Source organism: Erinaceus europaeus, chromosome 5 (assembly GCF_950295315.1).
Source record: "Erinaceus europaeus chromosome 5, mEriEur2.1, whole genome shotgun sequence".
NCBI classification, from domain to species: domain Eukaryota; kingdom Metazoa; phylum Chordata; class Mammalia; order Eulipotyphla; family Erinaceidae; genus Erinaceus; species Erinaceus europaeus.
The window spans coordinates 40,699,549-40,843,727 of record NC_080166.1 but is presented as its reverse complement, the minus strand read 5'-3'; the positions used below and the strand labels follow the sequence as shown (position 1 = coordinate 40,843,727).

At 39.6% G+C, this 144,179-nt stretch overlaps 1 pseudogene; it reads left to right on the top strand.

The window, feature by feature from the left end:
• Positions 1–72,401: 72,401 nt before the first annotated feature.
• Positions 72,402–133,985, top strand: LOC103120785 (large ribosomal subunit protein uL10-like; annotated as a pseudogene).
• The last annotated feature ends 10,194 nt before the right edge of the window (positions 133,986–144,179 follow it).

Here is a 144,179-nt window from a genome sequence, read left to right as displayed (position 1 = left end):
TATATTTTGCCGTAATTTATGGATACATGTGAACATGTGCACTATCAGTGACCTGGAGCAATTTTTCATGTGTTTGTTAGCCTTTTGGATCTCTTCCGTAGTGAATATTCTGTTCATATCCTCTGCCCATTTTTGGATGGGGTTATTTGCTTTTTTGGTGGTAAGTTTGCTGAGATCTTCGTATATTTTGGTTATTAGTTTCTTGTCTATGGCATGTGAAGATCTTCTCCCATTCTGTGAGGGGTCTGTTTATTTGTATGATGGTTTCTTTTGCTGTGCAGAAGCTTTTCAATTTTCAATTTGTTACATGTCCTAAGATACATACTGTAAGGAAATAGAAGCACAAACATTATATTGTCATAAGCAGTGGCGAGATAGCCAGTGGTTGGCCCACCTGGGGGGGCTGGTGGTGTGGATAGGTCTGTGGGTGTCTGTGTTCTCAGCACAGCCTGCATGAGCCACTGCTACCAGGGAAGGGAGGTGGCAGATGTGGCTAATGAGGAAATGCTGTTCCACACAGGGCAGCTATCAGCTGCTGCCAATCCCTAGTTAGGGGCTCCTCAACCTGGCCTTTCAGGGAGGGAAGCTGCCAGTGTTCTCAGCCCACCCAGGAGGAAGTCCTGAGGCAGTGAGAGCACAAATTCCAGAGTGACACAGGGGTAGAAGTTAGGGTAGAGACTTTGTGTTTCTGTCACTTGCTTCTAGCCTGTTCTGATAATTGGCAGCTGTTACATGTGGATAGTGGGTGGTGTACTCTCCATCATTAGAATCACTTTCCTCACTAATGAACTTCCGGGCTAGGCAGTGCAGAAAGTAGTTTGCATAACTTTGCTCCTAATACTGGCTGCTGAGATAGGAAGAGTAATGATTTAACTCAGTGAGACAAGCTACCTGGCCCATGGTATCTACATATCTGTATAACATTGTATTTCTTTCTTTCTTTTTCTTTTTTTTGTTTTGTTATTTTCACCATTTTCTCTGGGCAACTTTTGCATATATAAAGAAGGAGACAGTTGGAGGAAAGGAGAGACATCATGGCACTGAAGCTTCCAGCAGTGCAGTGGAGACCAGGCTAAAACCTGGGTTGTGTGCATGGCAAAACAGGTACACTATCCAGGGGAGCCATCTTGTTGGCCCATAACATTGTATCTTTTTTACAACTAAAGGGTTATGGGATAGTTGAGGGAAAATAGACAAAACAAGGCAATAAAAGATCAACTCTACAGACCTGAAGAACCAGATGGAGTCAGAGCATTGTGGGAACATAGCACATCCACTTTTTGAAGAAGGTGGCCCAACAGCATTTCTTCAAGGTGATGGTGTTTGGTCCTTAGGCAGACAGTTTCAGGCTAATGTCCTGGAAGTGGTTAAGGGTGGAGGGCAGAGTCCATGGTAGGAGAAAAGTGCACATCTGCGTAGAATAAGGAGAAAAGCACCACCTCTGCTGCAAGCTGAACCCTAGTGGAGAAACTGAAGCAGTCTAATCCTTCTGCCAGGGTCAAAGATGGTCACACATCTCTTTATTCAAATTATTAGCAAAAGCCCAGGTCTGAAATTCACTTCTGCCCTATTATGTAGGGGAAATTGAGTAAATTGAGCATTGCTTAGCTGATATTGGTGCAGTGGGCTGAATTTACGATCTTGGAGCCTCAGGCACAAAAGTCTTTCTTTGCATAACCGTTCTGCTATCTCTCCTTCCCTGTGTAACTGTTCTTGAGGCTGACTGCAAACAGGGCTGCCTCCCTACCAGATTTGGTCAGATATCTGTCAGCCCTTTGGGGGTTGTCTCTGGGCTAGAATTAGTTAGAAAGAAAGGCTCTTTCTTTCATCTGAGTGTATCAAAAGATTTACACAAAATTGCATGAGTGTGTGCTCTTATTTTTCTAAATTCCTCTTGGAAATTACTTTTTAAAAATTGACACCAAGAAATTGTTCCCTGGGAGAATAGATGACTCAGGATGCTTGCCAAGATCCCTGATCATTCATCACAGATCAGGCCGCGTGGGCTCAGCTCAGTCCGGAAACCTGTTTTAAATCTAATTGTTTATTCATTGGTGGAATCATCAGGGTCCTGGAATGACAGATGATGGGCTTTCTGGGGAGGATGTGGTGGGAGGGAGGGAAAGAGGTTTGTTATATGTCTACCTTCTAGCCAGATTATTGCAGTTTGGAGATAGTTCTCATATTTATTCTGTTAACAGTTTGCTTTTTTCTGTTGACTTATGATGGAGACAAGTGGAGTATATATTTGTTCACATTATTAAAAAATAAAAGGGTGGGCTGGATGGTGGCAAGTGCAGTTGAGCTCACATCTTACAATGTCCAAGGACCCAGGTTCCAGTCCCTGGCCCCCAGCTTTAGGGGGAAGCTTCATGAGTGGTGAAGCAGTGTCTCTTTCTCTTCCTCTTTATCTCCTCTTCCCTTTTAATATCTCTATTCAATAAATAATAAACAAATTAGAGAAATCAGAGCAGCACTCTGATTAAAATGAAAAAAAAGTGGGGAAAGGGTTCACAAATTGGCAGGGTTATGGCAGCTCTCAGAAAGGCTAGTTAGGACAGCACCTGGGAGCAAGTATAAATGCATTTGCTGTTAGTTCTGAAACTCACACCCCTACACAGGGTGGAGGCTCCCAAGGCAAAGGAAAAAGGGGATATGAACAGACTAGACTTGCATGGGGTGGTGAGGAGGTAAGGAATCTTACCAATCTGGCCAGTGAGGCCCAGTAGGGTGGCAGCACCAAATACCCAACTCAAGGGAGACATTTACACGTCTGAATTTGTCATTAGGCATTTTGTAGGTAATCAGAGTTTCCAGGAGATGGTTTTTGGTTGCATTTATATTTCCAAGGGACATCAGAGTCAGATCAGAGCTGTCTCTACGCTACCACAGGGAAGCAAGAACTAGATCCAAGGAAGGTTGCTGACAGGAACTAGCTGAGGGAACACAGACTATGGCCACTATCTCTTCCTTTAACTCAAGCTGATTGATTTGAGGCTCTCAAACTTAGCTTAAGGTTAACCTAAGAGGTCTTTTATTTTAAAAACTAAGCAATTAGTTTATTGAAAAGTACAGAGAGAGACAGGTAAATAGAGAGATGAGAGAGAGAGAGAGAGAGAGCACTGATCAGCTCTGACTTGTGATGGTGCTGGGGATTGAAAATGGGATCTCAGAAACTTAGGCATAAAATTCTCCCCATCCCCTGAAACGATGATTTTTAAATTTATTTAATAATGATTTAGGGTGGAGCTACGAGCAGCAGATCACTTTCTTTCCTCTCCTCTCCTCTCCCGGATCAACTAGGAATACCAAAGGAGACCACCTGGGACCGAAACAAGACAGGACTAGAATGACCACAGGAACCCAGTAAATCACCGGTGAGTACAAATATGTGTGGTTGGTGACAGAGAGGAGGAGCCTAAGTGAATACTAACAGTTCAGCAGTTTATCAGTTGAGACACCACCTCCAGTCAGCTCCACCAACAAGGGGACAGCTGAAGGGAGGATAGGACTACCCTCAGAATTTGGAGCAGTGACAGGGAGCAGCGACCAGGGGACAGAGATCTAACCAGGAAACTCAGGAGAAGACCTATACCTCGGTGGCATAGCTGAGGGGCTGTGAAAGTCTCTTTGCATAACCATTGGATTATCTCTGCCACACCCTGCTTTATCTCTTGGTCAGGAGTCAATGATCAAGCTAGGAAGCCTATTGATAGACCTCAGGCTCCCATAGCCTACAGGGAAGAAAAAAAAAAGAGGTTTTTAAACCACTGAGCTCCAACTCAGGGATTGAATCAACTGTTAACTTCCACCACTGTGAACCCTTTAATTAACTTACTTAGACACAAGTCAATCCAGGCAATAGTGATCAATAATTTGAAAAGTACTGATAAAGGGAACTCATAATATATAAAATGGTTAAAACTTCAAGAAAAAATATTGTAGAATCAAACCAGGACAAAAGTCCAGCTAAAAGTCCTCCAGAGGGTGGACAAAATAATGAGTTCAACAACAAACATTAGCTAAGGAAACAATAAAAGGAATGAGTAAAGAATTTGAAAAAATTGTAATCAGAAATGCAGGAACAACAAATGAGAATATGGAAGAAAATACTAATTATCTCATGGTTATTAGAGAGCTGAAAGCTGAAATCACTGAGCTAAGAATGCAACTAGTTGAACAAGCTAAAACAGTATCAGAGCAGGGCAACAAAATAGATGATCTCCAGAAAACAGTAGAGGGCAGAGAGAATAGAATCTATGAGGCTGAAGACAGAATTAGCAAGATTGAGGATGAATTAGAGACAACTAAAAAAGAAGTAAGAGATCTCAAAAAGAGATTAAGAGATGCTGAAAACAACAACAGAGTCCTATGGGATGACTTCAAAAGAAACAATATACGCATTATTGGCATACCAGAGGAAGAAAGAGAAGGAGAGGAAGAAAACATTTTCCAGGCCATAATAGCTGAAAACTTCTCTAGTCTAGACAACATCAAAGACATAAAAATTCAAGAAGCCCAGAGGGTCCCAAACAGAATTAACCCAGACATAAAGACACCAAGACATATCATACTTAGAATGGAAAGCAATAAGGATAAAGAAAGGATCCTGAAGGCTGCAAGAGAAAAACAGTCACCTACAAAGGAAAACCCATAAGATTAGCAGCAGACTTCTCCATACAAACACTACAGGCCAGAAGAGAATGGCAAGATATCTATCGAGTGCTCAATGAGAAAGGCTTTCAGCCAAGAATACTATATCCTGCTAGACTGTCATTCAGACTAGATGGAGGCATCAAAACCTTCTCAGACAAGCAACAGTTGAAGGAATCAACCATCATCAAGCCTGCCCTGAAAGTTCTGAAAGGTCTTCTATAAACAACCAAACCTCCACAAACAGGACATATATCAAAACACTCTAAAACTCTACAAGAATGGCATTAAAATATCTTCAATCTTTGATATCAATAAATGTCAATGGCCTGAATTCACCTATTAAAAGACACAGAGTAGGAAGATGGATCAGAAAATGCAACCCAACAATATGCTGTCTACAGGAAACCCACCTAACTCAACAAGACAAACACAGACTTAAAGTGAAAGGATGGAAAACTATCATACAAGCCAATGGCCCACAAAAAAGGGCAGGAACAACTAGTCTCATATCTGACATGATAGACTTTAAAATAGATAAGATTAAAAAAGATAGGAATGGACACTACTTAATGCTCGGAGGATCAGTCAATCAAGAGGACTTAACAATTATTAACATCTATGCATCCAATGAGAAGCCATCTAAATACATCAAACTTCTACTGAAAGAGCTACAGCAATATATATATTAACAGTAACACAATCATAGTAGGGGACTCTCTCAACTTGACAGATCATCCAGGCAGAAAATCAATAAGGGAGCTAAATGAAGAGATAGATAAACTGGAACTATTGGACATTTTCAGAGTGATTTATCCCAAGAAACTGGAATACACATTTTACTCAAATCCACATGGATCATTCTCAAGGATAGACCATATGTTAGGCCACAAAGACAGCATCAGCCAATTCAAGAGCATTGAAATCATCTTCTCAGACCACAGTGGAATTAAACTAACACTTAACAATCAACAAAAGATTAGTAACAGTCCCAAAGCTATCAAAATATTTGTGACACAGCTAAAGCAGTCCTAAGAGGGAAGTTCATAGCTATACAAGACACTGGAATACTCCCTGCCAGCTTCTATGAAGCCAACATCACCCTGATACCAAAAGCAGACAGGGACACAACCAAAAAAGAAAACTACAGACCAATATCTCTGATGAACATAGATGCGAAAATATTGAACAAAATTCTAGCCAACCAGATACAGCAGTATATCAAAAAGATTGTTCATCATGACCAAGTGGGGTTTATCCCGGGCATGCAAGGTTGGTTTAATATACGTAAATCAATCAATGTGATCCACCACATCAACAAAAGCAAGACCAAAAACCACATGGTCATATCAATAGATGCAGAGAAAGCCTTTGACAAAATACAACATATGTTAATTTTTAAAACATTTCTTTATTGGGGGATTAATGTTTTACATTCGACAGTAAATACAATAGTTTGTACATGCATAACATTTAGCAGTTTTCCACATAAAAATACAGCCCCTACTAGGTCCTCTGTCATCCTTTTTGGACCAGTACTCACCCCAAAACCCACCCCAAATGGACTGAAAACAGTGAAGTCACCATTTTTATTTTATTTTATTCTATTATTTTTTCTGGGGGGGGAAGCTGGACAGGTAGGAGGAGAGGGAAAGAGCCAGACATCACTCTGGTAAATGTGCTGCCAGGAGTTGAACTCAGGACATCATTTTTTAAAGACTATTTTATTTCTTTTTTTGCCGTTACTTATTTTTTTTATTATTTATTTACAAAAAGGAAACACTGACAAAACCATAGGATAAGAGGGATACAACTCCACAGAATTCCCACCACCAGAACCAGGGATACGTCCCATCCCTTCCCTTGATAGCTTTCCAATTCTTTAACCTTCTGGGAGTATGGACCCAAGGTTATTGTGGGATGTAGAAGTCTGGCTTCTGTAATTGCTTCCCTGCTGAACGTGGGCATTGACAGGTCGATCCATACTCCCAGCCTGTCTCTTTCTTTCCTAGTTGGGGGGCTGGGTTCTAGGGAATCGGAGCTCCAGGACACATTGGTGGAGTTGTTTGTCCAGGGATGTCTTGTTGGCATCATGCAGGCATCTGGAACCTGGTGGCTAAAAAGAGAGTTAACATATAAAGCCAAACAAGTTGTTGACTAATCATGAACCTAAAGGCTGGAGTAGTGCAGATGAAGAGTTGGGGGAGTCCTCCATTTTGTATATAGCTAGTAGGCATATTTTAGTTATATTCCAAAGCAACTATGCCTGCCTATACTAGTTTATTTTTTTTCCCTCCTGAGCCAACATCTGATATGCAGGTGTATACTATTTATTGTCTGGGTAGGTGATGTCATGGCTGGAAAAAGGACCAGAAAGCTGGATCAGGGAAGAGAGTAGCTCCCCAATACGGGGAAGGTATAATAAATATTGTTGACTGTAAATCCCATCTATTCGATGTAATCCAGGGCCCATATTCAGTTTAGGAGCCTAGGTGACCTCTGCATCTCTGTAGATCTGAGTTCACATTCTGTGGTCATGAGTAGGAACATTCTTAGCTGCCCCAATATAAGGACCCATCTTCCTCAGGTGTAGCATAGAGTATGTTGTCCATCCTCCAAACATTCTCTACCATTGTTGATCCAAGTTGAGGGCAAGGTCCTATGGGGGCCCACAAAAGGGTCTGTTTTGCTGTTCCTGATAGAGATGAATGGTAACAATGGAGAGAGGGATTTATTTGATGTCTAGACTCATCATGTCTGTTTGGGAATCTCAGGACTTCCTGACTAGGGCCCCAGCTGATGGGGTGGCCTGATAGTGACTAAAGAGTCATCGTTAAAGTATGACAGTCTCTTGCTCTTATTCAGCTTTTGCAGACTTTTCTTTGATAAGGATAGCCTGAGAGTGAGTTTGGGAAGTATAACAGGAAATAGGTGAGGAGAGTATCTAAGTCTAATTAAACACTGTTTCATTATGAACTTCATACTGACTCACTGTAGACTATTGTGTACTTTTGCTTTCAGGTATATATTTTGCCCTAATTTATGGATGCATGTGAACATGTGCACTATCTCATGGGACCTGGTCTATATCTAGGATTTGGGACTTTGTTAGGAAGTGAATCACCAGAAATGGAATTAGAGAATCCTATGAAAGGAAAGGTCTCACCTGAATAATGAGGCTGAGGGGTTGACATTCCATGCCTGACGTCTCTGGACACAGTCTGAAGTGCAGCATGCTGAGGTGGTAGTCGTTGTGCTGATTAGGTTGGGATAAGCAGATGCAATGTCATTTGGTATGAACTGAGAGAAGCATGCAGGAAAAGTGAGCCCCACTCTAGAGGTGCCAGGACTGGGGAAATATAGGCTCTATAGAGGAAGTCCCTGCTGTCTTAAGGTTTAAGAAGGCAACACATAGGTATTGCTGTAATAAAATTATTTGGCAATTGTGTTAACTTTGAAAAATCCCTTTGTTAGGATTTGCTGTATCATACACAACATGACCATAGTTTATGTCCTTTGATATCATTTATATATAGCTGTGCCACTGGTTGCTTCAGTTCTCCCTGGTCTTAGCTTTTAAGAGAGTCAACATATCAGAGACACAGCCTATGGTCTGTGCATTAAAAAGTTTAAGACATTCAATCAATTTTTCCCTTTTAATATTAATTAAATAGTGATTTATATGTCTGTGAATTAATAGGAGTGTACATAAACACCATTTCCACATGCAAAAAGACTGTGTCTGGTGCCCTCCTGCCGCTGTCTCCCCCCACCCCCACCCCATGAAGCTGAACATCGACCCTCATCATCAATGCAGTGTTTTTACTTTTGTTCCCTACTCCATACTCAGTCAAATCCTGCTTTGAGTTTCCCTCTCTGTTCTTCTTTCTCAACTTCTGTTTATGAGTGGGATCATCCCAGAAAGTCTATCTTTCTGACTTAGCTCACTTAACATAATTCCTCTTAGCTCCATCCAAGATGGGTCAGAGAAGGTGGGTTCATTGTTCTTCATAGCTGCATAGTATTCTATTGTGTATATATATCACAGATTTCCTAGCAACTCATCTTTTTTTGGGCACCTGGATTGCTTCCAGGTTTTAGCTATTATGAATTGTGCTGCTGTGAACATAGGTGTACACATTCCTTTTTGGTTGGGTGTTATAGAGTCCTTGGGGTATATCCTTAGTAGAGGAATGACTGGGTCATATGGTAGGTCCATGTCTATCCTACTGACGATTCTCCAGACTGCTCTCCAGAGAGGCTGGACCAATTTATATTCCCACCAGCAGTGCAGAAGGGTTGCTCTGTCCCCACAGCATCTCCAGCATTTGTTGCTGTTGTCCTTTCTAATGCGTGCCATTCTCACAGAGGTGAGTTGTTATCTCACTGTTGTCTTTATTTGCATTTCTCTGACAATCAGTGACCTGGAGCAATTTTTCATGTGTTTATTAGCGTTTTGGATCTCTTCTGTTGTGAATATTCTGTTCATAACCTCTGCCCATTTATGGATGGGGTTATTTGCTTTTTGGTGGTAAGTTTGCTGAGATCTTTGTATATTTTGTTTCTTGTCTGATGTATGGCATGTGAAGATCTTCTCCCATTATGTGAGGGGTCTGTTTGTTTGTGTGATAGTTTCTTTTTATTTATTTATTTATTCCCTTTTTTTTGCCCTTGTTGTTTTACTGTTGTAGTTATTATTGTTGTTATTCATGTCGGTGTTGCTGGATAGGATAGAGAGAAATGGAGAGAGGAGGGGAAGACAGAGAGGAGGAGAAGAGGAAGATAGACACTGGCAAACCTGCTTCATGGCCTGTGAAGTGACCACCCTGCAGGTGGGGAGCTGGGGGCTTGAACTGGGATCCTTAAGCTGGTCCTTGTGCTTTGCGCTACCTGTGCTTAACTTGCTGCGCTACTGCTGGATTCTCAGATAGTTTCTTTGGCTGTGCAGAAGCTTTTCAAATTGATGTAGTCCCACTGATTTGTTTCTGATTTAGTCTTTCTTGCAATTGGGTTTGTATCATCAAAGATGTCCTTGAGGTTTAGGTGGGAAAGTGTTCCAGCAATGTTTTCCTCTAAGTGTTTGATAGTTCTGGCCTAACATCCAGGTCCTTGGTCCATTTGGAGTTGACTTTTGTTTCTAGTGAGACAAAATGGTTCAGTATCATTCTTCTGCATGTTTCAACCCAGTTTTCCTAGCGCCATTTATTGAAGAAAGCCTCCTTCTTCCATTTAATACTTTGGTCCCCCTTATCAAAGATTAGATGTCCATAGGTGTGTGGGTTTAGATTTGGGCTTTCAATTCTGTTCCACTGGTCTGTGTGCCTATTTTTGTTCCAGTACCAGGCTGTTTTGATGATGATGGCTTTATAATAAAGTTTGAGGTCTGGGAGTGTGATGCCTCCATTTCTGTTTCTTTCCCTCAACATGGTTTTGGCAATTCTAGGTAGGTGTTTTCTGGTTCCAGATAAATGACTGTAGTTTTTGTTCTATTCTCTTAAAGAAGTTTGGTGGAACTTTGATGGGTATCGCATTAAATTTGTATATTGCTCTGGGGAGAATATTCATTTTATGATATTTATTCTTCCAATACAATTCATGAGCATGGGATGTCTTTCCATTTCTTGGTATCAGTTTCTATTTCCTTGAATAGTGACTCATAGTTTTCAGTATACAAATCTTTCACTTCTTTGGTCAGCTTTACTCCTAGGTATTTTATTGATTTTGCTGCAACAGTGAATGGGAGTGATTTCTGGATATCCTCTTTCTCAGATTTAATTCATCTATTGTTAGACACCTGGGTTGCTTCCAGGTTTTGGCTATTACAAATTGTGCTGCTAAGAACATATTTGTACACAGATCTTTTTGTATGTGTGTGTTGAGTTCCTTAGGATATATCCCCAGGAGAGAAATTGCAGGGTCATAGGGTAAGTCCATTTCTAACCTTCTGAGAGTTCTCCAGACTGTTCTCACAGAGTTTGGACAAATTTACATTCCCTCCAGCAGGGCAGGAGGGTTCCTTTGACACCACAACCTTTCCAGCATTTGCTGTTACCTTTTCTGATGTATGACATTCTCACAGGAGTGAAGTGGTATCTCGTTGTCTTTATTTGCATTTCTCTGACAAAGATTTGGAGTATTTTTTCATGTGTTTCTTGGCATTTTGCATCTCTTCTGTGGTGAATGTTCTGTCTGTGTCCTCCCCCTATTTTATGATGGGGTTATTTGTTTTCTTGTTGTTGAGATTGGCAAGCTCTTTATTTATTCTGGTTATTAGCCTCTTGTCTGCTGTATGGCATGTAACGATCTTCTCCCATTCTGTCTGGGGTCTCTTGGTTTGGGTAGTGGTTTCGTTTGCTATGCAGAAGCTTTTTAATTTGATGTAGTCCCATAGGTTTATGCTTGCCTTAGTCTTCTTTGTAATTGTATTCGTTTCATTGAAGATGTCTTTAAAATTTATGTGGAAAAGAGTTCTGCCAATATTTATGTCTAAGTATCTGATAGTTTGTGGTCTAACATCCAAGTCCTTGATCCACTTGGAATTTACTTTTTTATTTGGTGAAATATAGTGGTTCAGTTTCATTCTTCTGCATGTTTCAACCCATTTTTTTCCAACACCATTTGTTGAAGAGACTATGCTTTCCCCATGTAATAGTCTGGGCACCTTTGTCAAAGAGTAGATGTCCATAGCTGTGGGGGCTTACTTCTAGGCTCTCAATTCTATTCTTCTCTTCAGTGTAGAGTCTGTTCATGTTCCAGTACCAAGCAGTTTTGATGACAATAGGCCTATAAAACAATTTGTGATCTGGGTGTGTGATGCCTCCAGTTCTGTTCTTTCTTCTCAGGATTGTTTTGGCAACTCTAGTTTTTTTCTGGTTCCAGATAAACATTTGTAGCATTTGTTCTATTCCCCTAAAAAATGTGCTTGGGATCTTGATGGGGATAGCATTAAATTTGTATATAGCTCTGGGTTAATTCTTCCAAACCAAAAACATGGAATATCTTTCCACTTCTTTGTGTCCTTTTCACTTTCCTTGAGTAATGTCTCATAATTTTCAGTATATAAGTCTTTCACTTCTTTGGTTAGGTTTATTCCTAGATATTTTATTGTTTTTGTTGCTACAGGAAAGGAACTGATTTCTGTATTTCAGCTTCTTCTAACAGTGTTTGCATAGAGGAATGCCACTGACTTTTAAATGTTAATTTTGTAGCCTGACACCTTACTGTATTACCTGATAATTTCCAAAAGCTTCTTGCTGGATTCCTTAGGCTTTTCTATGTGTACTATCATGTCATGTGCAAATAGGGAGAGTTTGACTTCTCTTCCAATATGTATGCCTTTAATTCCTTGCTCCTGCCTAATTGCTATTGCAAGAACTTATATATTTTTTCAAAGAATGAACATTTGGCTTCATTGATCCTTTGTATGGTTCTCTTATTTTTGATGTTGTTTATTTCTGCTCTAATTTTAGTGATTTATGTCCTTCTGGTTGCTTTAAGGTCCCTTTGTTCCTCTTCCTCTAAGTCTTTAAGGCATGCAGTAAGGTCGTTTATTTGAGCTTTTCTTGTTCTTTAATTGTGGTTGTATGGCTTTGAGTTTCCCTCTCAATACTGCTTTTGCTGTGTCCCAAATATTTTGATATCTTGTGTCTTCATTTTCATTTGTTTCCAGGAATATTTGAATTTCCTGCTGAATTTCCTCTCTGACCCAGCAGTTCTTAAGCAGCATGTTGTTGAGTTTCCAAATTCTGTGACTTTTAGTGATTTACTATTTGTTGTTGAATGTTAGCTTTACTCCACTGTGGTCTGAGAAGATTCTTGGGATGATTTCAATGCTCTTGAATTTGTTGATACTGTCTTTGTGGCCTAACATGTGGTCTATCTTTGAGGATGTGTTGTGTGGATTTGAAAGAATGTGTGTTCCAGTTTTTTGGGGTGAAGAACTGAAAATGTCCAGAAGGTCTAGTGTGCCCATTTTTTCATTTAATTCTCTTGTTTCTTCATTGATTAAGTGTGAGAGTGGCGTGTTGAAGTCTCCCAATATTATTTTATTACTATTGGTATATTTTTGTCTTTCTTTCAATATGTGTTTGATGTATTTAGATGGTCCCTCATTGGGTGCATAGATATTAACAATTGTTAAATCTTCTTGGTTGATTGATCCTCTTATCATTATGTAATGTCCTTGCCTATCTTTTATTACTTTATTTAATTTAAAGTCTATGGTGTCAGAGATGAGAATGGGTGTTCCTGACTTTTTTCTGTGGTTCGTTAGTCTGTATGACAGTTTTCCATTTTTCACTTTAAGTCTGTGTTTTTCTTGTTGGGTCAGATGGGATTCTAGCAAGCAGCATATGGTTGGATGTTTTTTGTTCCATTCTCCCACTCTGTGCCTTTTGATGGGTGAATTTAAGCCATTGACATTTATTGGTATTAGGGATTTAATGTATTGTAGTGCTATTATTCTATAATTTTTATTTTCTCTGATATATGGCAAGTATTATGGTGATGTTCTTGTTTTTAAGAGATCTTTTAGAACCTCTTTCAGAGCAGGTTAAGTGATGGTTGCCTCCTTTAACTGATATCTGCCTGAGAAGGTCTTGATCTCTCCATCTAATCTGAATGAAAACCTAGTAGGATATATTATCCTTGGTTGAAACCCTTTTGCAAGATATCTTGCCATTCTCTTCTGGCTTTTAGAGTCTGAGTGGAGAAGTCTGCTGATAATCTTACGGGTTTTCCCTTGTATGTGACTTTCTGTTTTTCTCTTGCCGCCTTTAGGATCCTTTCTTTATCCTTATTCTCATTGTAACTATGATGTGTCTTGTTGTCTTCAAGTCTGGGTTGATTCTGTTTGGGACTCTGTGGGCCTCTTGGATGTTAATGTCCTTTCTCTTGTTTAGGTCTGGGAAGTTTTCTTCTTTTATTTCCTGTAGAATGTTTCCTTCCCCTTCCTCTCTTTCTCCCTCTGGCAGGTCAATTATATGAATGTTACTTCTCTTGAGAGCATCCTATATGTCTTTGTTAATTTTTTCAGTGTCTCTCAACTCTTTTTGAGATTTTTTTTTCTTACCTCTTCCTTAGTTTTCTCTAGCTTATCCACTGTCTGGCTAATACTGTTTTCTGCTTCTGTTAATCTGCTTTCCCTTCTCTCAGCTTCTTTTTTTCAGTTCAGTTATAGTTGTAGTTTGTTCTGCTAATTGACCTTTTAGCTCAGTTATTTCAGCTCAGTTCTCTAATTACCTCAAGGTAGCTTGTATTTTCCTTGAGGGTCTCATCTGTTGTTTCCCTAATTCTGATAGCCCTTTCCTCCATAGTTATATTTCTACCTGTGATTATTGCTTGCATACTTTTTTTTTATCTATGATTACTTCTGACAGATTTGGAGTTTCTTCTGGGCTCCTGTCCTGATTCATTGTGGTAGCAGTTTTATTTCCTCTTGATTTAACCATTTATTTTATTGATGTGGTTTTTATTTTTCTGTTCTGTCATTCTTCAGTTGTTGTGTTTTGAGTACAAGCCATGATATACTAAGGCCCTTTCACAAATGCAGTCAGAAACCTCAGAAATTACAACAATAGTAAAACAGAACCACCAGTCCAAGAAATAATAGTGACCAAAACCAAAAGTAAAAGAGAGAGGAAAAAAGGGAGAGCAAAAATAGACAATTATGAAAATCTAGTGTCCACTGTAAATTCAATGGATAGTAAGCAGAGAAAGGGAAGTAGGAAAGACACACACACACACACACACACACACACACGCACACGCACACACACACACACACACACACAGAGTTCACTCCAAGTCAGATTTCTTCCACAGAATAATTCCCAAATGAGCATACATAAATTCAGAAAACAAAAGAAGGAAGAAAAGAAAAATCAAAAAAAGGAGCAATGAAAGGAAAGTTATTTATTTGTTTATTTTGAATTAGCTAGGAGGATAGAAAAAGGAAAATGGAGGTAAGAGGGAGAGAAATAAGTACCTCTCAAAATGGATAAGACACCCAGTAACGTATCAATTGAAAAAAAACAACTGTTAATTTTGGTCAACTTGAAGAAGGAGGAGGGAAAAGGGACACATGTATATAGTAATAGAAATAATAATAAAATAAAATAGAATGAAAAACCTTAACAGTCAGTCTGCTGCTTAGACTGCTCTGGATTGAGCACAGGTAGCCTGACCAAAGAAAGCCAACTATAAAAACAACAACAACAACAAAAAAAAACAACTTCCAGGTAGACTTTCCCAGACAGGTCTGAGGCTGTAACTTCAGGTATTTTATCATTCCAATATTGCTCCAGCCACCTAAAAAAAAATGAGGAAAAGAAAAAGAAAAAGGTTTGGAATGACACCCCTGTTCAGCCAGGAATAAAAAAAAAAAAATAGCTCAGCAGGAAGCCCTCTGTGAGAGGCTGCCCAGCCCCTGGGAGCTACTTCTGGGTGGGGTGGAGGGGTGAGTTCAGAAAAAAATCAAGCCAAAAATATTTTCCTTTGTCCTTTTAGACTATGTTTGCCAGCCCAAGAGTGAGTTATAGGACTCTATTTTGGTGTCACCCTGACCACCCCTTGTACACTCTCTTACAGACAGCCCAATATCCTACCCTATCCAGAGAATCCCAGGTTGTAAGCTGCTTCTGTTTGGAGCTCATAGCAGCTGTTGTTTCCAAGTCACAATCTTGGCCCTGACCTTGGCACTGACTTTTGTATGTTAATTTTGTAGCCTGACACCTTACTGTATTGCCTGATGACTTCCAAAAGCTTCTTCCTGAATTCTTAAGGGTTTTCTATGAATACTATCATGCCATGTGCAAATAGGGAGAGTTTGACTTCTTATCTTCCAATCTGTATCCCTTTAATTCCTTGCTCCTGCCTGATTGCTATGACAAGAACTTCCAACACTATGTTGAATAGTAATGGTGATAGTGGGCAGCCCTGTCTAGTACCTGATCTAAGGGGAAATGCTTCCAGTTTTTCACCATTGAGTATGATGTTGGCTGTAGGTTTGTTATATAGACTCTATTATCTTCGGAATTTTCCATCTATTCCGAGTTTTTGTAGTGTTTTGATAATAAAGGGATGTTGTAGTTTTTCAAAGACTTTCTGTGCATCTATTATTATGATCATGTGGTTTTTGATCTTGCTTGTATTGATGTGGTAGATCACGTTGATTGATTTATGTATATCAATTCAACCTTGCCTCCCTCAGATAAACCCCACTTAGTTATGATGAACAATTTTTTGATATACTGCTGTATCTGGTTGGCTAGAATTCTGTTCAATATTTTAGCATCTATGTTCATTGGGCTGTAGTTTTCTTTTTTGGTTGTATCCTTGTCTGCTTTTGATATCAGAGTGATGTTGGCTTCATAGAACCTGGAAGGGAGTATTACAGTGTCTTCAATCTTCTGGAAGACTTTTGAAAGAAGAGGTATTAGTTCTTTGAAGGTTTGGTAGAATTTATTTGTAAAACCATTTGGTGCAGGACTTTCATTCTTCAGAAGGTTTTAGATAACTGTTTCAATTTCTTTGGCTGTGATGGGCCTATTCATATTATCTAGTTGCTCTTTATTTAATTTTGGAAGTTCATAGGCATCTAGGAAATAGTCCATTTATATCAGTTTCTCTAGTTGGTGGCATATAGTTGTTCATAGAAGCCTCACATGATATGTTAAATCTGCCGTGTCGGTTGTGATATTTCCTCTTTAATTTTGATCTGTTTTATTTGGATATTCTCCCTTGTTTGTTTTCTGAGTCTGGCTAAAGGGTTGTCAATTTTGTTCACTCTTTCGAAGAACCAACATTTACATTTGTTGATCCTTTGTATGGTTTTCTTATTTTATTTTTTAAAAAATATTTATTTAGTTAGTTTCTCTTTTGTTGCCCTTTTTATTGCTGTTGTTATTATTATTATTTATGTCATCATTGTTAGGACAGAGAGAAATGGAGAGAGGAGGGGAAGACAGAGAGGGGGAACGAAAGACAGACACCTATAGACCTGCTTGTGAAGGGACTCCCCTGCAGGTGGGGACTCAGGGGATTGAACTCAGATCTTTCAGCCAGTCCTTGAACTTCATGCCATGTGCACTTAACCCACTGCATCTCCCAACTCCCGGTTTTTTTATTTTCAGTGTTATTTATTTCTGACCTAACAGTAGTTATTTCTGTCCTTCTGGTTGCTTTAGGGTTCCTTTGTTCTTCTTTTTTCTAGGTCTTTAAGATGTGCAATCAGGTTGTTTATTTGTGCTTTTTCTTATTTCCTAATGTGTGCTTGTATGGCTATGTATTTCCCTCTCAGTACTGCCTTAGCTGTATCCCACATATTTTGATAGCTTGTGTTTTCATTTTCATTCTACTCTCAAACATTTTGATTTCTTCCTTGATTTCCTCTTTGACCCAGTAGTTGTTAAGTAGTGTACTGTTGAGCTTCCACATTTTGGGCCTACTACTAATCTTTTGTTGATTGTTAAGTGTTAGTTTAATTCCACTGTGGTGTGAGAAGATGCTTGGGATGATTTCAATGCTCTTGAATTTGATGATGTTGTCTTTGTGGTCTAACATATGGTCTGTCCTTGAGAATGACCCTTGTGGACTTGAGTAAAATGTGTATTGCAGTTTCTTGGGGTGAATGACTCTGAAAATGTCCAAGAGTTTATCTATATCCTTATTTAGCTCCCTCATTTCTTTTTTGATTTTATACCTGGATTATTTATCAAGTTGAGAGAGTGGGGTGTTGAAGTCCCCTACTATTACTGTGTTGCTGTAGCTCTTTCAGTAGATGTTTGATGTATTTAGATGGCTTCTCATTGGGAGCATGGATGTTAATAATTGTTACGTCCTCTTGATTGACTGATCCACTGAGCATTAAGTAATGTCCATCCCTGGGGCCGGGTGGTGGTGCACCTGGTTGAGCAACATGTTACAGTGTGAAAGGACCCGGGTTCGAGTCCCTGGCCCCCACCTGCAGGGGGAAAGCTTTGCAAGTGGTGAAGCAGGGCTGCAGGTGTCTTTCTATCTATCTCCTCCTTCCCTCTCGATTTCTGGCTGTTTCTATCCAATAAATAAAGATAATTGAAAAAAAACGCTTAAAAAAAAAAAGTAATGTCCATCCCTATCATTTAAAATTTTATTTGTTTTAAAGTTTATCATGTCAGATATGAGAAGAGCTGTTCCTGCCCTTTTTTTTGTGGGCCATTGGCTTTTATGAGAGTTTTCACTTTGAGTCTGTTTGTCTTGTTGAGTTAGGTGGGTTTTTTTTATATTCAGTATATTGGTGGGTTGTGTTTTCTGATGTATCTTCCCACTCTGTGCCTTTTAATAGGTGAATTCAGACCATTGACATTTATTGATATCAAAGATTGAAGATATTTTAATGTCATTCTTGTAGAGTTTTAGGGTGTTCTGATATATGTCATATTTATGATGGTCTGACTGTTTATAGGAGACCTTATAGAACTTGTTTCAGGGCAGGCTTGGCGATAGTTGATTCATTCAACTATTGCTTGTCTGAGAAGGTTTTAATGCCTTCATCTAGTGAATGACAGTCTAGGAGGCTACAGTAGTCTTGGTTGAAAGCCTCTCTCATTTATCACTTGATAGATATCTTGCCATTCTCTTCTGGCCTGTAGTGTTTGTGTGGAGAAGTCTGTTGCTAATCTTATGGGCTTTCCTCTGCAGGTGACTCTGTTTTTCTCTTGTAGCCTTCAGGATGTTTTCTTTATCCTTATTCCTTTCCATTCTAAATATGATGTGTCTTGGTGTCTTTAAGTCTGGATTAATTCTGTTTGGGACCCTCTGGGCTTCTTGAACCTTTATGTCTTTTACATAGTGTAGACTAGAGAAGTTCTCAGCTATTATGTCCTGAAGAATGCTTTCTTCTCGTTCCTCTCTTTCTTCTTCTGGTAAGCCAGTAATGCATATATTATTTCTTTTGACATCATCCCATAGGTCTCTGTTGTTGTTTTCAGTATCTCTTAATCTCTTCTTGAGATCTCTTACTTTTAAAAAATTGTTTCTAGTTCATCCTACATCTTGCTCATTCTGTCTCCAGTCTCATTTATTCTATTCTCTCTCCTCTCTACTGTTTTCTGGAGTTCATCTATTTTGTTACCCTGTTCTGATACTGTTTTAGCTTGTTCAGCTAGTTGTATTCTTAGTTCAGCTATTTCAGCTTTCAGCTCTCTAATGACCTTGAGATAATTAGTGTTTTCTTCCAGAATCTCATCTGTTCTTTCTATATTTCTGATGAATATTCTTTCAAACTCTTGACTCACTCCTGTGACTACTTCCTTAACAAGCATTTGGATGTTGACCTCACTATTTTGTACCTTTGGGGGGCTTTTATCTGACTCTTGTTCTAGTTCATTTCTCCAATATTTCTTCTTGTTGATTTGACCGTTCTATATATAGTATGTAATGAGGTTCCTCTCTCAGTACTTTTCAAATTACTGATCACTCTTGCCTGGATTGACTTGTGTCTTAGTAAGGTACATAAGGAGTTCACAGTTATGGAAATTAACAGTTGTTTCAAAATTATTTTAATCCCTGAGTTGGAGCACAGTGACTGTTAAAGCCTCTTTTGTTCTTTTTGTTCCCTGTAGGCTATGGGAGCCTGAGGGCTTTTAAACTATAAGTAGGCTTCTTAGCTTAATACCTCACTACTGAGAGATAATACAGTGGTTATGCAAAGAAACTCCCACACCCCAAGGATCCACAGCTCCATGCTCAATTCAGCTTTTCTGCCAAGTGAAGCAGCACTGCTGGGCCCTGTTAGTTTCTAAACAAGTCCTGTTTATAGTCTGTAGGTTCTGAGGCAATTATTCACCATGTTCTCATTAGGAGAACCATGTGGAAAGTCTCCCATTTTATGCCCCACTGGTAGGACACAGAGGTGTAGCTCTTTTCCTGAGTTTCCTGGTCAGTTCTCTATTCCCAGTTGTCCACACAGCGCCTCCCCCTTGCTGCTCCAGCCTTTGAGGGCAATAGCTAATGGAGACTCACATTTGCATTTGGTGAGTCTTAGAGGAGTCCTCTCCTCCCTTCAGCAGTCATTTTGTTGGTAAAACAGACTGGAGGTGGTGCCTCAACTGGTATACTGCTGGAATGTTACCAGTTGCTCAATCTCTCCTCAGGCTACCTCTGTCCATGAGCCACACATGTTTGCACTTACCAGTGATTTGGTGAGTTTCTAAAGTCATTCTAGTCCTGCCTTGTTGCGGTTCAGTTGGTCTCCTTTGGTATTCCTAGTTGACCTGGGAGAGGAGAAGATAGAAACACAGCTGGTGCTGCTCTGTAATGCCCTGTTAATTTTTTTTGATAGTCTATGTCAAAAAATTTTTAGGTTAACATTTTATTTTAATCCAGAACTATTTTTTTTTACTTCATTTTGCCTTGATGCATCTTACCAGAACTGTTTAAATAACTTTGGATGGTTATATGGGAACTGATAAGTTGTTTAGTACAAGATCCTAAATAACATTTCTTATTAATTCTTACTTAGACATACTGTAGACAAATTTTACGAACCCCCCAAAGTAGACCCACTTGTGTATTTTAAGCATATTCAAAAAGGAAAATGATTGTGACATTTTGGTTGTCTTCTTAATGAGCCCACAAAAATTAGAATAATTATGTATCAGTGTTCTTAATAGGGATCAGCAAATGCTCCTATAAAATGCCAAATAGTTAATATTTTAAGTTTTGTGAGGCATGCAGTTTCTGTTACCACTGCACAATGTGGTTTTAGCATGAAAGTAGTGGCAGATAATGTACTGGATAATATTGTAACTGAGCAGGAGAGATTCCATGTTAATTTTTAGCTTAGTAACTATGCACTAAGTATAGTTTTTATTTGAGGGCTTTCCTAGCTATCTCTACTTTTCTTTTTTCTAATTTTTTATATTTAATTTATTTTCCCTTTTGTTGCCCTTGTTGTTTTTTATTGTTGTTGTAGTTGTTATTGTTGTTGTTACTGATGTCATTGTTAGGTAGGACAGAGAAATGGAAAGAGGAGGGGAAGACAGAGAGGGGAATAGAAAGAGTCGGGAGGATTAAACCAGGATCCTTATGCAGGTCTTTGAGCTTGCTATCTCTATTTTTTCATAACAACCCTCTCCATATGCTTCACTTGAGTCTTTCCCATATTCTTTTTTTGTGTGTGTAAATATAAGAAATCATATACACACATATATATATTTTACTAGTGATTTAATAGTGGTTTATAAGATTATAAAATTGCAGGGGTAAACTCCACACAGTATCTACCACCAAAGTATTTTGCTCCACCTCAATTATAATGATCACAGTTCTCACAAATTCTTAGTTTGATCTATATATATATGTTCATGTGTTTCAATATCTTATATTCCAGTTATGAGCAAAGTCATTTCGTAGTTGTCTTGTACTTCCTTAGTAACTTCACTAAGCGCAATCACCTCTAGTTCTATCCAGACATAAAAACACAATATCATCTTTTTCAAATTGCAGAGCAGTAGTTCACTAAATAAATGTCTTATAACTACAACTACTATTACTACTACTAATTCATCTTCTCTTTCTTCCTTTGCTCCTCCTCTTCTTCCTCATTCTAACAGAGTTCAGTTCTGGCTTATGGTGGCACTAGGGATAGGATCTTGGACCTCAAAGATATAGGCATAAAACTGTTTTGCATAACCATTATGCCATTCCCCCACCCCATAACTTCTTTAGACAGTCATCTAACCCCATAACTTCTTTAGACAGTCGTGTTGATGGGCATTTAGGTTGCTTCCATTCTTTGGCTATTGTGAATAAAGTAGCTATGAACATAAGGGTACATATGCCCCTTTGAGCTAGTGTTTTCATGTCCTTTGCATATATTCCTAGGAGTAGTATTGTAGGATCATAAGTTATCTGCATTTTTATTTGTTTAAGGACTCTCTACCCAATTTTCCAAAGGGCTGCACCAGTTTGCATTCCCACCAATAGTATAACAGAATTCCTTTTTCACCATATCTTTGCCAACACTCACCTTTCTTGTTTTGTTGATGTAGGCCTTTCTCACAGGTGTAAGGTGGTATTGCATTGTGGCTTTAATTTGCATTTATCTAATAGTAAATGTTTGTTCTGCATTATTGCTCATTTCTTAAAAAATTAGAAATAGCTGCAATGCTATTTACTATACATTAAAATACTGTTACTGTAATAAAAAATCAAAGTGACACTAAGTTTTTAAGGAGCCAGCATGCAACATGAAATAGGCTTCTCTATGGAGCAGGCTCTACCTTGAATGGCAGCCTGGGCTACTTTAGACTTATTGAACTGGGGCCCTTGGATCTTTCTCCACTTCCATTCTTCTTTACTCATCATCCTCAAGGTCAAAGAAAAAGAAATTTAAGGTCATATTAAACTTTTAAGTGCATGTATATTTTGTTCAGCAATTTTACTGCATAGAATTTATTGTAGCTAAATATTTACAGACACATAAATATTTATCATAACATTCATATTAGTAAAAAGTAGATATGATCTAAGTATTCATGCCTATAGGGAAGTGCTTAAGTAAACAACTTGAGGGTGGTACACTTGGGCAAGCCCATACATCATCTTGCACAAGAACCAGCGTTCCAGCCCCTGCTAACCACCTGCAGGAGGGAAATTTCACAAAATGTGAGGTAGGTCTGTAGGTGTCATTTTCTCTCTCTCCCTCTCTATTTCTCTCTCCTAGAAGAAATTAAAGTGGTAATGATGCTTCCCTCTGTGGAGGGGCTGGGACTGAGGGTATCAAGAAACCATGGAATATATCTGTGCTCACTTGCATAATTAAGAATAAAGTAAAGACAATTTTAAAAAGGAAGATAACTAAAATGTAGGAGATTAATTTAAAAAAAATTCAACGTTGAGAAATTGTCAATTCCACAGACTCTGCTATGGAGCACATAGGAGCAGACAGCCCTTTTCAGACCAACTGCCCCAGTACCCTTCCACTCACAGCATCCAGCTGCCTTTACCAAGAAGCAAAATGGCTGAGCAGGTCAAAAGACTGGAGTTTTATGGACCTTGGCCAATCTCTCCCCCTCATCAGTTGTAATTAGTCAGGTTAGTGGGCTCTCAAGCATGAGCTCTCTTAAGATTCTAGTGGGCAATGGCTTTCAGGAGGCTGCTGATCTGTATCAGTTTGTTTGTCTCTTCTTACGCAAATACAAACACCGAGGGTACAAGTCTGTCTATTACTCTGTGTCTCTGCCTTTTCTCTCTGTCTCTGTCTATCTCAAAAAGTTGCTCTGGAGCAGTGAAGCCCTGGTGGTGACCTAAACAAACACATATAATATTATGTGAGCAGAAAGGAATAAAGACATTGCTCTTAGTGTAAAGAAGGTTGCCCCACAGACAGGAAGCAGGAACACTTCCTGTCAGATTTACCCAGGAAGCCCTCACCCCAGGTGCTTTTATAGTTACCACTTCCAGAATTACAATTTGGCAGGGCTCAATTATCTTCATTTCACCAGCTCTTGCTGTTTAAAGTCTGGCTCACAATAGGAAGAGCCGGGACCCAGCCCTGTCTTTGGAGTCATGAGTCTTTAACCTTACTGTGAACTGCTGTGGAAGAGTGGTCACTTTAAACAGGGGCCTTGAATCGCTAGCATGGTCTGACTGAGTAGTTCTGGTCTCTTAAAAGCCTGTTGCTAGAACTCAAGGCACTGGTCCTCTACTGCCCTCTACCGCAGAAAGAGGACACTGCATGTGGTCGGGCTTCTCTTTTTCCTTTTTTTTTTTTAATCTTTATTAGCATTTTTTATTTTTATTTTTTATATTAGTAATTTAATAATGAATGATAAGATTGTGGGGTAGGTGGGGTACAATTCCATACAATTCCCACTACCAGAGTTCTGTATCCCATCCTCTCCACTGGAAGCTTCTCTGTTCTTTATCCCTCAGGGAGTATGGACGAAAGATATTTATGGGGTGCAGAAGGTGGGAGATCTAACTGCTTCTCTGCTGGACATGGACATTGACAGGTCAATTCATACCCCCAGCCTGTCTCTATGTTTCCCCAGTGGGCTAGGGCTCTGGAGAGGCGGGGTTCCAGGACACGTTGGTGAGGTTATCTGCCCAGGGATCTGAGATTGGTGTTATGGTAGCATCTGAAACTTGGTGGCTGAAGAGCATTAAGATATAAAGCAGAAAAAATAGTTCAGTAATCAGGAAACTAAAGGTAGGAGTATAACAGGTGAGATTTGGGGTCTTTACATTATAAGAAACGAGGAGGTCTATTTTATGTATAGTCTAAGGGTCCCAGGACTTTACTAATTTTTGCCTGAGCCCGATAGCTAACATGAAGGCAAGCTAAAAGTATTGTCTGGGAAGATTGTGCCAGAGTTGGAAATAGGACTAGAAAGCTGGATCAGGGCAGAGAGCAGCTTCCAAATATGGAAAAAAATATAAATATTATTAACTGTAAACTCCATCCATTTGACCATGTCTTCAGCAAATCCTAACCAAGTGATTTCCAAAGTAAACAAAGTTTCCAAATAACTTGGTTATAATAATTATATAATTATATTATATAGTTAAATATAAAATATTATAAAATATAAAAATATTATATAATTATAGATTAGGAAAATCCACTGCCTTTATAAGCTCTAAGATAGCAAGGGCCCCTCCTCATTCTTTATAAAACTCACATTTCTCCCAGTCCTGGGACCTCTGGGACTTTGCTTCATGCTTCTCTTCTCTTGATCCATACCATTTGATACTGCATTGGCTGATCTCAGCCAAATCAATGTAACCAGTGCTACCTTGACACGTTTCACTTTGGACTGTATCCAGAGACTCCAGGCTTAGGATGGCAAACCTTCAGCTCCATTACTCTGGTGAGACCTTTCCTAGCTTGTGGGACTCTCTAATTCCATTTTGGGTGGTGCATTTCCTAACAAAATTACAGAGCCTAGATATAGACCAGGGCCCATGAGATAGGGCACATGTGCACATGTGTCCGTAAGGTAGTTGAAAGTATATACCTTAAAATAAAGGTGCACAATAGTTTATAGTGTCTCTTATAGTGCTTGTAAGAAGTGCAGCAAGCAAGTAGAAAGACCTAAAAAAAAAAAGACACTATATTGTACTTAATCAAATATTTTCCACTTAGACCTAGATGTCCTCCTCTCCTACTTCCTATTACACTTTCCTCAATCACTCTAAGCCTAACTCTGTCAGATAAAGTAAGGACTATAAAAGCAATAATTAAGGCGAGAGACCATCACACTTTAATGATGATCCTTTAGGTCACTACCAGGCTATCTCATCATCTGGGGCTCTAATCAGGGAATCCAGGGAATCCCACAGAGATATGATGGGCCTAAACTTCTAATGGATCTCCCACTGGTCATCTCTATCAGGAACAACACCATAAGCCCTCTTGTGGGCCTCCACAGAATAATGCCTTCAATGAAGAACAACATTGACAGAAACTGCCCCATTCTTGAAAGAGAGGCTAGGTCAGCATACTCTGCCACTAGAGGAAGACTGGTCCTGAAATGAGTGCAGCCTAAAATGTTCCTAGCTACGATCATAGACTGTGAGCTCAGACTAACAGGGATGCAGAGGTTAAACAGGCTACTGTGTTAAGTACAAATGGGCTTCTCTTTTCTATAGGCCACAACAATTTCTCAGAAGAATTGAGAGGCTTTTTTAAACTTTTCATAAAGATGTTTCAGTTGATCATGTCTGCTATTAGAAATGTATTTGAGTCCTCTTGTTCTAGTATTCTAATTTCATTTGTACATAATGCTAGATAACTGCAATGCTGTGAATACTTTTCCTCCTTACTACCACCAAGTTCGTGTGCAATGTTTTACTTATTTATTTGATAGGACAGAGAGGAACTAAGAGGGTAAGGGGAAATAGGGAAGGACGAAGAGAGACACCTGCAGCACTGCTTTAATCACTTGTGAAACTTCCCATTTAGGTGGAGACTGGAGGCTTGAACCCAGGTTCTTGTGCATTATAACATATGTGCTTAACCAACAAGCTCCACCAATTCCTATGTTGAAGTTCTAATCTCAATGTAAGAAAAACCCAGAGTTTTTTTTCCATCTAAGAGAATAAAGAGAAGCCAGAAGTTTGCAGTCTGCAATAAGGCCTTCACCAGAATCTGCCCATGACCTTGAACTTCCAGCCACTGTAACTCTAAGTTAATGGCTGTATTTTCTTTCTTTATTTCATTAAAAAATAATTTTTAAATCTATTTTTTGGGTAGAGATAGAGAGATACCGAGAAGGAAGGGGGAGGTAGAGAGGGAGAGTGAAAGAGAGACACCAGCAACACTGCTTCACTACTTGTGAAGCTCTCCCCCTGAAAGAGTCCTGCTTAGAGGGAGAGCTAACAGGGAGCAGACCCACATATAGTACAGTAGGGAAATCATGGGCAACCCAGTCTTTCATCTCCATTTTTAAAATTAAAAAAAAAATTTTGTGTATAAAAAGGAAACACTGACAAAAACTGATAAGAGGGGTACAACTCCATACAATTCCCACCACCAGAACTCCGTATCCCATTCCCTCCCTGATAGCTTTCTATTCTTTAAGCCTCTGGGAGTATGGACCCAGGGTCATTGTGGGGTACAGAAGGTGGAAGGTCTGGCTTCTGTAATTGCTTCTCTAGTGAACATGGGCATTAATAGGTTGATCCACACTCCCAGCCTGTCTCTCTCTTTCCCTGGTGGGGCAGGGTTCTGGGGAAGCTAGGCTCCAGGATACAATGGTGCAGTTGTCTACCCACGGAAGTCTGGTTGGCATCATGTTAGCATCTGAAACCTGGTGGTTGAAAAGAGTTAACATATAAAGCCAGACAAATTGTTGTCTAATCATGAACTTAAAGGCTGGAATAGTGCAGATGAAGATTTTGGGTCTCCATTTTGAGGCTAGCTAGTAGGCATATTTTAGTTATATTCCAAAGGACCCATGACTATACTAGTTTTTTTTCTGAGCCTGATATCTGATATGTAGGTGAACCCACTAGGGGTATCAATCACCCAATAGGGGTATCACTGGGACTTGGTGCCAGCACTATGAATCCACTGTTCCAAGTGGCTATCCCCCCTTTTTATTTCTATTATACTTGATAGGACAGAGAGAAATTGATAGGGGAGAAGGATACAGAGAAGAAGATACTGCTCATGAAAGTTTTCCCCTGAAGGGGAAAACTCACTAGTGGTGGCTCAAACCAGGGTCCTTGTGTGTGGTAGTGTGCATATTCAACCAGGTGTGCCACCTCCTAGCCCTCTCTCATCCTTAAATTTAAGGTTACAATAGAAATTCATATTAACTTACAATATAATTGACCATTAGAAACAAAACAACATAGTTACTAGAGCTGGTGGAGGCACAGAAGAGGGCTAGGGTAGTTTTGCCAGCATCCTTGTCTTACCTGGAAGGAAACCAAGAGTTACAGGCTCAGTGTATGCAGTAAGAACAAGAAGCTTACATTTGCCATTGAAAGGAATAAAGATCACTGACAACAGAATTAAAAATGGGAAGGAAGAGGATAGGGAAAAGGTAAGAAGATAAACTATTCATTCATTTTTTTTTATTACTAGTGACAATATTGCTTACAAGATAACAAGATAATAGGGGTATAATTCCACACTACTCCAATCAATCACCAAAGTTCTGTGTCACCCTGCCCCCAATAGTAACCATTATAGTTCTCCCAAGATCATAGTGATAAACTGTTCATTCTTCATAGTGGTGAATAATAAGCAAACAAAAATATAAAGAGGTAAGTTCATTATTTAGAAGTAGAGAGATAATTATCAACAGCTGTAACGTCAGAAATGTCTAAAAAGTCAGGAAGGATACAATTCCTTTTTGTTTCATATGCTTTTATTTCATTTAACTTTTAAACCATGTGTAATGTATTGCCTTGACAAATTAGGGAAGAGAGTTTTTTTTTTTTAAATAGATAACATATTAGACTAGAGACAAATTTATGCACAAATGAGCCAGGCACAGACCCTTTGTAAACTAATCATTTTAATGTGGTTATTTTTGCTTAGAAGACATTGTTTCAGATGCAAATATTTGAAAGAAAGTTGTATCAGTATTAACATCTGCCATGACAACAAAAGGAAGGCAAAAAAAAAGAAATGCTTACAGAAAAATTCCCAGTATTAGAGTGACATCCTCAGAGTAGGAGAGGTGATAGAAAATATTTTGTGACAAAAAAAAAAAAATCATGACTGGGTTGTATTTTCTTACATGGAAGAGACTTTGTTTTTGTTATCGGTCGCTGATGGTTGTATAACTTTAGCTTAATGCCTATTGGGTGTTCGAATACATCTTTCAATACATCTTTCAAATTCCAAAGAAGCCTTTTGTGACTTAATTAAATTTTTTGATTACTAAAAATGATCTAACTTCCAAGTAAGCTAATAAGTGAGGCATAGGAAACATTCCCCTTTTTACCTCAAATTAACTTTCCTTTGAACTTTATATTATTTCTGTTTTGTGAAACTAATAAATTAATGAATTCTGAAGATTTTGAAGCAGTATTATTTTTGTGCCTGGTTGGAAGCAATTATGCTTGAGGAATGTGAAAACTCTTATATCGTAAGAGTGTTCATTTTCCACCCACAGTACTATTCTGGCAGTTGGAGATTCGTAATAAAGTAGTAGTGGCTATTTTTCTCAAGGAGTTTATGAATTTTTTTTTCTTTTTTTTACTATAGCACTGGTAAGCTGTGGCTTATAGTGGTTCAGGGATTGAACCTGGGACTTTGGAGTATCAGGCATGAGAGTCTCTTTGTATAACCATTATGATATCTACACTCTGCCCAGAGTTTATGATTTTTGTGGGGAGGCTGAACTAGTTTTATAATTAATATAACCTACAGACACTGGTCTACTACTTGGCTGTTACCTTTGTTCTGTGATGCTAAAGAATCAAAATGTGTAACTCAATGTAGGAAAACTACATTTCCTGTTGTATATCTATCTAGGTTTTGGGACTTTGTTAGGAAGTGAACCACCTGGGATGTAATTAGAGAATACTATGAAAGGAAAGGTCTCACCTGAGTAATGAAGCTGAAGTATTGTCATTCCACACCTGAAGTCTTGGGACGCAGTCTGAGCTGAAGTATGTTGAGGTGGCACTTGTGTTGATTAGGTTACAATCAGCGGATGCAATATTATTTGATAAGAATTGGGAGAAACATACGGGAAAGTGGGCCCTACCCTAGGGTCCCAGGACTGGGGAAGTTTAGGCTCTAAAGTGGAAATGTGAGGTTCCTGCTGTCTTAGGGTTCAAGAAGACAATGGATAGTTATTGTTAACATCACATTATTTGGTAATTGGGTTAATTTTGAGAAGTCCCTTTGTTAGACATACAATCAATTTTTCCCCATCATATTAATTAGTGATTCCTATTACTACAATTTAATAAGTGTGTACATAAACACCATTCCCACCACCAAAAGATTGTGTCCCATCCCACCCACCCACTCCCACCCCCACCCCCACCCCCGCCGGCCCAGGAAGCCGCATGTCCAGCCTCCAACTCACCACACGGTTTTTACTTTGTTGTCCTACTTTCAATTTAGTCAGGTCCTGCTTTTAGTTTCCCTTTATGATCTTCTTTCTCAACTTCTGTTGATCAGTGGGATAATCCCATGCTCATCTTTACCTTTCTGACTTAGCTCACTCAACATAATTCCTTCTAGACCTGACCAAAATGCATCAGAGAAGTTGATTTATTGTTCTTAGTACCTGCATAGTATTCCACTGTGTATATATACCACAGCTTTCTCAGCCACTCATCTGTTGTTGGGCACCTGGATTGCTTCCAGGTTTTAGCTATTATGAATTGTGCTTCTATGAACATAGGAGTACACACCTCTCTTTGGTTGGGTGTTATGGAGGCCTTGGGGTATCTACCATCCCTAGGAGAGGAATTACTGGGTCATATGGAAGGTCCATGTCTAGCCTTGTGAGAGTTCTCCAGACTGCTCTCCACAGAGGCTGGACCAATTTACATTCCCACCAGCAATGCAAAAGCGTTCCTGTGTCCCTACAGCCTCTCCAGCATTTGTTGCTGCTGTCCTTTTTGATGTATGCCATTCTTACAGGAGTGAGGTGGTATCTCAATGTTGTCTTTATTTGCATTTCTCTGACAATCAGTAACCTGGAGCTGTTTTTCATATGTTTGTTAGCCTTTTGGATCTCCTCTGGAGTGAATGTTCTGTTCATATTCTCTGCCCATTTTTGGATGGGGTCATTTGCTTTTTTGGTGCTAAGTTTGCTGAGCTCTTTGTATATTTTGGTGATTAGACTCTTGTCTGATGTATGGCATGTGAAGACCTTCTCCCATTCTGTGAGGGGTCTCTTTGTTTGTGTGATAGTTTCTTTGGCTGTGCAGAAGCTTTTCAATTTGATATAGTCCCATTTGTTTGTTTCTGCTTTAGTCTTCCTTGCAATTGGGTTTGTTTCAGATGTCCTCGACGTTTAGGTGGGAAAGTGTTTTACCAGTGTTTTCCTCTAAGTATTTGATTGTCTCTGGTCTAACATCCAGATCTTTAATCTATTTGGAGCTGATTTTTTTTTTTTTTTTTTTGGTGAGATAAAGTGGTTCAGTTTCATTCTTCTACATGTTGCAACCCAGTTTTCCCAGCACCATTTATTGAAGAGAGCCTCCTTCTTCCATTTAATGCTTTGGGCCCCCTTATCAAAGATTAGATGCCCATAGGTGTGTGGGTTTAGTTCTGGGCTTTCAATTCTGTTCCACTGGTCTGTGTGCTTATTTTTGTTCCAGTACCAGGCTGTTTTGATGATGATGGACTTATAATATCATTTGAGGTCTGGGAGTGTGATGCCTCCATTTCTGTTTCTTTTCCTCAAGACGGTTTTGGCAATTCTAGGTGTTTCTGGTTCCAGATAAATGATTGTAGTTTTTGGTCTATTGTCTTAAAGAAGCTTGGTGGAACTTTGACGGGCATCGCATTAAATTTGTATATTGCTCTGGGGATAATATTCATTTTGATGATATTTATTCTTCCAATCCATGAGCATGGGATGTCTTTCCATTTCTTGGTATCAGTTTCTATTTCCTTGAATAGTGACTCATAGTTTTCAGTATACAAGTCTTTCTCTTCTTTCTTCAGGTTTATTCCTAGGTATTTTATTGATTTTGCTGCAACAGTGAATGGGAGTGATTTCTGGATGTCTTCTTCTTCAGATTTAGTGTTTGCATAAAGAAATGCCATTGATTTTTGTACACTGATTTTGTAGCCTGACACCTTGCTATATTGCCTAATAACTTCCAGTAGTTTTCTGCTGGATTCTTTAGGTTTTTTTTATGTATACTATCATATCATCTGCAAATAGTGAGAGCTTGACTTCTTCCCTTCCAATCTGTATTCCTTTGATTTCTTTCTCTTGCCTGATTGCTATGTCAAGAACTTCCAATACTATGTTGAAGGGTAATGGTGATAGTGGACATCCCTGTCTAGTCCCCGATCTGAGGGGGAATGCTTTCAGCTTCTCTCCATTGAATATGATGTTGGCTGTAAGTTTGCTATATATGGATTCCACTATCCTGAGGAATTTTCCATCTATTCCAATTTTTTGTATGGTTTTGTGCATGAATGGGTGTTGGATTGTGTCAAAGGCTTTCTCTGCATCTATTGAGATAATCATGTGGTTTTTGGCTTTTTATTGATGTGGTGAATGACATTGACTTACGTATGTTGAACCAACCTTGTATTCCTGGGATAAATCCCACTTGGTCGTGATGTACAGTCTTTATGATACGCTGCTGTATCCGGTTGGCCAAGATCTTGTTTAATATTTTGGCATCTATGTTCATCAGAGATACTGGTCTGTAGTTTTCCCTTTTTTGTGTGTCCCTATCTGCTTTTGGTATCAAGGTGATGTTGGTTTCATAGAAGGTGGAAGGGAGTGTTCCTGTTTCTTCAGTCTTATGGAAAGCTTTAGAAGTATGGGTATTAACTATTTCCTGAAGGTTTTGTAGAATTAGTTTGTGAAGCCATCTGGTCCAGGACTTTTGTTGTTGGGGGGATTCTTAATAACAGTTTCGATTTCTTTGTCTGTTATTGGTGCATTTAGGTTTTGTAGTTGTTCTTGGTTCACTTTTGAAAGTGTATATGCTTCTAGGAATTGTTCCATTTCTTCCAAATTTTCTAGGTTGGTGGCATATAGTTCTTCATAGAATTCTCGCATGATTTTCTGGATTTCTGTGGTGTCAGTTGTGATATCTCCTCCACCATTTACTATTCTATGGATTTGAGTCTTCTCCCTTTTTTGTTTAGTGAGTCTGGCTAGGGGGTTGTCAATTTTGTTTAATCTTTCAAAGAGCCAACATTTGGCTTCATTTATCTTCTGTATGGTTCTTATTTTCGATGTTCTTTATTTCTGCTCTAATTTTAGTGATTTCTGTCCTTCTGGTTGCTTTAGGGTTCCTTTGTTCCTCTTCCCCTATGTCCTTGAGGTGTGCAGTATGGTCGTTTATTTGAGCTTTTTCTTGTTGTTTAATATGTGATTGTATGGCTATGAGTTTCCCTCTCAATACTACTTTAGCTGTGTCCCAAATATTTTGATAGGTTGTGTCTTCATTTTCATTTGTTTCCAGGAACATCTGAATTTCTTGCTTGAGTGACTTTCTGACCCAGTGGTTGTTAAAGAGTATGTTGTTTGGTTTCCAAATTCTCTGACTTTTAATAATTTTCTATTTGTTGTGAAATGTTAGTTTTACTCCACTGTGTTCTGAGAAGATACTTGGGATGATTTCAATGTTCTTGAATTTATTGATGCTGTCTTTGTGGCCTAACATGTGGTCTATCGTTGAGTATGTGTTGTGTGGATTTGAGTAGCATGTATATTCCAGTTTTTTGGGATGAAGGGCTCTGAAGATGTCCAGGAGGTCTAGTCTGTCAATCTCTTGATTTAATTCTCCGGTTTCTTTGTTGATTCTGTGTTTTGTTGATCTAAGTGTGAGAGTGGGGTGTTAAAAATCTCCCACTATTATTGTATTACTATTGATGTATTTTTGAAGTTCTTTGAGTAGGTGCTTGATGTATTTAGATGGTCCCTCATTGGGTGCATAGATGTTAATATTTGTTAAGTCTTCTTGGCTTATTATGTAGTCATTATGTAATGTCCTTGCCTATCTTTTATTACTTTATTTAATTTAAAATTTATTGTGTCAGAGATGAGAATGGCTGTTCCAGCTTTTTTGGTGGTCCATTAGCACATATGATCCTTTCACTTTAAGTCTGTGCTTATTTTGTTTTGTCAGATGGGATTCTTGCAAGCAGCATATGATTGGGGTATGTTTTCTGATCCATCCTCCCACTCTGTGCCTTTTGATGGTTCAGTTTAAGCCATTGACATTTATTGATATTATGGATTTAATGTACTGTAGTGCCATTGTTCAACAGATTTTTATTTGCTCTGATATATGGCAAGTATTATAGTGAAGTTCTTGTTTATAAGACGTCTTTTAGAACCTCTTTCAAGGCCAGTTTGGTGATGGTTGCTTCCTTTAACTGTTGTTTGTCTAAGCAGGTTTTGATCCCTCCATCTAGTTTGAATGTAAGTCTAGCAGGATATATTATCCTTGATTGAAACCCTTTTTTATTCAGGGCTCAATAGATATCTTGCCATTCTCTTCTGGCTTTTAGAGTTTGAGTGGAGAAGTCTGCTGATAGTCTCATGGGTTTTCCCCTGTATGTGACATTTTGTTTTTCTCTTGCAGCCTTTAGGATCCTTTATTTTTCCTTACTTCTTCTCATTGTGACTATTATGTGTCTTGATGTCTTCAGGTCTGAGCTGATTCTCTTTGGGACTCTCTGGGCTTCTTGAATCTTAATGTCTTTTCTGTTATTCAAGCCTGAGAAGTTTTCTTCTATAATTTCCTCTAGAATGCTTGCTTCCCCTTCCTCTCTTTCTTCCTCTGGCAGGCCAATTACACAAATGTTACTTCTTTTGAGATCATCCCATATGTCTCTGTTGTTGTTTTCTGTGTCTCTCAATCTCTTTTTTAGCTCTTTCACCTCTTTGTTTTCTCTAACTCATCCTCTGTCTAATTCTGTTTTCTGCTTCTGTTAGTCTGCTTTCCCTTCCCTCAGCTTCTTTCCTCAGTTCAGCTATTTCAGCTTTCAGTTCTCTAATTGCCTCAAGATAATCAGTATTTTCCTTGGGGGTCTCAACTGTTGTTTCCCTAATACTGCCATTCCTTTCCTCCAAAGTTGTTTTCATTTCTGTGATTAATAAGTTTATTATTGCTTGCATACTTTTCTTATCTATGGTTACTTCTGGCTGATTTGTAGTTTCTTCTGGGCTCTTGTCTTCATTCATTGTAGTAGCTGTTTTATTTGCTCTTGATCTACCCATTTTTTTATTAATGTGTTTTTTATTTTTATGTTCTGTTGTTCCTCAGTTGTTGTGTCTTGAGTACAAGCAATACTGTACTAAATACCTTTATGACAAATGCAATCACCAACCTCAGAAATTACAATAGCAACCAAAGCAAGGATTGATGTATTTTAATCACTACCAGTTAGCCTAACAATGTCTCCAGTCCATGGAAAAATAGCAACCAAGTCCTAGTGAAGAGGAGAGAGAAAGGAAAAAAGGAGAATAGACAATTATGCAAATATACTATCCACTGTATATCCTAGGGGTAGCAAGAGGAGAAAGGGAAGTATAGCAGAGATACACACATATAGAGTCCACTCTGAGTCAGATATCTTCCCCCAAATAATTCACAAATGAGTATCAGTGAATTCAGAAAGCTGAAAGAGGAAGGAAGAAAGTAAGACAAGAAAAAAAAAAAGGAAGAAAAACAAGAGAGAGAAAAGAAAAAAAGATAAAGGAGCAGTGAAAGAAAATTAATTAATTATTTTATTTTATTTTTTAATTAGCTAGGAGGAGGGAGAAGGGGAGCGTGGGTAGAGGAGGTAGGAGTAGTGAAACAAGGTCCTTTCACAGTGGATAAGATGCCCAGTCCCCTAGCAATGGAAAATACACTAAGAGTTAATTCTGTTCAACGTAAGGGGGGGGAAGAGATACACCTTTATATAATATTAATGATAAAATAGAGCAGGGTAAAAACCCTGTCCCATATTGCCTCAAGCCACCTGAGCAGAGGCAGCTGATTGTTAAGAAAGTAAAACAAAAAATAAAACAAACAAAAAATACCAAAAACCAAAAAAATAAAAACAAAACCACTTCAGAACAGTCTTTTTTTTTTAGATCCAATTGGCCATTTAGAAAGAAAGAGAGCCAAGGGTTTCATAAAGGAATAGATTTGGAATGGAAACCCTGTTGAGGCAGGAATCTTGGTAAAGAAAGAAGCTCAGCAGGGAAGTCTGCTAGGAGCAGCTCTCTGGCACCCAGGGTCTGTTTATGGGGGAGGAGGGAAGGGGTGTGCTTCAGGAATAATAAAAAATTTTTTCCTTTCTTTTTTCCTCTATATTCTAACCCAAACTGGGCTATATTCACCCCCTTGGTGTCACAGCTAGGACCCGGAATTCACTGTCCTGCTGAAGGCAAAAAAATCCTACCTTTTCCAGCAGTTGTTGTCGGAACTCAGACCAGAAGCTACTTCTCAGTCCGCCATCTTGGCTCCACCCCTAATTATTAATAGTCTAAGCTCTTTCTAAAACTACAAGAAACTCCTTGCATTCTCTATAAGATCCTCATTTTTCCTAGTCCTGGTATCATTAGGACTATTCCTATACTTCTTGATATTTTTTCTCTATGATTCCTTAGTGCCATACCATCTCTGTTGACTTCAATCATGTCGCTATGGGTGCAGCCATCCCATTATGCTGCTATTGAATTTCTACTGTGGACTGAATTTCTGCTACTGAATTTCTACTATGGTCTGTAACCAGGAGTCTAAGAAGGCAACCTCCTAACTCTACAAATTTGGTGAGACCTTTCTTAACACATGGGACTACTGTGTCCATGTTAGATGGCACATCATTTAACTAAGTAATAGATACTAGATATAGGCTAGGGTTTAGGGTACAGGTGTACATGTATTCATAAGTGATGGGTGATTATATAACTCAAAGTGCTCAATAATAGTTGAAGGCCCTACAGAAAGCATCATAAATTCTCTAATCACAGAAAGGGAACCTAAAAGCAGAATCTGACTGAGTTTGGAGTAAGGCACCAAAGTAAAAGTAAAAATCTCTGGGTGGCGGGTGAGGGTAGATATTAATTTTCACTATATTGGGGGGGGAGGGACACAGACCTTTGGCAGAGGGAGAAAATAAAAAATAAATTCTCTAATTGATTGGACATAGTCCAAATTAGCTGGGCAGCCTAGCAGAAAGACCCAAAAAAGGCAGATCCCAAAAGCCTAGTTTTGGTTGGTTTCAACAAATGATACACAGTGTTTAAATAGTTGGGAGAAAGTCTAAGATTGTCAGATAAAGAGAGGACTACAAAAGTTGGATACGGGCAAGAGACTGGCCAACTTCATAATGGCTCTTCTGGTCAATGTCACACTAACTCATCATCTGGGGCCCTACTAAGAGTATCCTTGGATTCCCACACACATATAATGGGTCTAGATCCATAGAATGGATCCCTCTCTCCATCACCACTGGTCACCTTCATCAGGAACAGCATCTTTTTTTTTTTTTAAATTTATTTATTCCCTTTTGTTGCCTTTGTTGTTTTTTTAATTTTGTAGTTATTACTGTTGTTGTTATTGATGTCGTAGTTGTTGGATATGACAGAGAGAAATGGAGAGAGGAGGGGAAGACAGAGGGGGGAGAGAAAGACAGACACCTGCAGACCTGCTTCACCTCCTGTGAAGTGATTCCCCTGCAGGTGGGGGGCCGGGGACTCCAACCGGAATCTTTATGCCGGTCCTTGTGCTTTGCACCACCTGCGCTTAATCCAGTCCTGGGTCAGGTGGATGGAGGTAGTTAATTTTAGCCACAGAATTTTTTCAAGAATGGGAGCTATTTATTACCCTAATCCAAGTTTCTAGCTCTTCTTTCTACTCTGACACCATTCTCTTGGAAGAATTTATTTTTATTTTATTTTAAAATTTATTTATTTATAAAATCGAAACATTGACAAGACCATAGGATAAGAGGGGTACAATTCCCACCACCAGAGCTCTGTATCCCATCCCCTCCCCTGATAACTTGCCTGTTTTTACACCCCGTGGGAGTATGGACCCAGGGTCATTATGGGGTACAGAAGGTGGAAGGTCTGGTTTCTATAATTGCTTCCCCACTGAACATGGGCATTGGCAGATTGATCCATACTCCCAGCCTCTCTCTCTCTTTCCCTAGTGGGGCAGGGCTCTGGAGAAGTGGGGCTCCAAGACACATTGGTGGGGTCCTCTACCCAGAGAGGTCCAGCTGGCATCATGGTAGCATCTAGAACCTGGTGGCTGAAAAAAGAGTTAAGATATAAAGCAGAGCAAATAGTTGATTGATCATGAACCTAAAGGCTGGAATAGTGCAGATGAAGATTTGAGGGCCTTCATTTTGGAAATAGCTAGTATGTCTATTTTAGGTATATTCCAAAGGGCTCATGACTTTATTAGTTTTTTTCCTGATCCTGACATCTGCTATGCAGGTGGACCCAGGTTATTGTCCGGATACTTGTTATCATGGCTGGAAAAAGGATTAGAAAGCTGGATCAAGGAAGAGAGTAGCTCCCAAATATGGGAAAATTGTATTCATATTGTTGATTATAAACCCTATTGATTTGATCTGGGGGTCCATTCAGACAATATTCTTATCCAACTTCAGGCTATCAAACTCAAGCTAAAATACCATAGTTATGTGTCCCCCCCCACCCAGGAACATGTCTTAAATGGACATCCTAGCTTTCTTCTACACTAAAATCCCTAATCTCATCTGTTCTATTCCTACTTTTTGGTCCCTATTCATTAATCATTTTGTCTCAACTTAAGTCCTGCCACCTTCCAGACACCAAGTTGCAGATACTTCATGATTCCATCCTGACTTCTCTGGTCAGATAACCTCACCAATGTGTCCTGGAACCTTGCCTCCACAGAGTTAGGGCCCACTAGGGAAAGATAGAAGAAGGCTGGAGGTATATATCGACCTTCCAATGCCCATGTCCAGCAGAGAAGCAATTACAGAAGCCAGAACTCTTACATTCTGCACCCCAAAAACAACCTTGGTCCATACTCCCAGTGGGGGGGAAGTGATAGAAGAAGATAAGAGGGCTCTGAACTCCAGCTCCATTAGCACCCAGAGAGAGAGAAGGAAAAAAAAAGAGCAACATATGGTAGTTATGTTGTCATCAGTGGCTTGGAGGGGAAGAGAGGACTGGATCAGGAAGAAAAAGGGGGGAATTATGTATAAATGTAGAGAGACAGTTGTAGAGATGATGGTTGGCACTTGTCTACAACTTTAGGGGAAGTGTGGTGGCTTGCATTGGGGATTCAGAATTCTAGTGATAGGAATGGTGTGGATTTAAACCCCTGTTGACATGTAATTTTGTAAAATAAAAAACAAAAAATAAACAAAAAAGGAGAGTACATTTCAGCTCAGTGCAGTTTCATTAGCCACATATACTGACACACAAATAAGTCACCCTCAAGGAAACCAAAATTGGATTGTAATTAAAAGCCATTCTAAACTAGAAAACTTGAAAGTGAGTATCTATAGACTTGCAGGAAGAAAAGGCAGTGACCCAAAGCCAGGTTGCCTTTTGTGTATTAACAGTATAACAATAAAAAAATTTACATATAAAATGGATCATACCTATGGATTAGTATCCATACCATTTATATTCCCTTCTTGAAATGACCATTTCAGTAACCAAGATAAGAAGCAAAGTGGAGAGTTAAACAAAGGAACTATATTCTAAAAGAATTTGTAGTGGTCCGGGAGGTGGAGCAATAGGTAAAGCACTGGATTCTCAATCATGAGGTCCTGACGTTGATCACTGGCAGCACATGTAGCAGAGTGATGTCTGGTTCTTTCTCTCCTCCTATCTTTCTCATAAATAAATAATTAAAAAAAGAATTTGTAGTTCTAATTTAAGCTTAACTGCAAACCTAATCTGAAACCTGAGCCCAGGGATCCAGTTGTATTAGGGTTTTGTATTGCTAGAGTTATTTTTGCAAAGGTTGAAGCTAGGTCAGGCAGTGTTTCCTTAAGCAGCTTCCTTCCTTTGCTACTCATTTTCCTGAGCCAGGAAATGTGTCTTGTGATACATCCTTTGCTCCCTTGTTGGGACAAAGTATAATACCTTGTTTGATGAATGCTTACAGTTTTTATATTTGCAAATGAAGTCAACCTACTGTAACTCAAGAGTTTAAAAATAAATACATTTATCCTCTTTCACCAATCAGGGTGTTCCATCTCCCTTTTTTTTACTGCTAAGCAGAGTAGAAATTTTCTTTTTATTTATTTAAAAAAGGAGAAATAAAAAAACCCCATAGGATAGGAGGGGTACAACTCCACACAATTCCCACCACCAGATCTCTATATCCCATCCCCTCCCCTGATAGCTTTCCCATTCTTTGTCCCTCTGGGAGTATGGACACAAGGTTGCAGAAGGTGGAAGGTCTGGCTTCTGTAATTGCTTCCCCGCTGAACATGGACATTGACTGGTCAGTCTAATACTCCCAGTCTGCCTCTCTCTTTCCCTAGTAGGGTGGGTCTCTGGGGAAGTGGAGCTCCAGGACATATTGATAGGGTTGTCTGTTCAGGGAAGTCTGATTGGCATCATGCTGGCATCTGGAACCTGGTGGTTGAAAAGAGAGTTAACATACAAAGCCAAACAAATGGTTGAACAATTATGGACCTAAAGGTTGGAATAGTGCAAATGAAGTGTTGAGGGGTACTCAATGCAGACTATTGTGTACGTCTGCTTTCAGGTATATATTTTTCTTTTTTTTTTTTTTGTTTAGGTATATATTTTTCATTAGTTTATGAATAGGTGGATGCAATATTATTAGATATGAATTGACAGAAGCATGCAGAAAAGTTTGCCCCACCCTAAGGTTCCAGGACTGGGGGAAATATAGGCTCTATAGTGGAGATGTGAGGTTCCTGCTGTCTTAGGGTTCAAGAAGACAATGGATAGTTATTGTTATCCTCATATTATTTGGTAATTGGGTTAACTTTGAAAAATCCCTTTGTTAGGATTTGCTGTATAATACCCAACATCTTGTATATGGCTGTGCCACTGGTTGCTTCTGTTCTTCCTGGTCTAGGCTTTTGAGAGAGTCAACATATCAAAGACTCAGCCTGTTTTAAAAAGACTCAGTCTGTGTTTTAAAAAGTTCAAGACATACAATCAATTTTTCCCCTCTCATATTAATTAAATAGTGATTTATATGACAACACTTTAATAGGAGTGTACGTAAACACCAATTCCACCACCAAAAGACTGTCCCATCCCACCCACCCAACCCCGCCAACCCGGGAAGCCGAATGTCCACCCTCCCCCTAACCACAGGGTTTTGTTTTTTTTTTCTTTTTTTTAAAATTTTTTTTAAAAAATAATTTATTTCTTTATTGGGGAATTAATGTTTTACATTCAACAGTAAATACAATAGTTTGTACATGCATAACATTCCCCAGATACCCATTTAACAATACAACCCCCACTAAGTCATTCATCATCTTTCATGGACCTGTATTCTCCCCACCCATCCACCCACCCCAGAGTCTTTTACTTTGGTGTAATACTCCAATTCCATTTCAGGTTCGACTTGTGTTTTCTTTTCTAATCTTGTTTTTCAACTTCGGCCTGAGAGTGAGATCATCCCATATTCATCCTTCTGTTTCTGACTTATTTCACTCAACATGATTTTTTCAAGGTCCATCCAAGATCGGCTGAAAACGGTGAAGTCACCATTTTTTACAGCTAAGTAGTATTCCATTGTGTATATATACCACAACTTGCTCAGACACTCATCTGTTGTTGGACACCTGGGTTGTTTCCAGGTTTTGGCTATTACAAATTGTGCTGCCAAGAACATATGTGTACACAGATCTTTTTGGATGGATGTGTTGGGTTCCTTAGGATATATCCCCAGGAGAGGAATTGCAGGGTCATAGGGTAGGTCCATTTCTAGCCTTCTAAGAGTTTTCCAGACTGTTCTCCACAGAGGTTGGACCAATTGACATTCCCACCAGCAGTGCAGGAGGGTTCCTTTGACCCCACACCCTCTCCAGCATTTGCTGCTGTTACCTTTTCTGATGTATGACATTCTCACAGGAGTGAAGTGATATCTCATTGTTGTCTTTATTTGCATTTCTCTGACAATCAGAGACTTGGAGCATTTTTTCATGTGTTTCTCGGCCTTTTGGATCTCTTCTGTGATGAATATTCTGTCCAAGTCCTCCCCCCATTTTTGGATGGGGTTATTTGTTGTTTTGTTGTTGAATCTGGCAAGCTCTTTATATATGTTGGTTATTAAATTCTTATCTGATGTATGGCATGTAAAGATCTTCTCCCATTCTGTGAGGGGTCTCTTGGTTTGGGTAGTGGTTTCTTTTGCTGTGAAGAAGCTTTTTAATTTGATGTAGTCCCATAAGTTTATACTTGCCTTAGTCTTCCTTGTAATTGGATTCATTTCATTGAAAATGTCTTTAAAATTTATGCGGAAAAAAGTTCTGCCAGTATTTTCCTCTAAGTATCTGATAGTTTGTGGTCTAACATCCAAGTCCTTGATCCACTTGGAATTTACTTTTGTATTTGGTGAAATACAGTGATTCAGTTTCATTCTTCTGCATGTTTCAACCCATTGTTTCCAACACCATTTGTTGAAGAGACTCTGCTTTCCCCATGTAATAGTCTGGGCCTCTTTGTCAAAGATTAGATGTCCATACGTGTGGGGCCTCATTTCTGGGCTCTCAATTCTATTCCACTGGTCAGTGTGTCTGTTCATGTTCCAGTACCAAGCAGTTTTGATGACAATGGCAGTTTGAGATCTGGGAGTGTGAAACCTCCGGTTCTGTTCCTTTTTCTCAAGATTGTTTTGGCAATTCAAGGTCTTTTCTGGTTCCAGATAAACATTTGTAGCATTTTTTCTATTCTCCTAAAAAATGTGCTTGGGATCTTGATGGGGATAGCATTAAATTTGTAGATGGCTATGGGTAATATATTCATTTTGATGATGTTAATTCTTCCAACCCATGAACATGGAATATCTTTCCACTTCTTTGTGTCTTTTTCAATTTATTTGAGTAATGACTCATAATTTTCAGTATACAAGTCTTTCACTTCTTTGGCTAGGTTTACTCCCAGATATTTTATTGTTTTTGTTGCTATAGTAAAAGGAACTGATTTCTGGATTTCAATTTCTTCTAACTTAGTGTTTGCATAGAGGAATGCCACTGACTTTTGAATGTTAATTTTATAGCCTGACACCTTACTGTATTGCCTGATGATTTCCAAAAGCTTCTTGATGGATTCCTTAGGTTTTTCCATGTATACTATCATGTCATCTGCAAATAAGGAGAGTTTGACTTCTTCTCTTCCAATCTGTATGCCTTTAATTCCTTGCTCCTGCCTGATTGCTATGGCAAGAACTTCCAACACTATGTTGAATAGTAATGGCTTTAGTGGGTAGCCCTGTCTAGTACCTGATCTGAGGGGAAATGCTTCCAGTTTTTCACCATTGAGTATGATGTTGGCTGTAGGTTTGCTATATATAGACTCCACTATCTTCAGGAATTTTCCATCTATTCCCATTTTTTGTAGTGTTTTGTAGTGATCATAAAGGGATGTTGTATTTTGTCAAAGGCTTTCTCTACATCTATTGATATGACCATGTGGTTTTTGGTCTTGCTTTTGTTGATGTGGTGGATCACATTGATTGATTTACGTATATTAAACCAACCTTGCATGCCTGGGATAAACCCCACTTGGTCATGATGAACAATCTTTTTGATATACTGCTGTTTGATATATCTGGTTGGCTAGAATTTTGTTCAGTATTTTCGCATCTATGTTCATTAGAGATATTGGTCTGTAGTTTTCTTTTTTGGTTGTGTCCCTGTCTGCTTTTGGTATCAGGGTGATGTTGGCTTCATAGAAGCTGGCATGGAGTATCCCAGTGTCTTCAATCTTCTGGAAGACTTTTAAAAGTAGAGGTATTAGTTCTTCTTTGAAAGTTTTGTAGAATTCATTTGTAAAACCATCTGGTCCAGGACTTTTATTTTTGGGGAGATTTTTGATAACTATTTCAATTTCATTAGCTGTGATGGGCCTGTTCATGTTATCCACTTCCTCTTTACTTAGTTTTGGAAGTTGGTAGGTATCTAGGAAATTGTCCATTTCTTCCAGGTTCTCTAGCTTGGTGGCATATAGTTGTTCATAGAAGCCTCGCATGATATGTTGAATTTCTGCAATTTCTGTTGTGATATCTCCTCTTTCATTTACTATCTGATTTATTTGGGTCTTCTCCCTTTTTTGTTTTGTCAGTCTGGCTAAAGGTTTGTCGATTTTGTTTACTCTTTCGAAGAACCAACATTTACTTTCATTGATCTTTTGTATGGTTTCCTATTCTCAATGTTATTTATTTCTGCCCTAACTTTAGTGATTTCTGTCCTTCTGGTTGCTTTAGGATTCCTTTGTTGTTCTTCTAGGTCTTTAAGATGTGCAATCAGGCTGTTTATTTGTGCCTTTTCTTGTTTCCTAATGTGTGCTTGTATAGCTATGAACTTCCCTCTTAGAACTGCTTTAGCTGTGTCCCAAATATTTTGATAGCTTGTGTCCTCATTTTTATTGAACTCTCGAAACATTTTGATTTCTTCCTTGATTTTCTCTTTGACCCAGAAGTTGTTAAGAAGTGTACTGTTGAGCTTCCACATTTTGGGACTGTTACTAATCTTTTGTTGATTGTTAAGTGTTAGTTTAATTCCACTGTGGTCTGAGAAGATGCTTGGGATGACTTCAGTGCTCTTGAATAGGCTGATGCTGTCTTTGTGGCCTAACATATGGTCTATCCTTGAGAATGATCCATGTGGATTTGAGTAAAATGTGTATTCCAGTTTCTTGGGATGAATGACTCTGAAAATTCCAATAGTTCTAGTTTAATCTATCTCTTCATTTAGCTCCCTTATATCTTTACTGATTTTCTCCCTGGATGATCTGTCAAGTTGAGATAGTGGGGTGTTGAAGTCCCCTACTATGATTGTGTTACTGTTAATATATTGCTGTAGCTCTTTCAGTAGAAGTTTGATGTATTTAGATGGCTTCTCATTGGGTGCATAGATGTTAATAATTGTTAAGTCCTCTTGATTGACTGATCCTCTGAGCATTAAGTAGTGTCCATTCCTATCTTTTTAAATCTTATCTATTTAAAAGTCTATCATGTCAGATATGAGACTAGCTGTTCCTGCCCTTTTTTGTGGGCCATTGGCTTGTATGATAGTTTTCCATCCTTTCACTTTAAGTCTGTGTTTGTCTTGTTGAGTTAGGTGAGTTTCCTGTAGACAACATATTGTTGGGTTGTGTTTTTTGATCTATCTTCCTACTCTGTGTCTTTTAATAGGTGAATTCAGGCCATTGACATTTATTGATATCAAAGATTGAAGATATTTTAACGCCATTCTTGTAGAGTTTTAGAGTGTTTTGATATATGTCCTATTTGTGGTGGTCTGGTTGTTTATAGGAGACCTTTCAGAACTTCTTTCAGAGTAGGCTTGGTGATGGTTGCTTCCTTCAGCTCTTGCGATTTCAGCTTTCAGCTCTCTAATAACCATGAGATAATTGGAATTTTCTTCCATATTCTCATTTGTTGTTCCTGCATTTCTGATTACAATTTTTTCAAATTCTTTACTCACTCCTTTTATTATTTCCTTAGCTAATGTTTGGATGTTGAACTCGTTGTTTTGTGCTTCACCCTCTGGAGGACTTTTAACTGGACTCTTGTCCTGGTTCGAGTCTCCAATATTTTTTCTTGTTGTTTTAACCATTTTATATATTATGTTATGAGTTCCCTTTATCAGTACTTTTCAAGTTATTGATTAATATTGCCTGGATTGACTTGTGTCTAAGTAATTTAATTAAAGGGTTTACGGTGGTGGAAGTTAACAGTTTTTTCAATCCCTGAGTTGGATCTCAGTGGTGTAAAAGCCTCTTTTTTTCTTCCCTGTAGGATATGGGAGCCTGAGGGCTTTTAAACTATCAATAGGCTTCTTAGCTTAATCACTGACTCCTGACCAAGAGATAAAGCAGGGTGTGGCAGAGATAATCCAGTGGTTATGCAAAGAGACTTTCACAGCCCCTCAGCTATGCCACCAAGGTATAGGTCTTCTCCTGAGTTTCCTGGTTAGATCTCTGTCCCCTGGTGTCCCTCCCTGTTGCTGCTCCAGATTCTGAGGGTAGTAGCAATCTCCAGAGTTGCACTTGGTGAGTCTCTGGGGAGTCTTTTCTTCCCTTTAGCTGTCCCCTTGTTGTGGAGCAGACTGGAGGTGGTGTCTCCACTGATAAACTGTTGGAACTGTTACCAGTCACTTAATCTCTCCTTAGGCCCCTCTCTCCTCTCTGTCACCAGCCACGCGTGTTTGTACTCACGGGTGATTTACTGGGTTCCTGTGGTCATTCTAGTCCTGTCTTGTTTCTGTCCGGGTGGTCTCCTTTGGTATTCCTAGTTGATCCTGGAGAGGAGAGGAGAGGAGAGGAGAGGAGAAAAAGCGATCTGCTGCTTGTAGCTCTGCCTCTGGAAGTCAAATCTCATAACAATTCTTATGAATTACAATTAACAATTCTTCTGCCAGAGAAGTGGCTTTCTCAATAACGAGTAAGTCTAGAAATGTATTTAATGAGAATGAATCGCAGGTTTCCACGGGTTCTTCCACTGCCAGTACGAAGACAGTTGTTAACTTTTTTCTTTTTTTTTTTCCTAGTCAACAGTCACCCTCACCTTCGATGCTGGGGCAGCTGAGAGGAGCTCTGAACTCTCATTACGGGGGCCGGGGCCTGGGGCCAGCCAGCTAAGCCTCCGGGTTAAGGGCTCCGTGCTGTGGGGCAGCAGTGACAGCACGGGTCACGGACAGACACCTCACGTCTTGACTGGCTCCTGGCTGACAAGGCCCTGGGTGTTCACTCCCAGGACTGAGCGAGTTGTCGCACTCAACGTCGAGCCGATCACTTCTGCCTCAGTCCCCACAGCCGGTCGCTGCCCTAACGACAGGGTTTTAATTTTGGTTCCCTACTCTAGAATTAGTCAAATCCTGCTTTCAGTTTACCTTTCTGTTCTTCTTTCTCAACTTCTGTTGATGAGTGGGATTATCCCATACTCCTCTTTATCTTTCTGACTTAGCTCACTTAACACAATTCTTTCTAGCTCCATCCAAGATGGGTCAGATTAGGTGGGTTCATTGTTCTTCATAGCTGCTTAGTATTCCATCGTGTGTATGTATATACCACAGCTTTCTCAGCCACTCATCTGTTTTTGGGCACCTAGTTTGCTTCCAGATTTTAGCTACTATGAATTGTACTGCTGTGAACATAGGTGTACACATATCTTTTTGGTTGGGCATTATGGAATCCTTGGGGTATATCCCCAGGAGAGGAATTACTGGGTCATATGGAAGGTCCATGTCTAGCCTTGTGAGAGTTCTCCAGACTGCTCTCCACAGAGGCTGGACCAATTTACATTCCCACCAGCAATGCAAAAGCGTTCCTGTGTCCCTACAGCCTCTCCAGCATTTGTTGCTGCTGTCCTTTTTGATGTATGCCATTCTTACAGGAGTGAGGTGGTATCTCAATGTTGTCTTTATTTGCATTTCTCTGACAATCAGTAACCTGGAGCTGTTTTTCATATGTTTGTTAGCCTTTTGGATCTCCTCTGGAGTGAATGTTCTGTTCATATTCTCTGCCCATTTTTGGATGGGGTCATTTGCTTTTTTGGTGCTAAGTTTGCTGAGCTCTTTGTATATTTTGGTGATTAGACTCTTGTCTGATGTATGGCATGTGAAGACCTTCTCCCATTCTGTGAGGGGTCTCTTTGTTTGTGTGATAGTTTCTTTGACTGTGCAGAAGCTTTTCAATTTGATATAGTCCCATTTGTTTGTTTCTGCTTTAGTCTTCCTTGCAATTGGGTTTGTTTCAGATGTCCTCGACGTTTAGGTGGGAAAGTGTTTTACCAGTGTTTTCCTCTAAGTATTTGATTGTCTCTGGTCTAACATCCAGGTCTTTAATCTATTTGGAGCTGATTTTTTTTTTTTTTTGGTGAGATAAAGTGGTTCAGTTTCATTCTTCTACATGTTGCAACCCAGTTTTCCCAGCACCATTTATTGAAGAGAGCCTCCTTCTTCCATTTAATGCTTTGGGCCCCCTTATCAAAGATTAGATGCCCATAGGTGTGTGGGTTTAGTTCTGGGCTTTCAATTCTGTTCCACTGGTCTGTGTGCTTATTTTTGTTCCAGTACCAGGCTGTTTTGATGATGATGGACTTATAATATCATTTGAGGTCTGGGAGTGTGATGCCTCCATTTCTGTTTCTTTTCCTCAAGACGGTTTTGGCAATTCTAGGTGTTTCTGGTTCCAGATAAATGATTGTAGTTTTTGGTCTATTGTCTTAAAGAAGCTTGGTGGAACTTTGATGGGCATCGCATTAAATTTGTATATTGCTCTGGGGATAATATTCATTTTGATGATATTTATTCTTCCAATCCATGAGCATGGGATGTCTTTCCATTTCTTGGTATCAGTTTCTATTTCCTTGAATAGTGACTCATAGTTTTCAGTATACAAGTCTTTCTCTTCTTTCTTCAGGTTTATTCCTAGGTATTTTATTGATTTTGCTGCAACAGTGAATGGGAGTGATTTCTGGATGTCTTCTTCTTCAGATTTAGTGTTTGCATAAAGAAATGCCACTGATTTTTGTACACTGATTTTGTAGCCTTACACCTTGCTATATTGCTTAATAACTTCCAGTAGTTTTCTGCTGGATTCTTTAGATTTTTTTTATGTATACTATCATATCATCTGCAAATAGTAAGAGCTTGACTTCTTCCCTTCCAATCTGTATTCCTTTGATTTCTTTCTCTTGCCTGATTGCTATGTCAAGAACTTCCAATACTATGTTGAAGGGTAATGGTGATAGTGGACATCCCTGTCTAGTCCCCGATCTGAGGGGGAATGCTTTCAGCTTCTCTCCATTGAGTGTGATGTTGGCTGTAAGTTTGCTATATATGGATTCCACTATGTTGAGGAATTTCCCATCTATTCCCATATTTTGTAGTGTTTTGAGCATGAATGGGTATGGCATTTTGTCAAAGGCTTTCTCTGAATCTACTGAGATAATCATGTGGTTTTTTGGCTTTGCTTTTATTGATGTAGTGAAGGACATTGATTGACTTCTTCTTCTAGCATTTTCCCTTCTTCCGTAGCCAGTAAACAGCATCAGGTTGAGCCTGATGTCTGCTTGTTGCTGGCTTTGAAAGTGACTGGGATCCATGTGGTTTCAGTCGGCTAGGAAGGATTGTCAGTTTCCCCAATAAATGGGTACTCACGGGATGCACCACGAGAAGGTCGATCCAAAAAGATTCTTCATCACGACCAAGTGGATACTTGGTCGTGATGAAGAATCTTTTTGATATACTGCTGTACCAGTTTGGCCAAGATCTTGTTTAATATTTTGGCGTCTATGTTCATCAGAGATATTGGTCTGTAGTTTTCCTTTTTTGCTGTGTACCTATCTGTTTTTGGTATCAGGGTGATGTTGGCTTCATAGGAGGTGGAAGGGAGTGTCCCTGTTTCTTCGATTATATTTATTATTTATATATTAAGAGGAATTAGATTTATACGAACTCATTTAGGAAAGACCAAATGTGGAAGACCACAACAAAGCAACATATATACAGAATGACTTTCCTTTTATAAAATTCCACTGTATAAACATACTAATTTTGCTTATTCATTCATGAGTTGATTGACATTTGAATTTTATCACTTTTTGGTCTATTTTGTATAATGTTTTTATGAACTTTTGTGGACAAGTTTTTGTGTGGATATGTTTTTGAAATTCTTGGTGTAGACCTATGGTCTCATTGCTGACTCATGATTATCCCATGTTTAACATTATCTGAAATTTCCACATTTTTTTCCAGAGTAGTGGTATGCAAGGAATGCATGAATGTGCTAATTTCTCAATACCCTTGCCAACACTTTTGTCCACTTCATCATACCTCCACCCATTTCTGCAACTACTTGTCTATTCTCTATACTTATGAGCTTAGCTTGTTCTTTGCGTATCCCACCTACTACTTTAAAAAGCACTCTATTAAGGCATTATTGACATACAAAAACTATCCAGATGTATTATTTTAGTTATAATAAATTGCACTTCATCATAGATTACTTCAATTAAGTTCAAATAGCATTTTAAGCCTTACTCCAGAAGACTCTGTAAAACCACATTTCAATAAGGAAGAGTATTGAATATAGTGAGCTGCATTTTATATCTCAACTATGATTATATACTTCGGTGTTGGTTTCCAAGCTTGTTTCAGTTATTTTTTTCTTCTCACACACTAGCACAATAAGCTGATAATTCATGCTGCAGATGCTGTAAAAGATGAAAATACACATTAATTCCTCAAGAATACCTTAAGGCAAGAGCAAAAACCAACAGTCACAAAATAAAGAAATGAAGACATGTGTGAGGGGTATTTTTGGAGTGTACTCACAAGTAATCACTACCAGAATGTGGAAGATAATTTTTGAATAAACATATGCTAGCTACTTTGAAAAGGAGCATGAAACCTTCATTTTGTTTCAGGACTAATCTTAGTTTCCACTTATATTTGACAGTTGTATCAGAACTTTGTTTTAGGGCTCTTCTTTCTGCCTTTTCACTGTACAGACATTTGATCAAAGGATTGCCCAACAATTCCCTCAGATGACAATCTTAGAGTGTTTGGGTTCCTTTATTGGAAAGTTATCTTCCCTTCTAACTTAATACTAGAACTAACTCCATATTCTGGGCAGTCACATCACAAATGTACACAATTTGATGAATTTGGAGATGAATACACACTCCTGAAACCATCGCCTCATCTATGCTCTCCCTCAAATACATTGTCAAATGTTTATTATGCATCTCTGAAGATACTCATGGTGCTTTAATACTTTTTATTGGAATTTCTTTTTAATATTATGATTAATTAGCAAATCAACCTTTCACTTGAATAAATTCTACTTGGTTAGTAATTTTGCTGGATTCAGTTTGTTAGTATTTTACTGAAGGATTTTTTTGTATCTACATTCATAATTCATACATTCTTTAGTTTTTTATTCTCATGATATCTTTATCTCATTTTGGCAATGAAGTTAAGACTGAATTAATAAATTAGTTTGAGACCATTTCTTCCTTGTCAAATTTCTGGAGTGACTGATACTAACATTTGGTGAGTGGTATTTACTATAGAAATAATTTAGTCTTGGCATTACTTTGTGAATGGTTTTTTGATTTTAATATGATGTCTTTACTTTCATAAATCTCTTAGAGTTAATTTCAGTAGTGTTGTCTTTCTTGTAAACATGGCCATTTCAGCCAAGTTATATAATGTGTTTTACATAGTTAATTACATTTCTTTATACTTCTTTATGTAATGTCAGTATTTATGTTCCCTATTTTATTTCTATTTAGTATTTTGAACTTCTCATTTTCTTGGTTTAGCTAAATGTTGGGCAATTGTTTTGATCTTTTCAAAACAGCATTTTCAGTGATTTTTTTCATTGCCTTATTTCTTATTTCATCTCCAATGTTATTTCCTTGTTTCTTCTGCTTTAGGTACAATTTGCCCTTACTTTTTAGTTTCTTAATATAGAAGGTTAGGATATTGATTCAAGACTTTAAAAAGTCAATATATGCACTAATTGCTATAACTTTCTCTGTAAGCACTGCTTTAGCTCCATTCCAGAAGTTTTGATATACTGTGCTCCTCCTACCGCATCTTAAGGTATTATTATTTTTTTATTTAAGAAAGGAGACTAACAAAATCATACATAGGAAGGGGGGTATTTAAGGTATTTCTAATTTCATTTTCAATCCTTTAGTTATTTAAGAATGTATTGCTTAATTACATGTGTGAATTTACTAATTTTTTCTACTGGTGATTTGAAGTTTCATTCCACTGTAATTAAAAATATACACAGTGTCTATTTAACCCGGTAAAATTATCTGGACTCACAATGGCAAAATAGTTCACTTGGATAGTGTGCTTCTTTGCCATGTGTTTGACCCAGGTTTGGGCCAGCTCCCACTGTACTGGAAGAAGCTTTGGTACTGTGGTCTACTTTTCTTCTCTCTCTTTCTCTCTCTCTGTTTCTGTCTTAAAAAAAAAAGTCATATCTGAGTAGTGGAGGTAAAGCCCCAGTAATGACAAAAAATAAAAACAGAGGGCTGGGTGGTTACCCATCTGGTTAAACGCACAAGGACCCAGATTCAAGCCCCTAGTCCTAAACTGCAGGGGGAAAGCTTCACAAGTGGTGAAGTAGTGCTTCTGCCTCTCTCCCTTTATTTTTTATAGCTCCCTTTTCTTTTTAATTTCTGACTGTCTTTACATAATAAATAAAGACAATAAAAAAATAAAAAAAGAATTTGGATTCATTTTATGGATTACCATAGTATCTATTCTGAAAAGTGTTCCAGGTGGGCAGAGGAGATAACATAATGGTTATGCAAACAGATTATCATGTCTGAAGCACTGAGTTCCTAGTTTCAATCAATCCCCCACACCATCATAAGCCAAAGCTGAGCATTGCTCTGGTAAAAAAAATAAATAAATAATTAAAGGGAAAGGAGAAAAAAGTAAAAGACTTGGATGGGGGAAAGGATAGATTATCAGCTAGAGACACAGATCTTTAATGGGGGGAATGATGGTAATCTATCTATACTCTTATTAGCTTATAATCTTATAAAGCACTATTTATTCACTATGTCAAGGGAAAAATTGATTTAATGTCTCAAGTTCCTTAAGTGCATATATTTCAGTTCTGAGTATATATATTCATTTAATCTAAACACTTAATGCTTCAAATTTGTAAGTTGATTGAATTCCGACACTGGACTTCAATTGTTTTTGGGGTGCAGAAGGTAGAAATTCTAGCTTCTGTAATTGCTTCTCTGCTAGAGATGGGCATTGAAAGGTTGATCTATACCCCTAGCCTGCTTCTACCTTTCCCTAGTGGGCCACAGCTCTGTGGAGGCAAGGTTCCAGGACACACTGGTGAGGTCATCTGACCAGAAAAGTCAGGATGGAATCATAAAGTATCTGAAACTTGGTGTCTGGAAGGTGGCAGGACATAAGTTGAGACAAAATGATTAATGAGCAGGAAACAAAAAGTAGGAACAGAGCAGATGAGATCAGAGATTTTGGGGTAGAAGAAAGCTAGGATGTCCACTTAAGGGATGTTCCTGGGGGGGGGGCAGGGAGGGCACACAACTATGGTAGTTTAGCTTGAGTTTGATAGCTAGCCTGCAGTTGGATAAGAATATTGTCTGAGGGAATGGTGTCAGAGAAGGGCTAGAAACTTGGATTAGGGCAGAGAGCAGCACCCATTCTTGAAAAAAATTCTGTGGCTAAAATTAACTACTTCCATCCACCTGACCCAGGACATATTAGGCATCAGAGCCTGTGTAACCCCTGAATCTCTATTGGTCTGAGCTCACAGAAAGAGAAAGTGGCAGGGCAGGATACCCCAGCCTCCCTTTGGAGACTGGGGCTATCTTCACCATTACTGCTTTATTGTGAGGACAAGATCCTGGGAGGGCCCACAAGATGCTGTTCCTGATGAAGGTGACCAGTGGTGATGGAGAGAGGGATTCATTCTGTGGATCTAGACCCATTATATGTGTGTGGGAATCTAAGGATTCCCTTAGTAGGGCCCCAGATGATGAGTTAGAGTGTGATATTGACCAGAAGAGTCATTATGAAGTGGGCCAGTCTCTTGCCCTTATCCAACTTTTGTAGTCCTCTCTTTATCTGATGATCTTAAACTTTCTCCCAACTATTTAAACACTGGGTATCATTTGTTGAAACCAACCAGAACTAGGCTTTTGGGATCTGCCTTCTTTGGATTTTTCTGCTAGGTTGCCTAGCTAATTTGGACTATCTCCAATTAATTAGAGAATTTATGATGCCTTTTGTAGGCACTTCAACCATTATTGGTAGTTTTAATTTTTAGTTTTATAATTGCCCCTTGATTATGGATACATGTACACCTGTACCCAGTACCCTAAACCCTAGCCTATATCTGATATCTATTACTTAGTTAAATGACATGCCATCTAACGTGCATGTAGGTAGTCCCATGTGTTAGGAAAGGCTTCACAAAATTTGAAGAGGTACAAGGTTGCCTTCTCAGGCTCATTATCTCTGGTTATAGGGATCTAAATTCTTTATAGCATGCAGAAGTGAAAGTCCTGGCTTCTATAATTATTTCTCCAGTAAACATAGATGCTGGCAGTTTGGTCTATACCCTCAGTCTGTTTCTGTCTTTCCCTAGTGGGATAGGACACTGGGGAGGTGAGGTTCCAGGATACATTGGTGAGGTTATCTGCCCAGGAAGTCAGGATGGTGTCATGGTAACATTTGTAATTTGGTGACTGAAAGACATTAATATATAAAGCAGAGTCTCAATTCTGACACCATCTCCCCAGACAATACCTTTGGTCCACCTACATGTTAACTGCTGGGCTCAGGCAAAAACTAGTAAAGTCTCATCTGAAGTATTCCAGCCTTTAGGCTCATGATTAGTCAACAATTTGGCTCTATATGTTAACTCTTTTTTCAGCCACCAGGTTCAAGTTGCTAACATGATGCCAACCAGACTTCCCTGGGCAGACAACCCTACCAATATGTCCTGGAGCTCTGCTTCCCCAGAACCCGGCCCACTAGGGAATGAGAGAGACAGGCTGGGAATAAGATCAACCTGCCAAATGCCCATGTTCAGCGGGGAAGCAATTACAGAAGCCAGACCTTCCACCTTCTGTACCCCATAATGACCCTGGGTCCATACTCCCAGAGAGTTAGAGAATGGGAAAGCTATCAGGGAGGGAATGGGATATGGAGTTCTGGTGGTGAGAATTGTGTGGAGTTGTACCCCTCTTATCCTATGGTTTTTGTCAGTGTTTCTCTTTTATTAAAAAAAAAAAAAAAACTAGTAAAGTCATGGGCCCCTTGGAATATACCTAACATAGACCAGTAAGCTTTTTCCAAAATGGAGAAACCAAATCTCAACTGCAATATTCTTGCCTTTAGGTTTCTGCCTATTTAACAATTTGTTCTGATTTATATGGCCTTTGCAGCCACCGGTATCCAGATGCTACCACGATGCTAACCTGAATTCCCTGGACAGACTATCTTACCAATGTGTACTGGAACCCCACCTCTCTAGTCCCCTGCCCTACTAGGGAAAGGGAGACACAGACTGGGAGTATGGATCGACCTGTCAATGCCCATATTCAGGGAGAAGCAATTACAGAAGCCAGACCTTCCACCTTCTGCACCCTATCCTGGGTCCATACTCCCATAAGGATAAAGAATAGGAAAGCTTTCAAGGGATGGGATGGTATACAGAGCTCTAGTGGTGGGAATTGTGTGGAGTTGTATCCCTCTTACCTTATAGTCTTGTCAATATTTCCATTTTATAAATAAATTAAAAAATAATAATCAGTTGTCTTCATAAACACTAAGACAGCAAGAAGCCCTCCTCATTCTCTTTAAAAATCTATATTTTTCCGAGTACTAGAGCCTCTGCTTCTTTGCTCATTTTCTTTCACACCTCTCTTGATTTATACCATTTGATACTGCCTCTGCTGATCTCAACCAAGTCCATGCTACCAGTGCTACCTCGACGTGTTTTACTTTGGTCTGTGTCCAGAGACATCAGGTTTGGGATGTCAACCCCCAGCTTCAATAGCCCTGCGAGACCCATCTTAGCTCATGAGCCTCTCTAGCTCCATTTGAAGTGGCACATTTCCTAACAAAATGACAGAACCTAGTTATAGACCAGGGCCCTGGGCATAAGGTTAATGTGCACATGTACCCATAAATTAGGGGAAAATATATATCTTAAAGGGCACAATAGTTTGCAGTGAGTACATTTAGACTCATTAAGTGCAGCAAACAAGTAGAAAGATCTAAAAAAGATACCATAATGTACTTAATCAAATATTTTCTACTTAGACCTAGATACCCTCCTCACCTACTTCCTGTTTCACTTCCCTCAATCACTCTAACCCTGTCAGAGAAAGTAAGGACTACAAAAACTGGATAAAGGTAAGAGACTGACATACTTTAATGATGGTCCTTTTGGTCACTACCAGGCCATTCCAGCATCTGGGGGCTCTAGTCAGGGAATCAGTGGAATTCCATGTAGATATGGTGGGCTTAGACCTCTAATAGATCTCTCTCTGCACCATCACCTTCTCCATCAGGAACATCATAAGCCCTCTTGTGGGCCTCTACAGGACCTTGCCCTCAGTGTAGAACAGCACTGGTAGAAACTGCCCCACTCTCAGTATGGAGGCTGGGTATATACTCTACCACTCAAGGAAGACTGGCCTTGCTTTATATCTTACATCAAATTTCAGATTTCATCTGCAGATTTCATCCTGACCTCTCTGGGAAGATGACCTTACCAATATGTCCTGGAACCTCACCTCTCTAGAGCTCTACCCCACTAAGGAATGATAGAAACAGGCTGAGTATATGGATCAGTCTTCCAATGTCCATGTCCAGTGGAGAAGCAGTTACAGAAGCCAGAACTCCCACCTTCTATAACCCCAAAAGATATCTGGTCTATAACCCCAGAGGGGGTACAATATTAGGGGCATGAACTGAGGGCTCTGGATTCCAATTCCATCAAGACCCCAAGATCCGAAGAGAGAAGAGGAAAAATAGAAGGACATTCAGAAGTAGTAACAGGTGTATGTGTGACTTATAAAGGAAGAGAAGGGAAGGCAGGATCATAGGAAAAAAGGGGGGCATATATAAATATAGATAGTTAAAGAAATAATAGTCAATCCATAAAGTGACATTGGGAGAACTACTGCAGTGTCCAATGGAGGGAATGGAGATGCATAACTGTGGTGGTGGAAATGGTGTCAAATTGCACCCTTTTAAAATTTCATAATGTTGTAAATCAATAAAAAAAACAGCAAAATATTGTGAGGGACTCACAATATGTCTCTCTCTCCCTCTCTCTCTCTCTCTCTATATATATATATATATACATATATATGTGACTTAATAGTGATTTGCAAGCTTATAAGATAATAAAGATATAATTTCACCCTGTCCATAATAGTTAATACCATCTGATGGATATATGCATGATTTTATCTTCTTTCTATTTCTGTTTTCCAAGTTTCTTGTAAATAGCTTGTATTATTTATTAACCATAGTAAAGTTAAATTAAAAATAAATCAAACAAGATGGAAGAGTATAACTGGAAAGACTTCCTTGAGGAGGTGAAGACACTATGCTAAGATTTCTCCAGATATATTTCTTGTCATGGGGCATTGTGAAAACAACCACTGCTTATTGAATCAAAAACAATAGCTTTGTGAGGGCATTTTTTGTGCAAACATCTGTCCAAAGATTAAATATAAATATATGGATCTTACTGGCTTTTTAGGCTTTCATATTAAACTTGGTGACTTACTTGTAAGATTTCAGAAAAAAAAAAGAAGACCTAATAATTAGAGTACTTGATCTTTCTTTTCTTTTTTTTTTGTGGACTTTATTGAGGGCTGGGCAGAGGGGCTGTGGGTGGGGTGGTGTCCTGGTACCGTGCAGCCACAGAAAGACCCTTGATCTTTCTTTCTTTTAGGTATATCCTTTAATATTTACTGAGAACTTTTTATTATTGTCAGTAAAATGAATTATTTTGGGGCTTGGCAGCAGTTTCATAGTCATAATTTATTTTATGTCAGGGGAGTTGTAATTAGCAAAATCTTGCTAACTATATTTGCTAATTGTTCAGTCCATTAGATACTTTTCAATTTCTACTTTGAAAAAGTATGTGTGATCATCTGTGATTAAATTAGAGAGCAATAGGATTACTTATTGATTTATATCTACAATGTTCCAAAAAGATTTGCAATGACTTGAGGATACAGTTATTTCCTATAATTTTCAAATACTGCTTTAATGTAAACTTTGTAAAGCTGAACCAGACCATGGGTCTCACTGTGATTTCCAAGTGCTCCATTTTTGCTTATAAGCAGAGTATTTGTGGAATCAGCATTCCTTGTAATAGGGTTGGGTTGTAAATTGTGGTGCCATCTACAAATAGACTAATAATATGTGAGGCAATGCCAATTTTAATGCTGTGTAATTTGGGATGAATCTCATCACAACTGTGAGTAGTTCTATTGTGAAAGCAAGAGGCATGAGTAGATAATGGTTTAGTTCATTTTTAAACTGCAGTCTAGACTACAGAATTTATTTGGTAGAAAGATTTAGCTTCCTTACACAAGAAATAATTACCTTAAATACATTGTTTCAAAACCACATTTTATTTTTTATTTCTGGAGAAACACTTCATCCAGAGGGTTTTTGATGCATAGATACATATGTGCAGTTTATGGTGGTAAATTCAATTAAAATTTTCACATTTGGAAATAATCCAAGTGGCTACAACAGATGAGTGGCTAAACAAGTTGTAGCATATATATATACATATATATATAATACTACACAGCTGTGAAAAATGGCATGTTCTCTTTTGCTATAATATGGAATGAACTAGAGGGAATCAGGTTAAGTGAAATGAGTGAGAAGAAGGACAAAAACTGGGTGATCACATAGGCTTTAAATAAAGGAAAGGACAATGCTGGGTGAATCCTCAATGTATGGTCTATTGTAGCAGATTTGGAGACTCAGAAGGGGAAATGAAGGATTACTAAGGGGAAACTGGGGAAAGGATGATGGCTTGGTTGAGGGTGAAAAGTCTTGATACCCATCTTGAGGAAACATGTGAATATACCCTTGTGAAAACAAAAATCCTGTAAATCATCATTTCATCAATAAAGTGATACTGGAGTTGGAAAAAAAAAAACCAAAAAATCTTTTCTTTCAGTGTCTGCCAAATTCCTGTTCCCAACAAATTTGTTATGTTTGGGAGTGTGAAGTGGCTATAAGACTGTTTTTATTGCATCTCTGTTAAGTTAGAACAAGAATACAAATGAGGGATTCTCCTACTTGATAAAATGTATAGAGCTGTTTCAAATAAAAAAAAAATCTATGGAGATTCCAACCTTCCATATCTCTTGTTTCTCTTAAGTTTTTCTTTTTAAAATTTATTTGCTTATAAAATGGAAACACTGACAAGGCCATAGGATAAGAGGAGTAAAATTCCCACCACCAGAACTACATATTGCGTCTTCTCCTCGATAGCTTTCCTACTCTTTAGCCCTCTGGGAGCATGGACCCAGGGTCATTATGGGGTGAAGAAGGTGGAAAATCTGGTTTCTGTAATTGCTTCCCCACTGAACATGAGCATTGGCAGTTTGATCCATACTCCCAGCTTGTCTCTTTTTTTCCCTTGTGAGTCAGGGCTCTGGGGAAGAGGGGCTCCAGGACACATTAATGGGGCCATCTGCCCAAGGAGGTCCAGTTGGCATCATGGTAGCATCTGGAATATGGTGACTGAAAAAAGAGTTAACATATAGAGCTAAACAAATTGTTGACTAATCATGAACCTAAAGGCTGGAATATTGCTGATGAAGATTTGTGGTCTCTGTTTTGGAAATAGCTAGTGGGTCTATTTTAGGTATATTTCGAAGGGTCACTTCTCTTAAGTTTTAACATGATTATTCCCCTAGTAGACTAGGAGTTGTTATGCTTCCTAGTAGACAGGTTGTTTTCTATGAACAGTTAATTGAGGTCAGAATGAATGTCTAGAAACAGTGAATTTCAGACAATTGTATGCCTTTGGAAGATAAAGTAACAGGTTACATTTCTTTTTTTTAAAAAATTTTTTATTTAAGAAAGGATTAGTGAACAAAAACATAAGGTAGGAGGGGTACAACTCCACACAATTCCCACCACCCAATCCCCATAACCCACCCCCTCCCATGGTAGCTTTCCCATTCTCTATCCCCCTGGGAGCATGGACCCAGGATCTTTGAGGGTTGCAGAAGGTAGAAGGTCTGGCTTCTGTAATTGCTTCCCCGCTGAACATGGGCGTTGACTGGTCGGTCCATACTCCCAGTCTGCCTCTCTCTTTCCCTAGTAAAGTGTGTCTCTGGGGAAGCTGAGCTCCAGGACACATTGGTGGGGTCTTTAATCCAAGGAAGCCTAGCCAGCATCCTGGTGGCATCTGGAACCTGGTGATTGAAAAGAGAGTTAACATATGAAGCCAAACAATTTGTTGAGCAATCATGGATCCCAAGCTTGGAATAGTGGAGAGGAAGTGTTAGGGAGGTACTTACTGCAAACTCTAGTGTACTTCTGCTTTCAGGTATATATTTTGCAGTAGTTTATGGATACGTGTGCACATAAGCTCTCTCTCACAGAAACTGGTGTATATCTCGATTATGGGACTTTGTTAGAAAGTGAACTACCTGAGATGAAATTAGAGTGTACTATAAAAGGAAAGGTCTCACCCGAGTAATGAAGTTGAAGGGTTGTCATTCCACACGTGAAGTCTCTGGATACAGTCTGAGGTGAAGCATGTTGAGGTGGCAGTCGTTGCTTTGGTTAGGTTGTGATCGGCGGATGCAATATTATTTGGTTTGGATTGGGAGATGCATACGGGAAAGTGGGCCCTATCCAAGGGTTCCAGGACTGGGGGAAGTAGGGGCTCTATAGTGAAGATGTGAGGTTCCTGCTGTCTTAGGGTTCAAAAAGACAATCGATAGTTAATATTATCATCACATTATTTGTTAATTGGGTTAACTTTGAAAAGTCCCTTTGTTATGGTTTGCTGTACAGTACCCAGTATCTTGTATATAGCTATGCTATTGGATGCTTCTAATCTACTTGGTCTAGGCTTTTGAGAGAGTCCGCATATCAAATACATAGCCTATATATTAAAAAGATTCAGTTTGTCTTTTGAGAAACTTTGAGACATACAATTGATTTCCCCCTCTCATAATAATTAACTACTGATTTATATGTCTACATTTTGCTAGGAGTGTACATAAACACCATTTCCACCACCAAAGGACTGTGACCCATCCCTCCCGCCCACTCCCAACCCCCACTGGCCCAGGTAGCTATATGTCTACCCCTCACCACTGGGTTTTTACTTTGGTGCCCTACTTACAATTTGATCAGGTCCTGCTTTTAGTTTCCCTTTCAGATCTTCTTAGTCAGCTTCTGTTGATGAGTGGGATCATCCCATACTCATCTTTATCTTTCTGACTTAGTTCACTTAACATAATTCCTTCTAGCTCTGTCCAAGATGGATCAGAGAAGGTGGGTTCATTGTTCTTGATAGCTGCATAGTATTCCATTGTGTATATATACCACAGCTTTCTCAGCCACTCATCTGTTGTTGGGCACCTGGGTTGCTTCCAGGTTTTAGCTATTATGAATTGTGCTGCTATGAACATAGGAGTGCACACCTCTTTTTGGTTGGGTGTTATGGAGTCCTTGGGGTATAACCCCAGGAGAGAAATTACTGGGTCATATGGAAGGTCCATGTCTAGCCTTCTGAGAGTTTTCCAGACTGCTCTCCACAGAGGCTGTACCAATTTACATCCCCACCAGCAATGTAAAAGGGTTCCTCTGTCCCCACATCCTCTCCAGCATTTGTTACTGCTGTCCTTTTTGATGTATGCCATTCTTACAGGAGTGAGGTGGCATCTTAGTGTTGTTTTAATTTGCATTTCTCTGACAATCAGTGACCTAGAGCAGTTTTTCATATGTTTGTTAGCCTTTTGGATCTCCTCTGTGGTGAATGTTTTGTTCATTTCCTCTGCCCATTTTGGATGGGGTCATTTGCTTTTTTGCGGCTAAGTTTGCTGAGCTCTTTATATATTTTGGTGATTAGTTTCTTGTCTGATGTCTGGCATGTGAAGATCTTCTCCCATTCTGTGAGGGGTCTCTCTGTTTGTTTGATAGTTTCTTTGGATGTGCAGAAGCTTTTCAATTTGATGTAGTCCCATTGGTTTGTTTCTGCTTTAGTCTTCCTTGCAATTGGGTTTGATTCATCAAAGATGTCCTTGAGGTGTATGTGGGAAAGTGTTTTACCAATGTTTTCCTCTAAGTATTTGATTGTTTCTGGTCTGACATCTAGGTCTTTGATCCATTTGGAGTTGATTTTTGTTTCTGCTGAGATAAAGTGGTTCAATTTCATTCTTCTGCATGTTTCAACCCAGTTTTCCCAGCACCATTTATTGAAGAGAGCCTCCTTTTTCCATTTAATCCTTTGGGCCCCCTTATCAAAGATTAGATGCCCATAGGCAACAGGTTACATTTCTTTGAAAACTCTCATGGTCTCTCTATTTCTCATGTAGGAGAATTGGATATTTACATTTGTGTGGCTAGGGTATATATTAACTGAAAATACTCAACTCACTATTTTTATACTTGATTTTATGTCTGAAGATAGATAATTGGAACTTTTTCAATTGTCACTTTGGGAGTTTGGTGTTATTGGCAGAGCCACTCTGGAACAAAAAGCTTTTTAATTATGATATCCCCTTACACTTTGAAACTATCTTGTTAAGGGCTGGATGAGACAGGAGGGCACCCTGAGCAGCATAAAGATCTGATGTGCTTCACACCAGTATTCTTGGTAGGTTTGGTCTGATTTTATTTGGAGGAATAGCTAAGCTCTGTGCAGAAAACAGAACACTTGGAACTCTTCTTATTCTATTCTGGTCCTACACATGCACGGTGTACTGTTGTAACAAAAAACCTGTAATGGATATATAGTGTATTTTTTTAAAAATAGAATTCAAATGGTTTAAAATTGAAATATTTATGTAGCCACCACACATAAAGTGAAGGTCCATATAGTTTCTAGGTTCTCCAGAGGCAGTGTTATCATGGATTTGTCTGTGAATCAATGAACTTACATGCTTATTTTTAAATTTACTTGAATGACAGTATGCTACAGTCAACATTTGGAAATAGTTTTTTTTTTTTTTTTTTGGTCATTTTATTGAGAGGTTAATGGCTTACAGTGCAGTTGCTGACACATGGGTACAATTTCTCATCTCCCCAACTTAGGTTCATGTTCACCATTTGTACCAGGATTCCAAAGCTCCCTTTCCCCCCCCATCCCCCTCTCACCCCTCTTTCTCAAAAGTTCTTTGCTTTGGTGCAATACCCCAACTTCCCATCCAAGTTATACTTTGTGTTTTCCTGTTTTGTCCTTGAAAAACATTTGTTTCCTTTTAATGGAATGTTGCACTTTCACTATCTATAAAACTAATTAATTTTAACTGTCATGTTGTATTCCATTATGATATAACATTATAAAAATGGGATTGATTTGTATTAAAGCTCAAATTTTCAGTGTTGTTGACACTACTGCATTGATCCTAATATTTCACCATTTAATGTAATTGTTGAAGAATTTAGGCAACCTTTTGACCCTTTAATCAATTTAAGAAAATCACTTTCTATTCATAGTTCACTAAATATTTAATGATGCATCTTAAAAAACCATTTAAAATATCTGTTTATTTCAAGAGAGCAAAAGACTAACAGAGGCTTGAGCACCACTCCAGTTTATTGTAGTACTGGGTATTGAATCCATTGGTTTCCATCAAAGTCCTGTATTTTATGGCTGAGCCACTTCCCTATCTGCTATTGTCTTGTTTTATTTATTTTACTGATTTTGGATAGGGGCAGATAAATTGAAAGGGGAGGGAAAGATAGAGATATAAAGAGAGAGAGATGAGCAACACTGTTTCACTACTCATGAAACTTCTCCTTGCAGGTAGGGGGGGCCAGGGCTTTGGGCCTGGGTCCTTGTGCACTGCAATGTGATATTCAACTAGGTATCCCACAAGCCAGTGCCTCTTTCTTAAAGGTAGCTTTATTATTCTATGTGGGAGTTCTCCTTCAGAGTCCAAAGGGCTTATCCAAAGTATTCTTCAGATAATAAGTATAAAAAGAAAGGTTTAAGAGAGGTAAGTGGAGGGAACAGAACTTTTGTGATGGGTACAGTGAGTTGTAAAAATATGTATGTTTCTGAAGTTTTACTCTTCTTTAAATCCCTGCTAAATCTATATTTAAAATACAGAGATTTAATACATTTGCTTTTTCTCATTTTCAGTATCTTGACACTCAGTACTTTTTGTGGATTTGTTTTCTGGAAATCTGCCCAGCTAACCCATCCTGATTCTCTCTGGCAATCTGTGAAATTCATCATTAGAATATTCTTTTAACATCTAACTTGAAAATAATCCATGTGTTAAACAAAGACTTTAGTTTATAAATGTTCTTAAAAATGTTATGTGGAAAATTCTACCTAAAAATATACTTACTTTAACCAGAAAGTGCTAACAAGATATGTCATTAGAGACATACTTTTGTAACCCAAAGCAAAGAAACTAATTGCTTTTTATTTGGGATCTTCACCTTTTATAAGGAATAAAAGCTATAATCAGACCTAAATTTAAAAAGTAACCTATAGTGACCAAGCAGTGGTGCACTACCTTGAGTGCACATGCTACCATGCACAAGGACCTGGGTTTGACCTCGTTCCCCACCTGAAAAGAGTAACCTTATTGACCATAGAAGCAGGTCTCCAGGTATCTTTGTTTCTCCTTCCATATCTCCCTCTCCCTTCAAATTTTCTCTGTTCTATCTAATAAAATAGAAAGAAAAAGAAAAAAAAAGGAAAGAAATGGCCACTGGGAGGGGTAGATTTGTAGCTCTGGCACTGAGCCCCAGCAATAACTGGTGGCAAAAACAAACAACCTATATTGGTGGCTGTGCTGTGGAACTATACACTGAAATTTTACAGTCTCATACTCAATGCTAATCACAAATTTAAAAATGCCAAAAGCAAAAAATAAAAAACAACCCAACTATACTATAAATACAATAAATATATGGTAGTGATTTAGGGAATAAGGTAGTATGATATAATGAAGTTATGTTTGTATATATTCACTATATCTCCAATATAGTTTATGCTGAACAAAGAAGCTGGAATTATATAAAAACATCCTATGTTTGTTGTTTATTATAATATCTGTTAGTGTGAAATAATAGAAAATAGGAATTGTAGGAGTTGGTAGTGCAAGGACCAGCTTAAGGATCTCGGTTCCAGCCCCTGGCTCCCCACCTGCAGAGGAGTTGCTTCACAGGCCGTGAAGCAGGTCTGCAGGTGTCTATCTTTCTCTCCCCCTCTCTGTCTTCCCCTTCTCTCTCCATTTCTCTCTGTCCTCTCCAACAATGATGACATCAATAACAACAATAACTACAACAACAATAAAAAACAACAAGGGCAACAAGAGTGAAAAATAAATAAATAAACATAAATGAAAAAATAAAAAATAAAAAAAAAGAAAATAGGAATTGTGTAGAAAGTAAATCTTAGGAGGCATGGTTTATGGAGTAGCCACTATCTGACATCCACTCTCCCTGAAACAACTACTGAACTCAAAAGATCAAACTGGACACATAATCTACAGCTGAAAGATCTACAGCCTCAGGTGGGTGCCCACATGTGCTGTTGGGAAAAATAGTGGAGTGGGTTGGAAGACAAAGTCAAAGCCAGTGCTCTAGGTGGCAGTGTCTCTGCACTGACCTGCTCCATCTTGGACAGTAACACAGTTATCAGACTCCTCAGAAGAAAAGAAATTGGAGCTCAAAAGCTCTCAATCTTTGACTTAGGATTTTCTTTTTTATTTCTCAGTCTGAGTTTAAGACCGACACAAAAATCAGCCCACAAGATAGCACAAAACACCCCTTACCCACCCACCGCATTGGATTATACAAACAATTGAAACCCAGAGATCACAACAGCATCACCTGCTGTCCAACAATAACCAATACCATACATGTGGAAACAAAGAAGCAAATAGCTAAATATGCCACAACAAATAGAGAGAAGCAAATCAGATGAAATCCAAGGAATTCCAGATACTGAGGGTCTATCAGAGACAGACTATAGGAAGCTTATGAGAACTCTACGAGAACTTAAGCGAGAATTGAAAGACCATTTTACTTTGGAATTAAGACACACAAAAGAGGAACTCTGAGCAGAATTTGATAAGAAGCTACAAAACTTGAAAGAAGAACTTCAAGCAGAGTTCACTAAGCATATAGGAAACATGAAAGAAAAATTTCAAACAGATCTGCAAGAACTGAAAGACACCTCTAGAGCAGTTCAAACTCAAGAATAAGACTTAAAAAATAGATTCACAAATGCAGAAGAATTTCCAATCTAGAAGACACAATTAGCCCACTCTTTCAATTCAAAGATGAGGGCGAGGGAAGGTTTAGAAATAATGAAGCTACTCTCTGAAATTGCAGTTCCCATAAAAAGGTTGAATATATGAGTTATACAGATACCTGAGGAGGTAGATGGGGTCAAAGGTCCAGAGGTAATTTTCAGAGAAAATTCATCTGCATTCCTCAGAACATACTTATTTTTGAGGTAGACTGATCACCCAGGTTTTTAAACCTGAAACAGCCAACACCAAGGCACATTACTGTAAAATTATCAAAACTCAGTGACAAGGAAAAAATTTTGCAGGCTTATAGGGAAAGGAAAGAAGTTACATACAAAGGCATAACTATCAGATGCTCATCAGACTTTTCTTCACAAAGCCTAGAGGCAAGGAGAGTGTGGAATGACATATTTAGGGCACTAAAGGAGGGGGAATTACAGCCACAAATTTTGTATCCTTCAAAATTATCATCAAGTATGAGAGAAGAATAAAGTTTTCTCAAATATTCAAAAACTAAAGGAATTTACCACAATCATCCTCACGTTACAAGAAATACTGAATGGAGTCCTACAGAAAAGGAGGAAGCAAAGGAACATTCGCTGTCAGTGAGGTGAACAATAGTAGGCTAAAAACAATAACACAATAAAATAGGAAAGAACAATAAGCAAATAGGGGAGGGAATCAAAAGACAAAGAAACCCTATCAAATTCTTATTAATCAAGATCAACTTAAAAAAGAATTTTCTAGATACACAATGCTAGTTATTACACACGTGGTAACCACAAAAGAAAACAGGGAACAGAAATTTATAGAAAGCACAAGAAAAATCAGTGAGGAATTTACCACAGAAATTCATCTACACAAAAGGTCAGACAGAAACAAGTGGACAAAGATTCAACAATTTAAAATAAACTCAAAACAAAAGTCAGAATGGACATAAGTAAACCACAAATATCAAAAACCAACCTAATTGTAAATGGCCTAAACTCATCCGTCAAAAGACTCAGAGTAGCTAAATGGATTAAAGAACAAAATTCATCCATTATATGTCTTCAGGAAACACACATCCAAAGAAAAGACAAGCAGAAACTGAATATAAGCGGTTGGAGCAAGATGTTCCAAGCTAATAACTCAAAAGAAAGGACAGGATAGCTATTCTTTTATCTGATAAAATAGATTTTCAGGCAAGGAAAGTAATCAAAGATAGAGAAGGACACTACATAATGGTTAAAGGATCAATCCAACAAAAAGATATAACCATCATAAATATATATGCCCCAAACTTAGGAGAACTCAAATATATAAAACAAACACTTACTGAACTCAAGGGAGACATTGATAGCAACACAATACTAGTAGATTTCAACACACCACTCACAGCAAGAAATAGAACATATGAACAAAAATCAATAGAGAAATAGAAAACTTAAATGAAACCATAGATGAAATGGACCTAATAGATATATACAGAACTTTTCATCCCAAAAGTAATGGATACACATTCTTCTCAAGTACACATGGAATATTTACAAGGATTTACCATATACTGGACCACAGAGACAGACTAAACAAATATGTAAGTATTAAAACTATAAAATGCATCCTCTCAGACCAAGAAGGCATGAAACTTGAAATCAACCAAAAAAGAAAGAAATTTCCCCAACCACCTTGGCATGCTTCACTTCAGACTGTGTCCAGAGACATCAGGCATGGAATGTCAACCCTTCAGTCTCATTACTCAGGTAAGTCCTTTCCTTTCTCATAGGATTCTCTAATTCCATTTTGGGTGGTTTACTTGCTAACAAAGTCCCAAAATCTAGATACAGGCCAAGTCCCATGAGATAGGGCATATGTTCACATGTATCCATAAATTAGGGTAAAATACCTGAAAGTAAAAGTGCACAATAGTCTGCAGTGAGTCAGTATACGCAGCAAGCAAGTAGAGAGACACCATAAAGTTCATGATCTAATTCTTTTTTCAGGCTTCTGTCTTTCCCATTCGAAGTAGGTTTTCTCTAACTATCCTAGAAAAATTTCCATTACTAGAAATAGCTTCTACTTAGACTTATATAACCTTCTCATCTACTTTCTATTATGTTTCTCTCAGTCACTCCAAAGATAACTTATCAAAGTAAGGACTGCAAAAGCTGAATAAGGGCAAGAGACTGGCATACTTTAATAATGACTCTTTTTTAAAAATATATTTATTTATTTGTGTTGCCCTTGTTTTATTGTTATAGTTATTATTGCTATTGTTATTGATGTCATCAGTGTTGGATAGGACAGAGAAAAATGAAGATAGGAGGGAAGACAGAGGGGGGGGAGAGAAAAATAGACACCTGCAGACCTGCTTCACCACCTGTGAAACAACTCCTCTGCAGGTGGGGAGCCAGGGACTCGAACTGGGATCCTTACGCCAGTCCTTGTGCTTTGCACCACCTGCACTTAACCTGTTGCACTACTGCTCTGATCCCATGATGAGTCTTTAGTCACTATCAGGCAACCCCATCAGCTGGGGCCTTGGGGAGTCCTGAGACTTCCAAAAAGACAAGATTGGCCTAGACCTCCAATAGATCCCTCTCTCCATTGTCACTGGTCATCTGCATCAGGAACAACACAATAGACTCCTTTGTGGGCCCCCACAAGACCTTGTTCTCAACCCGGATCAACAATGGTAGAGAATGTTACATCCTCCAAAGGGAGGCTGGACAACCTACTCTATGTTCCACCTGAGGAAGATCGGTCCTAAATTGGGGTAGCTTGGAACATTCCTACTCATGACCACAGACTGTGAGCTCAGATCTATGGGGATGCAGAGGTCACATAGGCTCCTAAGCTGAATATGGGCCCCAGATCAGGTCAAATCGAAAGGGTTTAAAGTCAACAATATTTATACACCTTTCCCATATTTGAGAGCTACTCTCTTCCCTGATCCAGCTTTCTGGTCTTTTTTCCAGCCATGACATTATCTCCCCAGGAAATCCCTTGTATCCACCTGCATATTAGATGTCAGGCTCAGGGAAAAAAAATTCAGACTATATAGTCATGGACCCTTTGGAATATAACTGAAATAGGCCTAACTATCTACAAAACAAGGACCCTCCAGGTCTTCATCTGCCAACCTTTGGGTTCATGATTAATCAACAATTTGTTTGGCTTTATAAGTTAACTTTTTTTCAGTCACCAGGTTCAAGCTGCTAACATGATGCCAATTGGACTCATCTGGGCAGACAACCCTACCAATGTGTCCTGGAGCTCTGATTCCCCAGAGCCCCATCCCACTAGGGAAATGGAGAGACAGTCTGGGAGTATGGATCGACCTGTCAATGCCCATGTTCAGAGAGGAAGCAATTACAGAAACCAGACCTTCCACCTTCTGCAACCCATAAATACCTTATCCAGAGGGGTAAAAATAGGAAAGTTATCAGAGGGTGGGATGGGATATGGAATTCTGGTGGTGGGAATTGTGTGGAGCTGTACCCCTCTCATCCTATGGTTTTTGTCAGTGTTTCCTTTTTAGAAATAAAAATTTAAAAAAAATTATCCAAAGCCTGGAGACTAAACAATATGCTACTGAACAATAAATGGGTCACTGAAGAGATCATAAAGGAAATTAGGAATTACCTTGATACCAATGTAAATGAAGAAATCAGTTACCAGACCCTGTGGGACTCAGCAAAAGCAGTGCTGAGAGGGAAGGTCATAAAATACAGGTCCACATTAATAAACAGGAGAAATCACTTAGTAAATCATCTAACAATCTACTTCAACCAACTAGAAGTGGAGCAACAAAAAGAACTAATAGTCAGGAAATAGTTAAAATCAGGGCAGAAATCAATAAAATAGAAAAAAAGAAGACCATTAGGAAGATTAATGAAACCAAGAGCTGGTTCTCTGAAATGATAAATAAAATAGATAATCCACTAGCTACACTCACCAAGAGAAAAGGAGAGAATGCTATGGTAAAATACTCAAAAATGAAAGAGGTGATATTAGAACTGATGAGGTAGAGATTCAAAAGATCATGCAAGAATATTATGGACATCTGTATGGAACCAAATTTGACAACTTAGAAGAAATGGACACATTCTTAGAGTCATACCAACTGCCAATCTTGACACAATAGGAAGTAGATACACTTAACAGGCCAATGAGTAGTAAAGAAATTGAAACAGTAATCAAAAGCCTACCCAAGAAAAAAAGCCCAAGCCTTGATAGTTATATTAATGAATTTTACAAGACATTCAAAGAAGAACTAACACCCATCCTCCTCAAACTCTTCCAGAAAATAGAAGATGGAAAACTCCCAAACATATTCTATGAAACTAACATCACCCTGATCTCCAAAGCAGGAAAGGACGGCACTAAAAAAGAAAACTATAGATCTATATCCCCGATGAACATTGATACAAAATCCTCAGCAAAATCTTGGCTAATCGAATACAACAACATATTAAGAGAATAATCCATCAAGATCAAGTGGTATTCATCCCTGGGAAACAGAGATGGTTTAACATCTGTAAGTTAATAAACACAATCCACTATATCAGCAAAAAAAAAAAAGATAAAAATCATGATTTTATCAATTAATGAAGAAAAAGCATTCAACAAGGGACAATACCCACTTATGATAAATACTCTCAAGAAACTGGGAGTGGAAGGAAAATTCCTTAACACAATAAAGGCTATATATGATAAGCCCATAGCTATTGTCATAGTCAATGAGGGAAAATTGAAAGCTTTTCCCCTAAAATCAGGAACTAGATAAAGGTCTCCACTCTCACCATTTTTATTCAACACAGTCCTAGATGTCCTCACCATCACAGACAAGAAACAGCTATCAAAGGAATCCAAATTAGAAAGGATGAAGTTAAAACTCTAATTATTCGCAGATGATATGTTGGTATAACTAGAAGACCCTGGAAACTCTGTCAAAAAACTACTGGGAATCATCAATAAATTCAGTAAAGCAGCAAGCTACAAAATCAGTACCCATAAATCTGTGGCATTTCTTTTTTATATTTATTTATTTTCCCTTTTGTTGCCCTTGTTTTTCATTGTTGTTATAGTTATTATTGTTATTGATGTCATCATTGTTGTACAGGACAGAGAGAGATGTAGATAGGAGGGGAAGACAGAGAGGGGAGAGAAAGACACCTGCAGACCTGCTTCACCACCTGTGAAGTGAATACCTTAAAGGTGGGGAGCTGGGTGCTCAAACTGGGATCCTTACACTGGTCCTTCCCCTTCCTGCCACGTGTGCTTAACCTGCTGCACTACTGCCCAACTCCCTATCTGTGGTATTTCTTTATGCAAAAGATGGGTCAGAAAAAAATGAAAATGGGGGTTGGGTGATAGCGCAGCATGTTAAATGCACATGGCATGAAGTGCAAGGATCCTGGTTCGAACCCCTGGCTCCTTATCTGCAGGGGGGTTGCTTCACAAGCAGTGAAGCAAGTCTGCAGGTGTCTATCTTTCTCTCCCCCTCTGTCTTTCCCTCTCTCCATTTCTCTCTGTCCTATCCAACAACAACATTGATGGCAGAAATAATAATAACCCCAACAATAAAACAACAAGGGCAACAAAAGGGAAAAAAATAGCCTCCAGGAGCAGTGGATTCGTAGTGCAGGCACCAACTCCCAGCAATAACCGTGGAGGTGCTAGTTTCCTTGGTTGAATGGGCCAATCCGGCTCCCACTTCACTGTCTGGCCCATTGGCCACTGGAGACAGATGGAGAGCAGGAAATCTCAGGCCAGCAGCAGCATGGGTGAGCTTGCTGAGTGGTGTTCGAGTGCACTGTGGCAGTGAACAGTACAACAAACCACTTCAGGGCACTGTGGCAGTGGATGAAACACTTTATTGTTTCAATTACAAGTTTATAAAGGGGTAGCTGTGTAGGGGTAGTAGCCAAGCTGGCCAATGAGACTAATATCTTCTTATAAGGAAAAAGAGAACAAGGCAATGAGAAGGTATGAATAGTGATGCTGGAATGGGGAAACAGAAACTTAAAGAAAGTGAAACTCACCAGAGGGAGGGGGGTGAAGTGATGTGGCAAGACTGATAGGCTGGTTGGAATTCCCCATGTACTTTGGCCCATCTTGTTCAACCACAATGGCTGGCATGCCAGTGGGAGACTGACAGCTGCTGGGAGGTCAACCATCCATGCTCAAACACACATTAGACACACAACTCCCCCTTTTTCTTTTGTTAAAGAAGGTCAGCCATGACTTCCAAGTCAGCCATGGGGATAGGAGAGTAGGGTTGAACCAAGACTCTCTGTATCGTTACTTGTACCATGTCCTGGAGGTGATTCTTTAAGAACTGCAGGATGCAGTGCACCAATGCAAAGATATAGGTCAGAAGGGGAATAATCCAAGATAACACGGGGGAGGACATCCAAGAGTCCAGGGATGAGAGACCAAGCCATTTTTTTAAAATCATGACTGAGTTCATGGAGGGTCACCTTCACAAGGGAGGTGAACTGTCACTGTAAAGACTCTAGGCTCTTGGCTGTGAAGTCTAGGGACTGCTGAAGTTGTTCTTCCAGGAGTCTAGCGGTGTGAATGGAGTGGCTGAGGGCACAGCTAGCAAGTCCAATAGAGGTGGTCAGCCCAATGCTGAAGACCAGAGGAAGGAACACAGCTCATTTTGTTCTGGTGAGGGAGGCCAGCCACTCCCTGTTTGTATAAGGTGAGCTGTGAAATAAGGGAGACTAGGAGACAGAAGCCGGGTGATGAGGATTTGACATGGAAGGACAAGGTGAAGTTACACCAGAACATAGAGATGAGGGAGCATACACATTAGAGAATAGGGAGAGGTTCTTTGAACAATGGGGGATGTTGGAAGAGGAGGAGGAGGAGGTCAATAGAGACACAAGGGTGAAGCCAAGGAGAGAGAGTTTAAAGTGAAAGGGGGCAGTTCAGCAGAGGAGGAGGAGTTAGGTAAATGGCAAGGTCCAATGGAGTATTGTTCAGTGGCATGGTGGTGAGGAGAGGTCTGTTGAGGGAAGAGCATAGGAAGCAGCTGGAAGTATTGGGAAGGATGGAGGGAAGGTTCAAGAGAGAGATGGCATAGAGCAGATATGCAGGCCAAGATGAAAGGTCAAGTCCAGGTGGTGAGGTGAGAGCATGAGAGAGGGTTTGTCTTGTTGGGTTATCTTAATCTGGGTTTGGACAGCTCTGGGGATGGGGACCAGCTGTCAGGAGATAAAAATACTAGCTATGGGGGAGGAGGAAGACATGCTATTGTATAGTTTCCTGATGACTCCGGTGGCCCATCTGTTGTCCCATGGGTCATGGATGGTGAACTTGAGGAATCCTAGGCCAGAGAAATACTGTTTCCCTGGGTAAGTGTGAACTATAATATTGGTTGTAAACGTTGGAGACCCCATGAATATTACATGACCAGTAGCAGCATAGTAGTCGACCCATTTGAGGCAGCTCCCAGAGTTGTCAAAGATGAACCAGACATAGGGACATCCTTGGGTAAGGTAGGAGCAAGGTGTCACAGAGGGAGGGGCGACTGGGAAGATGACGGCTGACTGGAACCCTTAGATGGAGCAATTCCCAGTTCCTATGATCTTGTTAACCCCATTGTAGGTCTCCTGCACCTGAAACTGCCAGAGAGTGGCAGGTGTAGCAGAGGTGGGAAGGGCGGATAGCAGGATGAGATAGGTGGAGAGAGCTAGGGGTGAAAGGGGGACAATAGGGGGGTTTTGTCCCTGGGCTCTGAGGACTAGGCCCTTCAGGTTATGCTATGTCACATTATGAGTCCTGGGGGGTTGCTGTCCTGTGACGGGTCTTCTGGAGTCTCCTGCTGTTCGTTAAGGAGAATCGTGACATTCTGCAGGCAATGCTGGACATGGAGGGCAGGGACCCATATTTGTTTTGGAGAGTCCTGTGGAAAAACACATGCAAATCCCCTTCCCATTGTTAGCAGGGGGTCTGGTGCCTTCCAAAGGCCGTCTAAAGGGTCCTTCTACCTGACTTGTATAGCAGGGAGGGAGTGGGAAGCTTGCAAGTGGTTAAGTATAAGGGGTTTTTCAAAAATTGTGTAAACATTAAAGAGATTAAGTGTGGTGAGAGCCACGACCAGCTGCACATTCTGGGGGTGTATTCCCCCTTTTTCTTTTATGTATTGAATTTTAGAGTTTGGTAGGCTCTCTCAATAATACCTTGGCCTTGTGGATTGTAAGGAATACATGTGGTGTAAGTGATACCCCAAAGTGAGCAAAAAGGTTTGAATTGTTGTCTAGTGAATGCAGGACCATTATCAGTTTTGACCTCTAAGGGGAGGCCCATAATGGCAAAACAAAATAACATATGGAACACAAGTTTTTTGGCATTTTCACCAGTTTGGTCTGTAGCTCAAATGAGTTTAGAGTATGTTACAAAGACATACTTTTGCCTGCCGAACTGTGGGATGTGGGTAATGTTGACCTGCCACAGAGCATTGGCCTTAAGGTCATGGGGGTTGACTGATAAGGGAGGCACAGGAGGAGCAGGTATTAATAATGTGTTTAATCTGGGATACAGGAATGTCTGGGAAACATGCTTGCACGCCTTTAAGGCTGGTATGGATTAGCTCATGGAAATGTTTGGCAGCTCCAGTGGATATTGCCATTGCCCTGATAGAGGCAGCCTTATCGGTGAAAGCGTTCCCCTCTGAAAGGGGACCAGAGAGGGGGCTAGAGAGTGGATATGCTGAATATCAATTGGTGATTTTTGGGAGTCCATAGTGAAAGCTACTTGTATTGAGGGGGGCGAGAAGGTTGTCGCCTAGTTTGACAAAGGATCAGAAGAGCCAGGGGAGAAGGTTAGTGACATATAGGCTATCAGAGAAAAGACTGAAAGGGTCTCTGAAGTGTTGAAGAATGAGATATATGGCATATAGTTCTTTAAATTGAGGGGAACTGTCGGGAAGTTCGTCAAAGAGAATCTGGGGGGGGATGATCAGTCATAATAAATGACCACAGCTGCTCCCCGAGCACCACCATGTTAGGAATAGGGGAGTTCTGGAAGAGTTTGGGGGTGACCCAGGGCAGCTGGGGGAGGGCCAAAGTCCATCTATCTTGAGGGTAATGGTTGTCTAATCCCTCCAGGCTGATGGCAATGTGGGTGTGGTTTCACATAAACCAATGCATGTCGAAGAGGGAGAAGGGGATGGTGATGACATCAGGCTGTTTTGCCAATACTTGGATTGCTCACTCTCTGCCCAAGTGAATCATAGTTGCAAGAGCTTCTAGCTGTTAGAAGGTGGGGAGTGCCACCTATGGGGGTATGCAACCACTCTAAGGATCTGTGCCTTTGGTATAACACCCCAATCATGGTGGGGGATGTATTAAAGACTAGCAGCTGGAGAGGCAGGGAGAGATAATATCTGGCCAGCTCCATAATTTGTAGAGCTTGATTAACCTGTCTGAGGGATTCAGAGGCACTGGGTGTCAGATGCCTGCAGGAGGCAGGACTCTTACCTTTTTTGAGTAGATCAAAGAGGTGTTTTCTGGAGTTCATCTATTTTGTTACCCTGTTCTGATACTGTTTTACCTTGTTCAGCTAGTTTAGTTTTTAGTTCAGGTTTTCTGCTCTCTAATAACCTTGAAATTATGAGTGCTTTCTTCGAGGGTCTCATTTGCTGTTTCTGCATTTCTGATGACATTTTTTTCAAACTCTCTACTCATTCCTGTGATTACATCATTAAGGTCCCCTTCCCCCCCATCTCTAGTTGATTGTGGTTTAGTCCTGCTAGTTTGGCAGGCCTGCTTGTCCCCGCCCCAGGAAGGAACCCCGACAGAGTTCCAGAGTGACAGAGTTCGAGAGTTCTTGGTGCCACCGCGGGGGAAGGAGGCAGGAGAGTTCTGTTTGGTGATTAGTTTGGGTTAGTTTATGAATCGTTGTTCCTGAATAAAGAAATACAGCTTCCCTGCCTAGCTGTGTGTCTCTGGTTGTCTCTATTACCCGCCCATGAAGCTAGCCTGGCCAGCTGGAGCCTCCAAAAATAAACAACAAATGGTGCCCACGTGGACCTGACCTGCGCATCTCTCAGATAAGTGAAGACAATTTGGCTACCTATGTACTATGGCCTTCTATTCTGCTTGTGAAGAGATCTCCAAAGACCTCTGCTCTTTCTTCATGAGACTGTTTTGCTGTTTCTGGAACATTTATCTCCGGACCACTCTGTGGTTTCCACTTGCTCGGGAGCACTCAGAGCAGCCAGCGGTGCCGGGAGGAGCCAGTGGGCCGGGGGCGAGGCGCGGAGCTGCCGTTTCCACCTGGTGGAGCAGCCAGCCAGCCAGCCAGCCAGCCAGCCGGGCTGGGACAACCCCGCGCACCATGCCCGCAGCCCCGGAGCCCGCAGGAGGCCAACGCCAGCACACAGGAGCCCGGTGCCAACATGCAGGAGCCCGATGCCAACACACAGGAGCCCGAGGCCAGCCCACAGGAGCCGGCTCTCCACCGTGTGGTGCAGGGCACTGGGAGCAGGCTCCCTCTACGCTGCTCGGCCACTGCGAGCAGGGCAGCAGACATGGCAGGGCCATGGGGCAGGGCCGTGGTGGCCTATCCTGGCCACCACCCCTGGGCACCTCGGCCCGCGCCTTCTGCACGGCTGGCCCGCCCGCCCTCGTGCTATGAAGTCTGGACAGATCCAGGCCCCCCCGGAGACCTCAGGCCCCCTGCTGAAACTGGGCCCCCTGGCTGAGATCTCCAGCTCCGGTCTGAAAGCAGACAAGCTGGAGTACGCAGAGATTTGTGCAGAGATCACAACCTGCAATTCCTAGAAGTGGAGCTGCGTGGGAGGCCACCTCTGGATGGTGACCCCCCCCAACAACTAAGACAGTACAGATCTAAAATCGTGTTTAAAATGACATGTCTTCGTAACAAAAGTTTCTCTCATTGTGTATTAATGACCATGTTTATGTGTATGTTTATGTTTGGTAAACAATAACTTTAAGTTAAAAATGTAACTTTAAGGCTAAATTCTTACTAGGCAAAGTTAAATGAAAAAGGTTTTCAATGTAATTCTCATAAAGATAAAATTAACTTACATTTAAAGTCTGAGGTAAAAATTAGTTAACAATCAATATATTTTAACTAAATTGGTCTAAACAAAACCTGCACACACCTAAGGTGTGTCTCCATCTTAAATGGGTGTAACAAAAGGTTAAATAGACTTGTTGATACGTAAAACTCTCGATTACCTTCTCTATTAGAAATGGTAGATTACACAATGGCTATGGGATGCATTGGATCGACCTTCTCGTGGTGCATCCTGTGAGTACCCATTTATTGGGGAAACTGACGATCCTTCCTAGCTGACTGAATCCACATAGATCCCAGTCACTTTCAAAGCCAGCAACAAGCAGACATCAGGCTCAACCTGATGCTGTTGACTGGCTACGGAAGAAGGGCAAATGCTAGAAGAAGAACAATGGCTATGCTAATTATTCTCATTCCTGAGATTTTCTTTCCTGTGCACACCTAGGGTGTGTCTCCATCTTAAATGGGTGTAACAAAAGGTTAAAAAGACGTTGTTGATATGTAAAAACGTTAGATTGCACTATGATTATGCTAACGACAAGTTTTGTTTCATAGTAAGTAAATTGCAGCCAGCTGCCTTTGGGACTCTAGGCCAAAAATAAACAACACCTTAACTGGTGTTTGGATGTTGACCTCATTATTTTGTACTTCAACCTTTGAGGGTATTTTAGCAGGACTCTTGTTTTGGTTCATATCTCCAAGTTGGTTTAACCATTTTATATAGTATGTTATGAGGTCCATCTCTCAGTACTTTTCAAATTACTGATCACTGTTGCCTGGGATGACTTGTGTCATCCCAGTAAGGTAATTTAACAGTAAGGTAATTTAAGGGTTCACATTTGTGGAAATTGACAGTTGTTTCAGTATTATTTTAATCCTTGAGTTGGAGCTCAGTGGTTTAAAAGCCTCTTTTTTTCCCCTTCCCTGTAAGCTATGGGAGCCTGAGGTCTTTTAAAGTATAAGTAGGCTTCTTAGCTTAATCACTGACTCCTGACCAAGCAGTAAAGCAGGGTGGGGCAGAGATAATCCAGTGGTTATGCAAAGAGATTTTCACAGTCATTGAGGTATAGATCTCCTGAGTTTCTTTGTTAGTTCTGTGCTCCCTGGTGTCAGCACAGGTCCTCCCCGCTGCTGCTCCAGATTCTGAGGGCAGTAGCATTGGAGATTCACAGTTGCATTTGGTGAGTCTCAGGGGAGTCCTCTCCTCCCTTCAGCCATCTTTTGTTGATGAAACAGACTGGAGATGGTGTCTCAAGTAGCAGCACAATTTGTAATAGTCAAAACCTGGAAGCAACCCAGGCATCCAACAACAGAGCAAGTTGTGATATATATACACAATAAAATCCTACTCAGCTATTAAAATGGTGACTTCACTGTTTTCAGCCGATCTTGGATGGACCTTGAAAAATTCATGTTAAGTGAAATAAGTCACAAACAGAAGGATGAATATGAGATGATCTCACTCTCAGGCAGAAGTTGAAAAACAAGATCAGAAGAGAAAACACAAGTAGAACCTGAACTGGAATTGGCATATTGCACCAAAGTAAAAGACTCTGGGGTTGGGGGGGGGGGGATACAGGTCCAAAAAGGATGACAGAAGACCTAGTGGGGGTTGTATTGTTATATAGAAAACTGAAAAATGTTATGCATGTACAAACTATTGTATTTACTGTTGAATGTAAAACATTAATTACCCAATAAAGAAATTTAAAAAATGGATAAAGGCAAGAGACTGACCCACTTAATAATGGCCCATTTGGTCAGTATCACACCACTGCATCATCTGGTACCCAAGTTATGGAATCCTTGGATTCCCATATACATATGATGACCCATACACATATGATGACCTCTAAAGGGTCCCTCTCTCCACTACCACTGGTCACTTCCATACAGAACGGCATCTTGTGGGCCCTCCTTGTCCTCACCACAAAGCAATGATGGTAGGGATAGTCCCAGTCTCTAATAGGAGGCTGGGGTATCCTGCCCTGCCACTGAAAAATGACTGGTCCTGAAATGAGTGTAGCCCGCAATGTTCCTCAGATGTGACCATGAGCTATAAGCTCAGACCAATAGGGAATCAGAGGTTACACAGACTGTGGTGCTAAATATAAATATATATGGGCCCAGGAGCAGGAGGAATGAGGTAAATAGTTATTTTTAGCCACAGAATAATCTCATTTACTCTATTCCTATTTTTGGTTCCTGTTCATTAACCATTTTGTCTCAGGTTATGTCACCTTCCAGACATGAAGCTACAGATGCTACTATGACTCCACCTTGACTTCTCTGGGCAGACAACTTCATCATTGTGTCTGGACCTTCGCATCTCTAGAGTTCTGGTCCACTAGGGAGAGATAGAAACAGGCTGAGGGTATGGATCGACCTGTCAATGCACATGCTCAGCGAAGAAGCAATTACAGAAGTCAGAGCTCCTACCTTTTGCTCCTCCAAAACAACCTTGATCCATACTTCCCAGAGAGACAGGAGACAGAAAAGGAAAAAGAGGGGGACATGTGGAGGTATTTATGTTATTATGAGTGACCTGGAAGGGAAGAGGAGATAGAACCAGAAAAATAAAAGGGCAACTATGTATAAATGTGGACAGATAGCTGTAGAGACGATGGTTGAAGCATGTCTACAACCTTAGGGGAACTTGGTAGATTGCAGTGGAGAGAGTGAGGAATTAGAGCTCTGGTGGTGGGAATGGTGTGGATTCAAACCCCTGTTGACATGTAATTATGTAATATAAAAATAAATAAATAAGAAATGAAAAGGGAAGCAAAGAAAAGAAAAGAAGAGGAAAGGAAAGAAAGTAAATCTTTGGCTAAAAGCAGGTGAAGTGGCCTGTGGCTGCCATTTCAATAGTGTTCACTATGTGGCAGCAGCAGCCTGCTTACACCCTGGCATGGACTGCATTCAACATAGCATTCTTTCTTTCCTCCTAGCCAGAAAACTGTAATTATGTGAATTCTGAGTTGGAAGGATGATTATTTAGAGCAAGTCCTTTAAAATATTGTTAATATAGCATTTTGTAATCATAGCACTACTGATGCATTTATCATGGATTGTTCTCTCTTCTTGTTTCTTTTTCTTTCCCAAGTAAACACACTCCCCCATCTGTGTGGGCAACTGTGTATATATACAAGTAATCATTTTATTTCAAACCCATAATAGAAAGAGCCAAAAAATCATCAAATATTAAACAAATACAACACAGGAAACACAGTCCCTCAGAAACGCTGTAAATTACTATTTAGATAACAGAAGCACTATCAGTTTCTTTGTGATTGTGTCTTTATTTGCAACAACATGCTTTTTCAGTGCACATAATGCTGAGGGAATGCACTGAGGTTTTTGTGATGACTGTGGAGCTGTCCTATTGTTCACATGATTCACTTTCTTACCTGCTGATGCTCAGAGATATTTAAAATGCAGAATATTTGCAGCATATCTTAGAAATGCCCCCTTACGTTTGTAATGGTTTGTGGTTTAGTCAGAGAAATAACTGTGGATCTGGCATTATGGAATTTATCAATTTTTCTATATTGGGATATAAGGGATTAACCCACAATCTTATTCATGTGAGGCATATGCTCTACCATTTAACTCTGTAGCCATCCTATTATGAAGATTTTATTTAAGAAGATTCCTGGATTTTGAACTTCTATGTCTTATTATCCCACATAGTAAGTTATGATCCGTGACATCTCATATCTCAGTCTTTTGGATATGTTGAGAAGTTTCCTGGTTGCAGACTTCCTAATACTTGTTATTCGAAATCCTACTTATTTTTACATGTCTGCTTGTTGTTTTTACCCGGTACATTTCTTTGTCCAAAATACCATGTGGCCTGTTTACTAAAGGACTCCAGGGTGTCCTTTGTTACAACTCCCACACTCTAGGGCAGAGGTCTGGAATGGGACAAAGTTAAATGATAACCAGCCCACAGGCTGAGGCTGATAGTCACATGCACTTACTTATCCATGAACTCTGATTATCAGTATTCTTCCTGAAAGTCTGGGGATTATATATAGGATGATTGGAAGATAAACCCAATATCTCTTAAGGCAACAGAAAAGTGTACCTGATGTAATGACAATGGCTATTGTAGTTAACTGTTAAACATCCTTACCTGCACTTCAATATTCCCCCCATGAGAAATATGTTCTGATTTTTCCATATGATGTATGCTCATATGATTGTTAACATATGTCTTGACCTTTACTTCACGATGTATGCTCACCTGAAAAATACTTTTGATCTTTGTCAATTCTCCATTGATGTAATCAGTAAAAACCATAGTGGAATTCTGGTAGTGGCATTCCATATAGTCTAATTGTGACACAACTGATTTCCCTCCAGACACTCTTTCACTTGTCAATAAGTGATTAAGTATTCTTTCAGTCCTGGGATGCATCAGATCCCAAGATCCCAGGATGACCCTGAATCCACCATTTGGAGAAGAGTTGTTTTTATTAAGCTTAGTTGTCAACTTCTTGCTTTTTAAGTTGAGTTTGATTTACTCTCTACAGTGCTTAGTGTGTAACAAAGCACAGGATAAATGTCACATACCTTCTCAGAGGGCTATATGTGGGTGCTCCTTGAGTAATATAAAGCACTGCTGTTAAGCTTTTTACAAATAGAGCTGGAATAGAATACCACATTCACATGAATCTTAATATGCAACAATCAGCTTTGAATGAACTTTCCTGCTTGAAATGTACTTTTCTCTTTTTCACCTTTCATACTTTCTAAGGCCATTTTTTTCTCTCTTCTACCTTAGAATAAGTACTAAACAGAAAGAAGAGGATTAGAAAAAGCAGTAACTAGTTAGTTCAGAATGTTTTATATTTTTATTTTCTTTCTTTTTAAAAATTTCTTTATTGGGAAATTAATGTTTTACATTTGACAGTAAGTACAATAGTTTGTACATGCATAACATCTCCTAGTTTTCCATTTAACAATACAACGCACACTAGGTCCTCTGTCATCCTTTTTGGACCTGCATTCTCTCCTGTCTTTCATTTTGGTGCAATACACCAATTCCAGTTCAGGTTCTACTTGTGTTTTCTCTTCTGATCTTGTCTTTCAACTTCTGCCTGAGAGTGAGATCATCCCATATTCATCCTTCCATTTCTGACTTACTATATTTTTATTTTCAAATTCTGTTTTATTATTTATTTATTTTTCTTATATTTGGTAAGAAAGAGAGAAATTGATGGGAGAGGAGGAGATAGAGAAGGGGAGATAAAGAGATATACTTGAACACTGCTTGTACCCTTTTGCAGGTGGGGGTGTTTGCACATGGTAATGTGTGTACTCAACTAAGTGCAACATCACCTGGCCCTAATACTTTGCAATTTTCCTAGTGTTATCATCCACCTGTCATCTAGCCTAGAGAAAATGGGGACTTTTAAACATGGATCAAGTGATTTCTGAATGACAAGTTGGTTTTAGAAGCATTCATGACCTCAACAGGGCACCAAACTGAGTCTTAAATATAAGGGAACTGGTTACCTGGAGAGGGTGTATTTCTCAATTTTCTCATGAAATATCTGTGCTTCACATGAAGTTTTATGATTTCCCTAATTACTTCCTAACTACAAGAGGGCCCATACCATTTCATGTAAGTACTTAACTTGTATGCTTCTTTATTCTACATCTTACTCTATCAGGGTCATCTTGCTCAAGTCCCACCTATTAGAACTAAAAATAGAGGACTGGGTTATTGTCCACTGAGTAGAACACACACATTACCATCCCCTCCTGTGGTATGGAAGCTTCATGAGTGGTGGACATGATAGAGTATTACATTGTCTGTTAGGGTATTGATACCCATTAATAGGTAAGATGGCAAAAGAAAGAGACAAAAAGCCAAACAATAGATACAAATAAAGGTTATACTCTTCAATGGGAGAAAAAGATCAGAGGCAAGAGACAAAGTCTTGGCCCTGAGGGCTTTTATGAGTGGATATGGGTGGATGGGTGAGTAGAGAAAGGTAAGAAATAGACGTAGGTGTCTGTACATTGATAACAAGACCTTGGTTCTTTCAGCACATCCTTGAGTGGTTGTCATATTCATCATGTCTGGTGCCCGCAGGATACCTAGGGTGGGAGGTTCATGAGGGAAAGCTTGAAATGCTTACTGAATGTGACCATTTGTTGTTTTTATCTTCCTTTGAAGAGAGATATCCATTTCCCTGACAGGACATATACAATTCAGCTTAACCATTGCCATCATGACTCATCTGCTTTATTAGGAGCTGTACTGCAGATGTGTCTCCTCTGACTCTCCCATACCCTCTTTACTCTTTTTCTCATACTTTATCAAAACAAAAGAAAAAGGAAAACTGGTTGCCAGGAGAGGAGAAGTCATGTAGGCACCAAGTCCCAGCAATAACTGGTGGCAAGAAAACAAAATACCCCTCAAAACAAACAAACAAAAACTAAGAAATGATTGGCATGCTCTGGTACATGTTTTAAAATCTTTCAAGATTCCCATTTAAGATCCTCTTGCTGGCCTACTCATGGACTGGAACCTGGGTGCTCTTCATTTCCCACCCTGCCCCAGACACTCATGGTGATCCAGCCATACTGGACTGCTTGCTGTTTCTCCCATGGTCCAAGTCATTCCTATTTTAAGGTTTTTGTGCGTTGATGTTCTCTCTCCTAAGAGTACTCTCCCCATAATCATCAGATTGGTTTGCATTCTTGCCTCATTCATACCTCTATTCACTTATCATTCCTGACACAACTCTCCCCACTACTGCAACATCTATTTTTCTTACTTTGATTTTTTAACTAGCCCTTGTCTTACCTGCCACGTCATGTACTTATCCAGTTATTGGTTTATTGTCTACTTCTTGTCTATTCATCAGACAATAAAATCTATCAGGGTGGGCTCATTGTCATGTTCAACAATGTATAACCAGAACTACACATAGTACCTGGTTTACAATACTTAAAACAAAATTTTGTCTGAATGACTGAGTTATGCCATTTTACAGATCTGGTCACCGAGGTCTGGTGAGATGCACAAAGACTGGGCCTACTGCATGGCAGAAGCTGTGCACTTGCCCTTTGTGGGCTTCCACTCAGCTGGTCTCTTCTATTTTGAAGTATGGTGTTCTCATCATCTTCATGTGTCCATCTTACACCTAGGTGTTTCCTACCTTTTCTTACTCTTGTGTGGCTTCATGTTTGGGTCATGTCTCCATAAAATAAATGTCTTGATTTCAAGTGTGACAACCTTTCTTTCATATCCAGAGTGGCTAGCACAATACCAGGAACACAACAGGTGGTTAATAAATGCTGATTAGTGCCTTGTAGTTTTTCAACCCTTCCCTTTCTTTTATTGCCACCAGGGTTATTGCTGGAGTTTTCCCAATGAATTCATGACTCCCTGTGGCCATTTTTCTTTCTGACAGACAGAGGGGGGAGGCTAGGTGGTGGCACATCAGTTAAGCACACATAATAATATGTGCAAGGACCCGCACAAGGATCTGGGTTCAAGCCCTGGCTCCCCACCTGCACTGGGGACTTCACAAGTGGCAGGCCTGCAGGTGTCTATCTTTTTCTCTACCTCTTTATCTCCATATCCCCAATTTCTCTCTGTCCTACCCAATAAAATGGAAAAAAGTGTCTGCCAGGAGCAGTGGATTTGTAGTGCTAGTACTGAGCCCCAGCAATAATACTGGAGGAAAAAAAAAGACATAAAAGTTGAGAAGGGCTGGGAGAGAGAGAGAGAGTGAGTGGCAGCAATGTTTCACCACTTGTGAAGCTTCTCTCCTGCAAATCCTACAAATGAGGTCTGAAGGCATGGTAATGCATGTACTCTAATGTTGGGATCTCTGGCAGCGTGATCTCCAGGGGAAAGGTAACGGACCGGTTCTTTCTCGCTCATGACAGGGGACAACACGAAGTTAAAGACACCAAGGAGAACTGCAGCGTGCTCAGACCTCAGATCTCAAGTCTCAGGTCTCGTTTATTAGCTGGTGGGCAAGGTTTAAGTAGAAAACTAAACAAAGAACATTATTCAAATTTGTCAGAAATTACAGGTTTCTTAAATGTTGGCTTGCCCCTATGGTAAAGGGCTAATATGACAAGAATTGATGCAGGTACATAAAAGTCAAGATAATTAGTCTCCTGATGCAGGCATTTAACTACCCAAAGGCATTTGAGGGGAGGAGAGGGGTTGAACCAGTTAAGGCAAGATAGAGAGAAGATAAGCAAGGTTTGATGCAAATTGAGGATATCAAAGGGCTCTGCTAGGAGTGTGTGATAAGGTGTGTTCTCCTCTGTGAACTTCAAGTAAGTGAATCTTAAAGTAGGTGGCCATGTGGCCTCAAGTTAATGGAGGGGAAGTATTGGGGTTTCTGTGGGCTTGAGAGACTAACAAGGCAAGCTTAGTCTGGGAGACTTTTTTCCTCTTGGTTCACCTCTATGATGAGAGAGACTTACAAGCGGGGTGTCTATCCAGACCTCCATCCAAGGATGGGAGTGCTCCCCTATGCTCTACCAAGCTATCACTCTACTGTGTGTGCTAACTCATGGCCCCTATATTTCCTCTATTTTTCTTTTTTTAAATGTCCTCTATTTTTCAAAAGACATTATTAAGAGCATAAAGAGGCAAGATATAGGAAGTATTTACAAACATTTATCTACAAAAACAATGTTATCTGGAAAAAAATTATGAATCTATATATTGGAACTGGTGAGTGGCTTTTGGAACTAGAAATATTTGTGATTCTTTAAAAACAAACAACGATTCTCTTTCTCCTTGGGTTCATCCAGATCTCATAATTCTATAAAATAAAAGAATAAAGCAAACAAAATAACTCACTTGGATAGTATTTTGCTTTGCCATGCATATGACCTAGGTTTGAGCCATGGTCCCCATTGCATTGATGGAAGCTTCTGCATTATGGTTTCTTTTATGCTTTCTGCCTCTCTGTCTTGATCTAAAATAATTAAATAAAATAAGGCTGTCTATCCTGACTTTTTAGCATAAAAAAGAAAAGGAATATTTGTTCTAGCAGACTCTGGAAAGGCAGTGGTCTCCAAAGACCACAGAGCTATTCCCAGCACTGGGTTTTAGAAATGGCTGCATAGTTTTATTACCAGTTAATAGCATTTGTATTTGAGCTTTTGCAAATAACCATGAGAAATCAGTCATCAGGCTTGGGTGGTAGAAGAAAATTGCTGACAGGTCCTAGTAAACTGGCTGGGTATGAGGATAAGGGCTTGGCAACTGCAAATTACTGAGTGTGTTATAACTTTGGGCAGGGTTTATACTAGGTACTAGGCGTTCAAGAGGGAGTAAGATTGAGGGGGTTGTCTGATACTAATGTTCTTCCCCAACCAGTACACAAATATTCATAGAATATATCTTCTGTATCTAGGAGAATTATTTCTGTATCTAAGGAGATCAAGAATGTATCTTCTGTATCTAAGGAGAATTATTTCATTTTATTCACCCTGCTGTCAATTCAAGAAATACAGTCAGACTGTAACCTAATCAGGAAGGGATTTGTTCTAGAACAGGAATCACAATTCAGGTCCACTACCAAAAGGAATTTCCAGGGTGTGTTCCATAAGGATTAGGATGGAGGAGTGTCTAAGGAAAAGACAGGTAAATAGGTTGGGGTTATTATTGTTGTGAAACTTCTTTTTATTGCCACCGGGGCTATCATTGAGACTTGGTGTCTGCACAACAGATCACTCTTGGTAGTCATTGTGAGGGGAGGAGGAGACAGAAAGAGAGAGAGAAGGAGACACTGCCCAAGAAGCTTTCCTTGGGGGCTTGAACTAGGGTCCTTGAATATGGTATCATGTGCACTCAACCAGTATGCCACCACCTTCCTCCCCCTCCCCGGTTGTTAAGCTTTTTGGATGGATTTCCAAGTCCATCTGTCTGTTCATAATTAGTGAACAAAAGTCTCTAGGCAGAAGACTGTGGTGGGAAGGGAGGGAGAGTTGTCCCCAATCTGCCTTTCCCACTGGCACTGAGTAGCTGAGCCAGGCTGTTAATTGACAATAACTGTTTAATAATTGTTAATAAGTCTCAGTGTGGCAGTTGAGCCATACTCAAAACAGGTTTGACTTAGCAAATTTGAGGAGTGATTCTGTTTTCAGCTGGGCCTGTGGAAATCCCAAGTCCTAAGTTTGTGAAAGACGTTATTATTGTGGTTAAGTGAGACCAAAAAAATATGTGCTTGAACCTTGCCACTACCATTTACTTCAAGATCTTGGACAAGCTATTTAAGTTTTCTCTAAGTTTGTTTTCTTGTCTGTTAGGTATAGATAAAAATGGTATTGATTGCATGGCTGGCTGTTGAGATTAAGGAAGATTGGATAAAGATCATATCACATTACCTGGCAAGCAGAAAGGGTTCAAATATATATATTTGGGTAGAGAGGAATAAGTCCAACCAGTGGCTTTCCTAGTCTCAAAATTGACTTATTTGTCTCCCTAGAGGAAGGAATCAAAGTTCTTGGAGATTTGGGTTCATGCTTTTAAATATATATGATTCCTTTTTAAATGAAAAAGACAGAGACCAGAGACACAGAAAGAAAGATACACACACAGAGAGAAACTAGAGCATTACTCAGATCTGGCTTCTGATGATACTAGCAATTGAACATGGGATTTCAGAGCCTCAAGCATGAAAGCTGTTTTCATAACTATTATGCTGTCTTCTTAGCTCTGGGTCCACTTCTTGGTCAGCAGCCCTGCAAATTTATTTTTCCTGGCCATTTCAAGTTCTATGCCTACTGGTGTCAAGTTATCTATCTTTTGGTGTAAATATAGAATTATTAATAGTGACAAACTACTATGAAAGTGCCCAGTCTGGGAAACCTCCCCCTACTTTCACTAAAGCCATGAAGATAGAAGTGGCCATGATGATAAGGGCAGCCATCATTTATTTTCCTAGGAGAACAGACACCTAACTAATACTTATTTTGAGATTTTGGTCATCGAGGTGAATTCAGGCTTGAGGTGCAATAAGCTGAACTACAAAAGTGAGCTGCAAAGAGTCTGTCTCTTTGAAGACAAATTGTGTGTGTGCATGAGGAAGGTTTATCCTCTGTGAGAGTGGGTGCACTGGCAGGACTAAGGGCAAACGCTGCTGGTGAGAATGTAAATTAGTCCAGTCTCTGTGGAGAGAAGTCTAGAGAACTCTCAGAAGGCTACAAGTGGGCCTACTCTATGACCCTGCAATTCCTCTCCTGGGGATATATTGTAAGGATCCAAACATACCTATCTAAAAACTGTGTATATATATGTTTATGGCAGCACAATTTGTCATAGCCAAAACTTGGAAACAATCTAGGTGCCCAACAACAGGTGAATGGCTGAGTAAGTTGTGGTATACACACAGCGGAATACTACTCAGCTATTAAAAATGGTGAGTGCACCTTGTTCACCCCATCTTGGATGGAGTTTGAAGGAATAATGTTAATTGATATAACCCAGAAAGAGATGAATATGGAATGATCCAACTCATAGATGGAAATTGAGAAATAAGAACAGAAGGGAAAACATAAAGCAGAACTTGAACTGGATTTGGACTATTGCACCAAAGTAAAAGACTCTGGGCTGAAGGAGGGGGGAGTGTTCAGGTCCTGGAACATTATAGCAGAGGAGAACCTAAGTGGGGGGTTAGAGTGTTATGTGGAAAACTGAGAAATATTACTTATGTACCCACTACCGAATCTTATTGTCAACTGTAAACTATTAATACCGCCAGTAAAGGAAAAAATACATTAAAAAAAAACTAAGTGGGGGGTGGCAGGCTGGGAAGTCGCACACTGGGCTAAGCACACAGTACAAATTGCAAGGACCTGTGCACGAATCCTGGTTGAAACCCCTGGGATTCCCACCTGCAGGGCAGTAGCTTCACAAGAGGTGAAGCAGGTCTGCAGGTGTTTATCTTTCTCTCTATCTCCTCCTCCTTTCTCAATTTCTCTCTGTCTTATTCAATAAAACAAACAAAAAATGGCGACCAGGAGCAGTGGATTCATTGTGCAGGCACTGAGCCTCAGCAATAACTGTGGAGAAAACAAACAAAAAACCCTAAGGGCAAGCACTGGTTTGTTGGAAATAAACATGCTGTCTGTCCTTTCTGTGTATCTCTGCTTAGCTATAAGCTCTTATGGAAACAAAGACTTGGTAGCATAGCAGGGAGGGACTCTTTTGGGGACTGTAAGTGGCTAAGACTGTTACCATCTGCTCTTCATAATTTGAATATTTAACAGGAGGTTGAAAACACAGAAGTTGCTCAATTTGTTTGGCTTTGTATGTTAACTCTCTTTTCAGTCACCAGGTTCCAGATGCCATCAGGATGCCAGCCAGGCTTCCCTGGACTGAAGACCCCACCAATGTGTCCTGGAGCTCAGCTTCCCCAGAGACCCACCCTACTAGGGAAAGAGAGAGGCAGACTGGGAGTATGGACTGACCAGTCAACGCCCATGTTCAGCGGGGAAGCATTTATAGAAGCCAGACCTTCCACCTTCTGCAACCCACAGTGACCCTGGGTCCATGCTCCCAGAGGGATAGAGAATGGGAAAGCTATCAGGGGAGGGGGTGGGATATGGAGATTGGGTGGTGGGAATTGTGTGGAGTTGTACCCCTCCTACCCTATGGTTTTGTTAATTAATCCTTTCTTAAATAAAAAAAAAAAATTAAAAAAAAAAAGAAAGAAAAGAAAACACAGAAGTTGCTATGAAATGGCAAATATTTTCCCCCAAAGTTGTTTTCTGTCAAGAAGGGGCGGGGGAACCCCACAATGGAAGTGTCTGTTTTTCAGTTTTGGAGATCACCAGGAGATGGCACCAGGGCTTGGTTCTTAACAGAGCCTTGACACACTGAAGAGAAGAAAATAAAATGCTTTGTGGAGACTCAGCCTTTGCTTTTTGATGAATCAGCATTTTTCAGGAAACTGAATAATAAATCCTAGCTTTGGCACCCAGGGGGTTAAAGCATTTTTCTTTTTCATCTAAGAATTGAGTTTTCTTGTCACAGTGCTCTACATTTTCACTTAGTGATTCTCGGTCAGAGGTTAACACTGCATCTGATGTTGTCTTAGTATATATGCTAACATGACACAGAGCTGAGCTTAGAGTGGGATTCTGAATGAAAAGTATTAAGATATTTCAGTATGTTGCATAAAAAATGTAGAGATCAGGTTATTTGGGGGCAATAATAGATGTTTTAGATTATGCACAATTTTTCCAGCCAATTTTTCATTGATATGTTGTCAACCCAGAAACAAAAGTAATTGATTTAAGTGATTCCAGCATGTTCTACCAAGCAGTGTTTACACTTCAGTGATTGTTTCCTATCCAAATACATATAAGTACCTGCCACAACATAAAAACTGTCTTGTATCAAAGCACTGTGCTGGACAAATGGCTTTCATCTTGTCATACAATATACTTTTTATGATACTGGTTTCTAGTTTAGAAACCAACTGAAGCTGAGGTTCAATAATTTCCCCAGAGCCATTCAACTAGAGAGCAGTAGGGCAGGAATCATAAACCAGAAAAGTGATTTCATATAAGTATTTGGAACAGAGTATATCAGTGTAACCACTGCGAAACATTTTGAAATAGTGACCATGAGGGCAAAATCTGGGCAACCTTGGAGGCAGTGCCCAGGATTCTGGTAGCTCCAGGTGTTGATAGCACATAAATGTTGAGGTATGGGCAGTCATTTCATATTCAAAAGGTACTCAAAACTGTACCATTTCCTGTGACTTCTCAAGACCTGCACACAGAATTCAAAAATGGAAAGGACTGTGGGAACTTTGCTTCCCCTCCCTTTCTGTTACTTGCAGAGGAGTGCTACTGGTCAGAAAGTTTTCAAGCCCATTTCTACCTGAGGATTTTTGTATTAGCTGTCAGGTGCTTTCCCTTCAGATCCAGACAGAATAGGCTGTTTCTTCCCCAGGACTCAGTGTAGATGTAACCTCTCTGAGTATCCTTTTCTGACCACATAATCTAGTGACACTCCTCTTTATCGCTAGACTGTTTCAATCTTTTTGTAATATGTGTGATGATTTCCAATTATCTTGTCATGTTTGGTGGTTTGTTCATTTTTCCCCCAAATTAGAATAACACTCTTCTTCTAGCGTTTGCCAATAACACTCTATGAGACAAGGACTCTGACAGTCCTGTTTATTACTTTATTCCTACAGCACAAAACATTCTAGACCCCCAAGAGGGACATAGTAAGTATTTGTTGAATAGACATAGCAGGAAGGTGTCAAATCAGTGGGAGTCACAGCCCCACTCAACAGAGAACTCAGGACATAGTTAGAGAACCCAAGCTGACATGAAACAACTGATGACCATCCATGGCCAAGATGGAGGTGTCTTCCAACAGTGACTGTAAAAAGGCTTCTTACCTGCCTGGGTTTTTAATCCTATTTCTGGTACTCACTAGTTGTGTGACTTTGATCAGGTTACTTAATTCCTTTGTGCCTTGGTTTCTTCACCAGTCAATTAAAGATGAAAAATAATGATAAAAATACTTATGCCTTGTGCCTTGGTTTCTTCACCAGTCAATTAAAGATGAAAAATAATGACAAAAATACTTATGCCATGGGAATTGCTGTGATGATTAGCTGACTTAATATATGTGCATGCTTGGTAGACTATGTTCTCTGTCTCTCTCTCTCTCCACCATCTATCTATCTACCTATCGTCTATATAACTGTCATCTATTTTTTCAGTTGACACCCAGTTTATTATTGGGTTTGGTGCTTGCACAATGAATCCACAGCCCAAAACAGACCTTTTGTTTTTCTTTTGTAGTTAGAGATAGAGAGGAGTTGAGAAGGAAGAAGGGAAGGCATATAGAAAGGAAGAGAGAAAGAGAGATACCTGCAGCACTGCTTTACTACTTGTGAAGTTTCTTTGTTGCTGGTGTGCCTGGAGGGCTTGGACTTGAGTCCTTGTGCACAGTAATGTATGCGTTCTACTGGGTGCACCACTACCAGCCCCCCCACAGTGCTCTATAAATATTTGTTAAATATATAAATGTGTAACCAAGCAAAAGCCTGTGACTTTAGAGATAAGGAAAAATTAAAAATGTTAGTGTTTGTGAAAACTTTGCTTCTTTGAAGAAGCTGAAATTGGATTGAAGGGACAGGGCAGATCTGAGGGGGGTTTTGCATTTACTTTGGTCTCCAGTTTCTATACAGATACTTATTTAAGATTATTTGTTGCACATGAAGACAAATGATTAAAAAGTAATATGCCACAACTCTCTGTACCTCTCAAAGTATTCTAGGAATTCAGAATATAGCTAATGAGATGTTAAAAGAACATTAAAATTAGGATTTTTTATTTCCATAATGATACTCGAAAAACCTCCAAATATGTTTTTTTTCTAGCCATGGCCTAGCCTGTCCCAGTTAAGATCTAGGTTCTGAGACTAATCTCAACTGTCTGTAGGATGATTCAGTTTGGAAAAATGCAAACCTCTCACTCTCTCCCCTCAATTAATTTCAACCAATGTCTATTTAGCACTGACTTTGTACAAAGCTGACATTCAAAGTATGTAGAAAGGGAAATAAAAATGGCGTGCTTGACAACATATACATCTAGAAGGAACTTTGAAGGGTTGAGAGCTTAGAGCAAAGCACACAGGGAACAAAGGGGAAAATCAGGGGGGTGGGATGGGGTGGGTAGAGATCAGAACAGAGAAACCACAATCCCATGCCAGGACTTGGTGGCTTAGACTAAAACACACTAGGCCTTTTCTGAGAGTTCTGGTAGCAACTAATAACAGTAGCAACAGTGAAAGCAAACAAAATGCTCACATTTCTATTGGAGGAGGGTGGGCTTTGGAAAGAGCTCTGTGCCTTGTCAATAAGATAGGAAATAAATGGAAAGAAGCCTCCTCTTTGATGTAAAGAGAATATCAAAGCTTCCCTATTTTTTAAATATTTCTTTATTGGGTAATTATGTTTTACATTCTACAGTAAATACAATAGTTTGTACATGCATAACATTTTCTAGTTTTTTATATAACAATACAACCCCCACTAGGTCCTTTGTCATCCTTTTTGGACCTGTACTCTCAGAGTCTTTTACTTTGGTGCAATACACCAATTCTAGTTCAGGCTCTACTTGTGTTTTCTCTTCTGATCTTGTTTTTCTTTTCTTTTTTTTAGACTTTTTTCATTAAAAAAATTTATTTATTCCCTTTTGTTGCCCTTGTTTTTTTTGTTGTAGTTATTATTGTTGTTGTCATTGTTGGATAGGACAGAGAGAAATAGAGAGAGGAGGGGAAGACAGAGAGGAAGAGAGAAAGATAGACACCTGCAGACCTTCTTCACCGCTTGTGAAGTGACTCCCCTGCATGTGGGGAGCTGGGGGATCCAACTAGGATCCTTACTCCAGTCCCAGCGCTTTGCGCCACATGCACTTAACCCGCTGTGCTGCCGCCCAACTCCCCTGATCTTGTTTTTCAACTTGTACCTGAGAGTGAGATCATCTTATATTCATCCTTCTGTTTCTGACTTATTTCATTTAACATGAATTTTTCAAGGTCCATCCAAGATCGGCTGAAGACAGTGAAGTCACTATTTTCTATAGGAAGCTTCCCTATTGATTAAAAGAAAACTATTACAGTGGCATCATAAGATTAGTCAACAAACTCCCAACACAGAACCTCAGTTCTGATTTGTAACAACTCACCTACTCCCATCACATAGCCTCAGTACACAGTGGCAAATAAGGACATTTGATTAAAACACATAAAACAGGAGCATCAGTGACAGCATATGTCAAAAATCAATAAAATGGTAATTTCTAAAGATTGGCCTTGCCTGGAACCTGGGAGTCAACAGCAAGGAATTCTACAACAAAGAGCCTTTGTGAAAGGTACAATTTTCCATGACCCATGGCTAGAGCTTAAAGGCCTTGGAGATTCTCCAGCTTAAATCCCTCACTCTGGAGGAGCTACACTGAAGTCTGGAGAACAAATAGTTTCATAATAAAGTTAGCTTGGATAGGAGAATCATCTGGGTTTCAGACTGGCATTCTTCAGTCCCTCCACACTCTATCTTTGAGTCCCAGGCAGGGAAGCCCCCCCTCACTTCACAGAAGGTGCCTGGAAATCATTCCCATGTCCAAACCAGTGAAGAATTCCACCAACTAGCTATGAAAGTGCCTCTAAGTTCTCTCAGTGCATGGCATCATTCATGCTTGACTGCATCTCAACAAAGGTTTATAATTGGCAACCTGCAGTGTGACACATCTAAGCAAAATTGCTTCTTGGTGTCTGCAGGTCTCCTCCCTGTTGATTAGATATGGGTAGAGGATTCAGAAATCACAGCCACACCATTCTACTTTCCGTTGGAGGACAAGGAGGCTTCTCAGGGCCCAGACCAAATAATTTATGAAGAAAATTCTGTTTTAATCCATTTAGAACATAACGCAATCTTACAATAAAGAAAAATTTCTTCTCATCCAAATGAGATCACTTGGATGAAATATGAGAAACCTGAGTAAACCTGAGTATGTGGGGTAAGGATTATACAGGTTTCCATCAGTTTCTGGCTTTTGGTTTGAAATTTGGGCACAGAGTTCAGGAAACTGATTTTTTTTAGAAGTTGCTTGGCATTGAGATTTAACTGAAATGGAAAAATAGGAGCTGTGTCAATTTCTTAATTGTGTTTGCACTTTGGTGAATCTTATGAAGCACAAGCAGCAAAGATCTGTAGTATTTGGGGCTGCAGAAATGTGAGATTGAGGTGGTCATGGGAATTTAGGTTGTAGTATGTCAGGTTTCTGCTCGAAGCCAGACCCTGTGAATATGTTAACCTAACCATTGCTTACAGACCAGGAAGCAGTTACTCTTTCAGTAGTAGCATGGCTGATGCTCTTCTGGCTGTATGGTTCTGCTGAATTTATGGTTCATGGAGGAGAAAAGTCACTGGAGGCCAAGAATCAGCTAGAGAACTTCTGATACTAAGCTATCTAGTAGTCTTAGAGCTGCAGATACATTTAGAAAGGGAGTCGGTGTGGGCAAGGTAATATCAAGTTAAGAGATTCATATATGTTATTTCTAATCAAGTAGTTATTTCTAATCAAGCAGTCATGGAAAATGTTGATTGGTGGGGGAAATACTGACTATTTGCAGCTACCTACCCATGTTTTACTTTTTTTTCTTTTTTAAACCAGAGCACAGTTTGGCTCTGGTTTATGATGGTGTGAGCCATCATAAAGAGATTGAACCTGAAACTTTGAGGGCATGAGAGTCTCTTTGTATAATAATTATGTTATCTACTCCCCCATCCTTTTTTACTTTTTATTCTTCTTCTTTCACTAATAAGAACGGCTTAGATTAGAATGTTTTAATTTATCATTGTAAGTAGTGTTACCTAGTAAATGAGACCAATTGTTAGTAAAGTTCTAATATGGTTTCAATAAATCTCTTAGTTGTTAACTTATTTCTAGAAAAAAATTGACATGCAGTTTGATATATTTTTTATTTATTATGCTAATTTTTAAAGATTTATTTATTTTATAGGACAGAGAGAAATTAAGAGGGAAAATATAGAGAGGGAGAGAGAGAGAGACACCTGAAGCACTGCTTTACCACGTAAGTTTATTCCTAGCATGTGGGGACAGGGTCCTTGTTTATGATAGCCTGTCCCCTATAATTTTATTTTTAAGATTTATTTCTTTTTATGAGATATACACAAAGAGGGAGAGACTGTAAGGGAGTGACAGGGATTGAGGGAAGGAGGAACTACAGCAATATCTATCTCTGATTTGTGGTGGTACTGGGAATTGGAATTGGACCTCTAGGGACCTCAGGTATAAAAATCCTATGCTTTAATATGTTGATGCATTTTCCTGGTCCTTGATATATGTAACTTCTTATTAGTGAATGTTGGGACTAATGTTTACTTTATTGATAATAAACAAAAGGAAAAATATGCCAAGTGTACATAATTAGCATACTTCTGATGTCATCAGCATACAACAGACCTATAGCATAGGATGTAAACTCTAAGGAATTGTGGGTATTGGAAGTTATTTAAGGAAAGTTCTAGTGGAAATAAACCCTTTTTGACTATTTCTCTTCACCTCAGAGCCATGTGTCATGGAAGTTGAATGCTGGTGAATGTTTGAGGACTCATGGCTCATACTGCATGGCTGGCTAGTCTTTTCTTTCTTTGCTTATTTTGCTACCATAGTATTTTTTTAATTTCTATTTATAAAATGGGAACACTCACAAGACCATAGGATAATTCCCACCACCAGAGCTCCCATCCCCTCCTATGATAGATTTTTCTATTCTTTAACACCATGAGAGTATGGACCGAGGTTCATTATGGGGTGTAGAAGGTGGAAGGTCTGGCTTCTGTAATTGCTTCCCTGCTGAATGTGGGCATTGACAGGTCGATCCATACTCCCAGCCTCTCTCTTTCCCTAGTGGGGAAGGACTCTGGGGAAGTGGAGTTCCAGAACACATTGGTGTGGTTGTCTGTGCAGGGAAGTCTGGTCGGCATCATGCTAGCGTCTGGCACCTGGTTGTTGAAAAGAGAGTTAACATACAAAACCAAACAAACTGTTGACCAGTCATGGGCCTAAAGGTTGGAATAGTGCAGATGAAGAGTTGGGGGTCCTCCAATTTGTAGATAGCTAGTAGGCATATTTTAGTTATATTCCAAAGGGCCTGTAGCTATACTAGTTTTTTTTTTCTTTTTCTTTTTTCCCCTGAGCTCAGCTGACACCAAGATACATCATAGTTACAATGAAAAGAGTCAAGGATAAAGAAAGGATTCTAAAGGCTGCAAGAGAAAAACGAAATGTCACATACAGGGGAAAACCCATAAGACCATCAGCAGATATCTCCTCTCAAACTCTAAAAGCCAGAAGAGAATGGCAAGATATTTATTGAGCTCTCAATGAAAAAGGGTTTCAACCAAGGATACTATATCCAGATAGACTTTCATTCAGACTAGATGGAGGGATAAAAATGTTCTCAGACAGGCAATAGTTAGAGAAGGTAACTATCACCAAACCTGCCATGAAAGAGGTTCTAAACGATCTTTTATAAACAAGATCATCACCAAAATACTTGCTCTATATTAGAACAAATAAAACAGTTGTTGAGTAATGACACTCCAGTATCTTAAATCCATAATATCAATAAATGTCAGTGGCTTAAATTCACCCATTAAAAGGCACAGAGTGGGAGGATAGATCAGAAAACACAACCCAACCATATGTTGCTAGCAAGAATCCCACCTTTTCCAACAAGATGAACATAGACTAAAAGTGAAATGATGGAAAACTATCATACAGGCTAATGGACCACAAAAAGAGCAGGAACAGCCATTCTCATCTCTGACACAATAGACATTAAATTAAATAAAGTAATAAAAGATAGGCAAGACCATTATATAATGATCAGAGGATCAATGAATTAAGAAGACTAAAGAATTATTAGCATATATGTACCCAATGAGGGCCCATCTAAATACATCAAACATTTACTGAAAGAGCTACAAAAATACATCAATAGTAATACAGTAATAGTAGGAGACTTCAACACCCCACTCTCACATTTAGATCAACAAAGCAGAGAATGAACAAAGAAACAAGAGAATTAATCAAAGAGATGGATAGATTAGACCTCATGGATGTTTTCAGAGTTCCTCACTCCAAAAAATTGGAATACACATTCTTTTCAAATAGCACATCCTCAAGGATAGACCACATGTTAGGCGACAAAGACAGTATCATCAAATTCAAGAGCATTGAAATCATTCCAAACATCTTCTCAGACCACAGTGGAGTAAAGCTAACACTCAACAATAAACAGAAAAGTACTAAAAGTCACAACACTTGGAAACTCAACATCAGACTGCTTAATAACCACTGGGTCAAAGAAGTATTCAATCAATAAATTCAAATGTTTGTAGAAACAAATGAAAATGAAGACATGAACTTTCAGAATATATGGAACACAGCTAAAGCAGTACTTAGAGGGAAACTCATAGCCATACAAGCACAGATTAGAGAACAAGAAAAAGCTCAAGTAAATTACCTTAATGCACGCTACTGCAGTTTTAAAGAACTTAATAAATCTGCTGCCTTTATAAACCTATGGAAAAAGAGATTTAAAAAATTTTTATATTAAGTTTGTGATTAAGTAATGGCTTATAACATTACAGGTTACTGTGAAAAAATAAAAATAAAATAAATAGTAAAAAAATTTAAAAACCCTATGGGGAGGGGTTGGGGTATATTACATTAGCACATTTCTTAGGTTTTAAAAACTACAGTAATGGGATAGGTAAAGGAGGGAAAGAATTAAAAGCCTAAGTGGCTCACATACAACATGAGTTACCTTCTGCCATAAGTCTATTCTCTAGCCATCATTTTCCAAAATGTGAGAATTTTGGTTGACACAGAGGAAATAAGGGAGCTGGGGAAGGAGACCATGAAATGAGGAGGAAGCCAGCATATCAAGAGGCCAAGAGAGCTGTTTCCCATCTGTCCTTTCCTTAAGTCTCCTCAGTTCTTAATAGTCCCTGAGAAGATACTTTCATCATATGCTAATGATGTCTGCTAATCATACCTACATGGGCAAGACTTCCTCTTTGTTTACAGGCATAATACATCATGTATGTCCAACAACACACCCACCGCCAAGGTTCTGTGCAATCCCCACCCCATCAGGATTGTAGTTACCACAGTCTGAGAGACAAATTGGTTTCTTCCTTTTTTCTATCTTTCTTTTTCCTTTCCTTTCCTTTCCTTTCCTTTCCTTTCCTTTCCTTTTTCTTTCTTCTTTCCCTCTCTCTTTCTCTCTTTTTTTATTTTGCAAGTTTGTGCTTTATTCCACATATAAGCAAAACCATCTTTTCACCTCTTCACTAAGCATAATCACAGCCAATTCTAACCATTTTGTCCTGAAGGATACAATACCATCTTTGTTTTTTAAATGAAAAACTAGTACTCCATTGATTAGATAGCCCATAACTTCTTTATCTATTCCTCAGCTGATGGGCATTTAGACTACTTCTACTCCTTAGTGCCACGTTTTAATTGTTAAAATTATATGTGCTAATTTAAAAAAACTGCAAAAAAAGAAATTCCTTCACTTGGTCTCAAAATATTTTAACTATCTGCATTGTGATTGACATGGTTTAGGCACTTAGTATACCACAGTGAGCAGGAAAGGACGAAACAGCTGCCCTTGAATTGCTTACATTATGGCAGGGTGGGCAGAAGGGAAATGTAACAAGTAAAATAGCAACCATTGTTAGAACCAGTGTGTTAGAAGATGAGATAAACTTTTTTTCTTTTTTTTTTTAATTTATTTTTTATTTAAGAAAGGATAAATTAACAAATCCATAAGGTAGGAGGGGTACAACTCCACACAATTCCCACCACCCAATCTCCATATCCCACCCCCTTCCCTGATAGCTTTCCCATTCTCTATCCCTCTGGGAGCATGGACCCAGGGTCACTGTGGGTTGCAGAAGGTGGAAGGTCTGGCTTCTGTAATTGCTTCCACGCTAAACATGGATGTTGACTGGTCAGGCCATACTCCCAGTCTGCCTCTCTCATTCCCTAAGAAGGTGGGACTCAGGGGAAGCGGAGCTCCAGGGCACATTGGTGGGGTCTTCAGTCCAGGGAAGCCTGGACGGCTTCCTGATGGTATCTGGAACCTGGTGACTGAAAAGAGAGTTAACATACAAAGCCAAACAAATTTCAGAGCAATCATGGACGTGAAGGTTGGAATAGTGGAGAGGAAGTATTAGGGGGGTACTCGCTGCAAACTCTAGTGTACTTGTTTTCAGGTATATATTTTGCAGTAGTTTATGGATACGTGTGAACATATGCTCTCTCTCACAGAAACTGGTGTATATCTAGGTGTTGGGTCTTTGTTAGAAAGTGAACCACCTGGTATGTAATTAGAGAATACTATATAAGGAAAAGTCTCACCCGAGTAATGAAGCTGAAGGGTTGTCATTCCACACGTGAAGTCTCTGGACACAGTCTGAAATGAAGCATGTTGAGGTGGCAATCGTTGTGTTGGTTAGGTTGTGATTGGCAGATGCAATATTGTTTGATATGGCTTGGGAGAGGCATACGGGAAAGTGGGCCCTATCCAGAGGTTCAAGGACTGGGGGAATTAGAGGCTCTATAGTGTAGATGTGAGGTTCCTGCTGTCTTAGGGTTCAAAAAGACAATGAAAAGTTAACTTTATCATCGCATTATTTGGTAATTGGGTTAACTTTGAAAAGTCCTTCTGTTAGGGTTTGCTGTACAGTACCCAGTATCTTGTAAATAGCTGTGCCACTGGTTGCCTCTGATCTACTTGGTCTAGGCTTTTGAGAGAGTCCACACATCAAATACACATCCTATATATTAAAAAGACTCAGTCTGTGTTTTAAAATTTTTGAGACATACAATTAATTTTCCCTCTCATATTAATTATCTAGTGATTTATATGACTACACTTTACTAGGAGTGTACATAAACACCATTCCCACCACCAAAAGACAGTGACCCATCCCTCACACCCATTCCCACCCCCCACTGTCCCAGGAAGCTGCATGTCTACCCATCACCACAGGGTTTTTACTTTGGTGCCCTACTTACAATTTAGTCAGGTCCTGCTTTTAGTTACCCTTTCAGATCTTACTCAACTTCTGTTGATGAGTGGGATCATCCCACACTCATCTTTATTTTTCTGACTTAGCTCACTTAACATAATTCCTTCTAGCTCTGTCCAAGATGCATCAGAGAGGGTGGGTTCATTGTTCTTGATAGCTGCATAGTATTCCATTGTATATATATACCACAGCTTTCTCAGCCACTCATCTGTTGTTGGGCACCTGGGTTGCTTCCAGGTTTTAGCTATTATGAATTGTGCTGCTATGAACATAGGAGTACACATCTCTTTTTGGTTGGGTGTTATGGAATCCTTGGGGTATAATCCCAGGAGAGGAATTACTGGATCATATGGAAGGTCCATGTCCAGCCTTCTGAGAGTTTTCCAGACAGCTCTCCACAGAGGCTGGACCAATTTACATTCCACCAGCAATGCAAAAGAGTTCCTCTGTTCCCACAGCCTCTCCAGCATTTGTTGCTGCTGTCCTTTTTGATGTATGCCATTCTCACAGGGATGAGGTGGTATCTCAATGTTGTCTTAATTTGCATTTCTCTGACAATCAGTGACCTAGAGCAGTTTTTCATATGTTTTTTAGCCTTTTGGATCTCCTCTGAGGTGAATGTTTTGTTCATATCCTTTGCCCCTTTGCCCATTTTTGGATGGGGTCATTTGCTTTTTTGGTGCTAAGTTTGCTGAGCTCTTTATATATTTTGGTGATTAGTTTCTTGTCTGATGTCTGGCATGTGAAGATCTTCTCCCATTCTGTGACGGGTCTCTTTGTTTGTTTAATAGTTTCTTTGAATGTGCAGAAGCTTTTCAATTTGATGTAGTCCCATTGGTTTGTTTCTGCTTTAGTCTTCCTTGCAATTGGGTTTGATTCATCAAAGATGTCCTTGAGGTGTATGTGGGAAAGTGTTTTACCAATGTTTTCCTCTAAGTATTTGATTGTTTCTGGTTTGATATCTAGGTCTTTGGTACATTTGGAGTTGATTTTTGTTTCTGGTGAGATAAAGTGGTTCAATTTCATTCTTCTGCATATTACAACCCAGTTTTCCCAGGACCATTTATTGAAGAGAACCTCCTTTTTCCATTTAATCCTTTAGGCTCCTTTATCAAAGATTAGATGTCCATAGGTGTGGGGATTTATTTCTGGGCTTTTAATTCTGTTCCACTGGTCTGTGTGCCTATTTTTTGTTCCATGCTGTTTTGATGATGATGGCTTTATATTATAGTTTAAGGTCTGGGAGTGTGATGCCTCCATTTCTGTTAGATGGTTTTGGCAATTCTAGGTGATTTCAGGTTCCAGATAAATGACTGTAGTTTTTGTTCTATTCTCTTAAGAAGCTTGGTGGAACTTTGATGGGTATTGCATTAAATTTGTATATGGCTCTGGGGAGAATATTCATTTTGATGATATTTATTCTTCCAATCCATGAGAATGGGATATCTTTCCATTTCTTGATATCAGTTTCTATTTCCTTGAGTAGTGACTCATAGTTTTCAGTATATAAGTCTTTCACTTCTTTGGTCAACTTTATTCTTAGGTATTTGATTGATTTTGCTGAAACAGTGAATGGGAGTGATTTCTGGATGTCATCTTCAGATTTAGTGTTTGCATAAAGGAATGCCACTGATTTTTGTACATTGATTTTGTAGCCTGATACCTTGCTATATTGCCTAACTGCTTCAAGTAGTTTTCTGCTAGATTATTTAGGTTTTCTATGTATAGTATCATATCATCTGCAAATAGTGAGAGCTTGACTTCTTCCCTTCCAATCTGTATTCCTATGATTTCTTTCACTTGCCTGATTGCTATTGCAAGAACTTCCAATACTATGTTGAAGAGTAATGGTGACAGTGGACAGCCTTGTCTAGTCCCCGATCTGAGGGGGAATGTTTTCACCTTCTCCATTGAGTATGATGTTGGCTGTAGGTTTGCTATATATAGACTCCACTATCTTGAGGAATTTCCCATCTAGTCCCATTTTTTGTAGAGTTTTGAGCATGAATGGGTGTTGGATTTTGTCAAAAGCTGCATTTATTGAGATAATCATGTGGTTTTTGGCTTTGTTTTTATTGATGTGGTGAATGACATTGATTGAACCAGCCTTGCATTCCTGGGATGAATCCCACTTGGTCGTGATGAACAATCTTTTTGATATGCTGTTGTATCCAGTTGGCCCAGATCTTTTTTAATATTTTGGCATCTATGTTCATCAGAGATATTGGACTGTAGTTTTCCTTTTTTGTTCTGTCCCTATCAGCTTTTGGTATCAGGGTGATGTTGGCTTCATAGAAGGTGGAAGGGAGTATCCCTGTTTCTTCAGTCTTATGGAAAAGCTTAAGAGTATGGGTATTGTTTCCTGAAAGTTTTGCAGAATTCGTTTGTGAAGCCATCTGGTCCAGGACTTTTGTTGTGGGGATATTCTTAATAACAATTTCAATTTCTTTGTCTGTGATTGGTGCATTTAGGTTTTGTAGTTCTTGGTTCAGTTTTGGAAGGGCATATGATTCTAGGAATTGTTCCATTTCTTCCAGATTCTCTAGCTTGGTGGCATATAGTTCTTAGAAGTTTCGCAGGATTCTCTGGATTTCTATGGTGTCAGTTGTGATATCTCCTCCATCGTTTACAATTCTATTAATTTGAGTCATCTCTTTTTTGTTTGGTGAGTCTGGATAGGGATTTGTCAATTTTGTTTAATCTTTCAAAGAACCAACATTTGGCTTCATTGATCTTTTGTATGGTTCTTTTATTTTCGATGTTGTTTATTTCTGCTCTAACTTTAGTGATTTCTATCCTTCTGGTTGCTTTAGGGTTCCTTTGTTCCTCTTCCTCTAAGTCCTTGAGGTGTGCAGTAAGGTCCTTCATTTGGGCTTCTTCTTGTTGTTTTATATGTGATTGTATGGCTATAAGTTTCCCTCTCAGTACTGTTTTAGCTGTGTCCCAAATATTTTGATAGGTTGTGTCGTCATTTTCATTTGTTTCCAGGAACATTTAAGTTTCCTGCTTGAGTGTCTCTCTGACCCAGTGGTTCTGAAGGCGTATGGTGTTTAGTTTCCAAATTCTTTGACTTTTAATAATTTTCTGTTTGTTGTTAAATGTTAGTTTTACTCCACTGTGGTCTGAGAAGATACTTGGGATGATTTCGATGCTCTTGAATTTATTGATGCTGTCTTTGTGGCCTAACATGTGGTCTATCCGTGAGTATGTGTTATGTGGATTTGAAAAGAAGGTGTATTCCAGTTTTTTAGGGTGAAGGACTCTGAAAATGTCTAAGAGGTCTACTCTGTCAATCACTTCATTTAATTCTCTTGTATCTTTGTTGATTCTCTGCTTTGTTGATCTGTTGAAGTGTGAGAGTGGGGTATTGAAATCTCCCACTATTATTGTATTACTATTGATGTATTTTTGAAATTCTTTCAGTAGGTGCTTGATGTATTTAGATGGTCCCTCATTGGGTGCATTGATGTTAACAATTGTTAAGTCTTCTTGGCTTGATCCTCTAATAATTATGTAATGTTCTTGTCTATCTTTTATTACTTTATTTAATTTAAAAACTATTGTGTCTGAGATGAGAATGGCTCTTCCTGCCTTTTCTTGTGGTTGGTTTGTATGGCAGTTTTCCATCCTTTCTCTTTAAGTCTGTGTTTATCTTGTTGTGACAGATGGGATTCTTGCAAGCAGCATATGGTTGGGTTATGTTTTCTGATCTATCCCCCCACTCTGTGCCTTTTGATGGGTGAGTTTAAGCCATTGACATTTATTGATATTATGGATTTAATGTATTGTAGTGAAATTGTTCAAAAAAAATTTTTTTGCTCTGATATATTGCAAGTATTATAGTGATGTTCTTGTTTATAAGACGTCTTTTAGAACCTCTTTCAGGGCCGGCTTGGTGACTGTTGCCTCCTTTAACTGTTTGTCTAAGAAGGTTTTTATCCCTGCATCTAGTTTGAATGAAGGTGTAGCAGGATATATTATCCTTGGTTGAAACCCTTTTTCATTCAGGGCTCGATAGATATCTTGCCTTTCTCTTCTGGCTTTTAGAGTTTGAGTGGAGAAGTCTGCAGATATTCTTCTGGGTTTTCCCTTCTATGTGACTTTTGTTTCTCTTTTGCAGCCTTTAGGATCCTTTCTTTATCCTTACTCCTCATTGTGACTACAATATGTCTTGGTGTCTTCAGGTCTGGGTTGATTCTGTTTGGTACTCTCTGGGCCTCTTGAATCTTGATGTCCTTTCTGTTATTCAGGTCTGAGAAGTTTTCTTCTATTATTTCCTCTAGAATGTTTGCTTCCTCTTCCTCTCTTTCTTCCTCTGGCAGGCCAATTATATGAATGTTACTTCTTTTGAGATCATCCCATATGTCTCTGTTGTTGTTTTCATTGTCTCTCAATCTCTTTTTAATCTCTTTCACCTCTTTCTTAGTTTTGTCTAACTCATCCTCTGTTTGACTAATTCTGTTTTCTGCTTCTGTTAGTCTGATTTCCCTTCCCTCAGCTTCTTTCTTCAGTTCAGCTATTTCATCTTTCAGTTCTCTAATTGCCTCAAGATAATCAGTATTTTCCTTGGGGGGGGCTCAACTGTTGTTTCCCTAATACTGCCACTCCATTCCTCCAATGTTGTTTTCATTTCTGTGATTAATAAGTTTATTATTGCTTGCATACTTTTCTTATCTATGGTTACTTCTGGCTGATTTGTAGCTTCTTCTGGGCTTTTGTCTTCATTCATTGGAGTAGCAGTTTTATTTGTTTTTAATCTACCCATTTTTTTATTTATGTGTTTCTTATTTTTATGTTCTGTTGTTCCTCAGTGTTGTGTCTTGAGTACAAGCAACACTGTACTAGATACCTTTATGACAAATGCAGTCTCCAACCTCAGTAATTACAATAGCAACTGAAGCAAGTATTAAAGCAGTTTAATCACTACCAGTTAGCCAAACAATGTCTCTAGTCTGTGAAAAAATAGCAACCAAGTCCAAGTGAAGAGGAATGTGAAAGGAAGGGATAGCAAGAATAGACAATTATACAAATCTACTATCCACTGTATATTCTAGGGGTAGCAAGAGGGGAAAGGGAAGTAGAGCAGAGATACACGCATAGAGAGTCCACTCTGATTCAGATTTCTTCCCCCAAATAATTCACAAATTCAGAAAGACAAAGAAGGAAGAAATGTATTAGAAGATATAAAAAAAGAGAGAAACAAGAGAGAGATAAAAGATAAGAAAAAGAGCTGTAATTAAAGAACAGCAAAAGGAAAGGTTTTTTAATTGATTAATTTATTTTTTATTTTATTTATTTAATTTTTTTAATTAGCTAGGAGGAGGAAGAAGGGGAGAGTCTGTAGGGGAGGTAGGAGTAACGAGACAAGTTCCTCTCACAATAGATAAGATGCCCCCTATACTAGCAATGAAAGGTACCTTAATAGTTAATTCTGGTCAACCTAAAGGAGGGGGGAAAGAGATATACCTTTAAATATATTAATAATAAGATAGCACAGGGGAAGAAAACCTGTCCCAGATTGCCTCAAGCCTCCTGTGCATAGGCAGCTGATTGTTAAGAAAGAAAAAAAAAACATGTCAGGACTACACAAGAATACAGGAATAGACAGTTATGCAAATCTACTATCCACTGTATATTCTAGGGTTAGCTAAAGGAGAAAGGGAAGTTGAGCAGACATACACGCAGAGAGAGTCCACTCTGAGTCAGATTTCTTCCCCAAAATAATTCCCAAATTTGTATCACTGAATTCAGAAAGCTGAAGGAAGGAGGAAGAAAGGATGACAAGAATGAGAAAAAGAAGAAAAGGAGAAAAAAAGAAAAAGAACAGTAATAAAAGAGCAGTGAAAGGAGTTTTTTATTTATTTATTTTTTATTATTTGATTAGCTATGGGGGGAGGGAGAGAATGGGTAGGGGCAATAGGAAAAGTGAGACAAGTTATTTTAGCAGTGAATAAGACACCCGGTCCCCTAGCAATGGAAAATACACTAAGAGTTTATTATAGTCAACCTGAAGGAGAGGGGGAAAAGGGTATGCGTTTATCTTGTATTGATAATAAAATAGAACAGAGTGAAAAACCTGTCCTGAAGCTTGGATGGCTTCAGATTGCCTCAGGCCCTCTGAGCAGAGGCAGCTGGTTGGCTACTTAGAAAGAAAAAAGGCCAAAGGTTTCAGAAGGGAATAGACTTAAAATGAATGACACCCCCTGGTGGGACAGGAATCTTGGTAAAGAAAGAAGCTCAGCAGGGGAGACTGCTCAGAGCAGATCTCTGGTCCCCAGGGACTGGTTGTGGGGGGGGGGTGGTATGCTTTGGGTATAATAATTTTAAAAAATGTTTTCTCTCCCTTTCTTTTTACTCCATTTTTTTTAACCCAAATTAAGTTATAGTCACCTCCATTGTGTCACCACTAGGACCCATCATTGACTGGCCTACTAAAGGCAGAAAATCCTACCATTTCCTGTCGATGTGGTAGTAGCTCAAGCCACCAGCAGCTTCAAGATAAACTCTCTTAAAAGCTTAGACCAGGGAAAACAGAAGCAACCGGTGGCACAGCTATATACTAATAATGTCAAAGGACATAGATTATGGTGATGTGTGTATGACACAGCAAATCCTAACAAATGGGTATTTCAAAGTTAACCCAATTACCATTAATGTGATTATAGAAATAACTATTGTCTTCTTAAACTCTAAGACAGCAGGAAACTTGCATTTCCTTTATAGAGCCTATATTTTTCCCAGTCCTGGAACCTCTAGGGTGGGACTCACTTTCCTGCATGCTTCTCTCAATTCATAAAAAATGATATTGCATCTGCTGATCCCAACCTAATCAATGTAATGAGTACCACCTCAGCATGTTTCACTTCAGACTGTGTACAGAGACGTCAGGCATGGAAAGTCAACCTTTCAGTCTCATTACTCGGTGGGACCTTTCCGTTCATAGTATTCACTAACTCCATTCCAGGAGGTTCACTTCCTAACAAAATCCCAAAACCTAGCTATAGACCAGGTCCCATAAGATAGAGCATATGTTCACGCGTATCCATAAATTAGGGCAAAATATATACCTGAAAGCAAAAATACACAATAGTCTGTAGTGAGTCAGTATAAAGTTCATAATGAAGTAGTGTCTATTTAGATGCTGTCCTAACCTACTTTCTATTACAGTTCTCTCACTCCAAAGCTAACCTTATCAAAACAAGGACTGCAAAAGCTGAATAAGGGCAAGAGATTGGCATACTTTAATGATGACTTTTTAGTCACTATCAGGCCACCCCATCAGCTGGACCCCTAATCGGAGAGTCCTGAGATTCCCAAACAGACATGATGGGCCTAGATCTCTTGCCTTGTTACTGGTCATTTCTATCAGGAACAACACAATAGACCCCTTTGTGGGCCCCCATATGGCCTTGACCTCAACTTGGATTAATAATGTTAGAGAATGGTCCATCCTCGGAGGATGGACAACATACTCTATGCTACACCTGAGAAAGATGGGTCAATATTAGGATAGCTTGGAATGTTCTTGGAATTTATTAATGACCACAGAATGTGAGGTCATATCTACATGGATGCAGAGGTCACATAGGTTTCTAAGCTGCATATGGGCTCCAGATCACATCAAATCAATGGGGTTTACAGTCAATAGTAATTATACCCTTTTCCCATATTTGGGAGTTACTCTCTTCCCTGATCCAGCTTTCTGGTCCTTAGTGCAGCCATGACATCATCATCCCAGACAATAACTTGGATCCACATGCATATCAGATTTCTGGCTCAGAGGAAAAAAGAAAAAGAAAAAAAAATTAGTATAGCCACAGGCCCTTTGGAATATAACTAAAATATGTCTACTAGCTATCTACAAATTGGAGGACCCCCAACTCTTCATCTACACTATTCCAACCTTTAGGTCCATGATTGGTCAACAGTTTGTTTGGCTTTGTATGTTAACTCTCATTTCAACCACCAGGTGCCAGACGCTAGCATGATGCCGACCAGACTTCCCTGCACAGACAACCACACCAATGTGTCCTGGAATTCCACTTCCCCAGAGGCCTTCCCCACTAGGGAAAGAGAGAGGCTGGGAGTATGGATCGATCTGTCAATGCCCACATTCAGCAGGGAAGCAATTACAGAAGCCAGTCCTTCCACCTTCTGCATCCCACAATGACCTTGGGTCCCTACTCCCAGAGGGTTAAAGAATAGGAAAGCTCTCAGGGGAGGGTATGGGATACAGAGTTCTGGTGGTGAGAACTGTGTGGAGTTGTACCCTTCAGCCTATGGTTTTGTCAATGGTTCCTTTTTATAAATAAAAAATAAAATTAAAAGATGGGATACATTATAAGAAGGTCAAAGAATAGGAAAGCTGTTGGGGGAAGGGATGGACTACGGTGTTCTGGTGGTTGAACTGTGTGGAGTTGTACTCCTCTTGTCCTATGGCTTTTTTCAGTGTTTCCTTTTTATAAATAAAAAAAATTATGTAAAAAAAAAATCCAGAATACGGGAAAAAAATAGAGCACTTTCTTTTTCACTTGAAAGGACAGTTGGGATACATCTTTGAAAAAGTAACAATTGAGCATAGGAAGAAGAATGAACCTTTGGGACATCAGTGGGGAGGACATTACAGCAGAAGCCATGGCTAATTCAAAATATCCCCTGCACTGAGAAGAGACAATGGAAACAATGGAGAGGCTATGGGACAGGCTATGAGTGGAATGGTGGACACTGAAGGCAGTGGGCAGCACCTGACTTATACTTAAAAGGAGATACTCTAGCAGCTGCATAAGGAATAGACTGTGGGAGCACTGGAGACCACTTAGGGAACTCACACAGTCACCCTGGTGAGAGTAGCTGGCGACTCAGATCATATTGGTAGACACAGGAATACTGAGAAGTGCTAGGATTCTGAATAATCTGGAAATTAAAGCTATCATGATATGGACAGGAGGTGGGATACATATCTCACCTCTGCAGGTGAGCACCTGTGCTCATGAGATAGATAGTCACATATTCAGCCTAAATTGAAAGTTCTTCTTCAAACATCATTTTTGCTCCCTGTTTTTATTTTTTAAAAATTTAAATATTTACTGTATTTTATTTTAAGGAAAAAGAGAAAGAGAGATGGAGATCAGAGTGCTCTTCAGCTCTGGCTTGTAGTGGTGTTAAGGATTAAACCTGTAGTCTTGGAACATCTTGTATAACCATCATATTATATCCCAACCATTTTGTATACAACATCTTGTATAACCATTATATTCTATCCTCACCATTTTTTAAAATAATATTTTTGTTAGTGATTTACTAAGGATTTACAAAATTATAAGGTAATTTCTATCACCAGAGTTCTATGTCCCCATCTCTTTCTACTGGAAACTGCAGAAGTTATCCCAAGGTCACAGATATGGGCTATCTTTTTTAAAGATTTGTTTATTTTTAGATAGAGACAAAAATCCAGAAAGGAGGAGAAAATAGTGAGGGAAAGAGACAGAGAGACAACTCTACTGCACCATTCATGAAGCTTTCCACCTGCAGGTGGGGACCAGAGGCTTGAACCCAGGTCTTTGCACGCTGTAGTGTGTCTACTTAACCAGATGTGCCACTGCCTGTCCCTTGACTATATATCATCTATCTATATTATCTATGTATCTTTCTCTATGTATCTATCTATGTATCTATCTATGTATCTTTCTCTTTGTCTACATCCATATATATATATATATATATATATTTCATTTTATTCAATTCTATAGTCCTGTCTGCACTATGTTTATAAGTCACACCTATACCTATTACTACTTCCAAGTATCCTTCATTTTTTCTCTTCCCTTTCAGATAAGTGAAACAGGGTCTGACATTCGCTGGTGTTTTCCATATACCCTCCCCTTCCAGTGATAGTATGAAAACAAAGATTCCTGGTGACAAATGTCTCTGGTGCTGGTAGAATTGGAGTTCAGAGCTCTCTGGTCATCTTCTCCTAATACTTCTCCCCTCTGGGAGTATGGACCAAAATATTTTTGAGGTGTTGAAGGAAATAATTCTTTCTGTAATTGTTTCTCCACTGGACATGGACATGGATACTGGAAGATCAATCCATACCCCCAGCCTGTTTCTATCTTTCCCTACTAGGATAGGGCTCTACAGAGGTGAGGTTACAGGAAAATGTTGGCTAGGTCATCTATCAAAGGAAGTCAGGGTAGAATCATAATAGCATCTGCGTCTTGGTGGCTGAAAGGCAGTAAGATATAAAACAACACAAAATGTTTAATAAACAGGAACCAAAGAGTAGGAATAGAGAGGATTAGAATAGAGACCATGGGGTAGAAAGAAGATGTGATTTCTGTTTTAGGTATGTTCTATGGGGTCCATGATTTAGTAATCTTTGCTTTGAGCTTGATAGATAACATGGAGGTGGGCTTGAAATATTGTCTGGAGGATGGTTTCATAGTAAAGAATAGAACTTGAAAACTAGACTAGGGCAGAGAGTGGCTTCCAAGTTTTGGGGAAAAAGATACACACACACACACACACGCACACGCACACACACATGTATATACATTTAACTGTTTATCATATTGATCTGACAATATGTAGCACAAGAGCCTGAACAACCTCTGAGTCTTTTGTCAATTTGAACTCACAGTTCATGGTCACAGCTGGGAACATTCTTGGCTATACTTGTTATATGACCAGTCTTACTTGAGTGGTAGAGTTGGATGACCCAGCCTAGGTAAGGTACTGGAGAGACCCACAAAAAGGCTTATGATGACATTCCTGATGGGAATGACCAGTGATGGTAAAGAGAGGGATCAGTTAGAGGACTGGGCCCATAGTATCTATGGGGAAATCCAAGGATTCCCTGATAACACCACTTTTATTACTTGCTCCTGCCAAGTCTCTGAAGATCCAAAGGAATCATTAAGTACTTGTGTACATTTTGCCTAAAGTCATCTCTATTTCTGGGAAATGTAAATGGGGATAAACTATTTAAAGTCTGGTACGAAGCCACTTTTAAAGTTTCCAGTGTGTGTAGCAAAAAAGAAAAAAGTACATATATCCAACAACTCAAAAAAGGGATTGAAATGGATTATTGTCCTTTCTAACACTGTCTAATGCCATTCAAATCATCTCCCATCTTGTATCAATGTTGATGTAATTACCTTGATCTGACTATACTCTGCTACTAGTAAATGGAGTTAGGGTAAAACAGTTCTATCTAATTTATAAAGATGCAAAGTGAATTTTGCACAAGCTTGTTCATCAAGTGGCCTTTTGTAACAGCAAAAGATTTGAAATAACACAAGTGCTCATTAATGGAGGATTGATAAATTTTAATATATCCACATATCAAAATACTATGCAACCAGGAAATAGAACCAGCAGGTTGGATAAGAAACTGGCACACTTTAATGATGGCCCTTTTGGTCACTATCAGGCCACCCCATCATCCAGGCCTCTAGTCAGGGAATCCTGGGATTCCCACATAGATATGATGAGTCTAGACCTATAATAGATTCCTCTCTCCACTATCACTTGTCATTTCCATCAGGAACAACATCATAAACCCTCTTATGAGCCTCTATAGGACCTTGACCTCAATGTAGAACAACAATGCCCCACTCTCAGAATGGAGGCTGGGTCAACATACTCTGCCATTTAAGGAGGACTGGTCCTGAAATGAGTGTAGCCTATAATGTTCCTAGCTATGACCATGGAATGCAAGCTCACATCTACAGGGATGCAAAGGTCACAGGTCTCCTGTGCTAAATATGAATAGACATGAGCCCCAGATCAGATTGATGGGGTTTACCGTTAATGGTATTTATATACTTTTCTCATATTTGGAAGCTACTCTCTTCCCTAGTCCAGATTTCTAGTCCTGTTTCCAACTATGACAACATTTCCCTAGAGAGTATCGCTAGCCCACCTGCATGTTACCTGTCTGGCTCAGACAAAAATTATTCAAGTCATGGGCCCCTTGGTATATACCTAAAATGGACTTCCTAGCTTCTTCCAGCATAAAGATCCCAAATCTCACCTGCTATATTCTTACCTTTATATTCCTGATTACTAAACAATTTGTTCTGCTTTATATTTTAATGCTTTTTCAGCCACCAAGTTGCAGATGCAGATGCTACCATGATGCCAATCTGACTTCCCTGGACAGATGACCTCATCAATATGTCTTGGAACCTCACCTCTTCAAATCCCTGCCAGACTAGGGAAAGAGAAAGACAGGCTGGGAGTATGGACTGACCTGCCAAAACCCATGTCCAGCAGAGAAGCAGAGAAGCAATTACAGAAGCCAGACTTTCCACCTTCTGCACCCCATAGCAATCATACTCCCAGAGGGATAAAGAATAGGGAGGCAGGGTCTGGGGCTGTAGAGCACCGGGTTAAGCACACATGGTGTGAAGTGCAAGGACCAGCATAAGGATCCCAGTTTGAGCACCCTGCTTCTCACCTGCAGGGGAGTTGCTTCACAGTAACAATAATAACAGCAATGATGAGCAACAAGGGCAACAGAAGGGGAAAAAAGCTTTAAAAAATAGGGAGGCTCCCAATGGTGGGGATGGGATGCAGAAATCTGTTGGTGGGAACAGTATGGAATTGTACCCCTCTTATTGCACAATCTTTTCAATAATTACTGAATCAACAATTAACATAAAAAAACCCAGCAGGATCAAGGGTATAGCGGCAGTGTACACATGCCTTGCATGTGTGAGGGCCTTGGTTTAGTCCCTAGCACCTTGCTGCCATGAGTACTCTATATAGTGCGTATACTATACTAGTTCTGGTTTACAAAGAAATAGGAAAACAGAAAACATTTGCCAGGTGATAGAAACCAGGTTGGGGAAACAAAAACACCCCAAACAAGTGGATGTAACATAAGGCTGGTAAGAAAGCTTTTCAAGGTAGAACTTTTTAATTAAAAATAATTGAAACATAAGAATGCACTTTGTATTTAAGTTTCTTTAAAATTTTGTATGTACCAGGGAGTTAGACTTTCGTGCCTGAGACAATGGAGGTCCCAGGTTCAATCCCTAGTACTACCATAAACTAGAGATGATCATAGCTATGGAATAAACTTTTAATTGGTGTCTTTATATGATGTTGTTATTGTGACCAGGTGTCGGGCTGCACTGCCTGGTCAGAGAAGTGAGAGGAAGTCCGGAGCAAGGGGGTATACAAATCTTTATTATAGGATGGGGGGGTGGCTCAGACCAAGTGGAGTCAGCCAACAATGGCTGTCCCCACTACCTGACCCCGGGGCGAGAGGAGAGAGATCTGCGAGAAGGGGAGCCAAGAGCCCAGAGAGAGTGAGGGGAGGGGTGAGGGGGCTTTTTATTGGGCGACAACCAGGGGTGACGTGTGGGGCCAGGACTGGTTGAAGGGGGCACTGCTAGGATTTCACGGGGCGTGGTAAAACCTGGGGGCGGAGACTGCATCAGAATAATTCCTCAGCATCATCTCCTCCTTTCCCTTTATATTTAAATGAACACAATAAAGAAAAATGGAATGGAGCAGGCTTAAATGTTATTAAAGAGTGCCGTGCTCAGGTGGGAAGATGTAGGACTTTCTGTGGAGGAGGGAAGGCTTAAATGACTGCCAACCTTGTGAGATTCATGTGTCCTCCTGTGCCCAACCCCTCTTTAGAGAGAGAGAGACTTACCTGGAGGGACTCATCTCATAGGTTTAAGTGCAGCCTGCTCAACCATCTCTTGACAATATCTCTACATCTTTTCTATCTTTCTATCTAGTAATAGCATAAGATGGTTCAAAGTCTGTAAAAGACTATCATGGAGCAGAAACCTTTTGGGCATAAACCAAAATGATATAACAAAACAGGAAGGGACAAGTAGGGGAGTAGTAAAAGCCAGTGTGAAGTGAAGGGAAGGATTGGTGTGTAAAGGGACGTTCCCTGCTTGGGGGGGGGAAGGGGCAAGGGTACATAATGAGGGGGAGGCAGGAGGGCATGACCCACCAAACAGAGGGGCTATTTGGCATTGTATAGTCCTCAAGGCAACAGTCTGTAAAGTCTATGAATTACTCAGGATCAGTCTATAAAAAACCAGCAGCATGAAGGGAAATAAGCTGCTTTAAAATTGTGTAAAATGTCTATAGGGTATGTCAGAAAGTCCGATACAAGTCTCAGTCCAAAGTAGATGGCTAGGGGAAGAATTGGCAGGGGATGAGATGCTGCATGAGGGAGGTCAGCCGCTGGAATTCTGCTTTTCTGTAGATAGCCAGCTAGAACCGCCAACACGTGACAGGCAGATCAGAAGCAGGAACGGCGAGCAGGCATTAAGAAAGTTCTGTCCTTGGAGTCTGTGTATCAGGTTCTTCAGATCGCGTTAAGTGACATCTAGGGTTTCGGGAGGTGTGCCACTGTAGTCGTGCCATCTAGTGGTTGACATCTTGGTGTGCAGGGGTTTAGATGGTTTTTCCGGGATTCCTGTGAAAGAAACACAATCTGCTTCTCGTGGTTAATTTGAACTTGTAACAAGTTATAGGTTTGTTATAGTTGATACCTCGATGATTATAATTGGTTTAGAATTTCTTTATGATTTTATTTAAAGGTCATCTAATGTGACCTCCTGTAGCAGCCTCTACCGCAGGATCTTGAGACCAATTTTAGCTAAAATATGTATTTTAAACAGACTCAAATTGCTTAGAGAGTTAACGCATATTCGTGACAATGATTTTAACGTTTACAGTGCCAGATTGATGCCAGATCTGTTGTGGATTAATTTCCACAAGATAGTTTACATGGCACCTTTGGGGACCCTTCAAAGGTGTCCTGTATATAAAATTTATATATTATAGTTTTGGGAATGTATAGTTACATTAAACATTTAGACTTTTACCTAAATAGTTACCTTAACAAATTAATATTTACCTTGTCTGGTAATAGTGTAGCTGTAGGGTTACACTTTTGACCGTTAAGTTGGTGTTACCAAACTTGAGACATACCCATAAACATTTAGTTATATAACACACTGGAGGAAAAAGAACTTTTGTTATAAAAACATATTATTTTTAAAAACAAATGTATATTCGTCATTAGTCACACAGTTTAAGACTTACATATATACCAAAACTATATATAAAAATCAAAAGAGGGAGAAAAACAAAAATTTTGGAATGTTTCTGGACGTCTCCAGAAACTTTGGCTGCGTCCAGCATTCTTATATAAAGCCAATAACCTTTTAGAGTACTCCGAGCAGATGGGTCATGCAAAAAAAAATTTTTTTTTGTCATTCAACACACTCACAAAAACAACTGGCAAGTTATAACATAAGACATTCAGGGAAAGGGTAGGAGAGAGGTCTCTGTGAGCCAGATTTTGTAGGTACTGCCATGTCGTATTATGGGTCCTGGGATGTATCCTGCATCTGGTCCTCTTGTAGTATTTCTTGTTCTTCAGGGATAACAGCGCTATCCTGCGGCTATTGTCGGACATGGCGGGCAGGAACCCAGACAGGTTTAGAGAAATTTTGAGGGAAAACGCATGCGAAAACCCTTCCCATGGTCAATAGTGGGTCAGGTCCTTTCCAAATTTTATCAAGTGGGTCTCTCCATTTGACCTTAATAGATGGGAGGGTAGATGGTGTTTGCCAGTGAAGAATGATAGGAGGTAGGTCCGAGTTATTGTAAATATTAAAGAGATTTATCGTAGTTAAGGCTTTTGCTAGCTGGATATTCGGGGGGGGGGGGCTGGCTAACCCTCTCCAATGCCGAGGAGGCCTTGGAGTTAACATACATTTTGAAGAGGGCTGCTTGTTTCCTTTCAACAGGTCAAACAGTGGTTGGAGGCAGCTTGTAGGCAGATAGACATACTGCCTAAGCCAATTTAAATTTCCTAGAAAACTTTGTAAAGAAACAAGAGTAAGGTTAGAAGGGAAGGTGACATTAGGTTTTAAGGGATGGATTTGCGTTAGAGAAATCTCTGAACCTAGGAAGGATATTGGAGGGATTAGCTGTATCTTCTCAGGGGCTGCATTAAGGTCACTTTTCTTTAATGCAGGAATGAGAAAATCACGTAAGGCATAGAGATCTGTATCTGATTTTCCCCATATTAAACTATCATCTGTATAATGAAAAACATGAAGGACCTTATGAATATATGGGAAAAGGGCAGATTTAACAGCCTTCTGACAAATTGTAGGACTATTGGCCATACCCTGGGGTAGCACCACCCATTCAAATCTATCAGCAGAGCTGGCATTATTAATAGAAGGAACAGAGAAGGCAAAACATTTACAATCTTGAGGATGCAAGGGAATAGAGAAAAAACAATCTTGTATATCAATAGCTATGATTGGAATTCCCATGGGAATTGTAGAAGCAAGAGGCAAACCCCTTTGGGGGGAGCCCCAGACCTGCATGGCTTTTATCTAGACTATTGTCCTGGTTCATTTCTGTAATAATTCTTCTTGTTGGTTTAACCATAGTACGTTATGAGTTCCCTCTCTCAGTACTTTTCAAATTACTGATCACTCTTGCCTGGATTGACTTGTGTCTAAGTAAGGTACTTAAAGAGAAACGGTTGTTTCAGTATTATTTCAATCCCTGAGTTGGAGCACAGAGGCTGTTAAAGCCTCTTTTGTTCTTTTTCTTTCCTACAGGCTATGGGAGTCTGAGGGCTTTTAAACTATAAGTAGGTTTCTTAGCTTAATCCCTCACCACTGACCAAGAGATACAGCAGGGTGGGGGAGAGATAATACAGTGGTTATGTAAAGAGACTCTCACACCCCAAGGATCCAAAGCTCCAGGCTCAATTCAACTTCTCTGCCAAGCCAGACAGAACTGCTGGGCCCTGTGAGTGTCTAAACAAGTCCCATTTTTAGTCTGTAGGTTCTGAGGCAATTATTCACCATGTTCTCATGAGAACTGTGGGATTATGTGAAAGCCAGTAGAGCTTAGGGGAGCTCTCCCATCCTTGTGATGGAGGTCTGGAAAGACACCCCACTTGTTGGACTATCCCTTCTAGGGATGGAGCTAAGAGGAAAATGCTTTCCGTGACTCAGTTTCCCCCTTGTTAGTCTCTCAAAGCTTTACAGAATCCTGCAGTCTTAGTTCACTCCCCTTCTAGCAAATGGCTGCCTGCTTGTAAGTTCACTCAAAGTTCCTTATATTCACCCAGAGTTCACCATCCTTTTATCCTTTGATCACATACATAAGCATGCTGCATCACAATCCTTGCCAGCACCCTGGCAGTGAAACCCCCACACCTATTTCCTTGCTTTTGATATCTATGATTTATATCAAGCTTTGTCCTTCTCTGCTTTATCTTACCTTACTGCTTTTACTACTATGTTTTTATTAATACTTTTAGATAATTAACATGACTTGCATCATGGAAATAATTGCTTTGACCTTTCTGTATCTCAATTTTTGTCATTCCTACCTCCCACCATAGGGGTAGCTGTCCTTTAAGAAACCTGTAATTTCTGACATATTTGAAAATGTCCTTTGTTCTGTTTGTTATAAAACTTGTATTTATTCTAAATAAAGTAGAAGTTCATACCTGAACCTCTCCTGGTGCTTCTTCTGCATCTAAAGGTCCCTTGAACCTTAGACGAGAAGGTCAACAGCTTATCTTGGGTTGAGAGGCCACCCATATAAGTGCCAGCAGAGAACAATATGGAAAGGCTTCAACTTTACAGCCCCACTGCTAGGCCACTGAGGTATAGCTCTTCTACTGAGTTTCCTGGTCAGTTCTTTGTTCCAAGGTGTCAGAACAGGGCCTTCTCCTGCTGCTCCAACCTCTGAGGGCACACATTTCATTTGGTGAGTCTTAAGGGATTCCTTTCCTCCCTTCAGCAGTCTTTTTGTTGGTAAAACAGACTGGAGGTGGTGTCTCAACTGGCAAACTGCCGGACTGTTACCAGCTGCTCAATCTCTCCTCAGACTCCTCTCTGTCCACCAGCCACACGTGTTTGCATTCACTGGGTTCCTGAAGTCGTTCTAGTCCTGGCTTGTTTCTGACCTGGGAGAGGAGAGGAAAGAACCACAGCTGCTGCTGCTCCATAGCCCCACCTCCTTCAGCCACAAATAGGACATTTTCAAATGTTCAATAACCTATTAGATAATAAACTGATAGCAATTTTAAGTATAGGACTTGCCCTTTTGGTCCTGATATTAGCAGGAGGCTTGACAATGTAGTGCAAAGAGCCCAAATTCCAAGTGCTATGAACTCGGGATATTTAATCAGTCAAATCTTTTAACAGGTCTTCTGATTAGCCTCCATCCAGAATGTTTTGACAGATGGCATACTTGCAAGAGATTGTAGAGCCATTATTGATCTCTTTGCAGATAAAATTTACAAGGATAAAAGAGGGAACTTAATGCCTGCATACTAAATTTTCTTGTCCAAAGTGTTATTTGACCCAGGCACTACCACTCACCAGATTAAAATATAGTTTCAAGTCTGGCAATTCAAAGGAATGAAACAAACTCTAAAATGATGGCAGGTGTCCCTGTGTTACTGCCTATGACTTTCTCCTGTAGATTTATTTCTGAGAAATAACATTTAGTTGGTTTTGTGTTTAAGATTAAGAAAAAAATCTGGGGGCTTCTTGCCTGACATGCCCTCTTTAAGACAACACTGGTGATGAAGCTTTTCTCTAAAAACACCTGTGCTGTCTGTTTTGTCTTTTCAGTTCCTTAAATTCCTTTGGATCTGTTTTTTCCCTATTAGTGTAGGGGTGGGAATTAAGTCTGACTCTACATTGATAGAAATGATATGTGAAGATCCTGTACACAGGAATACCCTTAATGGAGGTCTGGGGGCTGGTGGCAAGTCTGACATCCTGTTTAACCACTGGCTATGAAATACATCCTATTTCCTCTCCTGTTTGACTCTGAGGTGGTCCTGAGAGTTCTTAAGATGTTAATAGAGTGTTGCTTTGTACTCTCTTGCTGGCATCTGGGGATGAAGCTTCAGGCTCTGAGAAGTGCTCCCTCTCTCCCTCCCGGAGGTGGATTCCAGGGAGTGGGGCATTCAATTTTCTTTCCCAATCTGAGCCCTTGGGCTCCCATAGGCTCTGCCAGCCAGAGCAGCTGTGCTATTCACAGAACCTCTTCCCCTGGTGACTGGTGGTGACTTTAGCTTTTAAACATGATCAGACTTCCCATTCATAGGTTACTTCTCAGCCCTTTGCAGTGCCTCTGCCTTTTATTCAGAATTCAGAGATTTTATGAGGCAAGCAGCACTGCTCTCTTCCCATATAACATCTTGGAGGAAACAAGGAAAGTCCAAGTTCTAAAGTGTGATCACTGAGGTACCAGGCACTGGAATTCAGGCTGGCCCAGTACAGTTCTCAATACAACTTGGCTTGGTTTCTATACCCCCAAAATGCAGATGCTTGTAATTTGGGTACAACTCCCATATCTGTTGAGTTCTTTACTTGTACAACTGAGACTGGAGACGCATGAATAAATAAAACCTGCTAGTGAAATCAGATACAGTTTACTTCAACTTTTGATGTATGTTTCATTCAAGATACATTGTAGCTGTTGCCGCTCTTCTCTCTTTCACCCCAATCTAGTCCCATATTTTTTCCCAACCCTTTACCTCTCTCCAAGTCAAATTCCATTGTAACTCTGTCTCTTCCTATGAAAATTCCTGGCACCATAACTTGCATGGAACTCTTTTTCTCTTCCACTTTCTGAAGGAGGAGAAAGAGGAGAAGTATATATACATATATAGAGAGAGAGAGAAAGAGAGAGGAGGGGGCAGAGGGAAGGAAGAGGGAAAATGGTAGAGAGAGAGACTGACCCAGAGCACTACTCAGCTTTGACTTGCATTGGTGTTGAGAATTAAGGCTGGGCCTCAGACCCTGGGTCATGAAAGTCTTTTGCATAAGGATCATTTACTTAAGGTCAGAACCTATTTAGAAGTGTATAGTTCTGGGTTCTGAAATAAGTACAGCCTAGAATGTTCCTGGCTATGACCCTATGGCCATGGAATGCAAGCTCAAACCTACGGGGATGGGATGCAGAGATTATACAGCTTCCTGTGTTGAATATGGGCCCCAGATCAGATTGACAGGGTTTATAGTTAATGGTATTTATATAATTTCCCCATATTTTGGAGATTTTCTCTGCCCTGAGACAGCTTTCTAGTCCTATTTTTAACTATGAAACCATCCTCCCAGACAATACCTTTAGCCCACCTGCATGTTAGGTGTGGGGCTCAGACTAAAATTAGTAAAGTCATGGGCCCCTTGGAGTATACCTATAATAGACTTCCGAGCTTCTTCTAACATGAAGACTTCAAATATCATCTGCTATGTTCTTACCTCTAGGTATCTGATTATCAATTTTAAACCTTAATGCTTTTCAGCCACCATGATGCAAACCTGACTTCCTTATGCAGACAACCCCACCAATGAGTCCTAGAACTCCACATCCCTAGAGCCCTACCAAATAGGGAAAAGAGAGACAGGCTGGGAATATGAATACTCATGGGAGTATGAATACTCATGTTCAGTGGAGAAGCAATTACAGAAGCCAGACCTTCTACTCTGCACCCTATAAAAATCTTTGGTCCAGGGGGCGAAGCCAAGATGGCGACTGGAAAGTAGCAGCACCCATGGGTTCTGACATCAACTGCTAGAAAATCTTGAAATCCTGGCCTTCAGCAGGACAAGCAAGGAGGCATCCTAAAGGTAGACCACGGAGGTTATTATAATTCAGTTTGGGTTAAAAATTAGAGCAAAAAGAAAGGAAATGTCTTAATTATTTCTCTCAGCCCCCCTCTCTCCATAACCAGACCCTGGGGGTAGGGAGCTGCTGCTAGCAGGCTCCCCGTGGAGCTCCTTTCTTTACCAAGATTCCTGGCCCACCAGGGTGCCATTAAACCCTGCTTCCAAATTTCTAGGCTATTTTTGTTGTTCCTCTGAGTTAGACCCATTCAAGTGACAATTAGCTAATCAAGCAAGCCTCACCCAGCCTGGGAAAGACTGCTTGAAAGTTTTTTTTTCTTTTATTCCGTTTGTTTTGTATTGTGTTTTCTTTCTTTGTATTGTGTTTTCTTTCTCAATCAGTTGTCTAGACTCAATGTGCACAAGCTAACAGGGAGCTGTTCAAGTTGTAGACCCACTGCTTGGGCTTTTTACTCTGTTCTATTTTACAAATACTATTATATATACACGCATATCCCTTCCCCCCCCTCAGGTGACCAAAATGAACTCTTAGTATACTTTCCATTGCTAGGCAACAAGAATTATCACCCACTGTGAGAGAAACTTGTCTCACTTTTCATACCTCCTCTATACACTATCGCCCTTCTCCCACCTCCAAGCCAGTTAAATATACATATATACAACTCTCCTTTCACTGCTTTTTTTTCCCTGTTTCCTTCTTTTCTTTTTTCTTTTCTCTCTTTTTTCCCCGTCTTCCTTTCTCCCTTCCTCCTCCCTCTGCCTTCTGAATTCACTGATACTTATTTGTGAACTATTCAGGCAAGAAGTCTGACTCAGAGCTGACTCTATTTGTGTGCATCTCTGCTTTACTTACCCTTCCCCTCTTGCTAACCCTAGAATCTACAGTGGACAGTAGATTTGCATAATTGTCTATTCCTGCTATCCCTTTTTTCCTTTTTCTTTTTTATTTAGATTTGGTTGCTATTTTTTCTTGAACTGGAGACACTGTGGGACTAAGTGGTATTGGTTAAACTGCTTCAGTCATTGCTTTAGTTACTATTGTAATTTCTGAGGGTGGTGATTGCATTTGTCATAAAGGTATTTAGTATAGTGTGGCTTGTACATAAAACAAAGCAACTGAGGAACAACAGAACATAAAAATAAAAAACACATTAAAAATAGGTAGATCAAGAGCAAATAAAACTGCTAATACAATGAATGAAGACAAGAGCCTAGAAGAAACTACAAATCAGCCAGAAGTAACCATAGATAAGAAAAGCATGCAAGCAATAATAAATTTATTAATCACAGAAATGAAAACAACTTTGGAGGAAAGGAATAGCAGTATTAGGGAAACAACAGATGAGACCCTCAAGGAAAATACTAACTACCTTGAGGCAATTAGAGAACTGAAAGCTGAAATAGCTGTAATGAAGAAAGCAGCAGAGGAAAGGGAAAGCAGACTAGCAGAAGCAGAAAACAGAATTAGCCAGAGGATGAGCTACAGAAAACTAAGAAAGAGGTGAAAGAGCTCAAAAAGAGATTGAGAGACACTGAAAACAACAGCAGAGACATATGGGATGATCTCAAAAGAAGTAACTTTCGTATAATTGGCCTGCCAGAGGAAGAAAGAGAGGAAGGGGAAGCAAGCATTCTAGAGGAAATTTATAGAAAAAAACTTCCCAGACCTGAACAACAGAAAGGACATTAAGATCCAAGAGGCTCAGAGAGTCCCAAACATAATCAACCCAGACCTGAAGACACCCAAGACACATTCTCGTCACAATGAAAAGAAGTAAGGATAAAGAAAGTATCCTAAAGGCTGCAAGAGAAAAACAAAACATCACATACAGGGGGAAACCCATAAGACTATCAGCAGACTTCTCCACTCAAACTCTGAAATCCAGAAGAGAATGGAAAGATATATATTGAGCCCTGAATAAAAAAGGGTTTCTAACAAGGATAATATATCCTGCTAGACTTTCATTCAAACTAGATGGAGTCATCAAAACCTCAGACAAACAACTGTTAAAGGAAGCAACTGTCACCAAACCAGCCATGAAAGAGGTTCTAAAAGACCTCTTATAAACAAGAACATCACTATAATACTTGCAACATATCAAATAAAAACTACAACACATTAAATCCATAATATCAGTAAATGTCAATGGCTTAAACTAACCCATCAAAAGGCACAGAGTGGGAGGATGGATCAGAAAACATAACCCAGCTCTCACAAGGCTAGACATGGACCTTCCATATGATCCAGTAATTCCTTTCTTGGGCTTATACCCCAAGGACTCCATAACACTCAACCAAAAAGAGGTGTGTATCATAGCAGCACAATTCATAATAGCTAAAACGTGGAAGCAACCCAGGTGCCCAAAAACAGATGAGTGGCTGAGAAAGCTGTGGTATATATACACAATGGAATACTATGCAGCTATCAAGAATAATGAACCCACTCTCTCTGTCCCATCTTGGACAGAGCTAGAAGGAATTATGTTAAGTGAGCTAAGTCAGAAAAATAAAGATGAGTATGGGATGATCCCACTAATCAATAGAAGCTGAGGAAGAAGATCTGAAAGGGAAACCAAAAGCAGTACCTGACCAAATTGTAAAAAAAAAAAAAAGTAAAAACCCTGTGGTGAGGGGTAGACATGCAGCTTTCTGGGACAGTGGAGGGTGGGAGTTGGTGGAAGGGATGGGTCACTGTCTTTTGGTGGTGGGAATGGTGTTTATGTACACTCCTAGTAAAGTGTAGTCATATAAATCACTAGATAATATGAGAGGGGGAAAATTAATTGTATGTCTCAAAGATTTTAAAACATGGACTGAGTCTTTTTAATATATAGGATGTTTATTTGATGTGCAGACTCTCTCAAAAGCCTAGACCAAGTAGATCAGAGGCAACCAGTGGCACAGCTATTTACAAGATACTGGGTACTGTACAGCAAACCCTAACAGAAGGACTTTTCAAAGTTAACCCAATTACCAAATTAACTATCAATTGTCTTTTGAACCCTAAGACAGCAGGAACCTCACATCTACACTATAGAGCCTCTATTTCCACCAGTCCTGGAACCTTAGGATATGGCCCACTTTTCTGCATGCCTCTCCCAATCCATATCAAATAATATTGCATCTGCCGATCACAACCTAATCAACACAACGATTGCCACCTCAACATGCTTCACTTCAGACTGTGTCCAGATACTTCACGTGTGGAATGACTACCCTTCAGCTTCATTACTCAGGTGAGACCTTTCCTTTCATAGTATTCTCTAATTCCATACCAGGTGGTTCACTTTCTAACAAAGACCCAACACCTAGCATGTTGAGGTGTCAATCATTGTGCTGGTTAGGTTGTGATTGGCAGATGCAATATTATTTGATATGGATTGGTAGAAGCATACGGGAAGTAATTTTTTTTCCTATTAGTATGGGATGCTTGTATGTCTGGGAAATATGTACTTTGGCATATCACATGTCTGTATTATCTAGGTTCTTTCTGTTCATTTTCTGAATTCAACATTTTTCTATTTAGGAGTATATGCCAGAAGTTTTTTGGGGTGTTGAAGGATAGAGTTTCAATTTTCTGTAACTTTCTTATTGAGACATGGACTGCAGATTGGCAGATATATATCCTCAGACAGACTTATTTTGTTATGTTAGTAACTCAGGGCTCTGGAGAGATGATGCTCTCTGACACTTTGCCATGTGTCAAGGAAACCAGGATAGGGTTATAGCAACATCTGGGACTTCATGGATAAAACGTGGAAAGGCATTCAAATGTTTAATAAATAGAGGGCCAAAGTGTAGGATTAGAGCCAATGAGAATAAGAAACCTAGAACAGAATTTCTATTTAGGTATAAAGGTTCTTAAGAATCTTTAAACTATTACCATAAGACAGGCTTGAGACATATCTGGGAGGATGGCATTAGAGTATGGGACTTGAGAACTGGATGAGAGCAGAGAGAGAGGCTCTCATATTTAAAGAAGGCACACACACATATATATAATTAACTATGTACTACATTAATCTGGCCTTGGGCCTATGTTTGTTAATATTTAACAAGGAGCCTGTGACTTCCAGGTCCCTGTCAGTTTAAGTTCACACTCTGTGATCACAGCTGTGGTCATGTCTGCATGTTGTATGACTATGTACTTTTAAGTGACAGAGGAGTGGCCCAACCTCCCTTCAGAGAGTGGGGCAGTCCTTACTAATGATACTTTTTCATTAAGGACATGGTCGTGAGAAGCCCACAGTAGGGCAGATAGAGACAACTCTGATAGCAGTTACCAGTGATGGTAGACAGAATGATCTCCTGCAGGTCTGGGCCCATAGTATATGGAGGAATCCCAGGTGATGAGGTGGCCTGTCTTTGGCCAAAAAACAGACATACTAAATAAGCCTGTCTCTTAGCACCATTTAGTTTCTGTAGTCTATTCTCTCTCTCTCTCTCTCGCTCTCTCTCTCCAGGGTTATCCTTGGGGCTCTGTGCCTGGACTAGAAATCCACTGCTCTTGGAAACCATTATTTTCCCATTTTGTTGCCCTTGTTAATGTTGCCATTGATGCTGTTGTATAGGACAGAAAGAAATCGAGAGAGGAGTGGAGACGGGGAGGTGGGGGGAGAGAAAGATAGATACCTGCAGACCTGCTTCACCACTTGTGAAGCGACCCCCCCCCCCCGCAGTTGGGGAGCTGGGGGCTTGAAACAGGATTCTTACGCCGGTCCTTGCACTTTGTGCCACCTGTGCTTAACCTGCTGCTCTACTGCCTGACCCCCTGTAGTCTATTCTTTATATAATAAGCTCTAATTTTTTTCAGTTGCTAAGGCCTTGAAGGCCATTTGCTATACAATAACTAAATAACTACCACTTGTGGTGGGGTGGTTACATCTTGTTTTTCTGTCCTCTTTCTCACTTGATACACCCTTCCTCTCATCTATGTTGTTCTCTGTTCAATTTTCCACTCAAAATCAGTAAAAAATGAAATAAATCCCCCCTCAAAAGAGAAGTTTATAATTCTTTTCCAGATTCATAGGGATGGTGTACATTCTCATTGCTTTGAAGATGGGAATTATGTCTTCCTCTACTTTTCATTTTCCTTTAATGACTATTGATACAGCACTAGGCAAAGTCAGTGCTCAAAAAGTAATAGACTTTTGTTAGTCATGGGAATGCGCTTAACATTCAAAGCAGTTTGTGTACAAAAGTGTCAGCTAAAAAACATGGTGGAAACTCCAGCAGCCATAGGTTTATGAATTGGATTAATTTGTCTCATCCTGGCACTGAGACACTATATTCGTGTAGACGTTTCCCATTGATGATGATATTAATCACAGTGAAGTGCGGTCTTATTAGTTTTATTTTGACATGAATTTACTTTTTCTTTTCTTTACGGTTATTGCTGGGGCTCAGTGTTGGCAGTGCTGGCACTACAAATCCACTGCTCCTGGCAGGCTCGAACTGGGATACAGGTCCTTGTGCATTGCGCCACATACTTTTAACCTGCTGCGTTACTGCATGACTCTGGTGATCATTCTTTTTTTCCATTTAATGGGTAGGGCAGGGAGAAAATGAGAGAGGAGAGGAATAGAAAAGGAGAGATGTCTCCCCTTGCAGGTGAGGAGTGAGGCTCCAGCCTGGATCCTTGCACTTCATACTATATGAGCTTAACCAGATGCAACACCGCCTGGCCCTATTTACTGAAAATTTTAAAACTAGAACCCAGGATAAATTTGGCCTATCTTTATTTAAAATATAGATTCTCTGATTCTATCCCAGTCCATCTGAGCCTTGGGATTACCTGTCCAGATAAATTTAGGGTACATTATAAAGCTAAATACTTTTTAAAATCAGATTTACTTTGTTGAAAAATATATGTATAGTATATGTCATTATGATATAATTTAGGTCAAAGGTTCAGGAAGATCAGATATCTAGGAGACCCAAATATTTTATTTTACTTATTAATAAATATTTTTATTTTATTTATTTTTCCCAGAGCACTGCACTACTCAGCTGTGGTTTATGATGGTGAGGGTGGGAAGACTGACCCTAAGAGACTTAAGAGGTGTTTCTTTGTATAACCATTATGCTATCTACCCCTACCCCCAAATATTTTGTATTGAAGTGTGGTAATGCATCTTATTTGCTAGCCTTATTCACTTTTATGGTCTCATGATTTTCCTACAGCTTCTAACACTTTTTGAGCTAATCACACTGAATATGTATTTGAAACTTTAAACCAATATTATCATCTCCAGAGGAAGTGTTCAGAGTCACACTGGAAAGCTTTGGAAGTGCTAAACTGGGGTTTCAATTTAACTGAAAACTTCCTGAATTTCTCAACGTGTTTCTTTTTGCTTTTTCCTCTCCAATATAGGCTAATACTCTCTCAATTTTTTTTTTCTTTTTGGTATGATGTAAAGGTCATTCACAACTGCTTCTCTGCTATAGCTGTTGAAAAAGGCTAATTAGGGTTGGTGTGGCTAGGGAGTTTATTAGCCCCATTGGGTTTAATTGCTATGAATGTCAGGGTTGACTAGCTACTATCACTAGGTCAGAGTATGAATGGCAGAGTGGTCAAGAAAGATAAAAATGACAAGAGGGGAACAAAGCAAGGTTGTCATTAGACCAAGATAGTAATGGAAGTTAACCAATGAAAAGTCACTCGAATCATGACCCAAACTAAAAGGAAAATAACCCCTAATGACCCATTTACAATACTGTGATTGTTTAGCCATTAAAATGTCACTTGCAGCATGAAATTAGTTGGGAGTTCTGAGTACAAAATTAAGTAGCTCTTCTTTAATTTGTTTCAAAATATTCCAAGCAATATTGAATGGCCAGTTTATTAGGTTTCTAGAACTAGAAACTATTGACTCAAGATCTCTTTGAAATAAAGACCCACCATCATCCTCTCTCCTTCCTCTCTTCCCATTCTCTCTCCAAACTCATGAATAAATTTCTTACAAATCATGTGAGGGACTATGATAATGAGGATGTGAGTGTCCACTGTAGTAACCATTACTGTGCCATCACTCCTGTGGCTTTGTACTGAAAGACACCTTCACCAGAAAAGTGACTTTCAGGAACCTTTGAAATTCCATCTTTTATTTTGTCACTTTGTTGTTCCTTAAAGTAGAAAATGTAAATGTACAGATCAAAATATATATATCAGTCAATAACCTCTGCCAAGTGACCTCATTTAATTTTTATTAAAATACCTACGAGAATTTAAACTGGTGCAGCCCCTTTGGAAGATTGTTTGGAGAGTTCCTAAAAAAATAAAAATGGAATTGACCTTATGACCCAGCAATGCACTCTTGGGCATTTATTCAAAAGACACATAATCACTTATCTGAAGGGACAAATGCACCCTTATGTTCATAACTGCATTCTTTGAAATGTATTCTTAAGTAGTTCTCTATATTCTGGAATCCAACTTATTATTTTAGTTTGGGTTCCTAAAGGCACTGAGATAGTAGAACAGAATATTTACTTAAAAATGGTCATAGGAAAACATGGCAGGGAATTGAATGATATAGGAAGAGTCATTCAAGTCTTATTGAGAAACCTAGTGTGGTAAATGGTTGGCATTTAATCCCTCTGGGAAACTCTCACAACTCTTCTAAAACATGACCTTAACTTCACTCCACCTACTGGGTGAAAGCTATGGGATATTTATACTTTAGGTTCCACTTAAGCTACTCTTGGAGTCCAGGCGTAATTTCCCAGGCACATCTATGTCTGTGCACAGGAGTGGAATTGCTATGTAAACTAGAGCAAATCTTCAGGTAAATACATCCAGGTGTCTGCAGGTTATTGTGATAGTCTGCAGAAGTAAGCATATGGGAATCCCAGCAGGGAATGCCAGTAGCCACTGCAGTCTTGACTTAGTACTAATCACCACTCTGTTGTCCTGTTAAGCTATGCTGTTCTTTCACTTATACTTCAAAGTCACAAAGAAAAAGAACCTACCAAGAAGTAGAGTGAGCCAAGGTCTCACTGATACTGCAGTTAGTCTTAAGCTAATTACCACTGATCTCCCTTCTCTCCTACCTATTGTAGACCCACTTCCTAGCCAGAACCCCTATGGGTTTCGATTGCTTCCCTGGTGGAGTGACTCTTTGACTATGAGAGGTCTAAGTCACAGGTTATGATAAATTCTTTTGCACAACCCTTAAGACCTGATGGGCTTTGTGATATCTAACCCAGAAAAGGCAGTACTGGTTGTACATTGAATGGTTACTTGATGTACCACAAGTAAAATGCCCAGGGGCTCTGCGGGTCTACAGTCAGTCAGGAGACTATCTCTGTGTGGTGAAGAACACCTGCTGCAGATGAAATGGGGCTGCTCCCGATCAGCATTGTGATTATCTTGCTGAGGCATGCCAAGGATTCTATAGAGATTAGCACTAGGAAATCTTCCACAGTCTAACTACTAGAGTTGCTTGCACTGCACCTAGTCCTGCTGCAGGTCCTCTTTTGTTGGCTTGTTGTGTAAATTTGCTCTAGCTCCATAACCAAACTCCAAGGCCATGATAGCTTACATGTTAAAAATATGTTGTTTTCCAGTTCTGGAAGCTAGACGTCTAAGATCAAGGTGTTCTTAAGTTTGGTTTATTATTTTTTTTTGTTATCTTTATTTTTAAAAATTTGTTTATATATTTATTTATTTTCCCTCTTTGTTGCCTATGTTTTTTTATTGTTGTAGTTATTGTTGTTGTTAGATAGGGCAGCGAGAAATGGAGGGGGGGAGAAAACTATAAACACCTGCAGACCTGCTTCACCACTTGTGAAGTGACTCCCCTACAGGTGTGGAGCTGGGGGCTCGAACAGCGGTTCTTAAGCCAGTCTTGTGCACTGCACCACGTGCGTTTAACCCACTGCACTACTGCCCGACTCCCAGTTTGGTTTCTTTCTTTCTTTTTTTCTATCTTTCTTTCTTTCTCTTTTCCTTTTTAAATATTGATTTACTTTTGATTGGCCAGAGACAAATTGAGAAGGGAGAGATAGAGAAGGAGAGAGAATGAAAGGCAGCTGCAGTACTGCTTCATAACTTGTGAAGCTTTCCCTGTGCATGTGGGTATGAGAGGCCTGAACTGCTTGCTCACCTGGGTATACCAATGCCTGGTTTCATTTGGGGCCTGTATTTTGGTTTGCAGATGGTCCTCTTATTGCTTTGTCTTCAGTCTCTCCTCTGCATATGTGCACCCCTAGTGTCTCTTTGTGTATCCAAATAGTCTCTCACAAGGACATCAATCCTTGTCATCATTAGGACCCACCATAAAAACATCATTTTAAACTCAACTTCTAAAGATCCCATTCTCTAAATCTTAAGTAGGCCTTTAATATACCAAAACAGGGGGTCATAATTTTATCTGTAACCCACATTTAAAATTGATAGTCTTCTGACCCACTGATGAATGAATGGAACAGAATTCAAGAGTGATAGATGAAAGCTTCAATATTTTGATAGGTTCTGCCAAGCATTGCATCATTTTCTTAGTGGCAGGAGTTACAAAGAATACCTATTTGTTCTCTTAGAATGACTAGGTATATCCCACTTGACTACACCCATGAAAATTATACTGATCAAAGCAAAGCCCTTAATAGCTTTTTAAAGAAAAAAATATATATGTATATTGCATATACACGTATTATAGTGAAAAAGAGTTATTGAATGGGAAAGGGGAGACAGAGAGGAAGAGATAAAAAGAGACAGCTACAACACTGCTTTACTTACCACTTGTGGGGATCAGGGTCTTGAACCTGGGTTCTTGTGCATTGCAACATGTGAACTCAACCTGATGTGCTACTGTTTGTGCCCCTAAAGCTCTTGATTGTTCATTTTTATCCTCATGTATCTGATACCTGCATTTGGAATATTTACCACTTCCTGTTCCAAGGCCAATCTGCTGATGCCATTGGTCTAGAAAATGTAAGACCTTCTATAGAACATCCAATGATCAAGATCCAGTTAAGCTCTATTATGACATAGAGCAGGGAGGTTAACACTGCCTTGAGTGTATATTTCTATCTTTTGAGGCATGCCACTGAGTGTATATTTCTATCTTTTCCAAGTGACAGCAAACCTCTTTTGATTTTCCTTTGTAGTGGGGGTTGAAAGGAACACATTTTCCAATTCAGTAGCTTCATCCCAAGTGCTAGAGGCCATGCTCATCTGTTATAGAAAATAATAACACCCATGGGAGTGACACCATTTTTAAACCAAGTGTGGCAATCCCTGATGCCGAGTGGTGTTGCCCAGGGAAGACATCACAACCTGGAAGTTCAACTACTTCCTCAATATCATCCAGAATCTGGATAATTATCCCAAATGCTTCATGGTGAGAGTATACAACATAGGCTCCAAGCAGATGCAGCAGATTCAAATGTGTCTTGAGAGGCAAGGCTACTCCTGCTGATAGGCAAGAACACCATGATGTGGACCATGTGGTGCTGCACCTGGTTGAGTGCACACATTTTTTTAAAAAAGTATTTATTTATTCATTCCCTTTTGTTGCCCTTGTTTTATTCTTGTAGTTATTATTGTTGTTATTGATGTTGTTGGACAGAGGGAAATGGAGAGAGGAGGGGAAGACAGAGAGGGGGAGAGAAAGATAGAAACCTGTAGACCTGCTTCACCACCTGTGAGGTGACTTCCTTGCAGGTGGGGAGCTGGGGGCTTGAACTGGGATCCTTATGCCGGTTCTCGCTCTTTGCACCACCTGCACCCACCTAACCCACGGTGCTACCTCCCGCCTCCCAATTGCACACATTTTTATTTATAAAAAGAAAACATGGACAAAAACCATATGATAAGAGGGGGACAACTCCACACAATTCCCACAACCAGAACTCCGTATCCCATCCCCTCCTCTGATAGCTTTCCTATTCTTTATCCCTCTGGGAGTACGGACCCTGGGTCATTATGGGGTGCAGAAGGTAGAAGGTCTGGCTTCTGTAATTGCTTCTCCATTGAGCATGGACATTGATAGGTCAATCCATACTCCCAGCCCGTCTCTCTCTTTCCCTAGTAGGGCAGGGCTCTCGGGAAGCAAGGCTCTAGAACACATTGGTAGGGTCAACTGCCCAGAGAAGTCCAGTTGGCATTGTGGTAGCATCTGGAACCTGGTGTCTGAAAAAGAGTTAAGATATAAAGCAGAACAAATTGTTGACTAATCATGAACCTAAAGGCTGGAATACTGCAGATGGGGGGTCTCCGTTTTGGAGATAGTAGAACTATTTTAGTTACAATCCAAAGGGTCCAAGACTACGCTAGTTTTCTTTTTCTTTTTTCTGATATGCAGGTGAATCTAAATTATTGTTGAGAGTAGCTCCCAAAAAAGGGAAAGGGGTATAAATATTGTTGAATGTAAACCCCATCGATTTGATCTGATCTGGGACCCATATTCAGCTTTGGAACCTATGTGGCCTCTGCATCTCCATAGATCTGAACTCACATTCTGTGGTCATGAGTAAGAATGATCCAAGCTGCCCCAATTTCAGGACCCATATTCCTCAGGTGGAAGATGTTGTCTAGCCTTCCTTCAGAGGATGGAACATTTTCTACTATTGTTGATCCAAGTTGAGGGCAAGGTCCTATGGGGGCCCACAAAGGGGTCTATTGTGTTGTTCCTAATGAGAAGACCATTAACAATGGAGAAAGGGATTTATTTGAGGTCTAGGTCCATCATGTCTGTTTGGAAATCTCAGGATTCTCCAACTAGGGCCCCAGCTGATGGGGTGGCCTGATAGTGACTAGAGAGTCATCATTAAAGTATGCCAGTCTGTCTCCCTTATTCAGCTTTTGCAGTCCTTACTTTGATAAGGTTAGCTTTGGAGTGAGTGATGAAAGAATAATAGGGAGTAGGTGAAGAGGGTATCTAAGTCATTAAGAACTTTATGGTGTCTTTTTAGGTCTTTCTACTTGGTTGCTGCATATATTGACTCACTGCAGACTATTGTGCACTTTTGCCTTCAGGTATATTATTTTACCCTAATTTATGGATAAATGTGAGCATGTTGCCCTATCTCGTGGTACCTGGTCTATATCTAGGTTTCGGGACTTTGTAAGGAAATGAACCACCCGGAATGGAATTATAGAATCCTATGGGAAAGGAAAGGTCTCACTCGAGTAATGAGGCTGAAGGGTTGACTTTCCATGCCTGACGTCTCTGGACACAGTATGAAGTGAAGCATGCCAAAGTCATACTCATTGCATTGATTAGGTTGGGATCAGCAGATGCAATATCATTTGGTATGAATTGAGAGAAGCATGCAGGACAGTGAACCCCATTCTAAAGGTTCCAGGACTGGGGACAATATAGACTCTATAGAGGAAGCGAGAAGTTCCTGCTCCCTTAGGGTTTAAGAAAGCAATATATAGTTATTGGTATAATCAAATTATTTGGAAATTGGGTTAACTTTGAAAATCCCATTGTTAGTATTTGCTGTATCATACACAGCATCACCATCATTTATATCCTTTGACTTTATATATATAGCTGTGTCTTATAGAGTAATACCACCAGTTGCTTCTGTTTCCCTGGTCTAAGCTTTTAGGAGAGTCAACATTTCAAAGACAGCCTATGGTCTGGAGTGCACACATTTATACTATTAAGGATTCAGGTTCAAGCACCTAGTCTCTACCAGCATGGGAGAAACTTCCTGAATAGTGAAGCAGGTTTGCAGGTATCTGTCCCTCCCACTCTCCCCCTCCCCTCTCAACTTATCTGTCCTATTAAATAAAACAAGGGGGAAAAAAGGAATAAATGGCCACTGGGAATGTAGAATTCCTTATACTGGGACTGAGCCATAGTTATAATCCTGGTGGCAATAAAAAATAATAATACAAATAAAAAAACACCATGATATACAAGGCCATCCAATGCCACCTAGAAAATATCTTGGCTCTGAAGAAATTGTTGCCTCATGTCCAGGGGAGCACAGGCTTTATATGTTCGCCAAGGAGGACCTCAGAGAGATCAAGGGTATGCTGCTGGCCAACAAGGTGCTAGCAGCTGACCATGCTGGTGCCATTGCCCAGGCAAGGTCACTGTGCCAGTTCAGAAGACTGGTCTGGGGCCCAAGAAGAACTCCTTTTTCCAGGTTTGAGACATCACCATTGAGATATCCAGGGGGCACCACTGAAATCCTGAGTGATATGCAGTAGATTAAGACCAGAGACAAAGTAGAAAACAACAAAGCCACTCTGCTGACCATCTCCTCCTGTGGGGTTATTATTCAACAGGTGTTTGACAGTGGCAGCATCTAAAACCCTGAAGTGCTGGGCATCACAGAGAAAGCTCTGCATTCTTGCTTCTTAGAGGCTGTTTCTAATGTTGACAGTGTGTACCTGCAGAATGGTTGTCTGACTGTAGCATCTGTGCTTCATTTTATTATCACTGGGTACAAGCAGGTTCTGGTCTTCACTGTCTAGACTGAGTTCACCTTTGTACTTGTTGAAAAGTTCAAGGCCTTCAGGGCTGATCTATCTGCATTTGTGAATGCTGCTCTTATAACTGCAGTCACTATTGCTACTCTATCTACTGCTGCCACCCCAGTCAGGGAAGAGTTGGAGGAGTCAGATAAGGATATGAGATTTAGTCTCTTGAACTAATAATCATCAGCAAGCAACTGAAACAAGAGAAACCAGCTTTATTAGTGAAACAAAGAAATAAAGGCTTACTTATCTTAAAGAAGGAGGATCACGTAGTGGCACACTTGGCGTATATGTCACAGTGCACAAGGACCTAGGTTCAATATCCTGATCTCCACCTGCAGGGGAAACACTTCATAAGTAGTGAAGCAATGTTGCAGGTGCCTCACTCTCTCTCTCCTCTTTTCCTCTCAGTTTTTCTGTCTCTATCCAAAATTAAATAAAGTCAAACAATTTTTTAAAAATGAAGGAAAGAAATGAGCGAAGGAAGAAGAGGAGAAGACCTAGGAAGAGTAAAAAGTAAGAGGAGGAGGAGGAAGGAGGATATGATGGACTGATAAGACTAGGAAGTGGAAGAAGGAGAAGGAGAAGAAAAAGTAGAAGAAGCAAGGAGAAAAATAAGGGAGAAGAAAAAGGAGAAAGAAGACACCGGTGGGGAAGAGGAAAAGAAAGAAGGAAGAGGAGGAAGAGGAGGAGCCAAAGGAGGAGGAAGAGAAAGAGGAACAAGACAAAGGAAAGACTGCATGTGGAATAGCAGCTACATTTGTGCTAAGTACTTCATTAAGTGTATGATAGTCTAGCAGCTAACATAATCCAGCAGTGCATGATCCAGATGATATTTCTAGAAACAGACTGATGAGCTTGGTGAGAAAATGATAGGGATCTCCATGTTGGCCTTCTCCAAGTATTCTAAGGTGGTTCCTATCTCTGCTATTTTCCCTGGGATGAAGTACTGATTGTTTCTGGTTGTCTTCTCAGTGGCAGATGGTCAATCTCAAGAATTTTGTCTACTTTTTCTGGAGAAAGAGACTGCAAATGTTATATCAACAGAGAACTGGATGTTAAGAATTGTGAAAAAAATTAGAAGGTCAAGTGAGAACACTTAGAACCCGAGAAACTGCAGGTAGCAGCTACCACTCCGCCACCTTTTTAATGCTTTCTCATTTTAAAATTATATCTTAAAATTCAGTAGGTAGGAAGGATGTTGGGTGAGATACAAATAAAGTATAACAGGAATGAAAATGAGTAAGGAACTGTGGACATTGTGTATGGTATGTTTGAAAATTATAAAGAAGCTATAATACTCCCTAAAATGAAGCTAAAAATGTCAGTGACTTTGTAAATATGAAAACCAACTCCATTTGTTGTGAATCCTTGTAAAACTGTTGAATGAGAACTGGGTAAGGGGCCTCCTTGGGCAACTGACCTCACAAATGTGTCTCAGTACCTCACTTCTTCAGAGCACTACCCCACTACAGAGTGATAGAAAACAGGCTGGAGGTATGGATCCACCTTCCAACATCTATGTCCAGTGGAGTAGCAATTACAGAAGCCAGAACTCCCTCCTTCTATTCTTCCAAAAGAATTTTGGTTCAAAAGGAGACCAACTGGGACCGAAACAAGATAGGACTAGAATGAGAGGAGCCTAAAGAGAGATTAAGTGACTGCTGACAGTGCAGCAGTTTATCAGTTGAGACACCACCTCCAGTCTGCTCCACCAACAAGGGGACAGCTTAAGGGAGGAGAGGACTCCGCAGAGACTCACCAAGTGCAACTCTGAGTCTCCATTGCTACTACCCTCAGAATCTGGGGCAGTGGCAGGGAGGGACACCAGGGGACAGAGATCTAACTGGGAAACTCAGGAGAAGACCTCAGTGGCAAAGCTGAGGGGATGTGAAAGTCTCTTTGCATAACCACTGGATTATCTCTGCCACACCCTGCTATATCTCTTGGTCAGGAGTCAGTGATTAAGCTAAGAAGCCTATTGATAGTTTAAAAGCCCTCAGGCTCCCATTGCCTACAGGGAAGAAAAAAAAAGAGACTTTTAAACCACTGAGCTCCAACTCAGGGATTGAAATAACTGTTAACTTCCACCACTGTGAACCCTTTAATTAACTTACTTAGACACAAGTCAATCCAGGCAATAGTGATCAATAATTTGAAAAGTACTGATAAAGGGAACTCATAACATAATATATAAAATAGTTAAAAAAAACAAGAAAAAATATTGGAGACTCGAACCAGGACAAGAGTCCAGCTAAAAGCCCCCCAAAGGGTGAAGCACAAAATAATGAGTTCAACATCCAAACATTAGCTAAGGAGTGAGTAAAGAATTTGAAAAAATTGTAATCAGAAATGCAGGAACAACAAATGAGAATACGGAAGAAAATTCTAATTATCTCATGGTTATTAGAGAGCTGAAAGCTGAAATCGCTGAGCTAAGAATGCAACTAGCTGAACATGCTAAAACAGTATCAGAGCAGGGCAACAAAATAGATGAACTTCAGAAAGCAGTAAAGGGCAGAGAGAATAGAATCAATGAGGCTGAAGACAGAATTACCAAGATTGAGAATGAATTAGAGACAACTAAAAAAGAAGTATGAGATCTCAAAAAGAGATTAAGAGATGCTGAAAACAACAACAGAGTCTTATGGGATGACTTCAAAAGAAACAATATACGCATTACTGGCATACCAGAGGAAGAAATAGGAGAGAAAGAAAGCATTTTCCAGGCCATAATAGCTGAAAATTTATCTAGACATAAATAATCTAGTCTACACAACATCAAAGACATAAAGATTCAAGAAGCCCAGGAGGTCCCAAACAGAATTAACCCAGATCTAAAGACACCAAGACATGTCATACTTAGAATGGAAAGGAATAAGGATAAAGAAAGGATCCTGAAGGCTGCAAGAGAAAAACAAAGAGTCACCTACAAAGGAAAACCCATAAGATTAGCACCAGACTACTCCATACAAACACTACAGGCCAGAAGAGAATGGCAAGATATCTATCGAGTGCTCAATGAGAAAGGCTTTCAGCCAAGAATACTATATCCTGCTAGACTGTCATTCAGACTAGATGGAGGCATCAAAACCTTCTCAGACAAGCAACAGTTGAAGGAATCAACTATCATCAAGCCTGTCCTGAAAGAAGTTCTGAAAGATCTCCTATAAATAACCAGACCACCACAAATAGGACATATATCAAAACACTCTAAAATTCTATAAGAATGGCGTTAAAATATCTTCAATCCTTGATATCAATAAATGTCAATGGCCTGAATTCACCTATTAAAAGACGCAGAGTAGGAAGATGGATCAGAAAACACAACCCAACACTATGTTGTCTACAGGAAACTCAACTAACTCAACAAGACAAAAACAGACTTAAAGTGAAATGATGGAAAACAAGCCAATGGCCCACAAAAAAGGGCAGGAACAGCTATTCTCATATCTGACATGATAGACTTTAAAATAGATAAGATTAAAAAAGATAGGAATGGACACTACTTAAAGCTCAGAGGATCAGTCAATCAAGAGGACTTAACAATTATTATCATCTATACACCCAATGAGAAGCCATCTAAATACATCAAACTTCTACTGAAAGAGCTACAGAAATATATTAACAGTAACACAATCATAGTAGGGGACTTCAACACCCCACTCTCTCAACTTGACAGATCACCCAGGAAGAAAATCAGTAAAGACATAAGGGAGCTAAATGAAGAGGTAGATAAACTAGAACTATTGGACATTTTCAGAGTCATTCATCCCAAGAAACTGGAAAACACATTTTACTCAAATCCACATGGGTCATTCTCAAGGATAGACCATATGTTAGGCCACAAAGACAGCATCAGCCAATTCAAGAGCACTGAAATCATCCCAAGCATCTTCTCAGACCACAGTGGAATTAAACTAACACTTAACAATCAATAAAAGATTAGTAACAGTCCCAAAATGTGGAAGCTCAACAGTACACTTCTTAACAACCTCTGGGTCAAAGAGAAAATCAAGGAAGAAATCAAAATGTTTCGAGAGTTCAATGAAAATTAAGACACAAGCTATTAAAATATTTGGGACACAGCTAAAGCAGTCCTAAGAGGGAAGTTCATAGCTATACAAGCACACATTAGGAAACAAGAAAAAGCACAAATAAACAGCCTGATTGCACATCTTAAAGACCTAGAAGAAGAACAACAAAGGAATCCTAAAGCAACCAGAAGGACAGAAATCACTAAAGTTAGGGCAGAAATAAATAACATTGAGAATAAGAAAACCATACAAAAGATCAATGAAAGTAAATGTTGGTTCTTCAAAAGAGTAAACAAAATCGACAAACCTTTAGCCAGACTCACAAAACAAAAAGGAGAGAAGACCCAAACAAATCGGATGGTAAATGAAAGAGGAGATATCACTACAGACACCGCAGAAATTCAGCATATCATGCAAGGCTTCTATGAACAACTATATGCCACCAAGCTAGAGAACCTGGAAGAAATGAATGATTTCCTACATACCTACCAACTTCCAAAACTAAGTAGAGGAAGTGGATAACATGAACAGGCCCATCACAGATAGTGAAATTGAAACAGTTATCAAAAATCTTCCCAAAAATAAAAGTCCTGGACCAGATGGTTATACAAATGAATTCTAAAAAACCTTCAAAGAAGAACTAATACCTCTACTATTAAAAGTCTTCCAGAAGATTGAAGACACTGGAATACTCCATGCCAGCTTCTATGAAGCCAACATCACCATGATACCAAAAGCAGACAGGGACACAACCAAAAAAGAAAACTACAGACCAATATATCTGATGAACATAGATGCGTAAATATTAAACAAAATTCTAGCCAACTGGATACAGCAGTATATCAAAAAGATTGTTCATCATGACCAAGTGGGGTTTATCCCAGGCATGCAAGGTTGGTTTAATATACGTAAATCAATCAATGTGATTCACCACATCAACAAAAGCAAGACCAAAAACCACATGGTCATACCAATAGATGTAGAGAAAGCCTTTGACAAAATACAACATCCCTTTATGATCACTACAAAACACTACAAAAAATGGGAATAGATGGAAAATTCCTGAAGATAGTGGAGTCTATATATAGCAAACCTACAGCCAACATCATACTCAATGGTGAAAAACTGGAAGCATTTCCCCTCAGATCAGGTACTAGACAGGGCTGCCCACTATCACCATTACTATTCAACATAGTGTTGGAAGTTCTTGCCATAGCAATCAGGCAGGAGCAAGGAATTAAAGGCATACAGATTGGAAGAGAAGAAGTCAAACTCTCCTTATTTGCAGATGACATGATAGTATACATGGAAAAACCTAAGGAATCCATCAAGAAGCTTTTGGAAATCATCAGGCAATACAGTAAGGTGTCAGGCTATAAAATTAACATTCAAAAGTCAGTGGCATTCCTCTATGCAAACCCTAAGCTAGAAGAAATTGAAATCCAGAAATCAGTTCCTTTTACTATAGCAACAAAAACAATAAAATATCTGGGAGTAAACCTAGCCAAAGAAGTGAAAGACTTGTACACTGAAAATTATGAGTCACTACTCAAAGAAATTGAAAAAGACACAAAGAAGTGGAAAGATATTCCATGTTCATGGGTTGGAAGAATTAACATCATCAAAATGAATATATTACCCATAGCCATCTACAAATTTAATGCTATCCCCATCAAGATCCCAAGCACATTTTTATGAGAATAGAAAAAAATGCTACAAATGTTTATCTGGAACCAGAAAAGACCTAGAATTGCCAAAACAATTTTGAGAAAAAATAACAGAACCGGAGGCATCACACTCCCAGATTTCAAACTGTATTATAGGGCCATTGTCATAAAAACTGGCACTGGAATATGAACACACTGACAAGTGGAATAGAATTAAGAGCCCAAAAATGAGGCCCCACAACCTATGGACATCTAATCTTTGACAAAGGGGCCCAGACTATTACATGGGGAAAGCAGAGTCTCTTCAACAAATGGTGTTGGAAACAATGGGTTGAAACATGCAGAAGAATGAAATTGAATCACTGTGTTTCACCAAATACAAAAGTAAATTCCAAGTGGATCAAGGACTTGGATGTTAGATCACAAACTATCAGATACTTACACTTAACTATTGGCAGAACTCTTTTCCACATAAATTTTAAAGACATCTTCAATGAAACGAATACAATTACAAAGAAGACTAAGGCAAGCATAAACCTATGGAACTACATCAAATTAAAAAGCTTCTGCATAGCAAACGAAACCACTAGCCAAACCAAGGGATCCCTCACAGAATGGGAGAAGATCTTTACATGCCATACAACAGACAAGAGTTTAATAACCAACATATATAAAGAGCTTACCAGACTCAACAACAAGACAACAAATAACCCCATCCAAAAATGGGGGGAGGACTTGGACAGAATATTCACCACAGAAGTGATCCAAAAGGCCGAGAAACACATGAAAAAATGCTCCAAGTCTCTGATTGTCAGAGAAATGAGACAACAATGAGATATCACTTCACTCCTGTGAGAATGTCATACATCAGAAAAGGTAACAGCAGCAAATGCTGGAGAGGTTGCGGGGTTCAAAGGAACCCTCCTGCACTGCTGGTGGGAATGTCAATTGGTCCAACCTCTGTGGAGAACAGTCTGGAGAACTCTCAGAAGGCTAGAAATGGACCTACCCTATGACCCTGCAATTCCTCTCCTGGGGATATATCCTAAGGAACCTAACACATCCATCCAAAAAGATCTGTGTACACATATGTTCTTGGCAGCACAATTTGTAGTAGTCAAAACCTGGAAGCAAGCCAGGTGTCCAACAACAAATGAGTGACTGAGCAAGTTGTGGTATATATACACAATCGAATACTATTCAGCTGTAAAATATGGTGACTTCACCGTTTTCAGCCGATCTTGGATGGACCTTGAAAAAAATCATGTTGAGTGAAATAAGTCAGAAATAGAATGATGAATATGGGATGATCTCACTCTCAGGCAGAAGTTGAAAAACAAGATCAGAAAAGAAAACACAAGTTAGAACCAGAAATGGAATTGGCGTATTGCATCAAAGTAAAAGACTCTGGGGTGGGTGGGTGGGGAGTACTGGTCCATGAAGGATGATAAATGACATAGTGGGGGTTGTATTGTTAAATGGGAAACTGGGGAATGTTATGTATGTACAAACTATTGTATTTACTGTTGAATGTAAAACATTAATTCCCCAATAAAGAAATAAATTTAAAAAAAAGTTTTCAGCCTCTCATAGTCCGTAGGAAAGACAAAAAACATACAAGTCACCAACAATATAAAAAGGGCTTAATAGCTACTGTGCTATTTATCTCAACCCCAGGGGTTGAGATAAAACTGAAACAACTTAATATTTGTAAATGTGAACTCTTAATTACCTTACTTACACACAAGTAATTACAGGTAAGTATGATTAGTGGATTGAAAAGTACCAAAAGAGGGACCTCATAACACACCAAATATAATGGGTAAACCCACAAAAAATAGTGGAAAAATGAGCCAGGACAAAAGCCCAATCAATAAACCCTCCCAAAAGCACATAAGAATGATGACAACAGGGGCCGGGTGCTGGTGCACCTGGTTGAGTGTACATGTTACAGTGCCCAAGGACACAGGTTCGAGTTCCTGTCCCCACCTGCAGGGGAAAGCTTCACGAGTGGTGAAGCAGTGCTGCAGGTGTCTCTTTGTATCACCTCCCTCCCTCTCAATTTCTGGCTGTGTCTATCCAATAAATAAATAAAAATTAAAAATTAAAAAAAAATGAGGACAACATCCAAACACTAATTGAGGTATTAGTCAGAGGAGTGAGGAAAATATTTATAAGTAATATCACTGGAAATGGGGAAACAGCAAATGAGCCTCTGGAAAAAAACACTAATTATCATGAGGTAATTAGAGCGTTGAAAGTGGAAATAGCTGAGCTAAGAGGGCAAGTAACTGAACAAACTAATATAGTATCAGAACAGGGTAACAAAAAAATAGTTGAGTTACAGAAAAAAACAGAGGGGAGATAGAACAGAATAAGTGAGGCAGAAAACAGAATTAGCAAGATTGAGGATGAAATAGAGACAACTAAAAAAGAAGTAAGAGATCTCAAAAAGAGATTAAGAGATGCTGAAAATAACAATGGAGTCATATGGGATGACTTCAAAAGAAGTAATATACACATTATGGGCTTACCAGAGGAAGAAAGAGAGGGAGGGAAGAAAGTATTCTACAGAACTTGTGAGACCTTTTCTACTCTAGACCAGATAAAAGACAGAAAGGTTTAAGAAGCTCAGAGGGCCCCAACAGAAACAACCCAGACTTAAAGATACCAATACACATCATATTTAGAATGGAAAGGAATAAGGATAAAGAAAGGATCCTGAAGGCTGCAAGAGAAAAACAAAGAGTCACCTACAGAGTCCCATAAGATGAGAAGAAGACTTCTCCACACAAACACTACAGGCCAGAAGAGAATGGCAAGATATCTTTCGAGTGCTCAATGAGAAAGGCTTTCAACCAAGACTACTGTATCCTGCTAGACTGTCATTCAGACTACATGGAGGCATAAAACCTTCTCAGACAAGCAATAGTTGAAAGAATAAACTTCCATCTATCTACTGTTCAATGAGAAAGGTTTCAGACTAGATGGAGGCATCAAAACCTTCTTAGACAAGCAACAGTTGAAAGAATCAACTATCACCAAGCCTGCACTGCGAGAAATTCTGAAAGATCTTTTGTAAACAATCACATCATCATAACATGGCAACAATAGCAATAACAACAACAACAAAGGCAACAAAAATGGGAAAAATATGACCTCCAGGGGCAGTGGATTCCTAATGCAGGCACAGAGCCCCAGCAATCACCCTTGAGACAAAATAAATAAATAAATAAATAAATAAATAACAAAAAACTGTCATATATCAGAACACTCTAAAACTTTAGAGTAAAGGCATTAAAATACCTTCAATATATAATATCAATGAATGTCAGGGATGCATTGGATCGACCTGGATGTATTGGATCGACCTTCCTGTGGTGCATCCCATGAGTACCCATTCATTGGGGAAACTGACGATCCTTCCTAGCCGACTGAATCCACATGGATCCCAGTCACTTTCAAAGCCAGCAACAAGCAGACGCTGTTGACTGGCTACGGAAGAAGGGCAAATGCTAGAAGAATGAATGTTAATGGCCTGAATCCACCTATTAAAGGCACAGAGTAGGAAGATGGTTAGAAAACACAACCCAAACATATGTTGTCTGCAGGAATCACACCTAACTCAGCAAGACAAAACGCAAAGTGAAAGGATGGAAAATTATCATTCAAGCCAATGGACCACAGAAAGGGCAGGAACAGCTATTATATCTAACGTGATAGACTAAAAAAGCTGTGTCAAAATTTGACAAATAGCTCCACCCATTCCTGAAACACACCAAAGGGCAAACAAAGGTGACCAGCTACAGGGATCTGGGAACCAATCAACCAGAAACCACCTCACACTATATATATATATATACAGCCACATCCAAGAAATGTGTATAAATTTCATAACACATCAAATATAATAGTCAAACCAAAAAGAAACAGAGAAATAAACCAGGAAAAAAAGTCCAGTAAAAATCCCCAAAACCTAGAAGCAAAGAATGAGGACATTGTACCCCTCTAATCCTATGACCTTGTCAGTGTTTCCATTTTATAAAGAAAACCTTTAAAAAAAAAAAGAATGAGGACAATACCCAAACACTAATTGATGCAATAATCACAGGATTGAGGAAAGTTTTTGGAGTTAAGACTATCAGAAATGAAGAAACAACGAATGAAACTCTGAAAGAAAATGCTAATTAACCTTGAGGTAATTAGAAAGCTGAAAGCTAAAAAGGTAAAAGCACAACTAACTGAACAAGCTAATACAATATCTGAACAGGGTAACAAAATAGTTAAGCTATAAAAAATAGCTGGAGAGAGTGAGAACCGAATAACTAAGGCAGAAAACAGAACTAGTAAAACATGCAGTATGCCTTTTGTAAAACATATGCACATATTATTTGTTTTTGAATGAAAAAGACTATAAGAACATTCATATATTTTATGTTTTCCAGATTTTTTGCATTGAATACATATCACTTTTTTGATAGTGAGATTGGCTAGTAAGACAGAATCGGAATTATGGAGAACATAAACACATCATCTTTACATTATGGAAAATATCACAAGTTGTTATTAAGAGGACTCCACAGGAAAGACCTGTATCTAAAAAGTTGCCACCCAAACATTTAGGCACATTTGATTTTCTATTCCTGCTAAAACACCAGAAGCCTCTA